The sequence below is a fragment of the Mesoplodon densirostris genome, chromosome 11 (genome assembly GCF_025265405.1).
Source record: "Mesoplodon densirostris isolate mMesDen1 chromosome 11, mMesDen1 primary haplotype, whole genome shotgun sequence".
NCBI classification, from domain to species: Eukaryota; Metazoa; Chordata; class Mammalia; order Artiodactyla; family Ziphiidae; genus Mesoplodon; species Mesoplodon densirostris.
Window position 1 is genome coordinate 44632205 of NC_082671.1, and position 104417 is coordinate 44736621.

General features: G+C 46.0%; 4 protein-coding genes and 2 pseudogenes across 5 annotated transcripts; 4 read left to right on the top strand and 2 right to left on the bottom strand.

Annotated features, from left to right (window-relative positions):
- Positions 1-367: 367 nt before the first annotated feature.
- GPR182 (G protein-coupled receptor 182) lies at positions 368-2198 on the bottom strand. Its single transcript, XM_060114104.1, has 2 exons — positions 2089-2198; positions 368-1562 (listed from the first exon to the last, which is right to left on the bottom strand). The coding sequence occupies exon 2, from the start codon at positions 1544-1546 to the stop codon at positions 368-370; it is 1179 nt and encodes a 392-aa protein (XP_059970087.1). The 5' UTR covers positions 1547-1562; positions 2089-2198.
- An 18786-nt stretch (positions 2199-20984) lies between these two features.
- On the top strand, positions 20985-25674 carry LOC132498789 (retinol dehydrogenase 16-like). Its single transcript, XM_060112901.1, has 4 exons — positions 20985-21297; positions 23640-23898; positions 24739-24902; positions 25457-25674. The coding sequence occupies exons 1-4, from the start codon at positions 20985-20987 to the stop codon at positions 25672-25674; spliced, it is 954 nt and encodes a 317-aa protein (XP_059968884.1).
- A 3583-nt stretch (positions 25675-29257) lies between these two features.
- Positions 29258-33705, top strand: LOC132498815 (retinol dehydrogenase 16-like; annotated as a pseudogene).
- A 1605-nt stretch (positions 33706-35310) lies between these two features.
- Positions 35311-40503, top strand: LOC132499508 (retinol dehydrogenase 16-like; annotated as a pseudogene).
- A 1168-nt stretch (positions 40504-41671) lies between these two features.
- SDR9C7 (short chain dehydrogenase/reductase family 9C member 7) lies at positions 41672-53479 on the top strand. Its single transcript, XM_060112447.1, is given in 6 exon segments — positions 41672-41710; positions 41712-41973; positions 45113-45371; positions 46026-46076; positions 46078-46190; positions 53259-53479. Coding segments are annotated over 6 exon segments (945 nt in total).
- An 18568-nt stretch (positions 53480-72047) lies between these two features.
- Positions 72048-82354, bottom strand: LOC132498922 (17-beta-hydroxysteroid dehydrogenase type 6). Of its 2 annotated transcripts, XM_060113169.1 has the most exons (5): positions 82042-82354; positions 79004-79262; positions 74736-74896; positions 72760-72799; positions 72048-72228 (listed from the first exon to the last, which is right to left on the bottom strand). In XM_060113169.1, exons 1-5 carry the CDS (start codon positions 82352-82354, stop codon positions 72048-72050), a joined length of 954 nt encoding a protein of 317 aa, XP_059969152.1. The 2 variants fall into 2 exon arrangements, with proteins under 2 accessions (XP_059969152.1, XP_059969151.1); XM_060113168.1 differs by lacking the exon at positions 72760-72799 and having other exon boundaries at positions 72048-72265; positions 74733-74896.
- Between the last annotated feature and the right edge of the window lie 22063 nt (positions 82355-104417).

Below are 104417 nucleotides of genomic sequence, written 5' to 3' on the forward strand. Positions count from 1 at the left end.
AACGGGTACGTCTGGTTTCTGCTGAGCATCTCTTGAGCTTCAGCTCCCTTCCCAGTCCCAGCTTGCAGTGCAGACTTTTTCAGAGATCCAGAGTCATGTCTGTCTCTATTCTTTATTTCTCCTTTTCCCCTGTGTGTCTCCCTTCGGCACAGGGACCGTGTCGAATGGTACAACGCCAAGGACCCGTTCCCTCTCCCTCCCTGCCTCCCACCCCATCCCCCGACTTCAATATTTTAAGACATACTCAAAATTGGGCCGTGAGGGCTCTGACCCTCTCCCCGCCGGCCCCGCCCCACCCCCACCCCCCGGATCTCTCACCTACACTTCCAGCTTTCTACTTGGCTGGTAGAGGAGACTGGAATCTTCCTCAGCTGGCTATAAGAGCCCGAGGAGCAGAGGTGGGTGGGGTGTCTGCTGCCTGGAAGTTCAGGCTTGGGTGGTGGTGGGGGCTGGCTGCAGGGGGCTGGCTGCCCTCCTTGGTGATGACGATGGAATGCTGGGTGGAGGAGGAGGAGGAGGAGGAAGCATGTCTGCCCTCCCTGGCCTGGACCTTGGGAAGGTAATGGACCACAGCGTTGAGCAGCCGGCCCCGGAAGCTCGGGCTGAGAAAGTTGTACAGGATGGGGTTGACGACGCAGTGGAGCATGGAGAAGCAGTCAATGATGTCGTAGAAGAAGTAGAGCAGGTGGGCCAGATAGCAGTGGAGGGAGATGTGGGTCCCATGCAGTGTGATCAGCAGCAGGGTCACATGGTAGGGCAGCCAGCAGGTGACAAAGACGGCAATGTAGGCACACACCAGCAGGCAGTGGCGCCGGCCCTCAGGCTGTCCTGCCCGCCGAAGCCGGCAGGCCGTCAGCACGTTGAAGACCGCAATGAGAGGGAAGGGCAGCAGGAAGCCCAGGACGGTGGTGGACAGGGCCACCGCCAGGGCCCACGTGCTGTACGTTTCAAAGGGCGCCATGAAGAGGCACATGGGCTCAAAGCTCTCCACCAGCCGGATGTGGACCACCTCGGGCAGCGGGATGAGGGCCGAGAGGACCCAGACCCCGGCGCACACGGCCCGCCGCCCTCGATGCTGGTGGCGCTGCCAGGAGGGAGAGGCGTTGGTGAGGGTGACGTAGCGGTCGATGCTGAGGCACACCAGGAAGAAGATGCTGCTGTACATGTTGGCAAAGTAGAAGTAGTGAGTGAAGCGGCAGGAGAAGCTGCCCCAGAGCCACGTGTAGTCCAGCGTGACCTCCAGCATCCACACGGGCAGAGACAGGACGATGCCCAGGTCGGCGATGGCCATGTTGAGGACGTAGAGGCGCAGCAGCCCTGCGCGGGCCGCCCCGCGCCAGTTGGCGCAGATCACCAGGAGATTCTCCACCAGCCCGACCACGAAGACGGCCAGGTAGAGCACGAAGAGGGCCACGCGCTTGGTGCTCTCGCTGAGCTCCATGTGGCACTCGGGCAGGGTGTGGTTGAAGAAGTGGAGCAGTTCCGTCCAGTTGTGGATCTCTCCCGCCTCGCTGGCGGGCGCCACGCTGGGCCCCGTGGCCGACATGAGGACCAGCGAGTGCCTAGTGGGGAGAAGGGAGGGTTGGAAGAGAGAGGAGGCCTCGAAAGCAGCCTGCTGTTCCCAAGGTCGCAGGCCACAGGGGCCAGGAGGCTTCGGGGAAAGATCCTGCGTCTGAAGAGGCAAGAAAGGGAAGTGTAACATTCAAACCGTGAATAAACAGCACACGACTCACTGCCGGCTTTAACCCACGAACAGAAATGTTTTGTTAAGGGGTCTCAGTGGTGGGAGAGACCAGAGGCCAAACGCTTTCTCCCCGGCCCGGCCAGTCCCGCCCTCCTCCAGCCCAGATGGGCTCAACCTCCACTTCTCTCCTGGCACTTCACCCTTTGGCCCTTTCACACAGGCCTTCCTTAGGGGCTCTTGCTCTGTCTTGCTATTTGGGCCTTGTGTATGGGACACACATACACAAACACAGACACAGACACACACACCTCCAGTTCATCCCTGGGAACATCTGTGGATCATGCAGGAAAGCCAATCATCTCCAAACTCCACTGCCTTCTTCCCTGAGAGAGGGCAACACTCACCTGAGTTTCCCTGTTGGGAGCACCTCCGGTCCTGGAGGGCCGGCAGGTCTGGACTGCTGTGGAGCTGCGGGGAGGCTGGAGGGACAGTGGCCGTGGGGCTGGCTTTGCTGCGGGCTTCAGGGCCGCCCTTCTCATCCGGGAAGCAGTATCACTGGCTGAGGCTCTGTGGGAGAGGGTCGGGGTTTTTCCTGCCTTCCCCCAATCCAGTTAGAGGGGAAGTCACAGCGAAACATCCAGTGTAGCGGTGACAGGGAGGAGTCAGGCTGCAAGCGTTAAATTCCAGACTCCTGTGGCTGTGTGAATTTACCTCTTTAAGCCTCAGTTCTCTCCTCTGAAAAATGGGGCAGCAATAGTATCTACTAATACGGGTGTGTCTGCAAGAATGAAGTGAGCCATCAAAGCGACGTGCTAATGCTTTACGTATGTATGTATTTTCCACCCGATAAATGGGATTGGCATCCCACTCTCCCCTGTATGTCTTGGTACCTGCTGAAGCAGAACTGGATGGGGGTGGGAGGGCTAAAATAAACCTGAAAATTATTCAGACGTAATCACTCTGGCTCTTTTGCTGAATGGCCACCCCTGCCATTCCCCCAGCCTTCACTTTGTGATCTGAGGTGAGAATCTGGAGAGAGAGGTAGACTGAATGTGGGTGGCGAAGGGGCTGTGTTGAGCTTCGGGGAGACTCCTGGATGGGGAGGGGAAGGAGAACAGCATTCTCCCTGCTACAGCTCATACTGCTCTGGCCAAGTGTGGAGGAGAGAGAGAGGGAGAGAGAGAGAAGACAGACAGACACCAGGCTTCTCTCTCCCTCCAAGCCAAGGGGAAGGCTTGGAGCCCCCGGCTTTGTGTTGTTGGTGAGCATCAAGTGTCAGCAGAGCATCCTGCTTCTCAGAGCTCTTTCACCTCAGTTAGTCACTTGATCCCTGAGGTACCCCTGTGGGGAGGAAGGATGGGCTTCCTTATCCAGAGACGTTGCCTGTCTCACACAAGCCACACAGCAGCAGCAAAAAGAGAGCAGAACCGCCTGGAGCTGGGCCCATGTTTTGTAGGCTGTAGGGCCAGGGGTGTACTGGCTGGAGGGGATTAAATTTAATCGAGGTGAGATCCCTATGACAATATTAACTATTTTAGAGTTTACAATTTAATGGCATTTTGTATTCACATTGTTGTGCAACCACCACTTCTAACTAATTCCAAAATATTTTCATCACCCCAAAAGAAAACACCACACCCATTAAGCATGCAGCCTCAAGTCCCCTCTCCCCTCAGCCCCTGACAGCCAACAGGTAACCACCCTTCTGCTTTCTGTCTCTGTGGATTTACCTATTAAGGATATTTAATATCAGTCAAATCATGCGTGTGACCTTTGTGTCTGTTTTTTTTTCACTTAGCATAATGTTAAAAAAATTTTTTTATTGAAATATAGTTGATTTACAATGTTGTGTTAGTTTCTGGTGTATAGCAAGGTGGTTCAGTTATATATATATATATATATATATATTCTTTTCCTTCATGGTTTATTATAAGATATTGAATATAGTTCCCTATGCTATACAGTAGAACCTTGTTGTTTATCTATTTTATATACAGTGGTTTGTATCTGCTAATCCCAAACTCCTAATTTATCCCTCCCCCACTGCCTTTCCCCTTTGGTAACCATACATTTGTTTTCTATGTCTGTGAGTCTGTTTCTGTTTTGTAAATAAGTTCATTTGTATCATATTTTAGATTCACATGTGATATCATATGGTATTTATCTTTCTCTGTCTGACTCACTGCACTTAGTATGATAATCTCTAGGTCCATCCATGTTGCTGCAAATGGCATTATTTCTTTCTTTTTTATGGCTGACATATACACACACACACACACACACACACACATATATACCACATCATCTTTATCCATTCATCTGTCAATGGACATTTAGGTTGCTTACATGTCTTGGCTATTGTGAATAGTGCCGCTATGAACATTGGGGTGCATTCATCTTTTTAAATTATAGTTTTATCCGGATATATGCCCAGGAGTGGGATTGGTGGATCATATGGCAACTCTATTTTCAGTTTTTTAAGGAAACTCCATACTGTTTTCCATAGTGGCTGCACCAATTTACATTCCCACCAACAGTGTTTGTAGGAGTGTTCCCTTTTCTCCACATCCTCTCCAGCATTTATTATTTGTAGACTTTTTTTTTTCTTAACATCTTTATTGGAGTATAATTGCTTTACAATGGTGTGTTAGTTTCTGCTTTATAACAAAGTGAATCAGTTATACATATACATATATCCCCATATCTCCTCCCTCTTGCATCTCCCTCCCTCCCACCCTCCCTATCCCACCCCTCTAGGTGGTCACAAAGCACCAAGCTGATCTCCCTGTGCTACATGGCTGCTTCCCACTAGCTATCTATTTTACATTTGGTAGTGTATATATGTCCATGCCACTCTCTCACTTTATTTGTAGACATTTTAATGATGGCCATTCTGACTGGTGTGAGGTGATACTTCATTGTAGTTTTTTTTTTTTTTTTTTTTTGCGGTATGTGGGCCTCTCACCGTTGTGGCCTCTCCCGTTGTGGAGCACAGGCTCCGGACATGCAGGCTCAGCGGCCATGGCTCACGGGCCCAGCCGCTCCGCGGCATGTGGGATCTTCCCGGACCGGGGCACGAACCCGTGTCCCTTGCATCGGCAGGCGGACTCCCAACCACTGCGCCACCAGGGAAGCCCCTTCATTGTAGTTTTGATTTGAATTTCTCTGATAATTAGCAATGTTGAGCATTTTTCATGTGCCTATTGGCCATCTGTATGTCTTTTTTTTTTTAAAGGATTTTTATTTATTTAAAAAAATGTATTTATTTATTTTTGGCTGCATTGGGTCTTCGTTGCTCTGCGCAGGCTTTCTCTAGTTGAGGCGAGTGGGGGCTACTCTTCGTTGCAGTGTGAGGGCTTCTCATTGCGGTGGTTTCTCTTGTTGCAGAGCATGGGCTCTAGGTGCGTGGGCTTCAGTAGTTGAGGTGCGCGGGCTCGGTAGTTGTGGCTCCCAGGCTCTAGAGCGCAGGCTCAGTAGTTGTGGCACACAGGCTTAGTTGCTCTGCGGCATGTGGGATCTTCCCAGACCAGGGCTCGAACCCATGTCCCCTGCCTTGGCAGGCGGATTCTTAACCACTACACTACCAGGGAAGTCCCTGTATATCTTCTTTGGAGAAGTGTCTCTCTCGGTCTTCTGCCCATTTATTATTATTATTTATTAGCCGTGCCATGCAGCATGTGGGATCTTAGTTCCCCCACCAGGGATCGAACCCATGCCCCCTGCATTGGAAGCACAGAGTCTTAACCACTGGACCACCAGGGAAGTCCCCTTCTGCCCATTTTTTGATTGGGTTTTTGTTGTTGTTGTTATTGAGTTGTATGAGCTGTTGGTATATTTTGGAAATTAAGCCTTTGTTGGTTGCATCATTTGCAAATATTTTCTCCCATTCCGTAGGTTGTCTTTTCATTTTGTTTATGCTTTCCTTTGCTGTGCAAAAGCTTGTAAGTTTGATTAGGTCCCATTTGTTTATTTTTGCTTTTATTTCTATTGCCTTAAGAGACTGACCTAAGAAAGCATTGCTACAATTTATGTCAGAGAATGTTTTGCCTGTGTTCTCTTCTAGGAGTTTTATGGTGTCATGTCTTAACATTTGTCTTTAAGCCATTTTGAGTTTGTGTGTGTCTGTGTGTGTGTGTGGTGTGAGGGAGTGTTCTAACTTCATTGATTTACATCACTTAGCATAACATTTTTGAGGTTCATCTGTGTTGTAGCCTGTATCTGTGCTTCATTCCTTTTTGTGGCTGGGTAATACTCCATTGCATGGATATACCACATTTTGTTTATCCATTCAAGGAGGGGATTTTTTAAAAGTCTGCTAATTGACTTTTTAAATTGTGGTAAAATAAACATAACATCAAATTTACCATTGTGGCTATTTTAAAGTATACAGTTCAGTAGCATTAAGTGCATTCACATTGTTGAGCAACCATCACCACCAACCATCTCCATGGAAGGGGATATTTTTAATTTTCAGTTTTCTTAAAGCCTCCTCTAGAAAAACTGTTTCTCTACTCATGACACTTCTGACACCAAATGTGCAGAGTTTTCTCCCCAAAACCAACCAGTTTTCCAACTCTCCAGACATCAATTGAGTGTTCTGTAGTTTAATTCAATTCTGACACCAACCACCTGGAGTTAACGTCCAATGCCACAGGTTTAAGGGCTCAGTCTCACAAGATTTTCCTTACTTTAGATGCAATCAGTGGGTTCCCCTAGATACCCACACTTCTGTCCAATGTGACTGCAAAGACAGGTGTTCCCACAACCCCCCTCCTGGCAATTTTGATAGTTTGCTTCTGCTTATGTTTACTGTTTTATTATAAAGGATACAAATGAACAACCAGATAAAGAGGTACATAGGGTAAGGTCTGTCCTTGTGGAGTTGGAATGCACCACCCTCCTGGCACTTGGATGCGTTCACCAACCCAGAAGTTCTCTGAACCTCATAGTTTAGGAATTTTAATGGAGGCTTTATCACATAGGCATGATCAATTATTAATTTAATCTCCAACGCCACTCTTCTTTCCAGAGGATGGTGGGAGTGAGGCTGAAAGTTCTAAGCTTCTAATCAAGGCTTGGTCTTTCTGGTGACCAGCCCCCCATCCTGAAGCCATCCTGGAGCCCACCAAGAGTCATCTCATTAGAACAAAAGACATTCCTATCACTCAGGAATTTCCAAGGGGTTTAGGAATTCTGTGTAAGGTGCTCCTATCACTTGCATCACTCAGGAAATTACAAGGATTTTAGGAGCTCTGTGTGAGGAACTGGGAGGCAGAGACCAAATATTTATTATGTCACACTTCCACTCACACACCAGATAACTCCTAGGTCAAGAAATCTGTCATGATGAGCTGTGACGATGTAAAATGTGTGTGTGTGTGTGTGTGTGTGTTTTGCCATGCCTTGCGGCCTGTGGGATCTTAGTTGCCCGACCAGGGATCGAACCCAGGCCCCCAGCAGTGAAAGCACCGAGTCCTAATCACTGGACCACCAGGGAATCCTTAAAATGTGGTTTACTTTGGTTTTTCAGACAGTTCTACTCTCTCTGTTTCGGATCTCAGTTTCCATCCTATGGCTATCTCTTTTCAGTAAGGAGCCTTCTGAGAATTTTCACTTCCTTCTCCATGCCTTTGACCCATGCAGATGGAGGCTCTACTGGACCAAGCACCCTCCAGAAAAACCCTAGTTCTGGCTTCTATTCTCTCCACAGGGACCACACATTCTGACCCATGGTCATTTCCCTTCCTCTCAAGACTGCATTTTACTGGCTCAGTCCTGGGTCTCTGAATCTTCTACCCAGGACCTTTTCCCTCCCACGTGGAGACGTCACCCCCTGCCGCATTACCTCCACCTGCTCCCCAGCCCTCCCCCCACCCGCCCCCGCCTCCCAATGTGTATTTGCAGCAAGAGGAAGTGATGGTGGCTCCTTCTGGCAGAGGCACAGAGGGAAAGCTGCTCCCTCAGGAAGGAATGAGTGATAGCTCTGCAGTTTTCATGTGGGTGTTTTTCTTTGGAGGGAGGAGGGAGGCAGCTGGAAAGAGAGACTGGAAGGAAGGGAAAGAGGGAGGGGCGGGAGGCCAGGCTCCTTGCCAGCCTGGGCAGGAGGAGGGGGGCAAACAGCTTTGCTCCAAGCAACAGGGGCAGCAGCAGCAAAACAATTCCTGGAAATTTACTCTTTTTCCTTCCTCTCCCTCCCCCCACCATTTTCCCCCCAAAAATATAGACAAGACATTGTAATCACAATCAGAAAGGAAGGAAGGTACCAGGAAGGAGTTATTGGAAGGCACAGATAAAGGGAGGCAGCTTCCCAGGGTTAGGAGGGCCAAGAGCTTGTGTCTGGACCCTGGAGGAAGGGGTGGGGTGGGCTGTTCCAGGAATTGCCCCACTTGCCTGGCTTGTGTGGCAAAGGACCCTACTTTGTGTGCGAGGACAGGTGGATTGTGGACAGGTCAAGGCTGAGGAGTTTGGCAACCATTGCACTTCCTTCCCCAGCCTGAGCTTCCAGAAGCTCACTGAGTGCAGAAGGCAAGTCCAGCCTCGGAAGTTGCTCTGCCCTCCTGCCGTGGCTTTGCCCCACACCAGGGATGCAGCCTTGTCTACCCAGGAACACCAGATCGGGAGCTCCCCAGGCTCCCCAAAGATGGATGTGGCCCAGTGACCCTATCCTTGCTCTGCTCGGCTCTTCCCTGCTCCCTCACTCATCCTGGAGACAGTAGAGAGAACACTAGCTTGGGGACCAGACCTGGCTTTGACACCTTGTCCTACCACTTAGTAGCTGTGTGACTTTGGGCAGGTCACTTTATCTTCCTGAGCCTCACTTTCTTTATATGTAAAATGAGGATAATGGTGCTTCCTTGCAGGATTACTGTATGAGATACATGACATTGTATATGTAAAGTGCTTGGCATAATCATGCCCCCTTTTCCACTTCTTGGAGATGAGGAGGGAGAAATCCCTTTTTTTTTGGAATTGACCTTGAGATCCTCTCCCTAGTCCCACCAACACTAACCATTTTTTTTTCTCTCTGAGCTGGATCAACACCAGCTTCCTCTTTTTATTTTCTTTGCGGTACACAGGCCTCTCACTGTTGTGGACTCTCCCGTTGCGGAGCACAGGCTCCAGACATGCAGGCTCAGCGGCCATGGCTCACGGGCCCAGCCGCTCTGCGGCATGTGGGATCTTCCCGGACCGGGGCACGAACCCGTGTCCCCTGCATCGGCAGGCAGACTCTCAACCACTGCGCCACCAGGGAAGCCCCAGTTTCCTCTTTTATTTAGTATCTGACGTTGTGTTTCTTACACAGAAGGTCAAGAACCACAAATGCCCCTATGAATCACCACAGAAGAGATGGAGTAACAGTGATAGCTCACAGCTATTACTGTTACATTTGCCAGGCATGACTGCAATGTGCTTTCCAAGTATCACCTCATTTAATCCTTGCAACAACTCAATGAGGTGTGGGTTCTATTGTAGACAAGGAAACTGAGGCACAGAGAGATTCAGCAACTTGCCTGAATCTCTCTGCTAGTAGTTCAGTAAACTCTTATTGCAGGGATTCTTGACCTGGATGCTGGCACCTAATGGCTTTAGGTGGTCTGTGAACTCACCGAAAAGTATGTACAAAATCCTGCTTGTTGTGTTGTCGTTTTTATGGGGCTTCGAGCCTTCCTTGGGTGCTCAAAGGGGTTCATGTTGGGGCTTCCCTGGTGGCACAGTGGTTAAGAATCCACCTGCCAATGCAGGGGACACGGGTTCGATCCCCGACCCCGGAAGATCCCACAACTTAGTTGCCACAGAGCAACTAAGCCCGTGCACCACAACTACTGAGCCTGCGCTCTAGAGCCCATGCTCTGCAACAAGAGAAGCCATGACATTGAGAAGCCCGCGCACAGCAAGGAAGAGTAGCCCCCGCTTGCCTCAACTAGAGAAAGCCCATGCACAGCAACGAAGACCCAACACAGCCCAAAATAAAAACAAATAAATAAATTTATTAAAAAGAAAAGGGGGTCCATGATGTCCAAAAGGTTAAAAATGACCACCCTAGTAGAAGAGCTTCTCATAGATAGGGGCTAGGATAAGAAAATGGGGTAGGACCTACACTTCCATGAAGGGGACTCAGCCCTGGGAGTTCTGGGATATTTTTTGGTTGGGGGAGAAGCCCCCTTTATGGAGGCTGAGAGATGTGTGGGATGATCTAGGAAAGGGCTTGAGAAAGGGAAGATGAGTTGCCTTTGCTCCCAGCCCTTAGCCTTCCACAAGATGAAGGACAACTGTTTCCTCTCATGGTTTCCCTCTTGGGAAAGTGTGTGTGGGGACGTGTACAATAGTCTGAGGAAGAGGAAGCTTGGAGAGACTGAGAGAGACTGGAAGGGCCCTGGGTACCATTACCCCAGGGAAAATCGGCCCCACCCAGCAGCCTCCTGGAATGCCTCAGTATTCCGCCCCACCCCATCACTTTTCCATCCTTCCCCTTTCTTCTGTTCCTCACTCAGATTCCCCCACCTCCTGACCCGAAGCACCTTCCCTGGGTCTCTGTAGATGTGCTAACATTCCCTTTCTGATTCCAGATTTATTGTTTCTACTAACTCATCTTGAGCACCTAATGTGTGCTGGACAGAAATTCCCCTTGAATTTTCCAGTGCTTCCTGAGGCCCCAACTTCCTAAAGTTTCACTATTTTGATGACAACATATGGATTCTTAGACTCCTGGAGAGCTGGAGTTGAGAGGACTCACTGAAGTCATCTGGGTTCCCCTCCCCCATTATAAAGATGAGGGAGATGGAGGCTTCGGGGAATTTCATCTTGTCAGACAAGGTAAGAAATGCAGGGGAGGGACTTCCCTGGTGGCACAGTGGTTAAGAATCTGCCTGCCAATGCGGGGGACACGGGTTCGATCCCTGGCCTGGGAAGATCCCACATGCCGCGGAGCAGCTAAACCCGTGCGCCACAACTGCTGAGCAACCCCCGCTCGCCACAACTAGAGAAAGCCCGCACACAGCAACGAAGACCCAATGCAGCCAAAAATAAATAAATTTAAATAAATTAAAAAAAAAAAAAGAAATGCAGGGGAAAAGGAGGGTGGAAGAGGATGTTGCGGTGATCGTTCATTCATCTCTGTCAGATGCTAGGCACTGCCAGGTCCTGGAAATACAAGAAGATGAGACTCAACCCTTGCCCTCGGGGGGATCTGAGGCAGCAATTCTCTAGAATTCAGCACACACAGCACAGTCCGTGTGGCTTCATTAACATGAAACCATTGCTTCAGGCTTAACCTGGAACTTCTGGATTTCACTAAATCCAGAAGTCTCTAAAGAGGGTGAACAGGAAAATCTTGAGGACTCCATGCCAGAGAGCCTGGAGGCTGGTTGGCCAACCAACATCATGTGTGTTCTTTAGTCCTCCAGTTTGAACACTAGCCTGACTCAAGTTTCACCCCAGCCTGCCTGTGTCTGTCCCCTGCAAAGCCATGTGGCTGTACCTGGCAGTCCTCTTGGGCCTGTAATACCTCCTGCGCTGGTACCGGGAGAGGCAGGTGGTGAGCCACCTCCAGGACAAGTTCGTCTTCATCACGGGCTGTGACTCGGACTTCGGGAACCTGCTGGCCAGGCAGCTGGACCTGCGAGGCTTGAGGGTCCTGGATGCATGTCTGATGGTGCAGGGGGCCCAGCAGCTGAAGGGCCAGACGTCAGACAGGCTGGAGACAGTGATGCTGGACGTCACCAAGACTGAGAGCATCGCTGTGGCCACTGAGTGGGTGAAGGAGCGTGTGGGGGACAGAGGTACCACCCATATTTCTCAAGTCTAACTCCTCTCTGTGAAGTGGAGACCCCTTGACAGCTGCCTGGAGAAGATTCCCAAGGTGTTTTCCAGGACTTGAAGTCCTCCCTGTGTTCTTCTCCTCACCTAGCTTACCAGCCAAGCCTCTTCCATCCCACACCCACCTTGCAACCTTGAGGCTCTGCAGCCTGGGGGAGAGTTTTCCCTGATGAGAATGTGTCCTTGCAGACTTCCTGTCTGGTGTCCCCTCCACTGTCGGTAGGAGGTCTGGGTTTCTTTTTTTTTTTTTTTTTTTTTTTTTTGTGGTACGCGGGCGTCTCACTGTTGTGGTCTCTCCCATTGCGGAGCACAGGCTCCTGACGCGCAGGCTCAGCGGCCATGGCTCACGGGCCCAGCCGCTCTGCGGCATGTGGGATCCTCCCAGACCGGGGCACGAACCCGTGTCCCCTACATCGGCAGGCGGACTCTCAACCACTGAGCCACCAGGGAAGCCCGAGGTCTGGGTTTCTTGATGCTGAGTGACCAGGGGAATCAGGGCGCAGATGCTGGAGGAGGGGTGGAGATGGGCACTCTGGCTGGAAAGCTGCATGGGGGGCTGGGGGGCAGCACTGGAGGTGAGCTGAGTTCTCAGCACTTGATCATGTTCTTGCTGGTGACCCCTAGTCATCCGACTTGTGTTTAAATGTCACGCATTTTTCAGATGTCGACACTGAGCTGTCAGGACTTGTCTAAGGAAGGTCAGAAAACTAGTCACTTTCTCTTTTTCTTTTTCTTTTTTTATTTTTTGTTCACTACAGTTCTGTCTTTTTTTTATTGGTGAGGGAAAGAACATTAATTTCTTTTATCTTAGTATAAATATAAAACATGATCATTGTGGAAATGGAAAAGTACAGGGATGAAAACCAAACTCACCCAAAATCTCACCACCCAGAGATAAGTACTGATAATATTTTGACATACATGGTATTATATTTTGCATATAGTGGTATCTTAATTCTTCTCATTAAAAGAAGTTAATAAATTTTACAATATAATAGAAAAATTTCAAAAACATAATTTTTAATAATGGAATATTGTATCCTTTAGAGTAACATTACTTACTAAAGCAGTACATCATGATATAATATGTAATGGTTTCCTAGATTTTATTCATTGGGTTGAACGTAAATGTCGTCTTGGTAAAATTTATTTACCAAATTTTCTAGTCTATAACCATGTATATTTTTGTTTGTTTGGTTGGTTTTTTGGTTTGTTTTTGCCTTAAAAAATTTTTTTTACAATTTTTAAAGGTTACATTCCATTTACAGTTATTACAAAATATTGGCTACATATCTCATGTTGTACAATAATATAACCCTGTATGTTGATTGGGTCTTTGGTGTCAAATATGGTGGGAGAATATACATTCCTACAAGGGCTGACTTGGTACAGAGCAGGGGAGGGACTAACTCTGTGTATTAATAATTCCAAACCCTGCACCCAAGTCCTCTGACCCTGCTTTTCTGCTCTGAGTTCTGTTAGTTGGTTAAGTCTTTAAATTCTTGGTACATGTCTCTGAGTCTTGCAGAGAGGTTTCCAGGAAGCTGGGTGACCTGTGAATAGAGGGGCTTAGGGCCAGAGTGGCCTCCTTGGGTGGGAGGAGAGGGTGGGTTTTTCTGGGGCAAAGTGTAAATTCCGACTTGGGGGAGGGTGGTTAATAGAGGCGGCCCTGCCTCCCCCTGAAAGCCTGCCCCATGGAATTCCCCAGATTCCTGCAGGAACATTGCTCAGTATTGATGCGGGTATTTCAAGGCCAGGCCCTAGAGGTCAATACCAGGCCTGTCAACATGTTCTCCCAAACCTGGGATTTCAGGTCTGTTTTACCCAGCCAATCTCCACCCAGATATTACTCATCTTTTTGTTTTTGTCTTTTATCCCTTATCTTTTAATCCTCTCTTCCCCTCCCTTCCTCCTTGTCTCTCTCTGTTTCCCTCTCTTTCCCTCATACTAGCTGTTGGGCACTCAGTCCTGCAGCTGTCAGAAAATCTAAAAATGTAGGTGAATATTGATAATGTCTGCAAAGACAACATGGGCTGTGAAAACCCAAAACTTCACCCTCCGAGTTCCAGACTATGGACCCACTAGATTTCCTCAGCCTCAGTCCCGGCCTTCATCCAACCTGGGGTGCTTGCCGCTTGTCACCAGGCAGTGGGCTGAGCGTGAAGACTGAGTCAGGGGGGCGGCGCACCTTCTGTCCTCCAACCGCTTACAGGGTCTCGTCTCCCCAAACCCGCAGGCAGCATGTTGGTCTCTGTTCCAGCCGTTCCCCCTGCAGCCCCTCTCCTAAAGTCCTCACTGGGTGGAAGGTGACTTGTAACCTCAGCTGGGTCCTCACTTATGGGCCCAGCACGGTGTTGCCCTCTCACCCTCACAGTTCCCAGGACTCTGGGGCCTGGTGAATAAAGCCAGCATCTCCATGCCCACCGCACCCAATGAGTGGCTGACCAAACAGAGCTTCATGAAGATACTGGACATGAACCTGTTGGGGGTGGTCAAGGTGACCCTGAGTCTGCTGCCCCTAGTGTGGAAGGCGAGGGGCCGTGACGTCAATATCTCCAGTGTTGGGCCGGGTGTCTCTCTTTGGTGGGAGCTTCTCCATGTCCAAGTACAGTGCTGAGGCCTTCTCAGACCCCCTCAGTTATTAGCCTGGGATGGATGCACTTCCTCTGTCCTCCTGCTTCTGTGCTCTGGGGAAGCCTTTTACAGGGGTTTCCTGTCCCCAGAGAATTAGAGGCCCTTCCTTCCAGGTCCCTCTCTCCTGCTCTGTGTAGGTCTTTCACTGGGAAGAACCCTTTTATCTTTTGGATGTCCAGGTGGGTGCGAGGCCTAAGGAGTTTGATTCAACATATTCCTGCCTTGCGTGAGGGTCCACAGTCACCAAGTGTCGGAGGCAGAATTGGAACTGATATTATTTGGCTGTGAAGCCCATCCATGTGCTCAACTGCTGTGGTATTTAGGTTCTGGGAGCCCTGTGGGGGGTGTACCCCATGAAGCCATTTATCCAGGGAGCTACTTAATCATATCTGTGGGAGAGACTCCACGGGCTGCAGGGAGAGGGCGCTTTTAATTGTGTGGAGCTGCGTCCACAGGCAAGGTGATGTTCCTTAGAGGAACGATGTCCAGGGGGTTACGCAGGTGGGAGAGGGGAGAGAAGGGACTGAGGAATATGGGAAAGGTAAATTGTGCCTAGTTTGGTGTTTGATTAGAGGTGAGGGGAAGAAGAGGAGATAGCATTTAACTGGTGCCTTGCCTCATAATTGGTAGGATTTAGTGCTAAGAATTATAAGTTTGTAAAATATTTGGAAATATATTCAAATTTTACACAGAAGTAATACCATCATCATAACATTTCTTCTCCTGGCTTCTATACTTTACAACTTTCCAGAGGTTTCCAGTTACCCAACACAGTTTAATTGGGTGACTTTGTTTTTTGGTGCATTTTTGTGTTTTGTTTTGCAAGACCTCTGAAGTCCTTGCCCCTCTCCCTGTGTCCCTTGCAGGAGAGAGCGCTCTACTTTGGGGTGAAAATAACTATGATCAAGCCTGGTCAAGACAGCTATGTCCAGTACTGAGGTGCTTTCTCGAAGTTTCCAGGCTGCATAGGATCAGGCCATCCCAGAGGTCAAGGTACTCTATGGAGAGACATTCCTGTCCTTAGATGAGTGAGCTGTGGACCTTGGGGAGTGAAGCAAACTCTTGTCTGGAAGCCTGGGTCCATCATTAGCACCTCTTCCAGTCTCAGGTCTATCCTTCGGGCTCTGACTCACCCACACAATGGGAACATGAACTCCATCCCCACAGTCTCGTGTGGTCAACTTGTAACATAAGGAAAGTATCCAGGCTTGGTAGACGTGGGGACCAGTGTCTCATTGGAACCCCTTGTTATCTGGAGAGAAAACTGAAGCCAAAAATAGAAGATACCCGTACTCATGGCAAGTTGATTTTCAGGTGTGTATATTTCTAGAGTTTGTAGAGACCTTCAGTTTATGCAGTGCGCATATTCTCAGGAATAGAGCAAGAGGGGGTTTAGTCTGGAGTGTGACCCTGGGGTAAGAGGTGGGACACACTGCTTGAATGATTTGTAACATGATTTGGCAGGACCAAGAACCTTTTAGAAACTTTTTCCTGAAGTTGATCTAAAAGTGGGAGGGTTGGGAAGTGAGGATATATTTGTATGGCGTCTCCTTCTGGATAGTCATGAAGTCAATTGAAATACTGAAGCCAAGATGACCTGAGAATATCTCCTCATGTGGGACTGCATGGATCATGCCCTGACGCCTGCCACCCCCAGATCCAATACTCACCTGGCCGTGATGGCATGGTCATCTATCTCCCCATGAGCTAATTGCCCGCCTTCGTGATTGATTCAGTGATCTACTGGAGATCCCCAAGGCCTGCTAAGGCCCTGAAACCATCAACTAGAAAAAAAAAACAAACCCACAATGTAAGAGCTGTGAGTTGAGTTGATTTAGTGTCTTCCTGAGTACTATGGCCCAGGGTAGAGCCTCTCAGATACCTCTGAGGACCTGCCCCGAAGAGGCAGAAGGAGAAACCAGCACCTCTGTGATTTTGGTCGAGGGGTATGTGCAATCAAGCATACATCTAGGTAGAAGGTTTCTCCTAGTCACAAGGAACAGATAACTCAGATAATGATTTTAGTGCTTTCGTAAGTATGGAAACATGCAAGATTCCATGGTAATAAAGAATTTCACCAGAAATGTTTCTATCTAAGGGCCTGTTCACTATTTTCCCAGAGCAGAGCTCCTCATCCTGATCTTTGTTCTGAATTCCTTTCAAGGTATATTGTAGGTCAGCAATGTAGTGACTAATGACTTAATACTTGTAGAACCGGATGATGAGTGACATTCCTTGTTTTTTATAACCAAAGACTGGGGTGCATGGTAAGGGGGAGTTGGGGACTGTGTGGGGAGGGGATGCATCAGAGGGAGGGAAATAAAGTGGAGAGAGGGGTTCTCATGTCACTGGGAACACCCATCCCACCTCAGTCCCCACCTCCTCCTCAGGCTTCTCTTGGGACATTACTTAGGATTCTGGGGATATTAGGAAGAAAGGAACACGTTTTGTGGCTGAGGAACAGGGGTCAATAGCTCACGTCTGTGTCCTGTTCCTTGAGTGGCCTCTCAGTGCCTCACGACCCACATGCAGCTGTGATAAGTCCACACTTTGGGGAGGGTGTGAGCAGCTGGCAGTGTCTCGGCCCCCCACCCTCTGCCCCTGTCCACCTCTTCTGGGTGTTCCTTGGCCCTGGCCAGTCTCGCCCTCCCACGGGATAAAAGTGGTCTGGGGGAGGTAAAGGTCCCTCCCCCCCGAAGATACCTGTAGACAGGGGTGTGTGTGGAGGGTGACCACCAGCCTGACACATCAGCCTAGGTGCCAACTCAGCAGACCTTGGCTGGAAAGGGCTGTCCTCAGTAGGGGTCCTGACAGAGGGCACAGAAACCAATTTTTGTTTTGTCTTGAAACCATGCATTTCCATTGATTATATTTTCCTGAAAATAAAAGTTGAAAAGTTTACGCAGGCCCAGTGATTGGGACCGAGGCCTTGGGCAGCAGTGGGTGTGTGCCTACAAGAAGAAGAGTCAGGTGACCTCACAGAGGAGAAGGGGTGAGTGGGGTGACCTGAGGAGGGATTGGAAGAGGGAAGTGGGGTCATCCCTTCATCCACAGAAGTGAGGGGCTAATGTGTCTTTCTGGGGCTTCTCAAGTGACCTGGGTTCCCAGGGTTAGACACAGGATGGACAAACAAGGAGAGGTGTCTAAGGGACAGGCAGGGCCCAGACCCTTCCCTGGGGGCATCTAGTTTCCCTCTCACCAGAAACCTCTCTCTGTGGTCCTCCCTCTGTTCCCTCCTTTAGAGTCACCACCGTCCATCCTCTGCCAACCTCCGGGTCCCCTGGTGCAGATCCCCTCCCCCGACCCTCCAGTGGAGGAGAGTGGGAGTCACTTCTGGACCCCAGTCTTATTTATGTTTTCTGCTAATCTTTACTGAGCACCTACTGTGTGCAGGGCAGGAATTCCCTTGATGTCCCAGTGCTTCCTGAGACCCCGACTCTTTATGTGTCCACTCTTCTCATGATGGTCTGAGTATGGACTCAGTGGAGAAGGCATCTGTTCAAAATCATACAGATTTCTGGGCTGAGTACAAATTGGAGTGCGAGGGACCTCTCCAAGTGTCACCTAAAAAACTTGAACTTTTTTCTCCTTTTGTTCAAAGTCGAGGGTATGGAGTCTTTAGGGGAACCTTATGTTATAGAACAGTATCACAATTTTTGAGCAGAGAGTGAGTTCGAAAGTTGCAGGGCCACTGAAACTCAAGCCTGTAGTGAGCACTTGATGTCAGACAGGGGGCTGCTGAAGAGATAAAGATGGCTAGGAGTTTCCTCAAGGATCTCTGAGTCCTTCAAGGCTGTCATGTCAGCCCCTCAAGGTCTATCATGTCTACCTCTTAAATGCAAAGCTAGAGTTTCATACTTGATCTGAAGACCCCAGATTTTCATATTTTTATTTATACACACACAGAGAGAAACACACAGAGCCAGATTCCAAACACACTGAAATCAAATAAAGCATCATTGATTCACTTTACGCCTTGGGGGTATGTGTTCAGGAGGTTTGGACTCACCTCCAGGAATCCTCTCCAGAATGTCAGAGAACTTGTGAGATTAAAACCCCTGGCCCTCCTTGCTGGTCCTACACAGGGGTGGGGAGGCAAGGGTTACACTGAGATGGGTTCCACGGCCCACAGTGTGGACTGTGACTCAAGGGCCCCAATTCAGACAAGATGGAACAACAAATGCATTGAAAAAGAAGTGCAATGCACACCAGCCCATGTCCTCAGCCTAGACCCTCAGCAGAGCCCCATTTCTCCTCCTTCCAGGCTGCCTTCCTTGGAGAGGGAGCTAGGTCTTGTCTGATGGACCTGTGCAGGGACTGGAACCCATGCTATGAGGGTCCAGGGGAGTGCCACAAGGAAGCTGCTGTCACTCTTTCCCTCGGCTGTCCTGGCCCTTTGTGAGTCACATAGGGTCAGTGACTCCCCACCTGTAACCCTCATCCCCTCTGAGCACCAGATCTTCAACACCTGAAGACCCTGGTCTGTTTCTACATTTTTGGGTCTCCACTCCAGACAGTGGAACTGCGTACATGTAGAGACGGAAACAAGCTTGCACAGTTAGCCCTTACTCTCTACCCCTTCCAGCTCCCCCAGTTGTTACCTACACCTCCCCCTGTTCAGAGGACTCGTCCTGGGTGGAGAAGAGGGAGTGGGTGGGAGATGGCCTTAAGCTTGACAGTGGTCCCCACTGAGATGCTGTTGGGCTACGCCGGGGGATGTGTGCGTCAGCTCCAGCTCACATGAGGGTCACAGGTGTTGTCCTGGAATCTGGCCCAACTGCCCTTCCCAGAACATAAGGTGCAGAGATTTTTGTGAGTGAGTCTCCCTGACAAGGTAGCCGCTGAAGGATTTCTTCTTCTGATCCCTGCAGCTCCCAGGTGAGTGAGTGTCACCCGAGGCTCCTTTCTCTTACTGCTCTCTCCTGACCTTCCTGGGGTTGTTTCCACCTGGAATGTAGTCTGAAGCTCCTGAGACCCCCGCAAACCATCATATTACTTTCAGGATTCACAAAAAGGAAGCAGATGGCATAAGGGCTGGGACATGTCTTCTGCATGGCCCCTTGGGAGTTTATGGTTGAAGGAATTTGTGGTCACTGAGGAAAAAACCCTCTTGTTTCTTCCGAGTAAAGAAACCACGACCTTCTCCCATAGCAGGGTTTGTGTTTGTCTAGGATTTGCATGTCACCCCAGCTTCCTGACAGTTTCCAGGGTGCCGTCCTTCATCCTTGCCTTCTTCGTCCTCACCCTTTGGGAAGCCCCTGTAGGAGGGTCCTGGTGGTCACGCAGGAAGCAGGCACAGGCTGGTTTCTGCAAGACGAGCCTTTCTATTACTGCTGCCAACTCCCACCTGAGGGGCAAACACTTGCAGGACGACAGTCAGCTCCCTGCACTTGACAGTTACCACTAAAGGCTGAATCTGTGCCCCTGTCTGTCTTTGTTGGCTGCTGGGGTGTGTTCCAGGGGCACTGGAGCCTCTGTTTGCTTGGGGAAGCCTCTCCTTCCCTCCCAGTGCCTCTCGTATTTCCTTACTTACCAGTCGGAGCTGTGGTAAATGTGGACGGTCAGGAGATGCCCAGCGCACTGAACCCGGCTCCTTCTGTCTCTGTCCCACTCACCAGCTCTGTGCCCCTGATGGGTCGACGCCCGTTACTGAATGGTATCCTCCACCTCACGGTGAAAGTCCCTGCATGCACAGCTGTTCTGGGGTCCAGCCTCTGGTCATTTCTGACATCTCCTGAGGGGGCAGCTCCCTCCTCTTCTCCATCGTCACCCTGATACAACTGACCTGATTCTTTCCAATTATTGGGCTTTACAGCACTCCCTGATCGGGGGAGGTTCGCACACCCCACCCCATGATCCCTGCTCAAATCAGTCTTTTCTCAGGGTCTGAATGGTCTGGATTCCGGGTGTGGTGCCGGGCAGGCAGGGCTTCACTCAGCACAGGAGGGGCAGAGGGCAATGTAGCCGGGCACCCAGGGCTGTGGGCAGGGCATCTTCACAGAGTGAAAGGGGAACAACCGTTAGACCAGCTTTGTGTGAGTCCTTCCAACAGTTGGTCCAGCATCTGGGAGATGTCTCACCATTGCCTGTGTCGCCCCCATTCCCTTCTTGTCCCCTCTCCTTGCCTCTGAGATCAGACACCCCTGCTGTTCTCCTGAACACCTTTCAGGCCCAGGGAACCACTTCATCAGGAGAGACCTTATTCTCGTTTGCCTTCCCCTTCTAATCCTAGAGAGGCTGTGAGGGACTTAGTCTTTCGAGAGTGAATTCTGTGAGCTGAGCCAGAGGAGGAGACCAGGCTCAGAGGCTAAGCCAGCTGCCCAAGGTCACACAGCTGGTTGGCAGCAGAGCTGGGTTTTGAAGCCACTTGTGTCTTGATTCCACGTGTATTCCCCTTGTAAGAATCTCCAGTAGGTAAGGGAGACCCCGGTCCCAGGCTGAGCAGGAAAAAGGGAAGAAGATAGTTGTGAACCATGAAACCTGGGATATAAGGGTTACAACGTTTGGAGGTGGGGTGGAGAGGGGAGACGTGGGTAGAGGGAAACAGGGAGGAGTGGGAGCACCAGGAAGAGGTGGCTGGGAAAAGTATTGTCATCCTTAAGAAGTTGTGCTGGAAATGCAATGACATGTATTAGAAATGCTGTGAGCGTACCAAATAGCATGCATTTGGGATTAGAATCAATAATACTCACCAAAGAGGGTGAACAGGAAAATCTTGAGGACTCCATACCAGAGAGCCTGGAGGCTGGTTGGCCAACCAACATCGTGTGTGTGCTTAAGTCCTCCTGTCTCAACACTAGCCAGACTCGAGTTTCACCCCAGCCTGCCTGTGTTTGTCCCCTGCAAAGCCATGTGGCTGTACCTGGCGGTCCTTGTGGGCCTGTACTACCTCCTGCGCTGGTACCGGGAGAGGCAGGTGGTGAGCCACCTCCAGGACAAGTTCGTCTTCATCACGGGCTGTGACTCGGGCTTTGGGAAGCTGCTGGCCAGGCAGCTGGACCTGCGAGGCTTGAGGGTTCTGGCTGCGTGTCTGACGGAGCAGGGGGCCGAGCAGCTGAAGGACCAGACATCAGACAGGTTGGAGACGGTGATCCTGGACGTCACCAAGACTGAGAGCATCGCTGCGGCCACTGAGTGGCTGAAGGAGCGTGTCGGGGACAGAGGTACCACCCAGATTTCTTTTTTCTGTTTATTCTTCTCTCTCTGTGGAGGGGAGACCCATTGACAGCTACCTGAGGAGATTCCCAAGGTGTTTTCCAGGACTTGAAGTCCTCCCTGCATTCTTTACATCACCCAGCTGACCAGCAAACCCTCTTCCATCCCACTTCCACCTCCCAAACTTGAGGCTCTGCAGTTTGGGGGAGAGTTTTCCCTGATGAGAATGTGTCCTTGCAGACTTTCTGTCTGGTGTCCCCTCCTCCCTCAGCAGGAGGTGTGGGTTCCTTGATGCTGAGTGACCAGGGTGATCTGGGTGCACTTTTTGGAGGACAGGTGGAGATGGGCGCTCTGGCTGGAAGGCTGCATGGGGGGCTGGGGGGCAGCGCTGGAGCTGGGCTGTGCTCTCAGCACTTGATTATGTTCTTGCTGGTGACCCGTAGTTGTCCTACTTGGGTTTAAATGTCACCAATTTTCAGATGACAACATTGAGCTGTCAGGACTTGTTTAAGGAAGGCCAGAAAACTACTTAAGGGTTACTTTTTCTCTCTCTCTCTTTGTTTTCTGTTTTTCTTCTTTTCTTTTCCTTCTCTGTTTTTTTTTTTTTTTTTTTTTTTAAATTACTACAGTTGTGCCTTTGTTTTGCAGGGGAAGGAGAGAACTTGAATTTCTTTTTTTTGTTTGTTTTTTTTTTTTTTTTTTTTTTTGTGCGGTACTTTGGCCTCTCACTGCTGTGGCCTCTCCCACTGCGGAGCACAGGCTCCGGACGCGCAGGCTCAGCGGCCATGGCTCACAGGCCCAGCCGCTCTGCGGCCATGTGGGATCTTCCTGGACTGGGGCACGAACCCGTATCCCCTGCATCGGCAGGCGGACTCTCAACCACTGCGCCACCAGGGAAGCCTTGAATTTCTTTCATCTGAGTATAATTTAAAACGTGATCATTGTGGAAACTCAGAAAAGTGCAGGGATTAAAACCAAACACTCTCAAAATCTCACCACCCAGAGATAAGTACTGATAATATTTTGACATACATAGTATTATATTTTGCACATATTAGTATCATTTTCTTTCCACTAAAGAAAGATGTACAGATTTACAACATAATAAAAATTTCTTCCAAAAATTAATAAATTATGATTGAGAATATAATACCTTTTAGAATAGCATTACTTACTAAAAAGTACCTCATGGTATGATACATAATTATTTCCTACCTTTTATTCATCATATGCAACATAAATGATATCTTGGAAACTTCTTTCTACCCAGTTCCCTACACTATAACCACGTATGTTGACTGTGCCTTTGATGACAATGGTTGGAGAATATTCTTCCTACAAGGCACACGTGTTACTGAGTAGGGGAGGAACTCATCTCTCTGTGTGGATACTTCTGGCAGCCCTACCCCATCTCTCAATAGCCTGCTCCTGCCACCCTGAGGCCTATGGTTACCAAGTCTTTAAAACCTTGGGATTGTGTCTTTGATACTTGCAGAGAGGTCTCCATTAAGTTGGGTGAATCTGCACCAAGGAGATGGGACTAGAGTGGATTCCTGTGTGGGTGGGAGGAGAATATGGAATTTTCTGGGGTAGGGGGTGAACTCTGTGCTCTGGGTGTGATGGGTAAACAGAAACATCCCTGCCTCCCCCTGAAAGCCTACCACCATGGAATTCCCCAGATTCCTTCAGGAACATTGTTCAGTATTGATGCGGGTGTTTTAAGGCCAGGCCCTAGAGGTCAATACCAGGCCTGTCAACATGTTCTCCCAAACCTGGGATTTCAGGTCTGTTTTACCCAGGCAATGTCCACCCAGATATTACTCATCTTTTTTTGCCTTTTGCCTTTTGTCTCTTTTATTCCTCTCTTCCCCTCCCTTCCTCATTGTCTCTCTATATTTCCCTCTCTTTCCCTCATACTAGTTGTTGAGCACTCAGTCCTGCAGCTGTCAGAAAATCTGAAAATGTAGGTGAATATTGATAATGTCTGCAAGGACAACATAGACTGTGAAAACCCAAAACTTCAGCCTCCGAGTTCCAGACTATGGACCCATTAGATTTCTTCAACCTCAGTCCCGGCCTTCATCCAACCTGGGGTGCTTGCCCCTTGTCACCAGGCAGTGGGCTGGGCATGAAGACTGAGTCAGGGGGGCGGCGCACCTTCTGTCCTCCAACCGCTTACAGGGTCTCGTCTCCCCAAACCCGCAGGCAGCATGTTGGTCTCTGTTCCAGCTGTTCCCCCTGCAGCCTCTCTCCTAAAGTCCTCACTGGGTGGAAGGTGACTTGGAACCACAGCTGGGTCCTCACTCACAGGCCCAGCATGGTGTTGCCCTCTCACCCTCACTGTTCCCAGGACTCTGGGGCCTGGTGAATAATGCCGGCATTTGCACGCCCATGGCACCCAGTGAGTGGCTGACCAAACAGGACTTCGTAAAGATGCTCGACGTGAACCTCTTGGGGATGATTGAGGTGACCCTGAGTCTGCTGCCCCTAGTGAGGAAGGTGAGGGGCCGTGTGGTCAACGTCTCCAGTGTCATGGGCCGCGTGTCCCTCTTTGGTGGAGGCTACTGCATGTCCAAGTACGGCGTGGAGGCTTTCTCAGACTCCCTCAGGTAATGGCCTGGAATGGAGGTCCTTCCTCTGTCCTCCTGCTTCTATGCTTCTGGGGGGCCCTTCTACAGGGGTTTTCTTTCTTTAGAGACCTAATGGCCCTTCCTTCTAGATCCCTCTCTCTTGCTCTGTGTAGGTCTTTCACTGGGAAGCACCCTTTTATCTTTTGGGTGTCCAGGTGGGTGCGAGGCCTAATATGATTCAACGTATTCCTGCCTTGTGTGAGGGTCCACAGTCACCAAGTGTCGGAGGCAGAATTGGAACTGATATTATTTGGCTGTGCAGCCCTTCCATGTGCTCAACTGCTGTGGTATTTAGGTTCTGGGTGCCCTGTGGGGAGTGTACCCCCATGAAGCCACTTAATCAAATCAATGTGGAGACTCCACGGGCTACAGGGAGAGGGTGGCTCTGATGTGGAGGATCTGATACCGCCGGCAGAGAGATGCTCCCTAGAGGACAGGTGGCCAGGGGGTTAGCAGGGTAGGAGAGGGGAGAGAGGGGACTGGGGAGTATGGGAAAGATAAAACGTGCAAAGTGCGGTGATTGATTGGAGGTGAGAGGAATAGGAGGAGATAACATTTAAATGATGCCTTGTAGCACAATTGGTAGGATTTAGAGCTGATAGGCACAGGTATGTAAAATAATTGGAAAAATATTCACACTCTATACAGAAGCAATACCATCATCCTGAGTTTTCTCCCCCTGGCTTCTGTACCTCACAACCTCTGAGAAATTCCAGCGTATCCCACCCCAATTCTATGTTGGTGTCTTACTGTTGTTTCATGTTTTGTTTTGCAAGAGGATCTCTGAAGTCCTTGCCCCTCTGCCTGTCTCCCTTGCAGGAGGGAGCTCTCCTACTTCGGAGTGAAGGTGATGATGGTTGAGCCCGGTTACTTCATGACCAATATGACCAGCCCTGAGGTGTTTAATGGAAGCCTCCAGGCATCATGGGATCAGGCCAGCCCAGAGATCAAGGAACTCTATGGAGAGAAGTTCGTGGCTGACTGTGAGTGAGACCTTGGGGAGAGAAGCAAACCCTTGTCTGGTAGCCTGGGTCCATCATTAGCACCTCATCCAGTCTCAGGTCCATCCTCCAGTCTCTGAGTCACCCACATAGCGGGGACATGACCTCCATCCCCAGGGTCCCATGTGGTCAATTGGTGACCCAAGGAAAGAATTCAGGCTTGATAGACCTGGGGACCATTTTCTCTTCCAAAAGTCTTTTAATTTGGTAAGGAAACTGAAGCCAGAGTGGGAAGACACCCGTGGAATCATGGTAAGCTGGTGTTAGAACCAGCTTTTTTCAGGTGCCTCAATTTCTAGTGTTTGCAAAGACCTCCAGTTTATGTAGCACACATATTCCCAGGAATAGATCCAGAGGGGGCTTAGTGTGGATAGAGATCCTGGGTTAAGTGTTAGGACACACTCCAATGAAATCCATGGATTTGCTTTGGAGTATGATTTTGGAAGAGAAAGGAATTTTTAGAAACTGTCAGGTTGATCTGAAAGTGGAAGCATTGGGAAATGAGAATATTTTGGATGATGTCTCCTTCTGGACAGTCATGAAGACATCTAATTTAATGAAGCCATCATGGTCTGGGAATCTGTCCTTGGTGACCGACTGCATGGAGCATGCCCTGACCGCCTGCCACCCCCGCACCCGGTACTCTGCTGGCTGGGACGCCAAGCTCTTCTACCTCCCCATGAGCTACATGCCCACCTTCCTGGTGGATCTCATGATGTACTGGGGTGCCCCACGGCCTGCTAAGGCCCTGTAACCCAAGACTGGGGTGCATGGTGGGGGGAGCTGGGGACTGTGTGGGAAGGGGATGCATCAGGGAGAGGGAAATAGAGTGGAGAAAGGGGTTCTCATGTCACCAGGGACACCCATCCCACCTCAGTCCCCAGGCTTCTCCTGGGACATTACTTAGTTCTCTGGGGATATTAGGAAGAAAGGAACAAGTCTTATGGCTGAGGAACAGGGCTGATTATCTCACGTCTGTGTCCTGTTCCTTGAGTGGCCTTTCTGTGCCTTATGACCCACATGCAGCTGTGAAAAACCCACACTTTGGAGAGGGTGTGGGCAGCTGGGAGTTTTCAGTCCCCCACGCTCTGCCTCTCCACCTGTTCAGATGTATCTTTCCCGTGTCCAGTCTCCCTCTCCCCCAGGATAGAAATGGACAGGGGAGATAAAGGCCCCTCCTGCCTGAAGGTATGTGTTGACAGTGGAGGGTGACTACCAGCCTGACTCATGAGTCTAAGTGCCAACTCAGTAGACCTTGGCTGGAATGGGATCCTGTCAGAGAACAAAGAAACTGGGTTTTGATTTATCTTGGAAACAAGAATTTCCATTGATTATTTTTTCCTTAAAATTATAGTTGAAAAGTTCACCTGCTTGAATGCATGCTAGAGCTTCATGCTTAATTTGAAGACTCCTGTTTTTCAAATTATTATTTATACACATAAACACTCACATACACACACAGACACCCAGCCAGTCACACCAAACAAACTGAAATCAAATAAAGTATCATTGATTCACTTTATGCCTTGGGGGTATGTGTTCAGGAGGTTTGGACTCAGCCCCAGGAATCCTCTCCAGAATGTCAGAGAGCTTGTGAGATTGCAAAGCCCTGGCCCTCCTTGCTGGTCGTACAGGGGGGTGCAGGGCTGCACTGAGATGGGTTCCATGGCCCACAGTGTGGACTGTGACTCAAGGACCCCAATTTAGACAAGGCAGAGCAACAAAAGCACTGAAAAAAGAAGTGCAATGCACACCATCCCACGTCCTTACCCTAGACCTTCCGTAGATCCCTATTCCTCCTCCTTCCAGGCTGCCTTTCTTAGGGAGGAAACCATGAGGGTCCATGCGGCTGTCACAAGGAAGTTTCCCTAATCCTCCCCTTGGCTGTCCCGGTGGTTTTTGACAAAGGATCAGTGCTTCTCCACTGAAAATCTCATCTCCTCCAAGTATCAGATATTCAGCCCCTGAAGGCGGGATTTGTCTCTCCATTTTGGGAGCTCACTCCAGTAGGGGGACTGCATACATGTAGGGCTGGAAAAGAGCTTGCACAATTAGCCCTCACTCCTGGCACCTTCTAGCCCCCTTTGGTTACCTACGCCTCTCCCCTCTTCAGGGAACCCAACGTGGGATGAGTAGAGGGGATGGTGTGGGATGCCCTGTCTTGGCCAGTGGTCCTACTGAGACTGGGCAGAGCGACACCAGGTGGTGGCAGCCCCTGCTTCAGCACAAACAGGCTCACAGGTGCGGCCTCGGAATCTGGGCCAGCTGCAACTCCCTGGACCATAGATGCAGAGATCCTTGTCAGAGAGTCTCCCTGACAGGGTTGCCTCTGAAAGATTTCTTCTTCTGGCCCCTGCAGCTCCCAGGTGAGTGAGTGTCACCCCAGGCTCCTTTCTCTTACTGCTCTCTCCTGACCTTCCTGGGGTTGTTTCCACCTGGAATGTAGTCTGAAACAGCTGAGACCGCCGCAAGCAGTCATATTACTTTCAGGGTTCACAAGAGGGAAGCAGATGGCATGACGGCTGGGACGTGGCTGCTGCATGGCCCCTTGGGAATTTATGGGTGAAGGAATTTTTGCTCACTGAGAAAAAAAAAATCTCCTGTTTCTTCCAAGTAAAGAAACCAAACCTTCTCCCTTAGCAGGGTTTGTGTTTGCCTAGGATTTGCATGCCGCCCCGGCTTCCTGACACCGTTTCCACACAGCTTCCAGGGCACCATCCTTCATCCTTGCCTTCTTCGTCCTCACCCTTTGGGAAGCCCCTGTAGGAGGGTCCTGGTGGTCACGCAGGAAGCAGGCACAGGCTGGTTTCTGCAAGACGAGCCTTTCTATTACTGCTGCCAACTCCCACCTGAGGGGCAAACACTTGCAGGACGACAGTCAGCTCCCTGCACTTGACAGTTACCACTAAAGGCTGAATCTGTGCCCCTGTCTGTCTTTGTTGGCTGCTGGGGTGTGTTCCAGGGGCACTGGAGCCTCTGTTTGCTTGGGGAAGCCTCTCCTTCCCTCCCAGTGCCTCTCGTATTTCCTTACTTACCAGTCGGAGCTGTGGTAAATGTGGACGGTCAGGAGATGCCCAGCGCACTGAACCCGGCTCCTTCTGTCTCTGTCCCACTCACCAGCTCTGTGCCCCTGATGGGTCGACGCCCGTTACTGAATGGTATCCTCCACCTCACGGTGAAAGTCCCTGCATGCACAGCTGTTCTGGGGTCCAGCCTCTGGTCATTTCTGACATCTCCTGAGGGGGCAGCTCCCTCCTCTTCTCCATCGTCACCCTGATACAACTGACCTGATTCTTTCCAATTATTGGGCTTTACAGCACTCCCTGATCGGGGGAGGTTCGCACACCCCACCCCATGATCCCTGCTCAAATCAGTCTTTTCTCAGGGTCTGAATGGTCTGGATTCCGGGTGTGGTGCCGGGCAGGCAGGGCCTCACTCAGCACAGGAGGGGCAGAGGGCAATGTAGCCGGGCACCCAGGGCTGTGGGCAGGGCATCTTCACAGAGTGAAAGGGGAACAACCGTTAGACCAGCTTTGTGTGAGTCCTTCCAACAATTGGTCCAGCATCTGGGAGATGTCTCACCATTGCCTGTGTCGCCCCCATTCCCTTCTTGTCCCCTCTCCTTGCCTCTGAGATCAGACACCCCTGCTGTTCTCCTGAACACCTTTCAGGCCCAGGGAACCACTTCATCAGGAGAGACCTTATTCTCGTTTGCCTTCCCCTTCTAATCCTAGAGAGGCTGTGAGGGACTTAGTCTTTCGAGAGTGAATTCTGTGAGCTGAGCCAGCGGAGGAGACCAGGCTCAGAGGCTAAGCCAGCTGCCCAAGGTCACACAGCTGGTTGGCAGCAGAGCTGGGTTTTGAAGCCACTTGTGTCTTGATTCCACGTGTATTCCCCTTGTAAGAATCTCCAGTAGGTAAGGGAGACCCTGGTCCCAGGCTGAGCAGGAAAAAGGGAAGAAGATAGCTGTGAACCATGAGACCAAGGACATAAAGGTCCAATGTGGAGAGTGGAGAGGGGAGAGGTAAGCAGGGGAAACAGTGAGGTGTGGGAGGACCTGGAAATGGTGGTTGTAAAAGATCCTCAAGGGGTTGTGTTGGAAATACAATGACATCTATTAGAAATGGTGTAAATGTACTAAAGAGCATTAACACTGGGGCCATAATCAGTATTACTCACCAAAGAGGGTGAAGAGGAAAATCTTTAGGACTCCATGCCAGAGAGCCTGGAGGCTGGTTGGCCAACCAACATCGTGTGTGTGCTTAAGTCCTCCTGTCTCAACACTAGCCAGACTCGAGTTTCACCCCAGCCTGCCTGTGTCTGTCCCTTGCAAAGCCATGTGGCTGTGCCTGGCGGTCCTCGTGGGCCTGTACTACCTCTTGCGCTGTTACCGGGAGAGGCAGGTGGTGAGCCACCTCCAGGACAAGTTCGTCTTCATCACGGGCTGTGCCTCGGGCTTTGGGAACCCACTGGCCAGGCAGCTGGACCTGCGAGGCTTGAGGGTGCTGGCAGCATGTCTGACGGAGCAGGGGGCCAAGCAGCTGAGGAATCAGACGTCAGACAGGCTGGAAACGGTGATCCTGGACGTCACGAAGACAGAGAGCATCACTGCGGCCAAGTGGGTAAAGGGACATGTGAGGGACAGAGGTACCACCCAGATTTCTCAAGTCTAACTCCTCTCTGTGAAGTGGAGACCCCTTGACAGCTGCCTGGGGAGATTCCCAAGGTGTTTTCCAGGACTTGAAGTCCTCCCTGTGTTCTACTCACCCAGCTTACCAGCCAAGCCTCTTCCATCCCACACCCACCTCGGAACCTTGAGGCTCTGCAGCCTGGGGGAGAGTTTTCCCTGATGAGAATGTGTCCTTGCAGACTTCCTGTTTGGTGTCCCCTCCTCTCTCAGCAAAAGGTCTGGGTTTCTTGATGCTGAGTGACCAGGGGGATCGGGGTGCACTTTTTGGAGGACGGGTGGAGACGGGCGCTCTGGCTGGAAGGCTGCATGGGGGGCTGGGGGGCAGCGCTGGAACTGAGCTGAGTTCTCAGCACTTGATCATGTTTTGCTGGTGACCCCTAGTCATCTGACTTGTGTTTAAATGTCACGCTTTTTTAAGATGTCGACACTGAGCTGTCAGGACTTTTCTAAGGAAGGTCAGAAAACTACTATGGAGTTACTTTATCTCTCTTTTATTTTTCATTTGTGTGTGTGTGTGTTTTCCTATACTTCTGCCTGTGTTTTATGGTAGAAGGAAAGAACTTTAATTTCTTTTATCTAAGTATAGATTTAAAACATGATCATTGTGAAAAACGGGAAAAATACATGGATAAAAACCAAAGTTACCCCAAATCATGCCACCCGCACATAAGTACTGATAACATTTTTACGTACATGGTATTACATTTTGTACATAATTTGTATCCTAATTTTCCACTGAAAGAAGTTGAACAAATTTACACATAACAAAAATTTCCTCAAAAACATAATAAATAATGATTGAGAATGTTCTATACTTTAGAATAGCACTACTTAGTAAAAAGTACCTCATGGCATGAATGTAATTGTTTCCCACATTTTATTCATTGGATTCAACATAAATGATGTCTTGGTAAACCTCTTTCTACCCAATTCCCTACGTTGTAACCATGTATATTAATTGGGTCTTTGGTGTCAAATACGGTGGGAGAATATACATTCCTACAAGGGCTGACTTGGTACAGAGCAGGGGAGGGACTAACTCTGTGTATTAATAATTCCAAACCCTGCACCCAAGTCCTCTGACCCTGCTTTTCTGCTCTGAGTTCTGTTAGTTGGTTAAGGCTTTAAATTCTTGGTACATGTCTTTGAGTCTTGCAGAGAGGTTTCCATGAAGCTGGGTGAACTGTGAACTGAGAGTCAGGGGTCAGAGTCGCCTCCTGTGTGGGTGGGAGGAAAGGGTGGGTTTTTCTGGGGCAAAGTGTAAATTCCGATTTGGGGGAGGGTGGTTAATAGAGGCAGCCCTGCCTCCCCCTGAAAGCCTACCCCATGGAATTCCCCAGATTCCTGCAGGAACATTGCTCAGTATTGATGCGGGTATTTCAAGGCCAGGCCCTAGAGGTCAATACCAGGCCTGTCAACATGTTCTCCCAAACCTGGGATTTCAGGTCTGTTTTACCCAGCCAATCTCCACCCAGATATTACTCATCTTTTTGTTTTTGTCTTTTATCCCTTATCTTTTAATCCTCTCTTCCCCTCCCTTCCTCCTTGTCTCTCTCTGTTTCCCTCTCTTTCCCTCATACTAGCTGTTGGGCACTCAGTCCTGCAGCTGTCAGAAAATCTGAAAATGTAGGTGAATATTGATAATGTCTGCAAGGACAACATGGACTGTGAAAACCCAAAACTTCACCCTCCGAGTTCCAGACTATGGACCCACTAGATTTCCTCAGCCTCAGTCCCGGCCTTCATCCAACCTGGGGTGCTTGCCGCTTGTCACCAGGCAGTGGGCTGAGCGTGAAGACTGAGTCAGGGGGGTGGCGCACCTTCTGTCCTCCAACCGCTTACAGGGTCTGGTCTCCCCAAACCCGCAGGCAGCATGTTGGTCTCTGTTCCAGCCGTTCCCCCTGCAGCCTCTCTCCTAAAGTCCTCACTGGGTGGAAGGTGACTTGGAACCACAGCTGGGTCCTCACTGACAGGCCCAGCATGGTGTTGCCCTCTCACCCTTACTGTTCCCAGGACTTTGGGGCCTGGTGAATAACACCGGCATCTCCATGTCCACTGCACCCAGTGTGTGGCTGACCAACCAGGACTTCATGAAGATACTGGACGTGTACCTGTTGGGGGTGATCGAGGTGACCCTCAGTCTGCTGTACCTAGTGCGGAAGGCGAGGGGCCGTTTGGTCAACATCTCCAGTGTCATGGGCCGCATGTCCCTCTGGGGTGGAGGTTACTGCATTTCCAATATGGCATGGAGGCCTTCTTGGACTCCCTCAGGTTATGGCCTGGGACAGAGACCCTCCCCCTACCTTGGTCCTTCTGCTTCTGTGCTTCTGAGGGAGCCTTTTACAGGGGGTTCCTTTCATCACAGACTTAGAGTTCTTTTTTCCAGAACTTTCTCTCTTGCTTTTGCCAGGCGTTCATTGGGAAGCTCCTTTCTAAGTACTTGGTGTCAGGATGGACTTGACGACTGTAGAGTTTGAATGAATTTACTCTGCCCTGGAAGATGGCCCACAATCAGAAAGTGAGGTAGAATTGTCACCAATATAATTTGGCTCCAGTGTGCTCCACCTACATTACTGCTATGATATTAGGTTGGGGGAGCCTTGTTTGCAGTGTAACCCCATGGAAGCAATTAATCAAGGAAAGTAATTAATCATATCAGCAGTAGAGACCCTACTGGCTGCAGGGCTGAGGATGGCTCTGAATATGGGGCATGGGAGTGATCCCAGGTAGGGAGATGCATTTTAGGGTCCAGTTACACCAGCCCAGCTGATAAATGGCCAGGGGGTAGACTGGTTAGGATAGGGGAGAGAGGAAATTGAGTATGGAGGGGATAAAATATAAAAAGCCTGGTGATCAATTGGATGTGAGGGGAATATGAGGAGATAGCCCTTAAGTGGTACCTTGTAACTCAACGGGTAGGATTTAGAAGCGTAAGCACATGTATATAAAATATTTGGAAAAATATTCAGACTCTATACAGAATAACATCATCATAAGATTTCTCCTTCTGGCTTTTCTGTACTTCACAACCTCCCAGAGTTTCCTGCTTATCGCACTGCAATCCTGTGTCGGTGTCTTATTTGTGTGTGTGTGTTTTTGTGTCTTGGTTTATAAAAACTCTGAAGTCTTTGCCCCTCTGCCTGCCTCCCTTGCAGGAAGGAGCTCTCCTACTTTGGGGTGAAGGGCGGGGGCGATGATCGAGCCTGGTTACTTCAAGACCTTTGTGACCAGCCCTGAGGCAATTTCTCGGGGCCTCCAGGCAGCATGGGATCAGGCCAGCCCAGAGGTCAAGGAACTCTATGCGGAGACATTCCTGGCTTCAGGTGAGTGAGCTGTGGACCTTGGAGAGAGAAGCAAACCCTTGTCTGGAAGCCTGGGTCCATCATTAGCACCTCCTACAGTCTCAGGTCCATCCTCCAGGCTTTGACTCACCCACACAGTGGGCACATGAGCTCCATCCCCAGGGTCCCATGTGGTCAACTTGTAACCTAAGGAAAGGATCCAGGCTTGGTAGACCTGGGACCACTGTCTCATCTGAACTTCTAGTTATTTGGGGAGAACCTGAGGCCAAATATGGAAGATACCCGTGTACTCATGGCAAGCTGGCATTAAAACAACTGGTTTTCATGTCCTTAGATTTATGGTTTGTAGATACCTGCAGTTTATGTAATCCAGACATTCTCAGAAATGGAGTTAAAGGTACCTTGGTGTGGAACCACGTGTTCCTGGGGTAAGAGTTGGGGCACTCATTTGGGAATTTAGGTGGATTCAATTTAGGGGGTCTAGGGATTCTTAGAAACATTGCTCCATAAGTTGATTCCAGAGTGAGAGTGGATGGAGGGGGGAATATATCTAGATTCTTCCTCATTCTGGACAGGCATGAAATCAGTTGGCATGTGGGAGACAAAGTGCAGCCAGGATCTGTCCTTGGTGACCGACTGCATGGAGCATGCCCTGACCGCCGGCCACCCCCGCACCCGATACTCCCCTGGCTGGGACGCCAAGCTCTTCTACCTCCCCGTGAGCTACACATTCACCTTCCTGGTGGATCTCATGATGTATTGGGGTGCCTCACGGCCTGCTAAGGCCCTGTAACCCAAGACTGAGGTGCATGGTAGGGGGAGTTGGGGACTGTGTGGGGAGGGGATGCATCAGAGGGAGGGAAATAAAGTGGAGAGAGGAGTTCTCATGTCACTGGGAACACCCATCCCACCTCAGTCCCCACCTCCTCCTCAGGCTTCTCTTGGGACATTACTTAGGATTCTAGGGATATTAGGAAGAAAGGAACAAGTTTTGTGGCTGAGGAACAGGGGTCAATAGCTCACATCTGTGTCCTGTTCCTTGAGTGGCCTCTCAGTGCCTCATGACCCACATGCAGCTGTGATAAGTCCACACTTTGGGGAGGGTGTGAGCAGCTGGCAGGGTCTCGGCCCCCCACCCTCTGCCCCTGTCCACCTCGTCTGGGTGTGCCTTGGCCCTGGCCAGTCTCGCCCTCCCACGGGATAAAAGTGGTCTGGGGGAGGTAAAGGTCCCTCCCCCCCAAAGATACCTGTAGACAGGGATGTGTGTGGAGGGTGACCACCAGCCTGACACATCAGCCTAGGTGCCAACTCAGCAGACCTTGGCTGGAAAGGGCTGTCCTCAGTAGGGGTCCTGACAGAGGACACAGAAACCAATTTTTGTTTTGTCTTGAAACCATGCATTTCCATTGATTATATTTTCCTGAAAATAAAAGTTGAAAAGTTTACGCAGGCCCAGTGATTGGGATCGAGGCCTTGGGCAGCAGTGGGTGTGTGCCTACAAGAAGAAGAGTCAGGTGACCTCACAGAGGAGAAGGGGTGAGTGGGGTGACCTGAGGAGGGATTGGAAGAGGGAAGTGAGGTCATCCCTTCATCCACAGAAGTGAGGGGCTAATGTGTCTTTCTGGGGCTTCTCAAGTGACCTGGGTTCCCAGGATTACACAGGATGAACAAACAAGGAGAGGTGTCTAAGGGACAGGCAGGGCCCAGACCCTTCCCTGGGGACATCTAGTCTCTCTCTCACCAGAAACCTCTCTCTGTAGTCCTCCCTCTGTTCCCTCCTTTAGAGTCACCACCGTCCATCCTCTGCCAACCTCCGGGTCCCCTGGTCCAGATCCCCTCCCCCGACCCTCCAGTGGAGGAGAGTGGGAGTCACTTCTGGACCCCAGTCTTATGTTTTCTGCTAATCTCTACTGAGCACCTACTGTGTGCAGGACAGGAATTCCCTTGATGTCCCAGTGCTTCCTGAGACCCCGACTCTTTACGTGTCCACTCTTCTCATGATGGTTTGAGTATGGACTCAGTGGAGAAGGCATCTGTTCAAAGTCATGCAGATTTCTAGTCTGAGTATAAATTGGAGTGGGAGGTATCTCCCGGTCATCTTACTTCACCTTCCTCATTATGAAAATGAGGTTATAGAGACTTCAGGGAATGTTATGCCATTGAACAGTATGTTTTAATGTTATATACCTTAAAAAACGTTGACTTATTGAATCATTTGGAATGTCACAGAAGTAAACATTTACTGAGTGGGATTGACATAAGCACAGACAGTTTCAACTATAAGATCTAGATCAGAGGGAACTCCAGTGTGAACAGGAAGATACCTGAGGACTCCAAGGCAGAGAGCTCTGGAACTCTAGTACGACTATGGCCTTCTGGCTCTGTTCTCTGCCAAGCCATGTGACTGTGCCTGGCAGTTCTCTTGGGCCTGTACTACCTCCTGGGCTTGTACCTGGAGAGGCAGGTGGTGAGCCACCTCTGGGACAAGTTCGTCTACATCACGGGCTGTGACTTGGGCTTTGGGAAACTGCTGGCCAGGCAGCTGCACATGCGAGGCTTGAGGGTCCTGGCTGCATGTCTGATGGAGCAGGGGGCCAAGCAGCTGATGGACCAGACGTCAGACAGGCTGGAGACAGTGATCCTGGACGTCACCAAGACAGAGAGCATCACTGCAGCCACCGAGTGGCGGAAGGAGCATTGTGGGCAGAGATACCACCCAGATTTCTTTTGTGTTTATTTACTGAGAAGACTCCCAAAATGTTTTGATTTTCAAAACCTTGATGTTGCCTTGGAATTGATGCAGGTTGTTTCAAAGCTTGTTCCCTGATGTCCAATGCAACCCTGTTCTCTAAATTCTCCTACCCTGGGTTTTCAAGTGTGTCTTTCTCAACCAGCTTGCGGAAAGTAATTATTCATGTTTTTTTTTTCTTTTTGGTATTTCCTTTCTTTTTTCATTCATTTCCCTTTTCCTTTCTTTTCTCTAGTTTTCCCTTCATTTCTGTTTCTTATCATACCTCTCTACCTGTTTCTGTCTCTCTCCTATATGATATTTGTGAACAGCGCTTTATTTTCCCAAACTCTGTCTATGCACTTAATAAAGATGAGTTTATTGCCTACTGAGTGCCAGGCACTGAGGAGCAGAGAAATGAGAAGGACCATCTCTGCCTTCCAATAACTCAAAGAATATCCAAACCCTGACACCCTACAGACACCACGCCCACATTTCCTCTCCTGAACTCTTCTCCCTTAAACCTTGTGGCACATTGTTGTTGACTCAATTAAAAAACTCAGTTGGAAGGTGACTTGGAACCACAGCTGGGTCCTCACTCATGGGCCCAGCACAGTGCTGCCCTCTCACCCTCACTGTTCCCAGGTCTCTGGGGCCTGGTGAATAACACCGGCATCTCAACACCCACAGCACCCAATGAGTGACTGACCAAAGAGGACTCCATGAAGTTACTGGATGTGAACCTGTTGGGGGTGATCAAGGTGACCCTGAGTCTGCTGTCCCTAGTTTGGAAGGCGAGGGGCCATGTGCTCAATGTCTTCAGCGTCATGGGCCTGTTGAGTCTTTTGGGTGGGGGCTACTGCATGTCCAAGTATGGTGTGGAGGCCTTCTCAGACTCCCTCAGGTATTGGCCTGGCACAGAGGCCCTCCCTTGTTCCTCCTGCTTCTGTGCTTCTTGTGGTGGGGGGGGGGACTTTTATAGGGGGTTCCTTTCTTCACGGACCTAGAGGCCCTTCCTTCCAGCCCCTCTCTCTGTCTAGGTCTTTCATTGGGAAGCACCCTTCTAAGTTTTGGGTGTCAGGATGGGCCCCAGTACTAGAGAGTTTGCTTCAGTCTATCCCTGCCTTGGATGAGGGCCCACAATCAGAAAGTATCTGAAGTAGAATTGGAACCTGGATTATTTGGCCACAGAGCCCATGTCCATAACCCCTGTGATATTCAACTTCAGGGAGCCCTTGAGTTGGGGGCAGAACATTTGGCTCAAATCAACAGATACTTCTTGGGCACTTCTGTGAGTGTTCAATAAATGTGTTTGGGTTCAAGAAGATTTGGTCCTTTACCTAAAAAGTCTGACAGCTGAGAAAGGGATAAGAGATACAGAAATGCCATGGCTATCATTTTTGATGCTTGTGACTAAGTTAGCCATGGTAGCCTTGGCAGTCAGCAGAATGAGGGGAGGGTCCGGGAGATAAGGGTCTGAGCTGAGGATTGAAGAACTGAACTTGGGAACATGGCAACCTGGCAGAGTAAGGCAGGAAGGTTTTCTGGATGAGGGAATAGTGTCAGCCTAGGCCCAGGGTGAGTAATTGTTGACGGCCTATGCTGTGGGGTCCACCAGGGGCAGGTGGGCATGGGTGGGCTTATGGAGGAATGTGGGCCCTGAACAGGTTGGGGACCATCTTGCTGTTGGCAATGGAACCCCATGGAAGGGATTTAATCAGGGGAGCTAAAATAGTCAAAGCAGCCTCTAGAGAACCCACTGGCTACAGAGCAGAGAATGGCTCTGAATGTTGGGGAGCTGAGACCACAGGCAGGGAGATGCTCCTTAGAGTACAGTTACAATAACCCAGCTGACAGATGGCCAGGTTGTTGGCTAGAGCAGGAGAGGGGAGGGAGGGGACTGAGGAGTATGGAGGAAGTAAAATGGGCAAACCCTGGTGACTGAATACATGTGAGGGGAATAGGAGGAGATACCATATAAGTGGTGCCCTACAGCACAGTTGGTAGGATTTAGAGCTGATAAGCCCATATATGTAAACTCTTTAGAAAAATATTCAAACTCTATGCAGAAGCAATACCATCTTCATGAGTTTTCTACCCCTGGCTGCTGCACTTCACAACTCCTCAAGTTTTCAAGCTTATTCCACCCCAATGTGTGTTGAGATCTTATTGTTTTTTGTTTGTCTCCTGAGGTTCTGAATGTCTTGTCCCTCTGCCTCTTGGCCTTGAGAAGGGAGCTCTCCTACTTTGGGGTAAAGGTGGCTATGATCAAGCCCGGTTACTTCAAGACCATCATGAGTAACCCTGAGATGTTTTCTGGGGCTTCCAGGAGGCATGGATTGGGCCATCCCAGAGGTCAAGGAACTCTATGGGAAGACATTCCTGGCCTCATGTGAGTGAGCTATGGACCTTGGGGAGAGAAGCAAACCCTTGTCTGGAAGCCTGGGTCCATCATTAGCACCTCCTCCAGTCTCAGGTCCATCCTTCAGGCTCTGACTCACCCACACAGTTGGCACATGAGCTCCATCCCCAGGATCCCATGTGGTCAACTGGTGACCTAAGGAAAGGATCCAGGCTTGGTAAACCTGGGAACCACTGTCTCATCTGAACCCCTTGTTATTTTGGGAGGAAACTGAAGCCAGAGAGGATAGACACCTGTGGACTCATGGCAAACTGACCTTAGAGGAGCCGGTTTTCATGTGTTTAGATTTCTAGTATTTATAGAAAGATCCAATTTATGTATTGGATATTCTCAGAAGTAGAGCCAGAGGTCGCTTAGTGTGGAACAGTTGTTCCTGGGGTAAGAATTTGGGCGCTTCTTGGAGAATTTGAATGGATTAGTTTGGGACATGGGTTTGTGGGGGTGGGGCGGGGGGGGCAGGATTTCTTAGAATGTTTCTTCCCATATTAGAGCTGTGAATTGGAAAGGAGGGATATGGAAGTATATAAGGAAACTTTCTCATCTTGAACAGACATCAAAATAACAAAAAATATTTTGAAAAAATGCAAGTTGAATCTCTGTCCTTGGTCATGAACTGTGTGGACGTGATCTGACCACCTGCCACCCACACACCTGATGACACTCACCTGACGATACTCACCTGACTGGGATGTCAAGCTCATCTACTTCCCAAGAGCTACATACCTTCCTTCCTGATGGATGCCATGGTCTACTGGAGCTCCTCAAGGGCCAGTGTCCCGTGAAGTCAAGATTGGGGTGTATGGGAGGTCTAGGTGGGTTGCTGTGTGAGGGATGATGCTTCAAGAGGAGGGGAAAAAGGTGGAGGGAGGGAGCTCTCCAGCCTCTAAGGTCATGTAGCTCATCCTCCTCCTCATCTCTGCTCCAGGCTTCTTCTGAGGCTCTGGGGATATTAGGAAGAAAGGACCAAGTTTTGCAGCTGAGGAACAGGGATCCAACAGCACACATCTGTGCCCTGGTCCTTGCACAGCCTCTCAAGGCTGAGGCTCATGGCCCTCCTGCCACCCTGAGGAATCTGCACTGTTTGGAGGGTGTGAGCTGCTGGGAGGGGGCTCAGCCCCGCCTGCTCTGCCTCTGGTCACCTCCTCAGAGTATGCCTTTGTTTCCTCATCCCACAGGATGGAAATGGCCTGGAGGAGGCAAAGGGTCCTCTCTCCACTGAAAATACCTGTGAGCAGGGGTTGGGGATGCACAAGGCAGCTACCAGCCTGACCGATCAGCCTCATGTGCCAGCTGAATAGGGAGGCCACTAATCAGAGTGGGCAGCATTCTCAGTCCTAGGAGAAGAGCCCTCTGTGTGGTCCTGCAGCCCTCCCAACCCCCATTCCATGGCCTGCAATTTTCTGATGTTGGGAGTTTGAGTCCAGGGAAGTGCTGCTTGAGCCAGCAGTCAGCAGACAGGCCCATGAGATGGTGAGTCAGGCCCAGGCCTGCGCTGGGACAGTTCCAAGTCATTCTTTTTCAGGTCTAGAGACAAACCCCTGGATCTCACCAACTGGGACTGTCTGAAGAACTGGGACACTCCTGGGCCTGCTCAGCCCTTGAGTGACATTGTCTGACTTCTTCCAGCCAAGAGGTGGACAGACTTCTGAGATGCCTCCCAGATCCACTGTAGGCAGTGCTGTGTCTTGGGGTGGGTATGAAGTGGTGAGGTTCACCTCCACCTCCCACCTCCTACCTCCATACCCTGCAGGCTTTGGGTCTGCTCCCCAGGGCTGGGTCCATGAACTGACCCCCACCCCCCCCTACCCCCACCACCCTTGGTATAGAATGGCCAGACTCTCTGAGATTTGTGGTGACATTCTGGAGCTGACTAACCTTGGTAGATAGATAGCATAGAGCAGAGAGACACATCCTTGTCCCTTCACTCTAGAGAACTTTGTGGCCCCACTTCTGTGTCAGACCCTCTAGACGGGAAAGGTGTAGGCAGTTGGTCCCGGGTCCCTCAGGATGAGCCTGGGCTCTTTTCTCAGGCCTATCCTGAGAAATGGTGACCCTAGAGGTTTATCCAAAGAACCACCACAAACTCCAGCATAATTCTGTCCCCATATTTTATGCAGCCCTGGGCATGGCCCCTCACTACTCATACCTCTGTCTCATATCCTTGCTTCCTTTTCTTTACTGGCTTCCCTTCTACCTTTCTGTGTGTTCTTTGCCCCATTGCCTGGAATCTCTCCCTTCCCTCCAAGTCCTGACCCTGAGAGTTTTCTAAGTCCCTGACCCCAGTCCTCTGCTCTTCCCATATGTCATCCCCTCTCAGGGTGAAGGACTTGGCCCCAGGCCCTTCCCACAGCTGCCCAGGGAATTCATGGGCCATCTTCATCATCTGGCTGGACCTCAGTCTCAATGATGCTTATCATCTAGCTCGGCCTCAGTCTCAGTAATGCTCATATCAGAACTCTTTGTTCTCCTGCCTTCTCTCCTTATGCCCAAAGTGTCTCCTCCTGACTTTTCTTGACACCTGTGGTTCTACCTGTTATCAGAATCATTTTGACTCCTGGCCTCCCTTCCCTCTACGCTTTCCATTAGGCACTGTGTCAGTTGACTTTACAGTCCCTTCCTTTCACTGACATCACCCCCCTTCAGGCTCCTCAGCTCAGCCTAGCGTGTATCTGGTCCTGGGGGTAGACGAAAAATGCTCACTGAGGGCCCTGCCCGGGGGAGCTTATGTGTCCTTGGTCCTTGACTCCCTCCATTTGCCTGGTTGCTGGGTGAGGGGGGTGCTGGGCCTGCTTGGAGTGCAGTGGGGACTCCTCATGGTGACCTGAGCATCACCTCCCCAGGACCCAGGCCCTGCGCCCCTCAGAGGTTTCTGCTTTCTGGGAGCTGGAGCCTCACAGAACCAGTTTCCCTTAATTGGGGGCCTGCTTCCTCTGACCTCAGGACAATGGAGGCACATCCACCCCGGGGCAGACCCTTTATTTCTCATCATCTCTCGTAATGGAGACTCACCTAAGGACAGAGAATTCCAAAGAGCTGACAACCTGGAATTCATTTCTCTTGGGGTTTAGAGGGCACAAAACCAGTTTTGTTTGTTTTGCATTAGTGAATTTGTCTTAATTTTTCGACCGAAAATAACAGTTACATTTCTTCACATGCCCGCATTCATGACAAATGATTTTGATCCCTGGGCTGGAAGTGGGGGATTTCCAGGAGGGTCCTCTGGGCTGAGTCCTCCTTCCTTCTTTCCTCTGCTCAGGCCACCCAGGTGAGCCACTTCTCAGCACTAACATCCCCACTGTGGTTTTTCCCATCCTTGGCATCTTCACCCATTAGGGCTGGGGGAGAGAGACAGGGAGCCACCAGGGCTGTCTGAAGTGACAAAGCTTCATGTTGAACTTGAATTTCTTGCATCTAGGCAAATTGGCATGGTGATCCATCCACCTATACAAGTTATAGAGTGTCTCACCCAGGGGCTGTGCATCTGTCACTGGCAGCAGAAGGGAGGAGAGCTCTTCTCAACAGGCTCCAGCAGACTGGGGCTCAGAGGACCATCCTCTCCTGCTATCTCCTGAGCCCAATTCTTCTTGGCCATCACCTCTCCCCTCCACTATGGCGGCTATCATGGACCTCTCCTTTATGTACTTGTATGTTCAAGAATTGCAATCTGGTCCGCAACCTCTCGGACAAGTACGTCTTCATCATGGGCTGTGACTCGGGATTTGGGAACCTCCTGGCCATGCAGCTGGTTGATCAGGGCATGCGGGTGCTGGCTGCTTGCTTCACTGAGGAGGGGGCCCAGAAGCTTCAGCAGGATACCTCCTACCAGCTGCAGACCACCTTATTAGATGTCACCAAGACTGAGAGCATCAAAGCAGCAGCCCAGTGGGTGAGGGACCAAGTGGGCGAGCAAGGTGGGACGAATTGCATTCTTTGGCTTTCTCAGTTTACCCTTCTTTTTCTCTCTTTCTCCCACAGGTATCTGAGAGTTATCAGGGACCCTGTTGTTCAGATGGGATGGGAGAGGTGATGTAGAGAAAGGGGCCGGGCCTGTAGCTCAGTGGGATCGGGCCTGTAGCTCAGTGGGATTGGACCTGTTGCAGGGTTTGGACTGTCCACACGAAGAGGTGATTTCCCAAGGAAGTTTTCTTTCCCAGAAACTCAGAGGGTTAGCAGGGTTTGGGGGAGTTGCACTAGAAGTTCAGGGAGGGAATATGCATTCCGTCTGCCCAAAGGTGTAAAGGTAGAGTCGCCTCACCGGGACTTTGGTAGTCCTAACTATCAGCTCCTGTAAAAATGTGAGCACATTTCTTGTTGGGATCAGGCTGGGGGAGGAGAGAGGGAACATGAGGTTGGACTCCCTGAGTGGGGACATTTGTTCTCCTTGACTGTGTCAGGCTAGACTGCAGGGTGGGGAGCGAGATCTCTCCTCTTCCACATATCATGATGGATACCGGGTTGACCTAAGGGTAAGTGCCTATGTCAGGGTGGCTGCTCTTATTGGGAAAGGAGGCTGTGGGCTAGGGATGGACTAGGGCTGAATGGGGACCCAGCCAGGGATCTTCCCACACACAAGATGACGGTGTAAGAATGGAGGAACCGGGTGGCTCAGTTGTAGAAGGAGCAGCCTGGGGGAAGTCCTGACTCCTGAAGGAACTAATCTGGGGTCTGTGCACACGAGTCAGGGCAGGAGAGCTCTGGGGCCCAGGAGGGGCAGACAATAACTCTTGCTTTATTTTCCTCCTTGGCATTTACCACTATCCAACATTCAATATATTTTACTTATTTTTCTTATTTATTTTCTATTTCTCCTGCTAGAATAAAGCTTCTAGTGGGGGAGGTGTTTTTTCCTTTTATTTATTATATATCCTTAGTGCTTAGAACAGTGTCTGGCATCTTAAGGTGCTCAATAAATATTTGTCAAATGAACTAAGTTATGAATAATTCAGCAAGAGTCAGTTTCTTTCTTCAACAGGGTGCCTCTGCCCAGTGCCCTACATTCAGCTTTGAGCCACTTGTGTTAATGACTCACTGGGTATATTAGTTTCCTATTGCTGCTGTAATAAATGCACACAAAATCAGTGGCTTAAAAGAGCACAAATTTATTATCTTATAGTTCTGGAAGTCAGAAGTCCAAAATGAGTCTCACTGGACTAAAATCAAAGTGTTAACAGAGCTCTAGGGAAGATTGCATTTCACTGCCTTTTCCAGGTTCTAAAGGCCGCCTGCATTCCTTGGCTCATGACCTTCGTCATCTTCAAGGCCAGCAAGGTTGGGCTGAGTCCTTTTCAGGCTGCCATATCTCTGGTTCTCTGTCTTCTGGCTCCCTCTCCACTTAGAAGGACCTTTGTGATTATATTGGGCTTGCCAAGCTAATCCACAATAATTTCCCCATTTTAAGGTCAGTTAAGCAATTTAAATTTCATCTGCTACCTTAATTCCTCTTTCCCATTTAATCCACCATATTCACAGGTTCCAGGGATTAGTATGCGGACATCTCCGGGGAGCCATTGGGCAACATCTTTGGTCTAAGAAGCACTGGGAAATGGGAGGAAGGGATACCAGCATGCTTTCTTTTTGCCCCTCAGAGTCTCTGGACATGACAAGTTGGCATGACCCTAAAGCTGTTCACACTGCTTTGAAAGTTCTCTAGCTCTTTTTGCAGAAAAAAAAAAAAAAAATTAAGGTTGTCCTGGTTTGCCAGCAGTCAGAGTTATTTACCAGGGATGATCAGAGGTAGCAGCGAGTGTGTGTCTCTTCTCCACAGGCAGAGACCACTCGGGTTTTACAGTCTTTGGATCTCAGGAGCTCATTTCTTCCACTGTAAGACAAAAGAGTCTCCCCTAGCTGGGAAGGCTCTGAGTCCTGCCAGCCAGTTGGTCTCCTGGGGTCTCTACTTGGAGGAAGGCAGGAAGATAGGATGGGGACACAGCTTGTGTGGGGACCCCAGGCCTAGGGGAAGGGGTGAACCATGATTGTTGTTTACATCCAGACCTGCCCATGTGTGTGTGGAAGAGTATCTTGAGGCTACAGAGGCCAAGGTGGGGCAGTGAGATAAGAGGAGGGAAAGGGAAGGAACCCCAAGCCCCTCCCCCAAGTGGAATTTTACTTGGAACCTCAATATGTAAGACAATGAAAATTGAAGTTCTCCTGCATCTCCCTTCCTTATCAGGTTCTGGGGTTCAGCCTGAAAGCTCTCAGGACTGCAAACCACAGGCTGGAAACAATTGTCCTAATCCAGTCAACAATGAACCTGAGGCCCAGGGAAAGGAAGTGACTTGTCCAAGGCTGGAGGTAGAACCAGGACTAGAACTTGAGGCTCTTCAAGCCTGGCCCCTGCAGAGCTGAATGACAAAACCTAGCAATATTTCTCTCCATTTATACCAACTCAATTTAAATATCTCAAAGGGAGCCCTTTTTACATTCTTCCAAAATTATTTTATTTAAATGTCTTCTGTATTTGTTTATAAGTCTTATTTATTTCTTCTCTGGTTTCTGAGATCATTGAGGAATAAGACCATGTTTTGTTCATTTAATGTCTCTAGCACCTTCCTCTGTAACTGACAGATGCATGAAATGAATGAATGCGTGAATGGATGAATGAATGAATGAATGAATGAACAGAGTAATTTTGGTAATGTGTGAAATGGAGTTGGTTTCTTACACTCAGGTGAACAGAGAGGGGGAAGCATGATGGGGGAAGGAATTGAAACATTAATTCATTGGTATGAAAATGAGGTCTCTTCTCCCAGAGCAAATAGCTTAGATGCTATTAGCTAAAGCCTTGATTGTAGCTGGTACAGTGTCCAGCTAGCTGGCAGACTGTGTGAATCAGAAAAACTGCCCCTTTAGGGAAAACCCATTAGTAAAAGGCCCATGTTCCTTTGGGCTGTCATAGCTCCCCACCCCACGCTGCCAGACTGGCTGTCTTGTGCCTTGTGACATGCTCAACCATCCTCAGCAACCCTGAGCTGGGGGGTCGTGGACCCTGGTGCTTTTCCAGAGACACTGCTGATTTTTGTCTAGTTCTCCTTCCCCCCACTGTGCCCCCAGGCCTCTGAGCCCTGGTGAACAACGTTGGTGTAGGCCTGCCCAATGGTCCCAATGAATGGCTGACCAAGGAAGACTCTGTGAAGGTGATCAACGTGAACCTGGTGGGACTGATCGAAGTGACTCTCCATATGCTGCCCATGGTCAAGAAAGCCAGGGGCAGGGTCGTCAATATGTACAGCTCTGGTGGCTGTGTGGCTATCATTGGTGGCGGCTACTGCATCTCTAAGTTTGGCGTCGAGGCCTTCTCTGACAGCATCAGGTGACTGGGCCCAGGTGCCAAACCACTCAGGGTAGGAGTTCTGGGGGTTTCACCTCAGGAAGAGAGGGCTGGGTGGGGGCACCCTGTGGGCAGGGGAGGTCTGGAGAGAAGATGCTAAAATAGTAGCAGGAGGAAGGTTAGACCTCCAAGGGCCTTCCTCAGGGACCCAGAAAAGAGGGATGAGAAGAGGTGGGGTGGTGATGAGCAGCCTTCCCTTGAGCCGTCTCAGAATAAGCAACACGCTGCTTGGGCCTGTGCGAGTAGGAGGGAGAGTGCCCCAAGCAGACAGAGAGGTCTGGGGGCAAGTTTGCTGTGGGCAACCCTCCGAGAAGGATGCAAGCCTTGCGTAGATCCCTTCAGTCCTTTGCCACCTAGGCATTGGGGGTGGGGCTGAGTGGGAGGGACCTGGTCAGAGCAAGGCTTTGGTCTAGATTCCTCCCGGCTAGGCTGGCCTAATGTGAATTGTCCAGAGACAGGCTTGGGAAAGGACTTATTTGCATGAAAGCAGTGCTGGGCCTGGTGCAGGGGTGGGGGGCACACCTTCAGGTTCCTGATCTCTGGAGATCAGCTCCTCTAGAGGTGTCAGAGGTGACTTTCCCTGATGATCCTTTGTCATCGTGGAGTCCCAGACTGAGTCCAGCTCTTCTTTCCCAGGCGTGAGCTCCACTACTTCGGGGTGAAAGTCAGCATCATGGAGCTGGGGAACATCCATTCTGGGCAAGAAGGACCTGGAGGGCATGGAGAAGAGCATGTGCAAGCTGTGGGAGCGGCTGCCTCAGGAGACCCGCGAGAGCTGTGGAGAGGAGTACTTCCATATCTGTGAGTTCCCCAGGAGAGAAAGGGATCTCTGAGAGGGATGGAAAGGTCTTGGGGGTCACTGACCCACTTTCATTTTACAGATGATGGGATGGAGGCTCAGAGGGGTTATGAGCCCCAAGGCCACACAGCTGGTGGCAGAGCTGGGATTTGAGAACTGCTGGGGGAGTGACAAAACCATAGCTGCGGGGAGATGGGGGTGTTAGGAGAGATGCTGCCCACTCACCCCTGGCACCTGCCTTCCCCCCAAACATCCGTATGCAGATGAATCAGGTGAAAATGCACTGCCATGAGTACAGAGAAGTTATTAAGAGCACAGCTACTTGAGCCAGACTGCCTGGGTTTGAAGCCTGGCTCTGCCACTGACAGGCTAGGAGGAGACTTTGAGAATGTTACCTAGTCGCCTTAAGCCTCGGTCTTCTCATCCATAAAATGGAGTTAATGATAGTGCCTACCTCACAAGGCTGCTGTGAGGATTAATATCTGTGAAGCATCTCTCATGCACTAAGTACCTGTCAATTCAGTAAAGAGGAAAATCACACGAATGTTTAAAAGGAAGGGACTCTGGGAGCTCTCTTTCTCCCTGGCCTAAGCGTCTCCTGTGAATCTCAGGTGTTTCTGGAGAGTAGAGGTGAGACATCACAGCTGTTTACTATTTTGTCCCAAACTCACAGTTTGGGGAATTCTTCCAGTTTGAGGGATGCACAGAGACCCCACCATTGGGGAACAAGAGGAGGGGTCGCCTGCAGGTGCAGCAGAGGAGGGATTGGCCAAAAGACCTGGTGGAGTACCTCGTGGTAGGAGAGAGAGGCCTACTCTGAGGACCAGGAGGCCCCACATTCACTCAGAGCATCTAATCCCAAAGCCAAGCCAGTTGGGTTTCAGGAGAGGATCATCCACAAGATTTCCTGCTTCTCTCCATTTCTCCCCTCCAAGTGCCTGGAGGGGGAACAGCCCCTCAGGGCCACCGTTGGAGCTGCCCTTGTGTGGGACAGAAAGGTGGGGCTGGCATTTTGCTGGCTCAGGAGGTTCCCTTGGTCCAGAGTGAAGCAGCCGGCTCTCAGCCCCATCCTGCTCCATTTGGGCCTCAGTGCCTTAGTCATATATTTCCCTAACCCAGATTTTTTTCCCTCTCTTTTACTTGACTTCCATGAACATCCCTGAGAGGCACTTTCCTGTTGTGGTTAAGCTCTTAGACTCTGAAACTAGGCTGCCTGAGTGTAAGTTTCATCTCTCCTGCTTGCCTTGGGCCAGTTACTCAGTTTTCTCATCTGTAATGGGTTATAAAAATTAAATGAGTTAATATATAAAAAGTGCTTAGAATATTATCTGCTTCCTGGTAGGAACAATCTGATTTAAAAGTTTGTTGTTTTTATCTATTACCAGTGTAATAGAGAAAAAGAGCATGGCCTCCTTTTCTCTATTACACTGGTACGTGCGAGCTGTAAGTTCTTGTGTTGCAAAGAGATATTCTTAACTAGCAATCATCCAAAATCCAAAGTGATGAATTTTAAACATATACCCAGAAACTCTGAATGGGCTAAATATAATCACTCAATCAAATTAATGGCAGGTATCTAACTGTCTGGGGGGCAGGGGTGGTTATTTTAGTGACATGCTCTCCTAGACCACATACATCCACAGAGTAAAAAGCCAAGACACCATAACTTAAAAACCATAACAGCCATTTATTCACTTAATGCACATTTTATTGAGAGCCTACCACATGCCAGGCACGGGGTAGGGCCAGGGGTGAGAGTGGACAAAGCAGCAGGGCACACAGCTGGCTGCCTGCAGCTTAAGGCCCAGTGGAGGAGATAGATCTTAATAACAACACACACATTTAGTGACAAATGTGGATAATTACCATGGGGAGAAACACAAAGCCATGAAAAAAAAATAGGGTTGGGAGTGGGGCCCCAGTTTAGATTATGGTGTAGGGAGGGCTTCTCTGAGTTGACTTTGGGGAAGAATAAGTTAGGCATTGTTGGAAAGTGGATAGGCAAGAAAGTTTTTTCAGGAAGGCCCTGAGGCAGGAAACTCTTTAGAGGAATTTTAAAGATACCAGAGGGTGGGGAGCAGTGCGGGGGAGCAGAAAAGACCCAGGATAAATTAGAGCATCAAAGCACACTGAGGATTAAGGATGTGACCTGATTTGTGATTGGGAAAGACTGCTGTGGTTGCTGCAGTATTCCAGGCTAGACATGTCGGTGGTTTGGGCTACAGAGAAGTGGAGGAGATGGGAAGAAGTTGATAGATGCCCGGTGTGTATTAGACCTCCTGGTACTGGGAGGGAGAGAAAGCCATCCAGGACGAGTGCTAGGTTTAGTTCAAGAAACCTGATGGGTGGAGGCATCATTCATTCATTGATTTAGGGAAAAGTCAGGGAGAAGTATTTGGAGAAGTATTCCTTGGGGAAAGTAATCTTTCAGTTCTGGACATATTAGAATTCTGTGAGGAGGAAAAAAAATGTCCTGAGGATCAGTTAGGGCTTTCTCAGTTACAAGTGACAGAAAATCCAACCCAAATCATTTAAGCAGAAAAGGAATTTCTTGATGCTTATTACTAAAAAGTATAAGGATATGGTCTTCAGGCACTGCCTGATCCAGTCCGCAAATGATGTTCTTAGGACCTGCTTTCACCCTATTTCTTTTTTTTTTTTCCCAGTACTTATAGATTTATTCAGGCCTGTTAGAGGTCTTAAAGTAACCAGGAATTGCAATAAATATTTGAACAGAGGGCTGGATGTTTCAAATGCTAAATAAATCGATAGAATTAGAGTTAATACACCAGCTGTGCTAATCCATGTGATTGCCCTTTGTCTTGTGCTCACTCAGCTGACACTTGTCCTTTACAATCCAGCCGTGGTAAACCCTTCACTAGCTGAGGAAAGCTCTATTTTCATTTCAAATCACCCTATTTCTTGACTCTGCTTCTTCTGTACTGGCTTCAGGCTTACAGCTCTCTCCCCTGTTGGTGGGGTCACATGGCTGCAGCATCTCCTCATCTCCTCCCAGGATAGTCCTTTCCAGTAGCTCCCCCAAACGGTCTAAGATTTACTCTCACTTGGTGGGCCAATGATGGCAGGAACAGAGGGAATTGCAGGATGTATTCAACCCTGAGCCCATCACTGTGCCCAGGGAAATGTGAAGCTCTGATTGGCTCAGGCTGGGTCATGCACTCTACCTAGACCAAAGGACTCAGAATGGAAGAGGCATGGATTCCCAGAGAGAAATCTGTAGCTGTTGCTATAAACAAGGGGAATAGCTGTTTGGGGGTTGGGGGGAGGATAATATATATTCCCTGTGAGTTTCCCCTAAAACTCTCCGTTAGCAAAGAATGATCCAAATTATTTATGGGGTCACTATGAGGCTGGTGTGAAACACAGATTCAGCCAGCATCTGGAAACCTCACAAAGGCGTTTTCTAAGTAGCTCGATGCAGGCAGAAGCTGTAGAGTCTTCAGTGAGGTCCATAAAAGAATGTGTAGAAAGGCGAACTTCCCCTGAAAACCACTGTTGAAGAGCTGATGTCCTTCAGAAGAAAAGTAAGGGTTGGGTTATAAAATACTATAGGCTGATTCATCTGTAGTTCTCTCCATGATTTCAGAGGAAAATTTTTACGCAGGCATTTGACTACTTTTAGATTAAAAATTTTCCGAGTGATCATACTCTAATTTTTACTTCAGTTTTACTAGTGTTTACTGGGATGCACAGATGAGACAAAATCTCTAGGAATCTAGAAGGGGAGGTCTGAAAGCAAGTATAACGCCACACAAATTGTGCAACAATGGACATGCATACAAAACAAAGCAACAACTGAGCCTGCGCATCTGGAGCTTGTGCTCCGCAACAGGAGAGGCTGCGATAGTGAAAGACCCGTGCACCGCGTTGAAGAGTGGCCCCCGCTCACCGCAACTGGAGAAAGCCCTTGCACAGAAACGAAGACCCAACACAGCCATAAACAAACAAACAAACAAACAAAATGACATAAATTATAAAAAACAAAGCAACAGTACAGGGACTTAATTCTGTTGTCACAAAGGTCTTCACAGAGGTGACCATTGGTGTCCTAGTGAGTTTTGAAGAATAAATAGGAGTTCACCAATAGGGAAAAAGATGGCAAATGTTTCACAGAGGGAAGAGCACGAGCAACACTTTGGAGACCTGGCATAGCACTTGTGTGCTTTCGAAGGTGGTGTGGATGCAAGGTGTAGACGACAGTAGTCCCTCTAACCGTGTTACCCAACTCTCTAAACTTCAGTCTCTCCACGATAAAGTATTATAATTCCTCTCCCCTGGGTTGTTAGGAGAGTTAAACAAGAATGTAAAGTACTCAGCTCAGCCATATGATAAGGGCTCAACAATCTTAGCCATCGTTGTTATTTATGACTAGTCTGGCTTGAGTGTAAAGTGTAAAGAGGTGGGGATGGGGATGAAGCCGGGAGACATTATGAGTCGGATAGTAGAAGACTTTGATGGCTCCAATAAGAAGTGTGGCTCTAAAAACAAACAAACAAACAAAAAAAAGAAGTGTGACTCTCATCCTGAAGGACTTTGGAGAGCCTTTTATTAAATGGCTCTGAAATGACCTGATCAGATTTGTGTGCCGTGGGAAGGATGAGGGTGGAGATGTGAGACCAGCTGGGAGGCCACCTCAGAAACCCAGTGAAGGACCGACAAAGGCATGAAGTGAAGGTCTTGGTCATTGTGGGAAGTATGTATGTATGTGGGGTAGTGTTTCGGGGGGGCGCTGGTGCTGTGGAGACAGACTGAAGAAATATTTAGGAGTGGTCACAAGCACCACTGGACACGAACTCCAGCAAGCTGTTATGGCCAATCAAACAGGCCCCTGGCTTGTGAATCCGGGAACAGGCCAGGCATCTTGGAGTGGTTTTTAGCTATCCCCAAAATAGAACCATATTGGAAATGGCTAGTTAATAGCAACCTAACCTAGGCACATTCCCGAAGAAGCAGCACACAGAGTCACTGGGATAAGCATGTGAACAGGACACAGTGTTCTGGTCCTCACAGAGCACAGCCTGGCTTGTTAGCATACTTCGCAGCAACACAGCCACCTGCCAAGTTTCTTTCTTTATCTTAACCCTGCCAGGGAAGCCACCAAAAATTCCCCTTTTAGTCCCCTTTCTTCCTAGGGAGGGACTAGGACCATTAGGTCCATACTGAGTGCCAAAGCCTAGTGCCTGCTATTTTATAGACTTTAATTTTCTAAATTCTCACAATAGCACAAACGTTTCCTGGATGCCCAAATGCAAAGCCTGAGTTCTTCCTCACTGTCCAGGAGACTGACAGGGGCTAAAGGGTACCCCTCTCTCCCTCAATCCATGTCTAGCTGGGTGCCCAGCACAAAGCAGGAGCGCAATAAATATTTGAGAGAACATGGAAAGGATGTGCCTTAGACTATTTCAAAGTCTCAGGCAGCTTCTTCCACCCCACTGCCTGTGTGGGTCCTCCCATCCTTCAGAGCCTAGTTCCAAAGCCATCTCATCCCATCAGCTTGCCTCATCCTCATCAGCCCACACAGCCTTCCCTGCCTCTGAGGGAGTCGTAACCCTGAGCTTCATGAATGAGTCCTTTGACACTCGCCTCCCTGCCTGGAACCTGCTGGTGGTGGACTCTGTGTCAGACCCGAGGACGGAGCACAGAGTGTCAGATTCCTAAGACATTATTGCTCTATAGACAGCCTGGCTTTAAGTCAGTGTGGCTCTTTTTGAGACCCCTAATATGTAGTTTGCCTCTTTTCACTGCAGTAGTTTTCTCTTTATGAAACAGAAAGGGAGTTCCTTGGAGTCGGAGAGGGGGGTAAAGCATACATGAACGACACTGTTCTGCCCTCATCAACTGCCCACCAGTGTCCTGCACAGAAGGAATGACTTCTCTGCCTTCCTGGACCATCCCCAAAGTCAGGCTAGCTTTCGCTCCCTCTTTGTTTTCAAGTTCTAATCCCTTATCATGAAGTCTGACTCTCAGGCACCACTTCCTCCTGAGTCCTTGTGGTGCTCAGTGAAGTATGAGTCCCACTGAGCTGCCCCCTTCCCAGAGTCCTGGGGTGAGGGTGCAGATCAGGGCTCCCTAAGCGTACCGTGTGGCTTGTCTCCTGTGTTGTAAGCTACAGCAGACTTGGACCCATCTCCGCACCCGTGTGTACGATGCTAACGGAACAGCCCCTCACATTTGCTAGAACCTTACAGGGTACCGGTCTGTGCCTTAGCTCATCTGAGCCCCATAATGACCTTATGACTAAAGCAAAGGCAGTGTTACTATTTTTTAATAACATCTTTTCCCTGCATGCTTCTGTAGAAAATTTGGAAACTCTAGGAAGTCCACAGGAGGAAATAAAACCCTCTGGCGACTAGGAATTTCACCAGACAGACAGTATTTTTCCTTATTTCCTTCCAATTTTTCTGTGCACTTATATTCACCTGTTTTCTATCCTCTTTCCTCCACTGTCTACCCTGCTATTATTCATCTTTATTATTCTCTAGGGCAGGTATTATTATTATTATTATTTTTTTTTTTTTTTCTTTTTGCGGTATGCGGGCCTCTCACTGTTGTGGCCTCTCCCGTTGCGGAGCACAGGCTCCGGATGCGCAGGCCCAGCGGCCATGGCTCACGGGCCCAGCCGCTCCACAGCATGTGGGATCCTCCCAGACCGGGGCACGAACCCGTATCCCCTGCATCGGCAGGCGGACTCTTAACCACTGCGCCACCATGGAGGCCCTAGGGCAGGTATTATTATCCCCATTTTACAGATGATGATAGTTTAAGTTCAAAGTCACACAACTAATAAGTGGCAGAACTGGACACAGTTATTCTCATTGCTAGTCGAATGCAATAGTAGGAATTCAGTTCACAACTATTGAATTTGCGAAGAGAAATAAGATTATTTATAGGGTGTTTGTTTAAGGGGCAACCTGGAGCTTGTGAGATCTGCCTGAAATGTTAGATCAGTGGTCTGGTGAAAAAGGAGCTTGGATGGAATTCAGAAGAAACAAATTTTAATGAAGAATAATGGAGCCTTTGATTTTTCCCCATCTTGTACCCTCAAACAGATACTGACAAGTTAAAGAACACGATGTAGCTGGCAGAGCCAAGGATCAGTGAGGCCACTAACAGCATGGAGCCTGCTATTGTTTCCAGGAACCCCCCCCGCATCCACTACAACCCTGGCCTGGATGTCAAACTCCTCTACCTCCCCTTGGCTAAGTTTCCCACCCCTGTGACAGATTTCATCCTGAGGCGATACCTTCCAAGGCCAGCAGACAGTGTTTGAGCTGGGGAAGCCCAAGGGGTGGTCAGTGGAGTATATGGAGGAGGGGGGTGGGAGAAGGCACAGTAGGGTCACATGAGGGGGTATCAGATGTTCTGGGGACACCTGGCTTGGCTGACACTCTACCTGCTGTTGGTGAATTTACGGATAACTTCTAACAGAAGGTGAATGCCTCTTCCCACTCACTGGGGCCTCACAGAAACCTGAGGTGGCCTTTACAGGTTCAAAGACCTGCAGCCTGGCCCCAAGAACATCTGTCACCCAATCAGGATATGGCTTTTTCTTGACCTGGAGGAGTCAAGGAGAGGAAAACTAGTTCCTGTTGAATCATGAGCCTCCCTCAGTTATCACCACCACTGGGAAATTGTGTGGGATAATGTAGCCCCCAGGAGAACTCAACCACTTTGCTCTTGTGTCTCTAAATATGCATTAACCTTATTCACATAAACCATTATTTGAAGTATGTAGTAGGACAAACAGAGAGTGCAAGATTATATCACGCAAAAGTTTATCATAGTATTTTCTCTCTCTTTTATGGATTTCTGTATTCATAGGTGATTGGGACTCACATGAAGTAACATTCATTTGTTTAATCACCATTGATTAATTCTTCAAATATTACCTGAGTGCCTAGTATAGACAAGGTACTGTGTAGGTGCTGGAAGCATACAAATATGATTAAATCATGGTCTTGGTTTTTCACTCTTTATTTTGTGGGGGTTTTTTGTGTTTTAGCACAATATCTAGTAGCAGAGACAGGATAGCGATAGAAGAAACAGAAATCAGAAAATCAAATTTTTGGAGGTACGAGGAACACTAGAGTTTATCTAATTCAGTAGTTCCCCAACTTGGCTGTATATCATAATCACCTGGTTAATTAAAATACAGATTCCTGGGCCTTGGTGTTAGAAAATCTGATTCATTAGGCTTGGGTGGGGCCCAGAAATCTGTATTTGTAAAAAAGACCTAGATGATTCTGATGCATCTGGGCACTTGGAAACTGCTGATAGTTCCATAGGAGTAACTAATGCTCAGAGGAGGAAGTGACTTATGGGAGGTCCCCTAGCATCATAGCCTTGACAGAACTCAGGTGTTTAGATTCCCAGACTAGGATTTTAGTTACAGGAGAATAAATTCCCGAAATTAGTAACGTTGTCAAAAAAGTCATGAAATGATGGGCTTCCCAGGTGGCGCAGTGGTTGAGAGTCCGCCTGCCGATGCAGGGGACACGAGTTCGTGTCCCGGTCTGGGAAGATCCCACATGCCGTGAAGCAGCTGGGCCCGTGAGCCATGGCCGCTGAGCCTGCACGTCCGGAGCCTGTGCTCCGCAACGGGAGAGGCCACAACAGTGAGAGACCCGCATACCGCAAAAAATAAAAAAATTAAAAAATAAAGTTAGAAATAATGTCCCTCTCTAAATGTGAGGGGAGTCACTTTAGAAGTAACTCATTTTAGAAGTAACCCAAGAAATGGTTTGCTAGTGTCACGCTGAAGTGTCATGAGAAACTCCTGAGTTTTATTTGGGCGAGACAGGTCCCCAAGAAAGCAAGCCTGACATGTGATGTGTGTACATTACATGCATGCACTTACACTGCAACAAGTGTGAGTACGGGAGGGCTCTGACAGAGGGGTGATAGGTAACATGGAGCCTAGGAAAAGGTAGCCAAAGAGGAGAGCCATGCCAGATGGTCTGCTGCCCTACCCAGCAGAGAGGCTGTTCTAGCTCTAAGGGCTGCTGCTGATCCTCAGGACCCCATAGTTCTAGTGTGGAGACAGAGAAGTTCACTCAGGGTACTAATTTGTTGGAAATATTCTTTAAAATCATCTCCTTCCTTTGTCTCTAAACCTGTCCTCACTAAACAACACTCTGATCAATAATAGGGACTCCAGGTGTTCTTGGTCTCATCCAGAGTAAGTGCTATGAAAATGCCCTCGATAGCTTTCATACCCAGAAGTAGTTTCTCCTGTAAATTGGGTTCTTGGTTTGTAGATCAGCCTCCACCCAGAGTTTTATCTTCTTGGGTAATAATGGCTGGAATTAGATGTAAGGACCAGCAAAGCTGAAATACAGAATTGGCTGAGGGATCCTTTACCATCAGAACCCACCAGTGGGGTTCAGCATGAGGCAAGTGGCCAGTTGACCTCCCTGCTGACTTTTCTTTAGCTATACTTTGACTACGAATCTGGTGAATGTAGAATTCAGGATCTGTAGGTTCTGATCTTTCAGTGGAATAAAACTAGTTTTTATGGTAGTGGAAAGAAAAGTTCAGATAGGAAAGAAGTTGGTGATTGTATGGCAAATGGAAAAGCTATCATATAGGGAAAAGGTGAGTCTTGTTGAGGCTTTGGGAATAACTGGTTTCTGTTCATAGCAGAGACAAAAAGAAGATCAGTAGCGTTTAAAGTTGCATGTTGGGACTTCCCTGGTGGTCCAGTGGTTAAGAATCCACCTTCCAATGCAGGGGATGTGGGTTCGATCCCTGGTCGGGGAACTAAGATCCCACATGCTGGGGGGCAACTAAGCCTGCGCGCCACAGCTACTGAGCCCGTGCACCTCAACGAAAGAGCCTGCGAGCCACAAACTGCAGAGCCCACGTGCTCCAGAGCCCGCATGCCACAGCTAGAGAGAGAAAATCTACACGCCACAGCTAGAGAGAAGCCCACATGCCTCAACGAAGATCTCGCATGCCACAACTGAGACCTGACGCAACATAAATAAATAAATAAATAAATAAATAAATAAAAATAAAGTTGCATGTTATTCCTAACAGAGCTTGCTCTTTGTGGGGTAGCCCACTGTCGTGGTGAAGCGCATGGTCCCTGGAGCCAGCTTGTCTAGGATTGAATCCTGGCTCCAACACCTACCAACTGTGTAACCTTGGGCAAGTAATTTAACTTCTCTGTGCCTTGGTTTCCTTAACTCTAAAATGAGTTGATGTGAAGATTAAATGAGATGGTGTACATGAAATGATTAAAATTGCATCTGACATATAGTAAGATATGTTTTTATCATCTAATAATAATTGTGGAGTAGCTTCTTTCTCATGAATTAGATGGGAAAGAAAGCCAACCAGCAGCTTGTTAAGAAGCTGGCATAAAGAATGGAAGAAATGGTTAGCTAACTCTTAAGTCTGTAATCTTTTGTGAATAGTAAAGGGCACAGACTTTTGAGCCCATTCAAATAGGATTTATTGATATTTCCTTTAACCAGGAAATGCTTACATAGCACTTGTTAGGTGCCAGACACTGGTCTATGTGCCTTACAAATACTGACTCATTTAACCTTCCTTAAAAAAACTTGCTGTTATTAACAGGCCCATTCTACAGATGAGGAACCCAATGTGAGGAGAGAAGGGTTTCAACCCCGACTGTCAGGCTCCAGAGACATGTGGGATGCTGCCCATCTCCCCTCTTCAGACAGGATTGCAACTGCAGAGTAAGTGGACCAAAGAGGCTGGAGCCCAGCACTAACAAACAGTTCTAGTGCAAAACATTTTCTCACTTGTTTGCCTTGTTTAATTTTTTTCCTTCATCAGATTGGGATAAGAGAAGTTATAGCTTTCTTGACATGAATTGGGTTTAAAGTGTGCAGAATTTAATCTTCTTATTAGGATTATAAAGCTGGGAAACATAAACACCTGGGGTCACCAGGTCACTGCACTGCCCCAGCTTTGTAGCAAAACTGTTACCGACCCTCTCGAGTCAGTCGGCGCAACAAGGGTCCTTCTCCTCAGTGTCTTTCAAGCCAATAAAACGAGACAGTTCAGTTCAGAAGCAAAGGAAAGCTTAATTCTTTGATCAAAGAATGGTCAGGTGCGAGCCCTTCCTGTAGAGTGAGGTTCTCCCCCGCAGGTCGTGGGTGGGCCTGCTCTTTAGGGATCTTAGTAGCTGGGAGGGGGCAGAGTTGTTTTTGTTTTGCTTTTTAATGGTTGTGTTGGGTCTTCGCTGCTGCGCGGGCTTTTCTCTGGTTGTGGCGAGCGGGGGCTACTCTTCATTGTGGTGCGCCGGCTTCTCATTGCGGTGGCTTCTCTTGTTGCGGAGCACGGGCTCTAGGCACGCGGGCTTTAGTAGTTGTGGCGCACAGGCTCAGTAGTTGTGGCTCACGGGCTCTACAGCACAGGCTCCGTAGTTGTGGCGCACGGGCTTAGTTGCTCCGCGGCATGTGGGATCTTCCCGGACCAGGGACTGAACCTGTGTCCCCTGCATTGGCAGGCGGATTCTTAACCACTGAGCCACCAGGGAAGTCCAGGGGCAGAGTTTTTGCTTGACGGCACAGCTGTGCTGCTCATGCTCCAGATCACTGTGCCTGGGGCAGCATCTCTGCACACAGTGCACGGCTGCCATCTTGAATTGCAGTGTCCTGTGCAGCGCTTCTCCACACGGTCCACCGAGCTGAGGTGTCAGGCGCAGCCATTACACACTAGGAACTCTGGTCTGAAGTGCTGGCTGCAAGGCCTCTGCACGCGACACCCTATGAGCGAGTAAAACAAGACGGACTCAAAGGAAAAGAAAAAAAAAGTTAGACTTTATTTTGTTACCCAAATTCTTTATTTCCTGAGAATTGTTAATGGGCTTTGCTGGTGACAAAACCACAGTGAAGATAAGTGATTACTCTTAGTTATGTCAGGCAAAGTAAGGGCTGCAAGCACTTACTATACTTGACATTTTGTGCTGGTAGTGAGTATATAAGAATTAAATTCGGTAAATTCCTGATTAGTCTGTAGTGTGTTTCATTTTGAAGGTATATTACTGGCCTTGGCAAAGTTTATTCTCCTTTTAGAACTTTTGGAGCCACAGAGATTGTTTAATAAGTTCAGTGTTGGTTTGTTCATAAGAAATTAAAGAGGGGGACTTCTTGAGGCAATGAAAACTCCATGTTCCTTTTACCTCTAAGTCTAACCTGTAACAGAATTAAAGGACAGGGACTGTGTATCTTTGTCTCTATGTTCTTAGCACCTAACACAATACCTGGCACATAGTAGGTGCTCAGCTCATGCTTGTTCCATTCAATTGAATCTTGGGGTGCAACAGAAATGTGCTAGGTTAAATGCTCGGTTCGGAGAAAATACACTGAATTTTAGCTGAAATCCTAACAGCAATTATCTTTGGGTAGTGAGATTCTTGTGCTTTTTATTTCCTTCCTTATCCTTTTGATATTTCTCCAAAACCACAGCTCTAGTCTTTGCAACAGATGACTGCTTACAGAAATGAGTGCCCTTCTCCTTATCTTGTTCCTTTTTAAATTGTGGTTTTTAACTTTACAAAACTGGTAATTTTACAAAAATTATATGGGCACAGCAGTCAAATAGTTGCTATGAAGAGGAAATGAGGACACCCTTTAGATTCTTTCAGTCAATTATTTTGGTATTTACCTCTATATATCTAAATAACATGCTTATGTTGCTTTTTTTTTTTTTTTTTTTTTTTGCGGTATGCGGTCCTCTCACTGTTGTGGCCTCTCCCGTTGTGGAGCACAGGCTGCGGACGCACAGGCTCAGCGGCCATGGCTCACGGGCCGAGCCGCTCCACGGCATGTGGGATCTTCCCAGACTGGGGCACGAACCCGTGTCCCCTGCATCGGCAGGCGGACTCTCAACCACCACGCCACCAGGGAAGCCCTGTTGCTTGTTTCTGATTTGTGTATTTTCCATTGATTTCTCTATGGGGAGATAAGACTTTAACCTGTTTCACCACTCCCATCCCACCCCCAGGTACATTCCAATCACCCTCATCCTTGCAGAAATTTGGCCAGATTGTTACTCAGTGTTGGCATTATGCTGACTTTGTAAATAATTGTTTTTGATTCCCTGCACAATATTTTATTTTCTCTAGAGTTAATAATTATCTTTATTGGCTTACTTTTTGATCTTTTACCACTAAATTGACCTTCTTCCCTTCTCCCTTCCCCCTCATCATTCATATTTAATTGATATTGTCTGGGTGTGGAACCCCAGAATGGAAAGCCCTTTCTTTCTGAAATTTTAAGGCATAGCTCCCTTCTCTTCTAGCTTTCATCATTGCTATTGAGGAATCTGATGCCATTCTGACTCCTGACCCTTTACAAGAATCATGTTTCCCTCTCTGGGTGTCTGTAGGATCTTCTCTGTAGGATCATATGGTAGCTCTACCTGAGGTGGGGAGGGAGGGTGGAGAAGTGAAAGATTTGAAGGCTGAGAGTAGAGGAAGAGGGAGTGGTGGATCAAGGGTGAGAATAAAGATTTAGCCAAAAAATCAATGAGAGTGGAAATAGTTGATGGGGCAAGGTGATTGCGAAGAGTGAAAGGAAATAGGATCCATAGCCTGAGTTGGAAGAAAGGAAAATCTGTTCTTTGTACTATGGGCAAAATGATAAGGATTAACTGGGATGTGGATAAATTGGCGGAGTGGAATGGGGCAGGGCACTGAAAGAGATTAACCTGAGGTCTCTAATTTCTCATATAAGTAAAAGGCAAGGTCATCTCCTGAGAGAAAAGGAAATATGAGTGGATAAATGCAATTAAGGGAGGTGAAGAGAGACTAGAGGTTGGGGAGCATGAGGGGAAATTGATTAGTGACCATGTAGTGGCACCAACCTTCACAAAAGCTGTGGAATTGGTTAACTGTAGTGCTCAGCAGTAGGGATGTAAGAGCAGAGACGTGGCCATTGGTTTACCCATATTTGAGGGTTTGCTTCATTGGGTAGGGGAGCAAAATCTGTCACCCCAATGTGTCTTTTGGGCATGAGGATTATTTTAGGCTAATTATATTTAAGAAACAGAAGACTCAGGAAGTCCTTCTTTTTACCTCCTCCTTAACTGCCTACAGAATTTGGATACAGGGCCTAGTCCAGGGAGAGCACTATCACCAGAGATACCCACAAAGAATGTGGGCTAGGTATGGTAGGGGGAACTCTGCAGGGCCTGGAGACCAAAGTCCTCTCTGTCCTATTGTCTCTCCATGGCATAGCAAATATTTGTTTACCAAACATTTGCTCTTTTTCATCTTCCTGTGAATTGCCTTCCTTCCCTTTGAAGTCCCAGACCCCTACCCGCTTCTCCTTACTCCTGAATGACATATATACCTCATTTGGCCTGGAGTCCTCGTATATAATTAATTTAATTTTTTTTCTTCTGTTAATCTGTCTTATGTCATTTAAATTATTCAACCAGTCAAAAGAACTAAGGGAGAAGAGGGGAGAATTTTTCCCTCCTAACAGTTGGTAGGGTCAAAGGAACTGGGGACAGAGTGGAGGACATAACATCATATTGTTGGATTTAGGTTAATCCTGGGGTGGGGGTGGGTGGTGGAGAAAGCAAAGGGGCAGGGTGATATATTGCAAGAATATGAAGGGCTCTAAACACTTATCTTTAATTTAGAAAATACATAAAAAGCTCATATATATCAATACGAAAATAACTGAACACAAAAATCATGAACAAGAAATAACAAAGAAATGAAATGTTCTGCCTCACTAGTGAGCAAAGAAATGTGAATTTAAATACTGAAATAACATTTTTCATTTTTTGTAGTAACAAATACAAACTTTTTAGAAAGACAAATTCTAAATGCTGGTAAGTTTGGGGAAAATGAACATGTTCAAACACTGCTGAGGGTAAAGATAACTACAATACTTGTAGAGAATAATTTTCAAATTTATCAAGGGTCTTCAAAAATTTATATCCTTTGAATTAGCAATTCCACTTCTTGGCACCTACACTAAGGAAAAAAAACAAATGCAGAAAAACTCTCACACAAAGACATTTGTAGCAGCAAATTTTACAAAATTGAAAAGTGAGAACTTAACTAAATGTTTCATAATATAGGAATCCTTAAACAAACTTTGCTGCTGAAAGATGTGCTACTACATAACCATTATAATGACATTTTGAAGAAGTTTAACGGCATAAGAGAAAGGTTTCGGTTAAATTAAAAAGGCAGGATACAAAGCTGCATATTCAGTATAATCTGAAAGATGTATATACAAACATTATTTAAAAACTAGAAGGAAACACATCAACATTTAATCATGATTATCTCTAATTGATAGAATTATGGATAACTTTTTTCATGTTTTTCTATATATTCATATTCCCTGTATATCATTTCATAATTAATAAAGTAAATAAAATGCACACATTTTATTTTTTTTATTTTTATTGTAGTAAAACATATATAACATAAAGTTTACCATTTAAATCATTTTAAGTGAGCATTAAGTATATTCACATTGTTGTGCAACCATCACCCCCATCCATCTCCAGAACTTTTTCATTTTCCCCACCTGAAACTCTGTACCCATTAAACACGAACTTTCCATTTCCCCCTCCTCCAGGCCCTGGTAACCACTATTCTACTTTCTGTCTCTATGAATTTGCGTATTTTAGGTACCTCATATAGGTGGAGTCATACGATCTTTGTCCTTTTGTGACTGGCTCATTTCACTTAGCACAGTGTCTTTGAGGTTCATCCACATTATAGCATATATCAGAGTTTCATCCCTTTTTGAGACTGAATAATATTCCATGGTATGTATGTACCACATTTGTTTATCCATTCATCCATCTATGGATATTTAGGTTGATTCTGCCTTTTGGCTATCGTGAGTAATGCTGCTATGAACATGAGTGAACAAAAAGCTATTTGAGTCCTGGCTTTCAATTCTTTTGGGTGTATACCTAGAAGTGGAATTGCTGGATCATATGGTGATTTTGTTTAATTTTTTGAGCCATACTGTTTTCCACAGTGGCTGCACCATTTTACCACACATTAAATATTTTTTTAAGGAATTATATTTTTCTTAAGCACCTAGACAGGAAGGCTGATATTGTAAATCTATCCAAGTTAACAAATGAATTTAATGTAAACCAATTGGATTTGACAAATTGGTAATGAAGTACACCTGGAAGAAAAATGCTTGGGAATATCATAAAAATATTTGAAAAAGAATAATGAGGGGAAACGTGCCTTACCAAGTGTCAAAACTTGTTTTGCCATAGTGATAAAACTGCGTGGTCTTAACACAGAGACTTACAAATAGTTTTGTAGAATACAGAATCCCCAAACAGAATCATGAATATATGAAAATATAAGGATGATGTTTTATTTTATTTTATTTTATTAAACATTTTTATTGGAGTATAGTTGCTTTCCAATATTGTGTTAGTTTCTACTGTACAGCAAAGTGAATCAGCAATACGTATACATATATCCCCTCTTTTTTGGATTTCCTTCCTTTTTAGGTCACCACAGAGCATTGAGTAGAGTTCCCCGTGTTATACAGTAGTTTCTCATCAGTTATCTATTTTATACATAGTATCAATAGTGTATGTATGTCAATCCCAATCTCCCAATTCATCCCACCTCCCCCTTTCCCCCTTGGTATCCATATGTTTGTTCTCTACATCTGTGTCTCTATTTCTGCTTTGTAAATAAGATCGTCTATACCAATTTTTTCAGATTCCACATATATGCGTTAATATATGATATTTGTTTTTCTCTTTCTGACTTACTCCACTCTGTATGACAGTCTCTAGGTCCATCCATGTCTCTACAAATGACCCAATTTCATTTCCTTTTATGGCTGAGTAATATTCCATTGTATATATGTACCACAAGGGATGATGTTTTAAATTACTTAGAAAAGAATGGATTTTCACTAACTGGTATTGGAACAATTGACCATCTGTGCCAATTATCAATTTGTCTCTTAGCTCCAAATTCATTCTTCAGAACCTGCTCTGTGACAATGGACTGGACTGTTCAAGCAGTTCCATTTTTTTAAAATGTTTATTTATTTATTTATTTAGGTTGCTCCAGGTCTTTTTTTTTTTTTTACATCTTTATTGGAGTATAATTGCTTTATAATGTTGTTAGTTTCCGCTGTATAACAAAGTGAATCAGCTATATGTATGCATATATCCCCATATCCCCTCCCTCTTGAGCCTCCCTCCCACCCTCCCTATTCCACCCCTCTAGGTGGTCACAAAGCACCAAGCTGATCTCCCTGTGCTGTGCAGCTGCTTCCCACTAGCTATCTATTTTACATTTGGTAGTGTATATATGTCCATGCCACTCTCTCACTTTGTCCCAGCTTACCCTTCCTCACCCCCCGTGTCCTCAAGTCCATTCTCTATGTCTGCGTCTTTATTCCTGTCATGCCACTAGGTCCATCAGTACCATTTTTCTTTTTCTTTTTTTTTTTTTTTGCGGTACGCGGGCCTCTCATTGTGTTGGCTTCTCCCGTTGTGGAGCACAGGCTCCGGACGTGCAGGCTCAGCGGCCATGGCTCACGGGCCCAGCCGCTCTGCGGCATGTGGGATCTTCCCGGACCGGGGCACGAACCCGTGTCCCCTGCATCGGCAGGCAGACTCTCAACCACTGAGCCACCAGGGAAGCCCCATCAGTACCATTTTTCTAGATTTCATATAGATGCGTTAGCATGCGGTATTTGTTTTTCTACTTCACTCAGTATGACAGACTCTAGGTCCATCCACCTCACTACAAATAACTCAGTTTCGTTTCTTTTTATGGCTGAGTAATATTCCATTGTATGTATGTGCCACATCTTCTTTATCCATTCACCTGTCGATGGACATTTAGGTTGCTTCCATGTCCTGGCTATTGTAAATAGTGCTGCAATGAATATTGTGGTACATGTCTCTTTTTGAATTATGGTTTTCTCAGGGTATATGCCCAGTAGTGGGATTGCTGGGTCATATGGTAGTTCTATTTGTAGTTTTTTAAGGAACCTCCATACTGTTCTCCATAGTGGCTGTATCAATTTACATTCCCAACAACAGTGCAAGAGGGTTCCCTTTTCTCCACACCCTCTCCAGCATTGCTCTGGGTCTTAGTTGTGGCACATGGGACCTTCATTAAAGCATGAGGACTCTTAGTTGTGGCATGTGGACTTCTTATTTGCGGCATGCGGACTGTTAGTTGCAGCATGCATGCGGGATCTAGTTCCCTGACCAGGGATCAAACCCGGGCCCCCTGCAGTGGAAGCATGGAGTCCTTACCACTGGACCACCAGGGAAGTCCCTCAAGAAGTTTCTTAAATTAAGTACTGTCAATTGAGGCTAGTAGAGGGTGTTGGAGGGACATTACAGGAGGAAGGGTGTCCTTCCTGGTGTGTGTGTGTGTCATATGGCCCTTAGAGACCTCACAGTCTGAGTCTAGGCCTGACGATCACCTTACTTTGGCCCTCTCAATGCAGACAAGTTTTTTTAATTTCTTTTTTTATTGAGATATAGTTGATATACAATATTATATAAGTTGCAGAAGCACAGCATACTGATTCACAATTTTTAAAGGTTATATTCCATTTATAGTTATTATAAAATATTGGCTATATTCCCTGTGTTGTACAATATATTCTTTTTTTATTATGTTTTTTATTTTGGCTACATCAGGTCTTCATTGTGGCATGTGGGATCTTCGTTGCGGCATGCAGGAGCTTTTTGTTGCTGCATGTGGGTTTTCTCTCTCTAGTTGTGGCGCATGGGCTCCAGAGTGCATGGGCTCTGTAATTTGTGGCACGCGGGCTCTCTAGTTGAGGCGTGAGGGCTCAGTAGTTGTGGTACGCGGGCTTAGTTGCCCCATGGCATGTGGGATCTTAGTTCCCCGACCAAGGATTGAACCCACGTCCCCTGCATTGGAAGACAGATTCTTTACCACTGGACCACCAGGGAAGTCCTTGTACAATATATTCTTGTAGTTTATTTATTTTATATCAATACACAGTAGTTTGTACCTCCTCATCACTTACCCCTATTCTGCCCCTCCCCCTCTACTCTCCCCACTGGTAACCACTGGTTTGTTCTCTATATCTGTGAGTCTGTTTCCTTTCTGTTATATTTACTAGTTTGTTTTATTTTTTAGATCCACATATAAGTGATATCATACAGTATTTGTCTTTCTCTGTCTTATTTCACTTAGCATAATACCCTCCAAGTCCATCCATGTTGTTGCAAATGGAAAAATTTCATTCCTTTTTACAGCTGAGTAGTAGTCCCTTGTGTGTGTGTGTGTGTGTGTGTGTGTGTGTGTGTGTGTCTAAAGCTACCTCTCTGCAAAATAAGATTTTAAGATTTGTGGAGGCAAACAAATGATTAGAGAAAGATAAAATGAGTCCTGAAGGCTAAGGCTCTTCTTTGGCTACTTTGTCTCAGACTCTGCCTCTGGCACCATCTTCCTCCTTCCTTTCTATGTTGCCTATGCCTCCTCTATACTCTCAAATCTCCCATACTAATTCTCTTGCCAAACTTCCCCTTTTCTCTGAAACTCTCCCCACTCCCTTTTCCTCTGAACTTGTCAGAACCTGTCCCTTTAAAATTAAGCCTTCTGGGTCTTCCTTGGTGGTCCAGTGGTTAAGAATCCACCTTCCAATGCAGGGGATGTGGGTTCGATCCCTGGTCGGCGAACTAAGATCCCACATGCTGTGGGGCAACTAAGCCCGCGTGCCTCGACCACTGAGTCTGTGTGCTCTAGAGCTCATGTGCCACAACTAGAGAGCCTGCATGCCGCAGCTACTGAGCCCTTGCGCTCTGGAGCCCGCATGACAACAACTAGAGAGAAGCCTGTGCGCCACAAGGAAGAGCCTGTGAGCCGTAATGAAAGATCCCGCATACCACAACGAAGATCCCACATGCTGCAACTAAGACCTGACGCAGCCAAATGATTAATTAATTAATTAAATTAAGCCTTCTGAGGATCCAGAGGGTAAACCATTAATTTCTTATATTCCCTGAACTAAAGCTGAACCATAAACCATAGTCAAAGATTTTCCCAAAGTAACTGAAAATCCTCACAGATTTGCTGAGGAATTTAATATAGTCATTCAACCATATCAGCTTGGTTTCTCTGACTTACATCAACTAGTTCATATGCTTGTCGGTGAAGGCCAGGCCCACCATTAGATGAAAACTAACTGGGAAAGTCCTGTAAGTTCTCTAGAATTACATCTAGGAGACCAGCCTGTTTTTTATATGGTCAGGCTCAGGCAATCACTAGGTGACTTCATCAAGAAATTCCTAGGGATTTTCCAAAGCCTGTTGATTGGAACCAAATTCAGGCTTGCACACAAAAATCTGATGAACCTGTTCATAACTATTGTAATCAACTTCAGATTGTTTTTGAAGAAAATTCTGGTCTTCCTTCAGATGTTGATAATACCCAGGTAGCTTTTAACTCTATGTTTATTAATGGGATGAACCGGGAGCTTTCCCTTTTAGTAAAAAGGACCAGGATGGAATCAGAAACTATCTTCACTCCAGATTTAGTTAATCTGTCAAACCAGCTCCCTTATACTCTCTAGATGAGTCATCTCTAAGGAAGACCACCAAAATTCTTCATTTACAATTCTGGAAAATGAAGGCTCCTAAATGAAACCAACACCCTCCTAGTTTCTGCTATTATTGCAAAGATCCAGGACACTGGGAAAGAGATTGCTCCAAAATTAAGTACTTTAGGTGCCTTCAGCCGTCTAACCAGCCTTTCCAACTTCCTCCCAACTCTTAATCATGGGGCTCCAAGGAACTGTAGTTGGGACTCTCCCCAATCCTCCCACCTAATCAACTTTGAGAAACATTTCTCCAGATTGGGGATGAATCTTTTCCAGTTCTAACTGACACTGGAGCCACTCTTGGTGCTCAGCCCCACTACTATAAAGCAGCCCCTGCCTCAGAGAGCTAAAACAGTTCAAATAGTGAAGATCTCCAATGAATAGGCTAAGAGGTTCCTTTTATTTGTTCCATCTCTGATGTTACTAGAGCTGATTCTGGAAAAACTGATTGTTTGTTCCTATTGAATTAGCTACCATCCTTCTTATAGACAAAATCTCCAAATGATGCTGGCAAAATTTATAGTGAATCTCTCATGAAAATTCAAATAGGTCCCTCAAAATCTCTTCCCAATATTAATCAATACCCTGTAAGTAAAGAAAGCCCTTCAAGGCATAAAGCCCATAATAGAAGATTACACAGCTCAAGGCCTCATTATCCCTTCTACTAGCCCCTGTAACACTCCCATTTTACCAGTAAGAAAATCTAAGGGCCGCTGGTGGAGGTTTGTCCAGGACCTCCGAGCAATAAACAACATTGTTATCCCTTGACACCCTGTTGTTCCTAATGTTCTTATGTTACTAGCATCCATTCCCACCGAAAGTAAATTCTTTTCTGTAAATTATTTATGCAGTGCATTCTTCAGTATTCCAGTTGATGAAGGTAGCCAATACCTTTTCCCCTTCATTTGGGAAGAAAAACAATTCACTTGGACAGGAATGCCTTAGGGTTTTACTGTGAGTCCTTATTTCTTCCAAATCCTGAAAGCTGATCTGGATGATATAAAATTCCCTGGAGGTTCTACTTTGTTGCAATACGTGGAGGATTTGATTTCTTTTTTTTTTTTTTTTTTGCGGTATGCGGGCCTCTCACTGTTGTGGCCTCTCCCGTTGCGGAGCACAGGCTCCGGACGCGCAGGCCCAGCGGCCATGGCTCACGGGCCCAGCCGCTCCGCGGCATATGGGATCCTCCCAGACTGGGGCACGAACCCGTATCCCCTGCATCGGCAGGCGGACGGACTCTCAACCACTGCGCCACCAGGGAGGCCCAGATTTCTTTGCTCACCTTCTCAAGCTTCCTCACAGGACGAAAGTATCTACTTGCTAAAGCTTTTAACTTTAAAAAACCATAAGATCATCAAAGAAATTTTTCTGTTTGCCCAAACCCTGGTTTGATAGGGCAACAGTCCACAACCTTTTTGGCACCAGGGACTGGTTTCATGGAAGGCAATTTTTCCACGGACGGGGTGGGGGCGTGGGGAGGGGATGGTTCAGGCAGTGATACGAGCGACGGGGGGGTGATGGGGAGCAGCACAAGAAGCTTCGCTCGCTTGCCCACCACTCACCTCCTGTTGTGCAGCCCGGTTCCTAACAGGCCACGGACAGGTACCAGTCCATGGCCCAGGGCTTGGAAACCCCTGCAATAGGTCATCTGATATCAGAACAAGGGCTACACCTAGATCCAGATAGACTTTGTGGTGTCCTAAATTTCCCCAAACCCAAAACTAAGTGAGGTTTTCTCTAGCTAGTTGGTTATTGCCAAAATTGGATTCCAAATTTCTCTTTTATGGTCAAACCTCTGTATGTTTTACTAAACAATAACAACTCTGACCCAATTTTATGGACAAAATAGTTTTCAAGTCCTTAAAGGAGTTTGATGAACCCAGTGCCCTTAGTCCTACCAATGATCAGATTCTTTTTTTCCTTTTTGTATTTGAAAAGGAGGGAAATGCCCTTGAGGTACTCACCCAAAAACATTGGACCACCATTGACCCACTAGTGTATTATAGCCAGAAACTGAACCCTGTGGCACAGAGATTCCCCCCTACCCCCTTGCCCTAGAGCCACTACAGTCACTGCCCTTTTGGTTAAGACTATCAGAAAAATCATTATGGGATCCCCTTTAACCATTTTTGTACCTAATACAGTAGAAGCTCTCCTGAATTCTCATCACACACAACATTTCTAAGTCAGCCACCACAACTCTTATGAAGTCTTTTTGTTAACCGCCACAACTACTGAAGCCCACGCACCTAAAGCCTGGGCTCCGCAGCAAGAGAAGCCATGGCTATGAAAAGCCCGTGCACCACAACAAAGAGTAGCCCCTGTTCGCCACAACTAGAGAAAGCCCGCATGCAGCAATGAAGACCCAACGCAGCCAAAAATAAAATAAATAAATTTATTTTTTTAAAAAAAGAACAAAGCTGGAGGCATAACCCTCCCAGACTTCAGACAATACTACAAAGCTACAGTAATCAAAATAGCATGGTATTGGCACAAAAACAGACATATGGATCAATGGAACAAAATAGAGATCCCAGAAATAAACCCACACACCTATGGTCAATTAATCTCCGACAAGGTAGCAAGAATATACAATGGAGAAAAGACAGTCTCTTCAGCAAGTAGTGATGGGAAAGTTGGACAGCTGCATGTAAATCAATGAAGTTCGAACACTGCCTCACACCATATGCAAAAACAAACTCAAAATAGCTTCAAGACTTAAATATAGGACTATAGGGACTTCCCTGGTGGCGCAGTTGTTAAAAATCTGCCTGCCAACGCAGGGGAGACAGGTTTGAGCCCTGGTCCGGGAAGATCCCACATGCTGCAGAGCAACTAGGCCCGTGAGCCACAACTACTGAGCCTGCGCTCTAGAGCCCACGAGCCACAACAACTGAGCCCACATGCTGCAACTACTGAAGCCCACACGCCTAGAGCTCATGCTCTGCAATGGCACCGAGGAGCCACTGCAATGACAAGACTGCACACTGTGACGAAGAGTAGCCCCCGCTCGCTGCAACTAGAGAAAGCCCCTGTGCAACAAAGAAGACCCAATGCAGCCAAAAATAAAAATAAATTTTAAAGTAATTAGAAAAAAAGACTATAAATGATACCATAAAACTCCTAGAAGAGAACATAGGCAAAACATTCTCTGACATAAATCATAGCAACGTTTTCTTAGGTAAGTCTCCCAGGCAATAGAAATAAAAGCAAAAATAAACAAATGGGACCTAATCAAATTTACAAGCTTTTACACAGCAAAGGAAACCAGGGGGGAAGGGTTGGGGGAAGGGATAGTTAGGGAGTTTGGGATCAATATGTAAACACTGCTATATTTAAAATGGATAACAAACGAGGACCTACTGTATGGCACAGGGAACTCTGCTCAATGTTATGTGGCAGCCTGGACGGGAGGGGAGTTTGGGGGAGAATGGATACATGTATAAGTATGGCTGAGTCACTTTGCTGTGCACCTGAAACTATCATAACATTGTTAATCAGCTATACTCCAATATAAAATAAAAAGTTTTTAAAAAACATAAAGAAACTATTATAAATTAGAGTACAGGGAAATGAAAATTAAATCAAAGTGTGATCCTGTATTGGATCAGTTGAAATGGAATAGATAATTCTATGATCTATTTAACTATCTAAAGAATACTACTGAAAGTATTCTGAAATCAGAGAAAACAGGAAAAAAAATTAAAGTGAATAAAAAATTATGCAAATAAAAGAGCAAGGTAGGGAGTTCTCTGGTGGTTAGGATTCCAGGCTTTCACTGCCGTGGCTTGGGTTCAATCCCTGGTCAGGGAACTTAGATCCCACAAGCCTCAGCATGGCTCAAAAAAAAAAAAAAAGAAAAAGAAAAAGAAAGGTAATAATTAATTCCAAGAAAAACAAAAAAATTCACATGCTAATAATGCAAACACTATTAATTTAACTGAAATGTGATAAAAATTATATTAGAAATATGGAGATAAAGGAAATGGTCAGGAAAGTGGTGTAAAAAGCTAAATTCTCATTTACCCTAACAGGAAGTTAACTGAGAATATCTAAAATTAATAAATCACGAAAAACAGTATGAAGTATATTATTCAGAAATATAGCAGTAAATACCAGAAAAAATAGCTAAAAGTCAAAAGCATTCACCTCTGAGGAACAGCAATGAAGGTGGCGAACTGTTTGTTGTGTTTTCATTTTTAAGCTTTTGAGTATTAACTGAATTTTTAACTATGTATGTGTATATTATTTTGATTTAAAAATTAAAAATCATTTCTTTTTAAATAAGGAAGAATATATCCCAAAACAGCTGGCAAATAGGGAGGAGAAGACAAAATTAAACATTTATTAAAAGTACCAAGGGCCTCCCTGGTGGCGCAAGTGGTTGAGAGTCCGCCTGCCGATGCAGGGGATACGGGTTCGTGCCCCGGTCTGGGAGGATCCCATATGCCGCGGAGCGGCTGGGCCCGTGGGCCATGGCCGCTGAGCCTGCGCGTCCGGAGCCTGCGCGTCCGGAGCCTGTGCTCCGCAACGGGGGAGGCCACAACAGTGAGAGGCCCGCATACCGCAAAAAAAAAAAAAAAAAAAAAGTACCAAAGTATAGGGCTTCCCTGGTGGCACAGTGGTTGAGAGTCCGCCTGCCGATGCAGGGGACGCGGGTTCGTGCCCTGGTCTGGGAAGATCCCACATGTCGCGGAGCGGCTGGGCCCGTGAGCCATGGCCGCTGAGCCTGAGCGTCCGGAGCCTGTGCGTCCGGAGCCTGTGCTCCGCAACGGGAGAGGCCACAACAGTGAGAGGCCCGCGTACCGCAAAAAAAAAAAAAAAAAAAAAAGTACCAAAGTATAGACCCATTTCAAGTTAAGGATAAACAGACCCACATTTATCAACAGTCCCTGAGCAATAGTTTATCACAGCACAGAACAGCTATTCATTTACATTAAAAAATAACATCAAAACAAGCTAAATTGTTTCCGGTCTACTCTGTTTAATAGGGCAAGGAAGATTGATGCATTTTGGAAATACTATCATCAAAAAATGGTTAAAATAGTAAAGATTCATCACCTAAAGGAGTAAGCTTTGGATATCTGGAATAAAAACCTATTGGTTCTCTGATGGTGCCAGATAAATGAGTTTAGGCAAGAAAGCTTATTGTTACAAAAAGTATAGATGATACATAAAGATTATTGGGACACTAACAATCAATTTCAGATTTTTGTCTTCTTCATTTCAAGATCCACCAACCAGTTTTCTTTAGACTGCCTGGGCTGGTTTGGGCCAAGATCTAGTCAATATGTAGTCTGCCAGTGATGTAGGTAAATAAGATAGAGGGATGAAGAAAAATTGAGCATCCCAGCCAGCTGAGTATCGAGTGCGGGGATGCACAGATGTCACGGCATGTTCCATACAGTCAGTAACCAGGTTCAGGTTTGTGCTACAACTCAACAACCCTTGTTTCAGGAGATCGTGATCTGTATACAAAAAGAAAAATGGTGGTCAGCAATCTTATTGCTTATATTTTTAAGATCCTGTTGCATGCAGTCACAGAAGTCTAACTACATTTAATTGCCACAAGGATTAGGCCAATCAGACCTGTGCTTCCCAATATAACAGCCACTAGCCACATGTAGCTAATGAGCACTTAAAATACAGCTAGCATGACTGAAAACTGAATTTTTGGGCAGGTGGGAGGTGTTGCCGCGCAGCACAGCTTGCAGTATCTTAGTTCCCCAACCAGCGACTGAAGCCGGGCCCCAGCAGTGAAAGCGCCAAGTCCTAACCACTGGACTGCCAGGGAATTCCCTGAAAACCGAATTTTTTAATTTAATTAATTTTAATTTTAAAACTCAATTCTGTTATTGGAAAACTTTTAAATATGTTTGGAACAATATAGGTATGTGAATCTACTTTTTCAACTGGAAATTTTTTTAATATCTTTATTGAGATAATTCACATTCATAAAAACCATCCATTTAAAGTATACAAATCAATGACTTTTAGTATATCCAGAGTTGTGCAACCATCATCACAATCTAAGTTTAGGACATTTTCATCATCCCCAAAAGAAACCCCATACCCATTAGCAATCACTCCCATTTCCTGCCAACCCACCCAGCCCTAGGCAACCACCAATCTACTTTCTGTCTCTATGGCTTGCCTTTTCTGGACACTTCATGTAAATAGAATCATACATTGTGGTCTTTTGTGACTGGCTTCTTTCAGGGGCAAAATGTTCTCAAGGTTCATCCTGTCATAGCATGGATCAGTACTTCATTTCTTTTAATTGCCAAGTAATATTCCATTGTAGGGCTATACCACATTTTGTTTACCCGTTCAACAGTCGATGGACATTTGAATTGTTTTCACTCTGGGGCTCTTATGAATAATGCTGCTGGTAACCATAAATTGTATTAATCCAAATACAGAAGAAGTACCTCCTAGGAAAATTTAGCATGCAAGTTGAGATGTGCTATAAGTGTAAAATACACACCAATTTTCAAAGACTAATAGGAAAAAGAATATAAAATATCTTATTAATAGCTTTTATATTGATAATAAATGTTGACATGATAGTATTTTGGATATACCGGTCTTAAATAAAATGTATTATTAAAATTTATTTAACCTGTTTCTTTTCCTTTTTTAAAAAGTAGCTACTAAAAAACTTAAGATTACATATGTGGCTCTCATATATCTGTTGGACAGCACTGATCTAGATTATTCTGATTCATGGACAAGTATATGAACAATTTCAACTCCTTAAATCATGAAATACATATATCCCTCCTTTTACATATGGTCACTTCTTAGTAAATTCTATTTTCCTTTGATTTCTATTGCCAAACTACATGTACTCGCAAGGGGAAACGAATTCCCTAATAGTTTAAAACTTTAGGTGGAGAAGAGCTTAGAACAATGGCTGTGCCCCTGACATGTTAGGAACTGTAGTTCTCTAGCTTGAGCTCTGAGAGGCTGAGGAAGTTTTCTGTCAGCTTTTCCTTGTTCCAATTTCTCTCCCCTCTGTTGATGGTGACCCTCTTAGGGCTGATGCACCCAGAAGACAGGGTTGTAGATCGAGACTCTTCTGTCTGCACATCCCCCTTCTTCTTATCTCTGTACCGCAATATCACCCAAAGCCAGGGACAGGGCTACTGCTACCCACTACGGGGCCTTTTTGTGAAAGGGAAAAGAGAGCTGCTCCCTTTGCCCTTGGCAAGCTGCTGACTTCTCTGTGTGAAGAAAAAGCATCCCTTCCCCCTAGGAAGGTGCAGGTCCACACAGTGTGCATGACTTAATTCTACTTAGAGGACTGCCTTCCTTGTTCCCCCAAAACTGCCTCCTCCTCCAGATCATCAGAATGGCATTCTTACACGAAATTAAACCATCTCACTCCTACAAGGCTCCCAGGGCCTGCACATGAGGTCTAGCCTCTGGGAATGGCCAATAGGGCCCTGCAAATCCGGTCCTAACTCACTTACCTCTCCCCACCTATATATACCCTCCCTCCCCTCACAATAAAATGTGGAGTTTGTGGCTAGGCTGTTACCCAAAGGGTAGATAATATTGAAGGCTGAACTTTAGTTAAGCAGGCCCCCCACACCAGTCCTGACAAACTGTGGAGGAGCACCCCCTCCAAAGACCCAGAGGCTCCATGCCTCTAACCATGTAATACCTCCCTGGTGCTCAGGTGGCCAGGCTCACAGGTGGCAATGCAGGGCAGGCCCTGGCCCTAGGCTGCCTATATGGCCTCTTCCTCAGCTACAACAGCCATCACCAAGCCAACCATGAAGGCACTGGGACCTTCCTGAACCCCTCTTGTCTTGGGAAGGCTTTGTTTAAGGAGCTTTTTTCTCAGAAGATCTACCAATCACTCTCCACCAACCCTCTTTGTCCTTCTCATGCAAGGTTATCCATTATACCATCAAAAGAAAAGCTCACAGGTATCAAAAAACTTCTGTCCATAGGACTCCTTAATATGCACAGGGACTTCTTTCCAGACTTGTTTCATTGCCTCTGAGGACTTCTGCATATCTGTCATTCCTGTTCTGAAGTAGCCAGGTTCAACTATGCTGATTTTCACCCCAAAATGTTGAAGCTCACGCCTAGGAAAAAAAAATCCTCAAGTTAACTCCTCTGATTGAAAGATACCACAATTTCAATGTTCTCAGGGAAAAAAAAAACAAAACAAAAAATAGTTGTAAAAACACCTTTACTGAATATTTTAAAGAATAAAGAAATGGAAAGGAAAAAATTAAAATTTTAAACATCCCTAGATGCAACAATTGGGACATGATTATACAAACTACCATAACCATTCAATCCCACACCCACTCATTTAACAGAGTTATTAAGTTTCTACCATGTGCTATACACTGGAAATATGAAAAATACAAGAATAATAAAGAAAATTAGCATTTTTATGGCATCTACTGTGCTAAGTGTTTTACATGCACAATCTCAGTAAATTAAGACTCTGTTCACCACCCCAAAAAGCTCACAGTGGGTGAGTCTGACAAGTAAGCAAATAATTGCAATACAATTCAAAAGAATTTAAAGGAGAGGTATTCAAGGAGCTACATAAGTAGAGAGGAGGATGTAGATTTTCTGAGGGAGTCAGAGAAGGCTTCAGTGAGGAGAAAATGTTTCAAGTGAGCCTCGAAGGATAAAGAGGAAATTTCCCAGTGAGGAAAGAGGTGGAATGGAATACCAGGCAGCAGAAACTGCACACACAGAGCAGGGGGCTGTGCAAAATTACAGTGTGTTCAAAGATTGCAAGAGACCATTAGTGGAATATGATGTGGGCATTAAAATTACAGGCCATTGGTCATTCCAGAATATTTGGGTTAGTTCAAAAAACAGTTCCAAAAATACTTATCAGGAGCTGTGTATGTACCAGGCACTGTGCTAAGTGCTGCCTTCACCAAGTAAAGTAAGATGACATGGTGCACCATGTGAGAGGTATTCTCTCAGTACTCCAGGGACAGTGATGAGGGGTGCTCCCTGATCTAGAGGTTCAAGCAGCCTTACTCGAGAAGATGAAGCCCAAGCTGATGTCAAGGAGAAATGTTTGGAACCATGGTCCATAAGAAAGTAAAACATAAAGCATCATGAGCCTCTAAAGCCATGAGCGGTTCTCAAAGTGTAGACCCCAGATCAACAGCATCAGCATCTGGGAGCTTGTTGGAAATGCAGATTATTGAGCCCCAGTCCAAACTTACAGTCAGAAACTCTGGGGGTGAGAACCAATAATCTGTCTGAACAAGCCCTTCAGGTGGCTCTGAGGCATGCTAAAAGTTAAGAACCACGGCTCTAAAGGAGAAGCCTCCCTTATCAAACCAAAACCTAAAACTTTCCAAGTCAGAGCTTCAGAAAATGATTCTCCAGGTGCCTGTGTGTGCTGGGGAAGAAGGAGGGGCTACGCAAGCCAGGGGTGCTTCAGCCCTCTACATTGCACTTCCCTTTGCAGCTTTCTCACAGATTCCCAACACACCACAATATCTCCAGCCCCTCTAAAACTCCAGTTCAAGTGTGGGACAAAACTTCCTTTTCCTGTTTAATCCTTAGCACAATTAAGGCAAACTGGAATTTTCTAAAGGAATTAATGATTTAAAGGTTGGAAGGGCATATCTTTGTTCTTGGTCTGGGAATGAGTCAAGGAGTCCAAGAGTCATGAGTGGTAGTAAATCAGCAGGCAGCAGCCCTGTGGAAATAGACAGGATGTTGGGTAGGCAGAAAGCCAGGCAAGGTGCCTGCCACATAGTAACAATTCATGTAGTGTCCACTGTTATTTCCCTATTCCCTTCCTAAGCAGATAATATATGCACAATGTATTAGATATATACCAGTCATGGCATGTGGTAGGCTAAATAATGGCCCCCAAAGATATCAGGTCCTAATCCCCGGAACCTGTAAATGTTACCTTATGTGGCAAAGATTTTGCAAGTTTGATTGAGTTAAGGATCTTGAGATAGGAAAACTGTGCCAGATTATCTGGGTGCATCCTAAATGCAATCACAACTATCCTTATAAGAGAGGCAGAGGTAGATTTGAAGACCAACAGAGGAAGAGAAGGCAGCGTGATCATGAAAGCAGAGATTGGAGTGATGTGGCCACAAGCCAAGGAATGCTGGCGGCCACCAGAAGCTGGAAGAGGCAAGTCATGACTTCTCCCCTAGAGCCTCCGGAAGGAACATGGCCCTGTCAACAACTGATTTTAGCCCAGTGATACTGATTTCAGACTTCTAGACTCCAGAACTGTGAGGGAATAAATATGTGTTGTTGTAGGACACCATACACCATAAATTACTTGTGGTAATTTATTACAGCAGCCATAGGAAGCTAATACGTGGTGCCTATAATATTTATAGCTCATTTCCAAGTGAAACTGCCCTAGAGTCAGCCCCTGCTAAAGGAGAGTCTGTGCAGCACTATTTTGTACCATGTGACTGCACCCTCATGTCTATAGCTGACTGGACCAGGAATGGTACTTGATGGGAGGGGAGCCCCTCTCAGGACTAGACAGTGACTCTGCCTGTTATTACCTATATGGCCTTGGCAAACTACTGAACCTCTGTGCCTCAGTTTCCATAGATATAGTCAATACAGTAAAGATAAAATAATTCCTTCCTGGGCTTCCCTGGTGGCGCAGTGGTTGAGAGTCCGCTTGCCGATGCAGGGGACGTGGGTTGGTGCCCCGGTCTGGGAAGATCCCACATGCCGCGGAGCGGCTGGGCCTGTGAGCCATGGCCGCTGGGCCTGCGCGTCTGGAGCCTGGGCTCCGCAACAGGAGAGGCCACAACAGTGAGAGGCCCGCATACCGCAAAATAAATAAATAAATAAATAAAAATAATTCCTTCCTCACTGGGTTGCCATGAAAATTAAATGATTTATTAGATGGAAAGTACTCACAACAGTGCCTGACACATAATAAGTGCAAAAAATATCACATGATGCGGTGTCACCCGGCACACAAAAAATGAACTCAGCCAGTAGGAATCTCTGTCTCAGAAATTAAAATATAAGGGGGACTATAAAAAGAAGGAGCAGCTGACAGAGGGGCATGAAGCTGAAATGATGTATTTTAAAAAACCAGGAGGGGGCCTCCCTGGTGGCGCAGTGGTTGAGAGTCCGCCTGCCGATGCAGGGGATGCGGGTTCGTGCCCCGGTCTGGGAGGATCCCATATGCCGCGGAGTGGCTGGGCCCGTGAGCCATGGCCGCTGAGCCTGCGCGTCCGGAGCCTGCGCGTCCGGAGCCTGTGCTCCGCAACGGGAGAGGCCACAACAGTGAGAGGCCCGCATACCGAAAAAAAAAAAAAAAAAAACCAGGAGGTAGAGGCAGGGCGATTAGGGATTGTGGCAAACTGAAGCTATAAGAAAGAAAAGAAGCTATTAGATAAAGAAAAGATATACAGAGTAAAGGGATGGAAAAAGTTAGTTAGAAGCAGATGAGCACCAGAAAGAGTCACTGTGAAGAAACGAGGACATTAAGGAGGAAAGAAGACAGTCATCCTCTCTCCAGAAATGAAATTTTCTTAAGGATAAGTCTTGAGAGTTAAAATGTGATGTGGTGACAGTAGACAGAGACTTACGGTCAAAACACAGGTCTGCCAAATCATGGTCGTTGCAGCTGAACTTTGAGAAAGATACCAAAATCTGAGCCTCAGTTTCCTGTATAAAACAGACTAGTAATAATACCTACACATCAGATTTTGGAAGTGATGAAATAAGATAATGCAGATGAGGGCTTCCGTGGTGGCGCAGTGGTTAAGAATCCGCCTGCCAATGCAGGGGACACGGGTTCGAGCCCTGGTCCGGGAAAATACCACATGCCACAGAGCAACTAAGCCCGTGCGCCACAACTATTGAGCCTGCGCTCTAGAGCCCGCAAGCCACAACTACTGAGCCCATGTGCCACAACTACTGAGCCCACGTGCCACAACTACTGAAGCCTGTGTGCCTAGAGCCTGTGCTCCGCAGCAAGAGAAGCCCTAGTAACGAGAAGCCCGCGCGCCGCAATGAAGAGTAGCCCCCACTCGCCGCAACTAGAGAAAGCCTGTGCGCAGCAACGAAGACCCAACGCAGCCAAAAATAAAAATTTTTTTTAATTTTAAAAATTAAAAAAAATGATAATGTAGGTGAAATTGACTAGCATGGTGTCTAAGACATATTTAAGTGCTCAGTAGTTGCTTTTGTTTTAACTTGAGAGTTACCTCAGAATATCTGAAAAGGCTTCCACTCCGTACTTGGTGGAACTGTAGACTCCTCCAAAGAAAGCAATTCTTCCCAGAATGCTGGAGACATTGACAATCCTCCCCTGTGCTCTCCTTACCAAGGGAAGCATGCTCAAGGTCACCTCTATCAAACCAATGAGGTTCACTTTGAGGGTATTCATACAGGCCTCAATCTTCAGCCACTCAGTGTAGCCATGTGGGTGAAAAGTGCCTGCGTTGTTGACCAGACCCCAGAGCCCTGAAACAATAAAAATCAAAGCAGGAGTTCAGTTTCACACAAAAACGACAGACTTCTACCTTGATCAATCTTCCTGCTGAAGACAAAAAATGCTAGACAGGGCATCCCTGGTGGCGCAGTGGTTGAGAGTCCGCCTGCCGATGTGGGGGACACGGGTTCGTGCCCCGGTCCGGGAGGATCCCACATGCCGCAGAGCAGCTGGGCCCGTGAGCCATGGCCGCTGGGCCTAAGCGTCCGGAGCCTGTGCTCCACAACGGGAGAGGCCACAACAGTGAGAGGCCCGCATACCCCCCCCCAAAAAAAAATGCTAGACAAAACATATTTTTTCAATCTTCTTAAACACATCTATCACTAAGAAGGTAAAGGAAATTCAGGCCAAAAACTAAGAGAAGGCACAAATCCAGAGGATAAACAGAACCCTGATGCTAGCTTTTGATTCGAGGGAATTTGCCAACCAGTGTGAACTTGAACTTTAGTATTTATAGCATCAAAAAACATATACAGGGCTTCCCTGGTGGTGCAGCGGTTGAGAGTCTGCCTGCCGATGCAGGGGACACGGGTTCGTTCCCCGGTCTGCGAGGATCCCACATGCCGTGGAGCGGCTGGGCCCACGAACCATGGCTGCTGAGCCTGCGCGTCCGGAGCCTGTGCTCCACAACGGGAGAGGACCCAACAGTGAGAGGCCCGCGTACGACAAAAAAATTTTTAAAAATAAAAATAATAATAATAAAATAAAAAACATATACAATAAGAAGACATGAAGTCCAGAGCCCACCTAAGGTAGGGAGTCTAATAAAAGACACTTTCTGCATTAAACTGGAATCCTAAATGGCTACACTATCACTTTAGGGATAGAGATAGAAAGGACTTCCAAAGGACTGAAAGTAAAACTGCCTATCTTGAGCTCTGGTGTTGGGGGGAGGAGGGAAAAATCGGCCCCAAGGACCAAAAAGAAAAGAAGATTTGGTGGAGATGAGATAATAAGAGTCCTTCCTCCTTTAGATTTGGTGAGTTTGAGGTTCCAGCAGAATTTCCAGATGAGAAAGCCAGCAAGTAGTGGGGAATTCAGGGAAGAAATAATTTAGAAATCAAGGACAAAAAGGTAATAGGTTAAACTATGGGTAACTAGGGTCCATTCAACATTTGTTGAGCCCTTAACATGTACCAGACAATATGTCGGAAACTGGAAATACAATAATGGGTAAGAGAGGTCCATGTCCTCAAGGAGCACACTCTCTAACAGATGGGAAAACAATAAAAATAATAATAACAATACAGTAGAAATAAACCACTGTGCACAGCACAGAGGCTATAACTACCCATAACTCCTGACTCTAGAGTCAAGAACATCCTCAGGTAGGAATAATATTTTAAAGTCAATTTTCTAATTTAAAGTAAATTTTAAAAAAATAAACATTCTTCAATCCAAACAAAACAATTTTATTACTAGTTTGCAACTCCTAGGATGAATATATATTTAAGAGGTCCAACTATCAGGATCTATTGAATCATAAAACAAGTGGAGGAAAAAGAAAGGGATCAAAGAGGATTTGTATAATATCCAGAGAAAATGAAACTTAGAAAAGAAGATTTATCCATAATTGCCAAAAATTAAAACCAACAATGATGTCCTTCAGTAAGTGAATGGATAAACTGTGGTACATACAATGGAATATTATTCAGTGATAAAATGAAACGAGCTATCAAGCCACAGAAAAACATGGAGGGACATTAAATGCATATTGTTAAATGAAAGAAGCCAGTTTAAAAGACTTCATACAATATGATTCCAACTACATGACATTTGGAAAAAGGCAAAACTATGGAAACAGTAAAAAGCTGTGTAGTTGCAGGGTTTGGAGGGAGGTGGGGAGAGCAGAGGAGATGAATAGGTGGAACACAGAGGATTTTTAGGGCACTGAAATTATTCTACATTATATTGTACTATAACGGTAGACACAGGATATTTTACACTTGGCAAAACCCATAGAACCGTACAACACAAAGTGGATCCTAATGTAAACTAAGGACTTTAGTTAATGATAATGTATCAATGTAATAAATGCACTACACCAACGCAAGATATTAATAACAGGAGAAACTGTAAGAGGGGGGTTGTATATGGGAACTCTGTACTTTTCAACTTTTCTATAAACCTATAACTGCTCTAAGAAATACAGTCTATTAATTACAAAAAGTAAAATAGGGCTTCCCTGGTGGCGCAGTGGTTGAGAGTCTGCCTGCCGATGCAGGGGACACGGGTTCGTGCCCCGGTCCGGGAAGATCCCACATGCCGCAGAGCGGCTGGGCCCGTGAGCCACGGCCGCTGAGCCTGCATGTCCAGAGCCTGTGCTCCACAACGGGAGAGGCCACAAGAGTGAGAGGCCCGCATACCGCAAAAAAAAAAAAAAAAAAAAAAAAGAAGAAGACCAAAGGCTGACTTCCAGGGATGTCTATATTTTAGATAGTAGCCAAGGGAAGAAGAATCAGATTCTTAAGAACACCTTGAAAATTCTTCAGACATAAAGAATTGCGGTTATAATATTCCACTTGCAAGGTGAGATAACAGCCTCAAATCTACTGGGTTCATTTTTCAATGTAACATTGTTAAGGAAATGAAACACTGCAGAAGATCACAACTGTCCTTCAAATGACAAAGCCAGCTTTTCAAGCCCTGCTTTTGAGATTATATATATATATATATATATAATATATATACACATAAAACTTTAACATCTTTATTCCTAAGTAAATGAAAGAAGAAAATACTTCTCCATACCTCTGTCCCCAACACGCTCCTTCACCCACTCAGTGGCCGCAGCGATGCTCTCAGTCTTGGTGACGTCCAGGATCACCGTCTCCAACCTGTCTGATGTCTGGTTCCTCAGCTGCTCGGCCCCCTGCTCCGTCAAACACGCAGCCAGAACCCTCAAGCCTCGCAGGTCCAGCTGCCTGGCCAGCAGGTTCCCAAAGCCCGAGTCACAGCCCGTGATGAAGATGAACTTGTCCTGGAGGTGGCTCACCACCTGCCTCTCCCGGTACCAGCGCAGGAGGTAGTACAGGCCCACAAGGACCGCCAGGTACAGCCACATGGTGAGGGGACCTCCTTCGAAAGAAAAAGAAGAGGGACTTCCCTGGTGGCGCAGTGGCTAAGAATCCGCCTGCCAATGCAGGGACACGGGTTCAAGCCCTGGTCCAGGAAGATCCCACATGCTGCGGAGCAACTAAGCCCGTGCACCACAACTACTGAAGCCCGCACGCCTAGAGCCCATGCTCCGCAACAAGAGAAGCCGCTGCAATGAGAAGCCTGCGCACTGCAATCAAGAGTAGCCCTCTCTTGCCACAACTAGAGAAAGCCCACACGCAGAAATGAAGACCCAACGCAGCCAAGAATAAATAATTTTTTTAAAAAAGAAAAGAAAAAGAAGAGCTTTCATTTTATTCCTTCCTTTTTTCTTTAACTAGTATTTACTGAGTATTGACTATGTGCCAGGCATTACACTAAGCACTGGGACTCTGTATTAACTAATACTTGGTCCCACTCTCCGGCCACAGTCTAGAGGGGGGAGTCAGGGAAGTAACCAAACAAATGCACTGCAATGTGGTAGGTGCCAAACAGAAGTATATACAGTCTAATGAGACTATAAAGGAGGGTGACCCACTGACTGCAAAGTTAGAAACAGATTCACAGAGGCAGTGATTTTGGAGCTACTTCCAACAAAATAGTTAGTTCAAAAAGTGGACAAGGTGGGTGGCTGGGGGGTGGTGGTGTGATGAATTGAGGGATTGGGATTGACATATATACACTAATATGTATAAAATGGATAACTAATAAGAACCTGCTGTATAAAAAAATAAATAAAATTCTAAAAAAAAAAAAAGTGGACAAGGATAAAAGGACATTCCAGGCAGCAATAGTGTGTACATGAATGGAGTGGTGAGCAGCATAAAACTTCCTGATACCTATGAGAAGTTCAGGTGATGCAGAGAGCACACGGAGGAAGAAATGGAAGATGAGGTAGTGAAGGGCCAGGCTAGGAAGGGTCCTGTGGGTCACACTACGGAATCTGGAGGTTATCTTATAGGCAACAAGGGTGTGCCATTAGAAGGTATTAAACTGAAGACTAAGATGTCCAGATTTAGCTTTAGAAAGATCTGTCTCACAGTGGGAGAGGAAGATGGATTAAACAGGGAGGTGTGTGATGAAGGCAAAGAGATTAGTTAAGACACCCAGCAGTTTGGGTGAGACATTGCAGCCAAAGCAGTTTGTAAATATAGACCAGTCAGATGCATTATTGAAATGAGTGTTCAGAGATGCCTACCTTTCTATATGTAGTTCTAGAGAAACATCCACCATTTGGGGCAATCTATAGTTGTTGGCTGAACTAACATATGACTCATAAAGTCATAGGTAGAGGTCAAAGATGGGTGTGGGCCCACTAGGACATCATAAGGCCTACACAATGCCTACCTTAGCTTGGCTTTAAGGTCTTCCCAGTGCTCTGGCCCTTGATTTCCTTCTTAGCTTTCTCTTTTACCACACCTCTTTTGCACCCTACTCTTATAGTCATAACAAGCCCCTTGCAGTACTCCACACAGTACAGGCTTTTCATGCCTCAGTATACAACTCTCTCTACAATTCCTTCTTTCCCAGCTCTCATCCACTTGACAAATAATACTCATCTGTTAAGCCTCCACTGAACCATCATTTTCATTCAACAAACATCAATTCAACATCTACTATGAGTCAGACATGATGTTAGGCACTGATACACATAAGTGAACAAAACAAGGTTCCATTATTCATTGAATTCACACTCTAGGTGTAAAGACTGACAAGAAAACAATGCAATATACAGTCGTCCCTTGGTATCCACAGAGGACTGGTTACAGGACCCTTCACAGATACCAAAATCTGAAGATGTTTACATCCCTTATGTAAAATGGCATAGTATTTGCATATAACCTATGAACATCCTCCCGTACACTTTAAATCATCTCTAGATTACTTATAATACTTAATTCAATCTAAGTGCTATGGAATAGTTGTAAACACAATGTAAATGCTCTGTAATGATAATTAGTTATAAAAACAATGTAAATGCTATGTAAATAGTTGCTGGCATGCAGCAAATTCAAGTTTTGCCTTTTGGAACTTTATGGAAATTTTTTTTTCTAATATTTTTGATCTGTGGATAGTTGAATCTGCAGGTGCAAAACTTGTAGATATGGAGGGCCAACCACAATAGAAGTAAGGGCAGGATGCTGTTGGAGCATTCAGGAGAGGCTTCCAAGCCAGTCCAGGGAGATCTGAGAAGTCTCCTAGTGAGAGTAAAATATAACTTGAGATCTAAAGCATAATAAAATAAAAACAAAAGCAGCTAGTGCTTGCATAGCACTTGCTGTGTATCAGGCCCTGTTCTAAGCATTTCACATATATTAACTTATTGAATTCTCACAACAGCCCCATAAGGCAGGTCCTGTCAATATCCCTAAGTGTCGGTTCAGATGCCAAGACAGAACTAGACATGCAAGGGACTCATTGAGGGAAACAACTTATAGAGAATAAACGGGGAAAGTGCAGGAATAGGTGCCAATACATGTCTGACACCTCTGAAAGAAGAGAGAGAAGAAAGAAGGAATTAAAAGGAAGAAACTTTAACTACAGTTCAGCCCTGAGAAAGTCTCAGCTAGGCTGATGAGGGTCCTTGAGCAAAGACTGCCAGTAGAGTCCCACATTGGGCCGAACTGGTTAGAACTTTCAGTCCCACCTCCAGGGAGAGGAGAGGGGCTGGAGATTGAGTTTAATCACTAATGGCTAATGATTTAAATTGATTATGCCTAAGTAATGAAGCCTCATCAAAACCTAAAAGAACAGGGTCCAGAGAGCTTCCAGGTGAACATATGGAGATTCAGGGAAAGTGGTGTACTTGGAGAGGGCATGGAAGCTCTGAGCCCTTTCCCAGTAACTTGCCCTAAGCATCTCTTCCATCTGGCTGCTCCTGAGTTGTATGCTTTTTTAATAAACTAGTAATCAGATATGTAAAATGTTTCTGTGAGTTCTGTTAGTCACTCTAGCAAATTAATCGAAACCAAGGATGGGGCTGTTGGATCCTCCAATCTATAGCCAGTCCGTCAGAAGCACAGATGATAATCTGGGCTTGCAACTGGTGTCTGAAGTGAGGGGTGAAGAGGGTAGTTTGTAGGACTGAACAGTTGACCTGTGGAATCTGATGTTGTCTCCTGGTAGTTAGTGTCAGAACTGAGTTGAGTTGAATTGTGGGACACCTAGCTGGTGTTGCAGAGAATTGCTTGTTGTAATTGGGTCCAGAACTGTTAAGGGTATAGGGGAATAAAATCAGAGGAGGCAGTGAAGGGGAGAAAACAGTGGATAGAGACATTTAATACTCCCTCCCTCCTCTTCTTTTTCTCTCCTTTTCCCCCTCCCCCCACCTCCCTATTCTCTCCCCTCCCCCAAGCTTTCTGCTCTCTCCAATCTGAGAGCTCTGTGTTCTCTAGCCAGCTGCCTCTGTTCTGCCCAACTGTCATTCTCTGGTGCACTGTAGTAACAGAGCTTCATCCTGCTTGTTTACTGACTAAAAGGGTAATTTCCTGATGCCAGTCAAAGATGAAAATCCATTTCCCCCATTAGGAAGAAGCTTGGAACCCACAGCCTCTCTAGGTATTACTATTCAACCATCACAGAGCAAGAAGACTAAACCTGCAGAAGAAATATGCCAGGCCAGGCAGAATCCCAAAACGTGAGCCAAAAATGAACATTAATCAAATACCTGCAGATGCCTTGACTATTTCAAATATCTATATCCCTTGACCTGACCATTTTCTGAGGTTCTGTCCTGTATTTCTAATTTCCTTAAGTACTCTCCAGCCACCTGTGTAGCCAGAAACTCAATATATCCGAGATAGAACACATCATATTTTCTCCTAAAACTGTGTCTCCTCCAGTATTCCCAATTTCTATTTGCATTACTTTTTAGTCTTAAGGATCTGACACTTCCTCTTCCTTGCCCCATGCATTCCCTCAGGAGACGAGGCTGTAGAGTCTAGCTCTCTAGTATCTGGGGCACCTGTCCCCTCCCCTTCATTCCTATGGCCACATCCATTGTTCAAGCCTTCAACATTCAGTACCTCTTGCTTGGCCTATCATAGAAGCCTTCTCACCATCATCCCCACAGTGTCAGTCCCTTCCCCTCTCCTCCACATGGTGCTGTCTGGTTAATTTGCCTAAAGCACAGCTCTGGTGATGTCACTACCTGAAAAGCAACCAACCTACTAAATAAAATGTAAATCATCTTAATCCATGATTGGGCCTCAACCTTATCTCCTGCTCCTCCCACTCACATGGCCTGTGTTCCATCCAAACCAAACAGCCTGCTGCTCTCCATTTATTCATGCTCTGCTCTTTCCATGCTTCAGATCTGTGGTCTCACCATTCCCTTTGCCTGAAATGCCCTTCTTGCTCATCTATGCATGTCAGTATACTACCTGTCCTGCAAGACTCAGCAAATCACACTTCCTCCACATAAAGCCATCTCTGAATTATCAACAGCAGGTCTGCTCTCCCATAACAATCTATTCATACCTCTCCTGTGTAGCTCATCTCTCCAACTGGACTGGTACTCCTGGGGTTGTTCTGTGATCGATTCATCTTTATACACAGCACCTACTTCAGGGCTTTGGTCCAGTATATAGGTGAACTAAATAAACAGTTACCACTTCTGGAAGAGCCTGTTTGTTTTTAATATATATTCAGAAAACAGTGCCACTGTACCCAATTGATCAACTATGGTTGTGCATCACCATTTTATTTGCTGCATTATTTTTCTTTTTCTTGAAAGTAGAAACTATAATATAATACATAGTAAGTGTTTCTACAAATTTTTTCCTTCTCTATAGATATTTAGAAAGTGTCTAACGTCACGAAGACACAGAGAAGCAAGTGTAAGCCAAGACTGTGCTTCCTCACCCTGACCATTCTGCCTGGCACCTGGTACAAAGCCTTTGACTACTCTTTGGCTCCTCCATCTTCCTCACTCTTCATATTCAGTCACGTTCCAAGCCCTAGAGATTCTTTAATATTATCTCTTACATCTCTGCCCTTCCTTACATTCTACCTTGGTTTTTACCTTCACTCTTCTTACCTGGCCTAAAGCCTCCTAAATTATCTCCCCATTTCCAGTTCATTCTACACACCACTGCTGGATGAATTTTTCTCAAGCCCTGTCATGCCATTCCCTTTCAGCAGTCCCCAGTGGTCCACCAAATACAGGATAAACTCCTCACCAGATGATTCTAGGCCCTCCACTATAGTCCATCTCACAAATGTCAGCTTGCAGTCTAGTTAGAAAACTCACTGTTTCTCAAACCTGCCAGTGTATTTTGGCCTCTAGAGCTTTGCTCTTGCTATTTCCTCTGCTCGTTCACTGAAACAAGCAGTTATGAAATATCAAATCTGCACCAAGTTCTGGGTAAGTGCTGAGAATACAGAGATGAGCGTAACCTAGTGCCTACCCTTAAGGAGCTCACAGAACTGCTGGGGGATATAAAAACAGAAATAAATTATTAAGAAAATGTGGAAAGGACAACAAGAGAAAGTGCTTATTTTTGCCTTAGGTGTCATGGAAGAGGTAGCGTTAGAGGTGAACAGAAGCTCAGTGCACTAAGCAGAATGAAGAGAAGCATACCTCAGGCAGCAGGAACAGGATGGGAGACGGCATATATAAGGCTATATGCCATGGAGTAGCAAAAGGTGATGCTGCTGGAAAGACAGGTAGGGGCCTGATCATGAAAGCCCTTGGTTGGCATACTAAAGAATGTAGGACTTCCCTGGTGGCACAGTGGTTGAGAGTCCGCGTGCCAATGCAGGGAACACGGGTTCGATCCCTGGTCCGGGAAGATCCCACATGCCATGGAGCAACTAAGCCCGTGTGCCACAAGTACTGAGTCTGCGCTCTAGAGCCCACGAGCCACAACTACTGAGCCCATGTGCTGCAACTAGTGAAGCTCACGTGCCTAGAGCCCGTGCTCCGCAACAAGAGAAGCCACCGCAATGAGAAGCCCATGCATTGTAACAAAGAGTAGCCCCTGCTCTCCGCAACTAGAGAAAGCCTGCGTGCAGCAACGAAGACCCAACGCAGCCAAAAATAAAAAATAAAAAAGAATGTAGACTGTGTCCTGAATTTTATCATTTATGCATTCAATTAACATTTTTTGAGCACCCACTACGTGCCAGGCACTGTTAAGTGCTGACCACTCACATACTGCTGATGGCAACGTAAAATGGTATAGCTGCACTGGAATCTTGAAAACATTATGCTTAGTTGAAAAAGATCACATATTGTATGATTCAATTTATATGAAATTTCCAGCATAGGCAAACCTATAGAAACAGAAAGTAGGTGAGTGGTTGCCAAGGACTGGATTGGGGGAGTTGGGGGAAAATAGGGAGGGTGACTGCTAAAGTGTAAGGGAATTCTTTTGGGAGTAATGAAAATGTTCTAAAATTGATTGTAGTGATGGTCACACAATTCTGTGAATATACAAAGAGCTAATGAATTGTATACTGTAAATGGGTGAATTGTATGTGTGAATTATACCTCAATAAAGTTTTTAAATAAATAAAATAGACATAATAAATATGTTATAAGAGGGTATGCACTTTGGAAAAAAGAAAAAAAGCAGGGACTTCCCTGGCGGTCCAGTGGTTAAGACTCCACGCTTCCACTTCAGGGGGCATGGGTTCGATCCCAGGTCGGGGAACTAAGATCCCACATGCCACACCTCACAACCAAAAAAAAAAAGAAAAACAGCAGAGTAAGGGGGATCAAGAGGGCTGAAGGGGGGCAGTTTGCAGCATTAAATATGGTGATCAGAGTAGGCCTCACTGAGAAAGCAACATCTGAGCAAAGACAGACAGGAGGCAGAAGAGTTGAACATGAAACAGGTATTTGAAATATGCAAGAGGCAGATGTCCTAGGATCTAGTAATTAGATGGGATAGTCCTAGGAAAATTCCCAGTTTAAAATCCCTGAGATGCAAGGATGGTTGAATATACACAAGAATGTATCAATAAATGTGATATAGCACATTAACAGAATGAAAGATTAAAATCATATGATCATCTCAATAGATGGAGAAAAGCATTTGACAAAATTCAACATCCTTGCAGGATGAAAACTCTCAACAAATTGGGTATAGAAGGAACATGCTTCAACATAATAAAGGCCATATATGACAAGCCCACAGCTAACATCATACTCAATGGTTAAAGACTGAAGGCTTTTTCCTCTAAGATCAGGAACAAGACAAGGTGCCCACTCTCACCACTCCTATTCAATGTAGTACTAGAAGCCCTAGCTAGAGCAATCAGGAATGAGAAAGAATAAAAGGCATCCAAATCAGAAAGGAAGAAGTAAAATTCTCTCCATTTGCAGATAATATAGTCTTGTATATAGAAAATGCTAAACACTCCACAAAAATCTGTTAGAACTAATGAAAAAATTCAGTAAAGTTTCAGGATTAAAAAAAAGGAACACAGAAAAAATCAGTTGCATTTCTATACACTAACAATGAACTATCTGAAAAAGAAAAAGAAAATTCTATTTACCATAGTATCAAAAACAATAAAATACTTAGGAATAATTTAACCAAGGAGGTGAAAGAACTATACAATGAAAACTACAAGACTTGACTAAAGAAACTGTAGAAGACACAAACAAATGGAAAGATATCCCATATTCATAAATCAGAAAAATTCATATTATTTTTTTGGTTTTTTTCTTTTAATTTTATTTATTTATTTATTTATTTATTTATTTATTTATTTATTTATTTATGGCTGTGTTGGATCTTCATTGTTGCACGTGGGCTTTCTCAAGTTGCAGTGAGTGGGGGCTACTCTTCATTGTGGTGCGAGGGCTTCTCATTACAGTGGCTTCTCTTGTTGTGGAGCACAGGCTCTAGGAGCGTGGGCTTCAGTAGTTGTGGCTCACAGGCTCTAGAGCACAGGCTCAGTAGTTGTGGCACACGGGCTTAGTTACTCTGTGGCATGTGGGATCTTTCCGGACCAGGGCTGAGACTATCTACAATGAACTATAGAGGCCATCTGGCCATCCCCCAGCCTGAGATTCCCTTTCTGCTCTCCCCACTTAGCAGAGTGAGCTCTTCTCCAAGGGAAGGGTATTTATTTTTGTGGATGGGGCAATGTAAGTATGGGAGAAAAAGTAGAGTCTAGGGGAAGAGGAAAGAAAGGTATAAAAAGGTGTGGAGAAGTAGGAAGTGTCCAGGGGCTCCAGAAGGAAGCAGAGATGGCTTAATCTCTGCCTAAGCACCCACCAGGGTGTCCCTTCTTTGTTCCTCCCTCCCCATCATCAGTCTCCAGATCCCATCCTCACCAGCCCAGGTCTTGGTCAGTGACAGGGCCCCAGGGAGGAAGCAGGAAGGTTTGGGGCCCCATGAATTGACCTCTCTGGTTGTCTTGGAATCTGGAGTGAACATAGGGTCACGAGCCATTGGTACAGATATTAGAAATGTTAATATTGACTACTGCCCCTGATTGGTTTCTCTACAACCTGGAAACCCAACAGAAACTAGCCATGATACTATGTCATCTGTCTCTCAGTAGAGCAACCAAAAAGACTTGACACAGGTGTGAAAATGAAAGGGAAAACCAAGGGAAGGTCCTAGGGAGATTGGCAATCCTCAGTGCTTTAGGCTCTCTGCTAAACTGGGCTTCCCCACCTAGTCATTGTGCTTGGGGTGTGCTGAAGACTCTCATATCCAAACCTGGAGGTGTTTCAGGCTTCCATGATTTTCCTCTTCAGCAACATTGCAGAACATATTCCATTTCTCAGAACACTTTTTCTGGAGTCTGTTATGATACCAATGAGACTACTTGGCTAATTCCCTGCTTACTTTTCCTTTTATTCCTTTCCAAGGATCTCTCTGCATGAGTTCCCCTACCCCCAACCCTGACTTTGTGGATAACATAGAAATATGAGCATGGATTCTGAAGCCAGATTACTTGGGTTCAAATCAGGCTTTACCATTTACTTGTTGTGTGGCCTTGGGCAAGTGAATTAACCTCTCTACCTGTGTGCTCATCTTCAAAATGGGAAAAGAACCCTTCAGTGATTTGTTGGGAGAGTTAAATGAGTTAATGCGTGTAAAGCACTATGTAATTTTTAGATATTATTAGTATTATTTTGGTGGTTGTTGTTTTACTATTGCCATTCTGGGCCTTTCTCCCTGAGCCCTACCACTTCCATTTTTTCTTTTTTTTTTTTTTGGCTGTATGTGGGCCTCTCACTGTTGTGGCCTCTCCCGTTGCGGAGCACAGGCTCCGGACGCACAGGCTCAGCGGCCATGGCTCACGGGCCCAGCCACTCCGCGGCATGTGGGATCTTCCCAGACCAGGGCACGAACCCGTGTCCCCTGCATCGGCAGGCGGACTCTCAACCACTGCGCCACCAGGGAAGCCCCACTTTTTCACAATATGTGCAACTCCAGGTATAGCAACATCCTTAGTCATTTCTATCTGCTTTTTATCACGACATTGGGCCATACTGGTTCATCCTGACTTTCTTCAGTCTCAAGCAGAGGACTTCTCTCTCCGCACTATAGCACATGGCAAAGTAAAGGATAGCTTTTATTCCCTTCTTTTAAATCTTCAGACCTGGGCTTGTCTAGAAGCTCCAAACAGTCTAGTCACTGATCCTAAGAGTGAGTCTATAAAGAGCACATGGATTCATGGACCGATAGATCCATCGTGACATTCTTTGTTCTCACATTGGGCATACAGACTAGGTGTTACTTTAAAACAAAGAATGTTGCCCACCATCCAGTTCTACAAGGATCAAGTCATTAGCCTCTGCAGTCACTGACCAGCAGTATACCCTGAAAAGAATTCAGGATGAAAAATGTGATAAGGCACTCTATGCTTTGGAAAAACAGATGCCTTAGATAGAGATATCTCAGGGGGAAAATTTTAATGAACCCAGATTCTTGCATCTTCTCATACAGAGAAAAGCACGAAAATCATTAACTAAGATATCTGATCCTCATGATTAGTAGTAACCTTTTACCAAGATGTATGCTTGACTGCACACATTCCCTAGCCAAAATCATACATATACTGGCTTCTCCCCCTGCCCCATTGGAACAGTTCCTCAGAGCTCTCTGAGAGGCTGTCTCCCAGGCTATAGTCTTCAGTAAGACCTTGAATAAATTCAACTCACAGCTCTTACATTGTGTGGTTTTCTTTCAGTTGACATACTCAAGCCAACAATTGTTTATCACAGTTAGATGCCACTATGCACCAACCATAATGTTTTAACTGAAAAAGGCTGACAATGTCAAGTGTTGGCAAGAACAATCAAGCACTGCTATTGAAAGAGTAAGTTTATTCAATCAATTTGAAAAAAACAGTTTGTCATTATCTGCTGAAGATAAAGATCCACCTTCCCTATACCCATAGATTCCATTTTATTTATTTATTTATTTTTTTTCTTTTTGCGGTATGCGGGCCTCTCACTGTTGTGGCCTCTCCCGTTGCGGAGCACAGGCTCCGGATGCGCAGGCCCAGCGGCCATGGCTCACGGGCCCAGCCGCTCCGCGGCATATGGGATCCTCCCAGATCAGGGCACGAACCCGTATCCCCTGCATCGGCAGGCGGACTCTCAACCACTGCGCCACCAGGGAGGCCCCATAGATTCCATTTTAGGTATTTAACAACAACAAAATATGTGCACCATAAGAAGGGTTTGCAGCAGCAATATCTGTGATAGCCAAAAGCTGGAAACAACCCAAACATGCACAAAGAGTAGAATGGATAAATAAGTTGAGATATGTTCATGTAATGGAATGCTATACGGTGACAAAAACAAACTATAGCTACACACAATTACATGAATGAATCTCATAAACATAATATTGTGATACAAAAGAACACATACTATATTATTCCATCTACACAAAGTTTTTTTTTTTTTTTTTTTTTTTTTTTTTTGCGGTACGCGGGCCTCTCACTGTTGTGGCCTCTCCCGTTGCGGAGCACAGGCTCTGGACGCACAGGCCCAGCGGCCATGGCTCATGCGCCCAGCCGCGCTGTGGCATGTGGGATCCTCCCGGACCGGGGCACGAACCCGTGTCCCCTGCATTGGCAGGTGGACTCTCAACCACTGCACCACCAGGGAAGCCCTACACAAAGTTTTAAAGAGACAAAACTAATCTAGGTTGCTACAAAAGATTACTGGTTACCTTTGGGGAGGAGGAAGGGGTCCACGATTGAGAAAGGTATTAGTGGGTTGTTTACAGTGCTCATAATGTTCTATTACTTGACCTGTGTGGCTGTTAACAGAAGAATTAATTTTGTGAAAATTCATTGAACCATCCACCTGTGTGTTCTCAACTCAAATTAGAAAAATAAAAATACTGCTTTTATTAAAAAGAGAAGAAAAGAAACAGTGTGAAGAAAATCACTTCTGTGTTTGTTATAAAATTCTTATCAAGAACACTGTGCATCTATACACTGTACAAGATCCCACATGATAAATCCTGTGATGCATTTAGTACCAGGAAAGATTTTGTCTTTTCTAAGTAAATAGTATACCACTGATTATTTTTAAATTATATAGTTCTGCATATTACCTTAGAAGTTTAAGGCCAAATTTAATGTTCAATCATAGTAATTCTATTAGTCCTTGTAGACAGCATTTTTTTCTTCTCTCCTCTCTTTCATCACTTTGATTTTCTATTTCTTTTTATGTTTCCATTTGCATTTTAATAACTTTTTTGTATATATGTCTTTTACGGTAAGTTACCTCAAACTCTTTTTGAAGATGCTACATTGTCCAAGCATAAAACTTAACAGATTTCCCAACCTCAGTCTCATCCCAAAAGCTGACTCAATCCCTCTGCCAAGTGGGAAAAAATTAGCAAATACTCCAGCAGCTGATGCCTTGTAATGGCATAAATATATTTATATTTATATTTATATATATATACACACATATATAAAATATGATACATATGAAATATAGTAAAAGTATATATACACACATATATATATCATACTTCATTTCATATCAGTATATGAGATTTCACAAAGAGAAAGGAAAAATGTTACCTGAGGAATTCTTGTTTGGGAATGTACATCAGATTTCACCTACCTTTGGAATTTTATTTCTTCTCTGTTCTCCACAGGATTAGAAATGTAACAAGTGAGAAGGAATAATGGGACTATTAAACCCTTGTTTACTGGTCACGTGGGTAAAAAAAGAAAGAAAAAACAATTTCGACACTCCCACTGCAAAGAGCTTGCTCGCAGTAGGAGATGGGGGTAGGGTTAGGGCAGGACACAAACTAGACCACAGAGCTTCAGCAACACAGTTCCCAGGACTTAATTATATAAGGCCACTCTTGCTTACGCAACAGTTCACAAACTTACCCCACAGCTCCCAGCATTATAATAAAAGAGCTGGTTTTCCACATTGCCAAGAATTCCAATTTACAGAGCATACCCAGGGGGTCCTATTTATAAGTATAAAATCACTCTCAACTTCTAAACAATACTTTCTCAAACTCCAAAAGAATAAAGATCAGAAAAGCAGAGAACACAATGGCAATGAAATTTCTTTCAGAAATCAAAGTTGAAGAGTCTTTTAAGAAAATTAAAAACCATAATCAAGATCTTCAAAAAAAATTTTTTTTTAACTTAAAAAAATTTTTTTAAAAACATCTTTCTCAGGACTTCCCTGGTGGTGCAGTGGTTAAGAATCTGCCTGCCAATGCAGGGGACATGGGTTCAAGCCCTGGTCCGGGAAGATCCCACATGCTGCGGAGCAACTAAGCCCGTGTGCCGCAACTACTGAAGCCCACACACCTAGAGCCCGTGCTCTGCAACAAGAGAAGCCACCGCTCGCCGCAACTAGAGAAAGTCCACGCAGCAACGAAGACCTGACCCAACACGGCCAAAAATAAATAAATAAATAAATAAATTTATTAAACCTTTCTCCAAACAGATCTTATCCCCAACCCAACACACACACACACACACACACACACACACACACACACACACACACACACACACACACACACACACACACCATTTGCTCAGGAAGAGTCCCGTCCTGGAGACTTCAGAGGACTTCATGAATCCTCACTGGGCAGGGTTCCTTTCCTTTCCCCCACGCTGCCCAGCCCCCGCTTCCTCACCTCCTTCACAACACCGCCCTCTTGTGGTCAGAGTCCAGGCTGCTCCACTTCTCTGTGCCAAGCCCACAGTTCTCACCAGTGTCATTCTTGCTCAACTGGAGAATCAGATCTGTTACAGACAAAATTAAAAGTAGAAAGCCCCCATCCTCTGAGTCAGTTGGAGCCTCTGCTGGAGTCAGGGAGCGGGGAAACAGAGTCCCCTTTTAGATTGCCAACCTGAGAACAGCTTCTGCAAACTGGGGCTCTCAGCCTTAATGCTGTGAGACACCTTTCCAAAAGAGCTGCAGCTGGACAGGAATAAAGATGCAGACATAGAGAATGGACTTGAGGACACAGGGAGGGGGAAGGGGAAGCTGGGACGAAGTGAGAGAGTGGCATGGACATATATACACTACCAAATGTAAAATAGATAGCTAGTGGGAAGCAGCCGCATAGCACAAGGAGATCAGCTCCGTGCTTTGTGTCCAACTAGGGGGGTGGGATAGGGAGGGTGGGAGGGAGACGCAAGAGGGAGGAGATGTGGGGATATATGTATATGTATAGCTGATTCACTTTGTTGTACAGCAGAAACTAACACACCATTGTAAAGCAATTATACTCCAATAAAGATGTTAAAAAAAAAAAAAAAAAGAGCTGCAGCTGCTTCGTGTCCTAATCCACTCTAGCAAATTAATCAAACCCAAGGAGGGAGTTGTGGGAACCTTCGATTTAAAGCCAGTCAGTCAGAAGCACAGGTAACAACCTGGGCTTGCAACTGGCAACTGAAGTGGGCGGGGGAGTCTTGTGGGACTGAACCCTTAACCTGTGGAATCTGACACTATCTCTGGATAGATAGTGTCAGAATTGAGTTGAACTATAGGACACCTAGGCTGGAATCCAAAGAGTTGGTTTGGATGTGTGGGGAAACACACCCATGCCCCACAATGGAACTGGTATCAGAATTCTTCGGCACCCTTTCACAACTCTCTCCTCTCTTGGCTCCTATGAAATCACACTCTCCTAGCTCTCCTGCTCCTATTCCTATTTGTTCTCATTGTCCTTTGCTGGTTTCTCTTCCTCTACCCAATTTTTAAAGTCAATATCTTTAAGAGTTCTATCCTGTCCCTTCCTCTCTTCTCACTGTACACACCCTCCTTGTTTGGGGACCTCAGTCATCATCAGCTTCAACCCTGATCCGAGTTCTAATGACTTGCAAATCTCTGCCTTCGGTCAAGACCTCTCCTGACATCTAGCTCCTCATATCCAACTACCTGCTGGGCATCTTCCACTTGAATTCATCCATTCATTCCATAAACATAGAGTCCCTACTATGTGCTAGGTCCAATGCTAGTTACTGGAGATAAAAGAGGTGAGTAAAATAGACATGAGATTTGAAATCTTAGAACTTATTATTTTAGTAGGAAAAAGACATTAAATATAATATTCTCACAAATAAATATATAATTACACACTGTGATGAGGGCTATGAAAGAAAAGCATAGAGAGCTTAGGGAGTATCACAGTAGCAACTCAAACTCAACTTTGCAAAACTGAAATAATGATGATTCAGTGCAATCTGATCCTCCTCCTTATTTTCACATTATTTCCTATCCCTACATGTATTCAACAAATACTCAACACATTTAATGATTGCCCACTAGGTGCCAAACAATCCCTTCCAACCAGTTGCCCAATCCTGAAACCTGGGAAATCATCCTAGACCACTTCCTCATCCCCCACATCCAATCAATACTAATTCTTAGTAATATCTCTTAAGTCACTTACGTCCACACAATCACATCCATCTCTACTTTACTGCCTTACTTCAGGCCACAAGTATTTGTGCCCTGGATTCCAGCAACAGTTTCTTGGGATTGCTCTGCCTCTGTTTGCTCTTTCCCCTTCTATTTGCCCTTTATAGGGCTCCAGAGTTTATTTCTTTTTTTTTTTTTTTTTTTTTTTTTTTTTTGCGGTATGCGGGCCTCTCACTGTTGTGGCCTCCCCCGTTGCGGAGCACAGGCTCCGGACGCGCAGGCTCCGGACGCGCAGGCTCAGCGGCCATGGCTCACGGGCCCAGCCGCTCCGCGGCACATGGGATCCTCCCAGACCGGGGCACGAACCCGTATCCCCTGCATCGGCAGGCGGACTCTCAACCACTTGCGCCACCAGGGAGGCCCCAGAGTTTATTTCTAAAACACAATTCTGATTATGTTTCTCCCCTGCTTAAAAGCCCTCCAAGACTCCCCACTGTCTTCAGACAAATCCAAATTCCTGTGGAGGAACAAGGTTTGACACTGTGTTTTGATCTGAATCTGCCATCCTTTATTTTAAGCAGTCTACAAGGAGGAAGCTAGGTCCCAACAGTATATAGCTTTATGATTAACAAGAATACCTATACAATATGTATATTGGCAGGTTATTTATCAAAAATCTGCTAGGTTCATTTATAGCTTAGGTGAAAAATTCAATTTCATATATTATATCCATCATATAGATTAAAAAACAATTGCAATATCCTATAACACATGTTTTATCAGCTTTGAAGTCATCATTTGCTTTGTGGTTAAAAGAATCATTCCTGTGAGATTAAACTAAAACTTTGTCATTTAAATAAATATGAGGGTACTCTTTATTACTTTTCAGTAGTTGATGATAACAAGTGATAAAACCTATCATAAACTGAAATATGACCTTGGCTCCACCTAGATAGTCTCCCTTTGTTTATGATGCTCTTCTGTCAACAGAACATTAATCTTCTTTTATTTTATTGAGGAGGAAAATAACTAGCACAGGAGTACTTCAAATTTTCAATTTGTTTCAACAATATTATTCACTCCCAAGGCTTCTCATCAAATACAGATATGATCAATATTTTATTATAATTTTAACCAAAACTGAATTAAAATGGAAGACGAGTAACTTTTTTCTTTTCTTTTTTTTTTTTTTTTGGCCACACCTCATGGCATGCAGAATTTCCCTGACCAGGGGGAAGATGAATAACTTTTATTTCCACACTCTTTAGCTTGGCATGCAATGCTCTGGCCATAGCTTGCCTCTTAGTCCCATTTCTCACTATGCCTTCCCTTGAAGTCTGAGTTCTGACCATATGGAACTATTACTGGCAGGTTCCTGAAAGCACCATGCCATTTCCGCTTCTGTGCCTTTGCTGCCTGTACCAATATTGTCCAAGTCTTTAAAAAAATGCTGATGCCACATTAAAAGGATCATACACCATGATCAAGTGGGGTTTATCCCAGGAATGCAAGGATTCTTCAATATACGCAAATCAATCAATGTGATACACCATATTAACAAACTGAAGGATAAAAACCATATGATAATCTCAATAGATGCAGAAAAAGCTTTTGACAAAATTCAACACCCATTTATGATAAAAACACTCCAGAAAGGAGGCATAGAGGGAACTTACTTTAAAATAATAAAGGCTATAGATGACAATCTCACAGCCAACATCGTTCTCCATGGTGAAAAACTGAAACCATTTCCACTAAGATCAGGAACAAGACAAGGTTGCCCACTCTCACCATTATTATTCAACATAGTTTTGGAAGTTTTAGCCACAGCAATCAGAGAAGAAATAAAAGGGGGCTTCCCTGGTGGCGCAGTGGTTGAGAGTCCGCCTGCCAATACAGGGGACACGGGTTCGTGCCCCGGTCCAGGAGGATCCCACATGCTGCGGGGCGGCTGGGCCCGTGAGCCATGGTCGCTGAGCCTGCACATCCAGAACCTGTGCTCCACAATGGGAGAGGCCACAACAGTGAGAGGCCCGCCTATTGCAAAAAAAAAAAAGAAAGAAAGAAATAAAAGGAATCCAAATCAGAAAGAAGAAGTAAAACTGTCACTGTTTGCAGATGACATGATACTGTACATAGAGAATCCTAAAGATGCTACCAGAAAACTACTAGAGCTAATCAATGAATTTGGTAAAGTAGCAGGATACAAAATTAATGCATGGAAATCTCCTGCATTCCTATACACTAATGATGAAAAATCTGAAAGAGAAATTAAGGAAACACTCCCATTTACCACTGCAACAAAAAGAATAAAATACCTAGGAATAAACCTACCTAAGGAGACAAAAGACCTGTATGCAGAAAACTATAAGACACTGATGAAAGAAATTAAAGACGATACAAACAGATGGAGAGATATACCATGTTCCTGGATTGGAAGAATCAACATTGTGAAAATGACTATACTACCCAAAGCAATCTACAGATTCAATGCAATCCCTAATCAAACTACCAATGGCATTTTTCACAGAACTAGAACAAAAAATTTCACAATTTGTATGGAAACACAAAAGACCCCGAATAGCCAAAACAATCTTGAGAAAGAAAAACGGAGCTGGAGGAATCAGGTGCCCTGGCTTCAGACTATACTACAAAGCTACAATAATCAAGACAGTATGGTACTGGCACAAAAACAGAAATATAGATCAATGGAACAGGATAGAAAACCCAGAGATAAACCCATGCACATATGGTCACCTTATCTTTGATAAAGGAGGCAAGAATATACAATGGAGAAAAGACAGCCTCTTCAATAAGTGGTGCTGGGAAAACTGGACAGCTACATGTAAAAGAATGAAATTAGAACACTCCCTAACACCATACATGAAAATAAACTCCAGATGGATTAAAGACCTAAATGTAAGGCCAAACACTATCAAACTCTTAGAGGAAAACATAGGCAGAACACCCTATGACATAAATCACAACAAGATCCTTTTCAACCCACCTCCTAGAGAAATGGAAATAAAAACAAAAATAGGGGCTTCCCTGGTGGCGCAGTGGTTGAGAGTCTGCCTGTCAATGCAGGGGACACGGGTTCGTGCCCTGGTCCAGGAGGATCCCACATGCCGTGGAGCGGTGGGGCCCATGAGCCATGGCCACTGAACCTGCGCGTCCGGAGCCTGTGCTCTGCAACGGGAGAGGCCACAACAGTGAGAGGCCCACGTACCGCAAAAAATAAAAAAATAAAAAAATAAACAAATGGGACCTAATGAAACTTAAAAGCTTTTGCACAACAAAGGAAACCATAAACAAGACAAAAAGACAACCCTCAGAATGGGAGAAAATATTTGCAAACAAAGCAACTGACAAAGGATTAATCTCCAAAATATACAAGCAGCTCATGCAGCTCAATATCAAAAAAACAAAGAAGCCAATCCAAAAATGGGCAGAAGACCTAAATAGACATTTCTCCAAAGAAGATATACAGATTGCCAACAAACACATGAAAAGATGCTCAACATCACTAATCATTAGAGAAATGCAAATCAAAACTACAATGAGGTATCAACTCACACAGGTCAGAACGGCCATCATCAAAAAATCTACAAACAATAAACGGTGGAGAGGGTGTGGAGAAAAGGGAACCCTCTTGCACTGTTGGTGAGAATGTAAATTGATACAGCCACTATGGAGAACAGTATGGAGGTTCCTTAAAAAACTACAAATAGAACTACCATACAACTCAGCAATCCCACTACTGGGCATATACCCTGAGAAAACCATAATTCAAAAGGAGGCATATACCACAATGTTCACTGCAGCATTATTTACAATAGCCAGGACATGGAACCAACTTAAATGTCCATCGACAGACGAATGGATAAAGAAGATGTGGTACATATATACAATGGAATATTACTCAGCCATAAAAGGGAACAAAATTGGGTCATTTGTAGAGGCGTAGAGGATCTAGAGGCTGTCATACAGAGTGAAGTAAGTCAGAAAGAGAAAAACAAATATCGTATATTAATGCATATATGTGGAACCCAGAAAAATGATACAGATGAACCAGTTTGCAGGGCAGAAATAGAGACACAGATGCAGAGAACAAACGTATGGACACTAAGGGGGAAAGTGGTAAGGGTGGGGGGTGGTGTGATGAATTGGGAGATTGGGATTGACATGTATACACTAATATGTATAAAATGGATAACTAATAAGAGCCTACTGTATAAAAAAATAAATAAAATAAAATTCAACAATAAAAAAAGAAAAGAGAGAGATGTACCACAATGTTCATTGCAGCACTATTTACAAGAGCCAGGACATGGAACCAACCTAAACGTCCATCAGCAGATGAATGGATAAAGAAGATGTGGCACATGTATACAATGGAATATTACTCAGCCATAAAAAGAAATGAAATTGAGTTATTTGAAGTGAGATGGATGGATCTAGCGTCTGTCATATAGAGTGAAGTAAGTCAGAAAGAGAAAAACAAATACCATATGCTAACACATATATATGGAATCTAAAAAAAAATGGTTCTGAAGAACCTAAGGGCAGGACAGGAATAAAGATGCAGACGTAGAGAATGGACTTGAGGACACGGGGAGGGGGAAGGGTAAGCTGGGATGAAGTGAGAGAGTGGCATGGACATATATACACTACCAAATGTAAAATAGATAGCTAGTGGGAAGCAGCCGCATAGCACAGGGAGATCATCTCCGTGCTTTGTGACCACCTAGAGGAGTGGGATAGGGAGCGTGGGAGGGAGGCTCAAGAGGGAGGTGATATGGGGATATATGTATACGTATAGCTGATTCACTTTGTTATATAGCAGAAACTAACACAACATTGTAAAGTAATTATGTTCCAATAAAGATGTTTAAAAAAAATGCTGATGCCAATAGACAGCTTGGTTTATAAATTCATCTATAACATGTCATTATACTTCTTGATTTGGGTTCATTGCCCCTACTAGACTATAACTTTCTCGGACGTAGAACCCATATCCCTTTTTCTCCACAGAGCCTAGCTAAATGTCCAACACAAATTTTCAATAACTCTTTGTGGAATAAATGAATAAGTTAAAGAATGACTGAATGAACTATATCTTTCCCAAACAGATCATCCTTTTACATGCTGAAAACATCCAGAATAACAACAGGAGCTGGACTGCAAGTCCATGAAGTAGGTTCTACATCTGCAAAGAACTTGAAGAGAGAGACCTAGGGCTGACAGATTACCCAAAGAGGTTGATAGTAGACATAAATAGTAAATGTAAAGGGGATGGTAGATAGCATAAGGCTTGAAGGGCAAAGGGGTTTTGCACCTATGAGGATGAAAGCACAAGGGGAAACCAACTGAATGGCAATACTGCCTCCCCGTGGCCCTTGGGATAAAAGCCTCTATACCAGAGCACTTTCACAAAATAATAGCTTTCTCACTTTGAGTGGTTCTGGGCTATGAGCTGGGCCAGGCACCTCTTACTTTATCTCATTTAACCCTTACAACAATCCCTTGTAGACACATAGCTTGTAGATTAGGAGTTAATCACACAGACTCTGGAGTCAGGATGTCTGGCTCTCCTACTTACTAGGTTCGTGACCTGGGACAAATTACTTTAATTCTCAGCATATGTCCCCATCTGTAAAATAGGGATAATATTAGTACCTATCACATACATCCTTGACAGCATAGCAAATGCTATATAAACGTTAGCTATTATTATGCCCTTTTGCTTGGTGAGGAAAACTTATGTTAAATAAATCAAGCATACAATAGGAACTCAATAAATAAACTTCCTTTGCTTTCTCCCCTTATGTCTTAGCTCCTTACAGTGTGCCCTCCTTAATGGTCCTGAAATTTAAATAGGGGACTCCCAAATAGCTCAAAGAAGTCAGTTCCTAAAGGGAGCAATAAGGAATCTCCAGTAAAGAAACTGAGAAACCTCCATTAAAAAGCCCAGGGCATGTAGTTCTGGAAAAGAGAACTCTACTGGCACTCTTGTTACTGTTACTATAGTGAAGACCTTCCCAGCAATGAAATTCACTCTACTCAAAACAGGATGCACGGAGATTGTGAAAATCAAATAAGATTTGTGCAGGATGTCACATTTCTAGAAATATTCAAATAAATATGATCTGTCCAGAGCCTATTTTTTACCACTTTGCCCACAGAAGCTAAGGGACCATGATCACTTTCAAGATTGGGCTAATAATAACCTACTAGAGAGTCTATTCCCTCATTGCTTTCCTACTATTATTGTAAAAATAAAATTCATGAAAATGATAGTTTTCAAGTGACACAACACTGATGTGATTATCAGACTGCCCACCCCAGTCCACCTTTGAAATGAGATGTATCTTTACCTGGTAAGACTTATTGGCAGAACTGCACATCGATAGCAAACAGGCTCCTTTCATACTTGTAAAGCTCTCTATGCTTCTGCAAGCTTCCTCTGATTCAGATTTTAGTATTCCTGGGTGTTCTATTTGAGAGACTGAATATACAAACAAACAATGACCAGACCATCTTTAAAAACAGAACTCTGACCCACAACCTGCCCGAAGCCTACCCAGGAAACCAACCCTCTTATCTATATTAAACAGCCCAGGAAGCCAGACTGCTTTAAGTCAGACTTGTAGGAAGTCAGACTGCGGTGTCTAGTGATAGTCCAGGAAGCCAAATAAACCATATAACAATCCGCTCAAAATAGCCAGGACTTGATTAACACTTAGGACCAACCAGAGAAAGCCACATATGCACCCCTAACCAATCACATAGGATGCCCCTCTCTTGAGTTAGCCCACCTACAACTTACCCATGAAAACAGGCTTTAATCAGGACATACCTGAAACCTTCCCTTTTTTTCACTATTAAGCTTTCCCACTCCTCTGCCTGCCTATGGGTCTCTGCCAAAATACAAGTGATGGTGGCTGACTCCCTTTCTAAATATAGCAAGCTCTTGAATAAAAGCTTTTGCTTTTCTCATTTGGTTGGTCATCATTTATTTCCACATATTGGACCTAGTAATTCTACAAAGAACTAATTTCCAAACCCTCTTTAAAAGATATTGGTTGGGGCTTCCCTGGTGGCGCAGTGGTTGAGAGTCCACCTGCCGATGCAGGGGACACAGGTTCGTGCCCCAGTCTGGGAAGATCCCACATGCCGCGGAGCG

Coding starts and splice junctions, on each gene's coding strand:
- LOC132498922 (XM_060113169.1), bottom strand. CDS start 82,354: ATGTGGCTGTACCTGGCGGTCCTTGTGGGCCTGTACTACCTCCTGCGC. Junction 72,800..74,735: donor TGGACAGAAGTTTTTTGATA/CCTGTGAGCTTT, acceptor GCACAACTCTGG/ATATACTAAAAGTCATTGAT. Junction 72,229..72,759: donor TTGTATACTTTAAATGGATG/GTTTTTATGAAT, acceptor GTTGAGTTGTAG/CACAAACCTGAACCTGGTTA.
- LOC132498789 (XM_060112901.1), top strand. CDS start 20,985: ATGTGGCTGTACCTGGCGGTCCTTGTGGGCCTGTACTACCTCCTGCGC. Junction 21,298..23,639: donor GGAGCGTGTCGGGGACAGAG/GTACCACCCAGA, acceptor CACTGTTCCCAG/GACTCTGGGGCCTGGTGAAT. Junction 23,899..24,738: donor GCTTTCTCAGACTCCCTCAG/GTAATGGCCTGG, acceptor TCTCCCTTGCAG/GAGGGAGCTCTCCTACTTCG.
- GPR182 (XM_060114104.1), bottom strand. CDS start 1,546: ATGTCGGCCACGGGGCCCAGCGTGGCGCCCGCCAGCGAGGCGGGAGAG.